The sequence below is a fragment of the Lacerta agilis genome, chromosome 11 (genome assembly GCF_009819535.1).
Source record: "Lacerta agilis isolate rLacAgi1 chromosome 11, rLacAgi1.pri, whole genome shotgun sequence".
Classification (NCBI taxonomy): domain Eukaryota; kingdom Metazoa; phylum Chordata; class Lepidosauria; order Squamata; family Lacertidae; genus Lacerta; species Lacerta agilis.
In genome coordinates this window covers 17,599,671-17,722,689 of record NC_046322.1, presented here as the reverse complement: position 1 = coordinate 17,722,689, position 123,019 = coordinate 17,599,671, and the positions used below count along the sequence as shown (strand labels likewise).

Here is a 123,019-nt window from a genome sequence, read left to right as displayed (position 1 = left end):
CCCATCATCCTTGACCATTGGCCATAGTGACTGCAGGTGATGGGAGTTGGGAGTCCAGCAACATCTTGAAGGGCAACAGCTTAACTATCCCTGCTTTAACATAGCAAAAGCCAACTTCCAATTGCTTCGCTTTTATCCAACTTCTGTGCTTTTCCCCCATCACGAAGTTTAGGCAGGCATTTTGCCAGTATGGAAGATGTTTTCTGCCCACTTCCTGGTGCCATACAGACGGCAGCTCATAAAAAAACAACATTCCCACCAATGAAGTCCCTGAAAAAATCGGACTGAAATTTGCAAAGTTATTTAAAAGTAATGGGTTTGTGAATTGTTCAGCTGAGCTGAACAATGCTGACATTGGGAAAACTGGGTAGGGGGGGGGGGAGTAGGGCAGGGAAGCAACCCATTCTGTAAGAGAACTGTAGCATCATCTACACCAAATGTTGGACATGAGTCACACTCAGTGACATGTTTGTTGAATGTCTTTTTTATTTTATTTGGCTTTTGTTTCCTTAAAAAAGCCTTAGTGACCAGAATTACTGTCCAGCTGGGATTAAAAATCTGGCATCTTCTTTCTCTTAACAAAGTAGCACTTTGTTTTTCAAATACACTTGTGGGGGTGGGGGGGTCTCTTAGGACGAGTCAGTGAGTCGGATGGCTTTGCAGAGTTAGAATTTAAATTAAAAGTTGGCTGCCTATGGAAAAAAGAAACACAGCATTGACAGGGTTTTAGTTTATTTGTATTGTTGCCTGCTTCCAACTTTCCAGAGTTGTGAAAAGTTCCAGAGGTGGTGCTAGGCAAATATGCCTTCCATTGGAAAAGAGAACACCACGGAAGACTTAAGGATTTTTTTAAAAAATCAGCTTGATTTGCAAATTTTTACAGATGGTGCATAAATGCAAACATAGGCAGCTGCCTTATAGTGAGAAGGGATGTAAGATGGTGGCGATTTTCATTGTGATATGTATTCATCACAATGACTGCTGCTTCCTTTCTGCTGCAGTTCGATTTCCGCCAAATACTACATTATCTACAACCCAAGCTTAGGGTATTCAGGAGCAGGTCTTGAGCATCAAACTAGATATCAGAGATTTTATTGCCCTCCCGTGTTTAGCTGTTTGTTCTTTGTAATATTTATTTGAAGAATTCAGAAATAACATTTGTTTGCATGTATACTTTCTTAAGAACTGTCAGGGAGCCCAGGTCCCTCGACCTCACTTTGTATTAAACACTGCTTTTAAGTATCTGAGGCAAATGAGTTTTGCCTGCAAGTGACCAGGCAAAAGTTGTACTTCTTTCAGTTTATTGCTTTTTACAAAAAGCATCTCAAAGTGACTCCAAATACATCAATTCAGACAATAACAAACATTAAAGGGCTTTATCTGAAGTAATCTATTACCGGTTTTTTAAAAAGTCTTTTCCATTTGCAACATGAGCCACCAGATACAATCAAAATTGCTTCAAAATCTCATTAATGTCCAAATGCCAGGAAAAATGAAAATGTATTTGCTTGGCAAAAGCTTATCTTATGAACAGGGTCTATGTTCCTTAAGCAATTGCTAGTCCTAGGGCAGGAAAAGCTCTGCAACATATATATAATTAACACAGCATTTCAGATAACACAATTTTCAATGGCAGGTGGGATTGCCAAAGTCTTTTTATTTTCCACCCTCTTTTTTCTTTCTTTCTTTTTTGGCCAAGTGTGTAAAGCTGAGTGTGCAGAAGTTAAATGTGTTGCCAGTTACCTGTAATCAAATCAAATTAAATAAAGAGAGTTAATTTTTGCAGTGCCAGCTCCCTGTTTTTGGAGCACTCTTCCCACAGAATGTCACTTGAATTGACAAATTTCTTTCCCAGCTTTCAGAGTCACCGCACATTCCTCAATGGGAAGATGTGTCACCATTTGCAGACCCCAGCTATTTCCCCATAGTGTCCTCAGAGTAAAATCCAATCCATCCCCACCATCCTTCACAAATAACCGGTTTGATCTGCAACACAGATTTTGAACCTTCAGGCAATAAATAAATGCATCACAGCAATGTGCATAGTGTTAAATTTCGTGCAATACATTGTGAGATTGTGGCAGGTGTCAAAGAAGGAGGGAGGAACGCGTGAGGAATGTGATCTTGTGAATTCTGATAAGAAATTATCTGATCCAAGCCTCCTAGACTAACATGGGGGTCTGGACTTAAGCTATTTACCAGCTGTCACACTTTCTGAATGTTTTGACACCAGTCTTCGGCTCAAAAGAAACACCAGAATACATTTAAAGTCTGTGTGCATCTAGAAATGCATCCAGAATGCATATTTTTGAGATCAAAGATTTGTGCGCATTTTTTAGTGAATAAATGGGGCTTATGGAAATGTGTCGAGCCCTGGAAATAAAACTGATTTGCCTATCTCCCAAGGTTTGGATCCCCTCTTCCTAGATCTTCTAACCCGTAGCTTAGTAAGAACCTACTGGAAAAATGGGGCTCGGGAGAGGTTAGAACAGCTAAATTGGGAAAGCAGAAGTTTGTAGAAAGAACAACACACACCAGGGAAGGTATCTGAGATGCATTTGTGGTCTTGGGAGGAAGAGGGAGGAGAAAGGGGAGCTGCCTTCAACAAGAAGCTCTGGTTCAGTAAAATGCTTATGAATTTTCATGATCACTTAAAAAAAAACACATACACACAGAAACTGATGTAGAAATGTAGAGAACTAACTTAAGGTTAGGATGGGAAGCTGGGAGAAACCAAAACCAAGACAGATTCACCCATTCCTCCATCAGGATACTATGGACTAGTTAGAAAAGACACTATTTTTATCTTAATGCAAGCTCTTGTTTCTTTTACTTCCTCTGTCTTGAATCCCTCCAACAGAAGTCTTGAACTAGAAACTCTGAGGGTGGCTCTGTATTTTGCTAAGGAAGGATAACCACTTCTGCATGCCCCAAGCTTAAAGGGGAAGTAAGCGGAAAGTTCAGATTTTGGTCCCTTTGCTAGCAAGACCAGAGGGCTTGGTAATAGTATGTCCCGACCCTCAGTTTAATATCTGAAGCTCTTAGCCATCCATCTAGCAGCTGGGGAACAAGGGAATTAAATGGGAGATGGTGGAAGTCTGTTAATGAATTGAGGAAGTGTGGGGCTCCCAGCCTCTTAACCTTGCAGGGAAGAGATGGGAGTGAAAGCCCATTTTGTTACAAGGTGTGTGTCAAACAATTGGAGAAAGCACCTGCTCCCAAGATAACCTTTGCAGGAGCTCCAGGGTGTGTCCAGTTCACAGCAAGTATGTTCCTCCCTGCTTTGTCAGTCATCCATCTGCCTGACCAAAATGGAAGATTCAGACAGGACAGCAGGGAGATATGACCTTCCTTTTGCATGGGACCCGATGAGTTACAATCCTCTTTCCTTTTTGCCTTAACCCAGGGGTCCCCAAACTAAGGCCTGGGGGCCGGATGCAGCCCAATCGCCTTCTAAATGCGGACCACGGACAGTCCAGGAATCAGCATGTTTTTACACTAGTAGAATGTGTCCTTTTATTTAAAATGCATCTCTGGGTTATTTGTGGGGCATAGGAATTCGTTCATTATTTTTTTCAAACTATAGTCTGGTCCCCCACAAGTTCTGAGGGACAGTGGACCGGCCCCCTGCTGAAAAAGTTCGCTGACCTCCGCCTTAACCTCATCTGTGGCCAGTCCCAGAAAGGGGACAGACAGTTCAGCAAAACAAACAAACAAAACCCCTGGCCCTCCAGATGTTGCTGGACTACAACTCCCATCATCCCTTGCAATTGGTCAGACATGCCAGGGCTGATGGGGGTTGTAGTTCAGCAACAACTGAAGGGCCCAAAGTCCCCCACTCCCGCAACAGTTGTTGTTGTTGTTGTTGTTCAGTCTTCGTGACCCCATGGACCAGAGCACGCCAGGCACGCCTATCCTTCACTGCCTCTTGCAGTTTGGCCAAACTCATGTTAGTAGCTTCAAGAACACTGTCCAACCATCTCATCCTCTGTCGTCCCCTTCTCCTTGTGTCCTCCATCTTTCCTAACATCAGGGTCTCCCACAACAGAAGATGCCTCAAATAGATGATCTTTGAGAATCTAGGGCATTATTAATTTCCCCCCCGTTATCTGTTCATCTCAAAACGAACCACCATACAAAAACTTCAGTCACTCAGCAACCAGTTGTTCCTGGAATTACTTGCAAACTCAGGTGGTTATGTTTGTTTTTAAAACCTTTCCCTTTGATACTAAACTAAAATAGCAGCTGCTGCTTTCCTCTCAGTATTCAGACTCTAGCTCACTACATAGACCTGTTTCTGTAGCTGTCTGCAGTATTTACCCGCACGCATACAAATCTGTTAGGTTGTGATTTACTTCACTTACAAGTCCCCAAAATGAATGCAAAATATGATGCATTTCCACTTTGAAGTCCAGAGATCTTGACTAAATATGAAGTGAAATCCAAATCACGGTAAGCTTGGCAGGGAGAGGGGGATGTTGGTTGGATGTGTGTTTTTCGAACAATACCTGCCCCTTCCTTCAGTGCCACACAGCAAAATGCTACTGAAGTTGGAAATACTTTGAGGAGAAAAAAAGGCATTCTGGGACTGCTTTTCCAGGAAAGAAAAACCTCCAAAAGAAATATCACTAGTCTTGCGATATCTGGCCTAAAGGGCCTCTTCTATTCAAGTGAGATCTTGCAGAGAAACATCTTGGGGATCCTCCAGAATGGAAAGCTTTTTTGTGGATGTTCTCTGCAGCATGTCTCGACAAATAAAGGTAAAGGGACCCCTGACCATTAGGTCCAGTCGTGTCCGACTCTGGGGTTGCGGTGCTCATCTCACGTTACTGGCTGAGGGAGCCGGCATACAGCTTCCGGGTCATGTGGCCAGCATGACCAAGCCGCTTCTGGCAAACCAGAGCAGCGCACAGAAACACTGTTGGCCTTCCTGCTGGAGCGGTACCTATTTATCTACTTGCATTTTTGATGTGCTTTTGAACTGCTAGGTGGGCAGGAACTGGGACCGAGCAACGGGAGCTCACCCCGTTGTGGGGATTCGAACTGCAGACCTTCTGATCAACAAGCCCTAGGCTCTGTGGTTTAACCCACAGCGCCACCCGCGTCCCTTCTCAACAAATAATCGTACCTTAATGGTAGATTTATACTGGACCATATACAAGGGATGGATGGCGAGTGGGGCTGGGGAATGAGTCAGTTCACATTTAAGTGCAAACCGACCCAATTCCCACTTTTCAAAACAATATGCGAAATTTTCAGTTCTCCAAATTTTGCAGTGTAAATAATGTGTACAAAAATGCATATACTGTGTTGGAGAAGCTTGCTCCAACAACTGAAGGAAGGTCGTGAGGGTGAAAAAGAAAGCAGCGGAGGAAAACGAAAGAGACGGGAGATGCAGGAGAAACAGGAGACTGCAGTCGGGTATCTGGTGCGCTCAGAGAACAACGGACGAATCCTCCCGCTCGCGCCCAGGCGGGGACTTTTATTTTTTAACCTTTTGCTGACATAGCCACACAGTTAATCAATAACAACAACAACACACACAAGTATTTCCTGGCGGGAACAGCTCCGCAGGGTCACTGTGCTTGATATTTCCTGCCACGCTTTTCTCCGACATGTGCAGCGCTGTGTCTTGACAGATCGCACGGCGTCTTCTTCCGTCCTGCGTGGCAAGCTCGTTTGCAGCTAATGGCGGCTGCACGCGGGAGCGCTGAAGCTAGCATATTCCCACAATACCGGTGTGCATAGATTAGTGAAAATAACATAAAAGATGCAGTATGTTATAGGAAATTGCTTTGCAGAAAAGTATATACAGTGGTACCTTGTGTTACGTACTTAATCAATTCCGGAGGTCCGTTCGTAAGCAGAAACCATTTGTAACATGAGGCGCGCTTTCATTAATGGTGCCTCCCGCTGCTGCCACGCTGCTGCAGTGTGACTTCCGCTCGCATCCCGGGGCAAAGGTCGCAACAAGGGGCATCTACTTCCGGGTTAGCAAAGCACGTAACCTGAAGCATTCGTAAGGGGGGTGGTACGTAACACGAGGAACCACTGTATTCTGCAAAGACAAATGTGTACATTAGGAGAAATGCACATTAAAATGTGGATGAATATTTATAAGATTTTTTTAAAAAACACAAATTGATGTGCAAATGTGGAGAACCAAGCTTACAGTAAGCCTGGAAAAATGAGAAACTGAGAGCAACCACAAATGCCAGACTGTCCACACATCATTCTGCTTCATTAGTTGCTCGGTTGGGCTGGTGATTGGCAGCCGCTGGCTGCGAGCTGTCAGATGATTTTCAGCAATCAAAAAAGCTTAACAACTCTGGGCCATCTCCCCCCGTTTTCTAAAATTGGAGTCCCTCAAAATAGGGGTTGTCTTATGCACGGTGGCGTATTATACACGGAAAAATATGGTAAATCAACTATCCTGTTGCAACTCCTAGAAAAGCACGAAACCCCCCCCCCCCCGAAAAAAAGCTGGGAAATGTGTGCGTTATTATAGTGCTAGAGATTTTCTGGTTATTCGTGTATTCTCCCGCCCAGAGTGGCTGGGGGAACCCAGTCAGATGGACAGGGTGCAAATAAAATAAAATAAAATAATTACTATTGTTTGTTTGTTTGTTTCCCAGTTCCTTTGCCCCCCCCCCCCACACACATACACTACAGGGCGTTTTTAGGTTACTGCTACAAGCCGTGCTAGTTGTTGGATCGAAATATGCAAACTAAGGATTGCACTTGTTCGGTTTTTCCTACGAAGGCTGGATTAGAAAAAAACAAAACAAGCCCACTTCCTATTTTGAAAGTGTTAACAGTTCCAGGCAAAAGGACAGAGAAAAATTTCCTCTTCTAACACTACATTCTTCAGCAGGCTTGTGATCCCACAAAAAACTTGTTGTCATGGTAAGTGCAGACTCTTCTAATTTTCATCGGTTTCACTGAAATAGTTATTAAAAACTAAAGAGATAAGACAGCTGTAAGACTGTTTTGCAGCAGTCGTCATGAGTGGATGATGCATGCGTTTTCGTTTCATATCTTTGAAACACCAGCTTTGTGGCATTCTAAGAAACTGCCCAAACCTCTTTCAACCAGACCAGCCGATCAGGCTGCATGCAGCTTGTGATCTGCTGAGCCAAATGCTGTCCGCCAGCCACATCCTGGTGCCTCACCTGCAGAAGGTCAATGGCCCAGTGGCAAGAGTGCATGTTTTTCATTCAAAAGGTCCCAGGTAAAGTTTCCAGCATCTATAGGCATGGCGGGCAGAGAGTGCTGTCTAAAACCCTGGAGAGCTAGGTGGACCAATGGTCAGAGTTGCTGCATGGCAGTTTCCTATGTTCCTGTGACAATGCCTGTTCTTTTCTTTCTGCAATTTGAGACAGGCTGCACAAATGCATTTCTCAAGAGCCACCATGCATACGTAGCTGGTGGGCTGCACTCGTCTCCATACATCACAAGTTGTAGATAAAACTGAGTTGTCTTGTGGTTGGAGGAGGGGCAGTATATGTGCCCTGCAGATGTCCTCAGCTAGAACTCTCATCAGCCCCAGTCAGGATGGCCAATGGTCAGGGATGATGGGAGATAAAGTCTACAACATCTGCAAGACACCATGTGGACTACCCATGAGTTAGTGTTGGGCTAGGAATATGGAGCTCCAGGTTCAAATTCCTACCTAGCCATGAAGCTCATGGGGCGATGCATACCCTCCAAGTGTCCCTATTTTCCATGGCCAGTCTTGGAATTACAAGAGCCTTCCCAGCTTCTGTTTTGATCCTGCAATGTCCCTATTTCCCCCACCAGTGCTGCCGCTACTGAGTTCAGGGAGGAAGATGTCCTGAGCAGTGGCAGCTGTGAGGGAGCACCCTGTCGCCTCTCTTTGGCCTCCCCATGGCTGCTGCCGTCAGCCTCCTCCCTTGGGCATCTTGTAGCAGCTGCTGGAGAGCAGGTGAGGAGGAGAGGCTATGGTTGCTGAGGCTTTGTATGATGCACTGGCCCCAAGGTGCAAGTAGAGGACAGGGCCTGGGTGGGAAGAAAGGGGGAGCAGAGCAAAGTACAAGGAGTCTAGGTGTTGCTGTTTTTTTAAAGAAATGCTTTGTGTGTGTGCATCTAATCTCGCCCCTTTCTAAAAATGTATTTATTGGTGTGCGTTTTTCTTTTCTTTTCTGTAAATCTACCAAATAATTAAATAAAATAAAAATGGGATGAAGAGGTTTTCTCAGGCTGGTGGAAGGTGTGTGTGCTGGTGTAGTGGTGAAGGAAACGCTCCGCAGGGGTTGGGACAACAAAACTGGGAGGTCGAGGAGGGTCAGTTGCGGGGGAGCGAGAAATGTCCCTATTTTCATCTGAGGAGTGTTGGCGGGTATGGTTGATCTTGGACCAGGATCTCTCTTCCAGCCTAACCCACCTCCCAGGGTTGTCGCTCAGGTAAATGATCTAGGGGGTGGAGGAGAAACAACTTACAACCCTTTGATATCCGCGGAGGAAAGATGAGATATAAGTATAATTCTTAGAAACGTGATACGTTACTGAAAAATATCAACTAGAGAAATACCTTAAAATTGGTGGAAAGGCGGAGTGACGAACATTTGCATTACTTCTCTGCATATGTGATTTCCCTTGACAGAGCAGACGTAAAGTGTTTGCAGATAACATGATTAATCAGCCCGTTTTTTGGTACGACGAGACCAAATGTAAATATAAGATAAAAGCCGTCTCCAGTACAGTACTGTTTTATGTACGCATTGTTCTTTTTCTGGGGCTGAGGCTTTGACTGGATCAAGAAACTGTCTGTGGACCTGCGGTCTTCAGACCTTCCCCTGAAGATCCCAATCTGCTCTGCACCTCTTCCACCTAACTCTGGGAGTTGAGAAAGAGTGATGTAACTTCATACAGTGACTTCATGCAGTGATTCCCTCTGTGTGTGTGTCCAAGAGACTCTTATCAGTGTCCACCAGTCTGTGCTTAGCAGACCATTACAGAGAACCGCCAACGGCCAACCATTGAACCAGCATATTGTAGGAAGGATTGCAACATGGGCAGGCATCTTGCTCATGGCCAAAGTAGCCTGCTTACGCACCATACATTCAAAGCGCATTCCCAGCCCTTCCCTCCAAACCCCGCGCACTGTAGTTTGTAAAGGATGCTGAGAATTATAGTTCTGCAAGTGGTAAACTACAGTTCCCGTGTTTCTTCCCAGTGTGCTAGAAATGTGCTTTAAACGTATGGTGTGCGTACATCTGTGGACATTAGGTAGGAGATGCATGAACATCTCTTTTATGGAATCAAACTGCAATTTATGTCTCCCCTTCCCTAAGAATTTTGTTCTTCCTCCAGCCACAAGAATAGCCAGCTTTGATAGATAGGGAAATACTTTTTTAAAAAAATTAATACGTACTTTCTTGCCAAAATTGTTGTATTTGATCTCTACTGGCCCTTGAACTTCAGCAGCAATCCTGCTTTTACAGTGAAATAGCATCAGATAAGAACAGCCAGGGCTATCTCAGGTGTGACGAAGCCCCTGCTTCCAGGTTGGTTGCAGCCTGCTGTTAGGTTTCATCAGGTTTTCTGAGCCCCCTCCTGCCTATCAGCTGCACAGCAGGGAGCAATTATGAGGTAGAGGGGATTTGATATTCTGCAGCGTGTGCAGTTTATACATCTTCCTCTGCAAGTTTTTAAGCTTTGCTTCAAGAAGATCAAAGCAGGAGGGGAAGCGTTTCAGCAGAGAGGTAGTCTTGGGTTCCTTACAAATATGCAAAAAGTGCTCATGCATTTTGCAATCGAATGCATGCAGTTTTCAAGATGAAATTGCACTTTGAAACGTGAGGCTTCCTAGGTGAAAGGAGAGTGTGTACTGATATCTTTTGCACTCTGCTGCTGGGATCCCTGAGCTCTTTTTGCGTCCCCCCCTCTTTTTTCTTTTTACAGTCAGGGCAGGGGAAAGGGTATTGGAGAACATTTCTGACAAACTTTGTTTCAAAAGAAAAATTACTTTCACTTTTTTTATAAAAAAACTCCATTAATTCAATTCCGACCCCTTTCCCCATTAATCTATGACATTTAAAGCAAGATTCCTCTAAAGATATGCATTTAAATACATATTTAAATGAATATTTTCTCTAATATACTATTTAAATGATTGCGGTACTTCAAAAGGCATATTTAGATATGTGTTAAAATATATTGTTGTTGTTCAGTCGTTCAGTCGTGTCCGACTCTTCGTGACCCCATGGACCAGAGCACGCCAGGCACGCCTGTCCTTCACTGCCTCTCGCAGTTTGGCCAAACACAAGTTAGTAGCTTCGAGAACACTGTCCAACCATCTCATCCTCTGTCGTCCCCTTCTCCTTGTGCCCTCCATCTTTCCCAACATCAGGGTCTTTTCTAGGGAGTCTTCTCTTCTCATGAGGTGGCCAAAGTACTGGAGCCTCAACTTCAGGATCTGTCCTTCTAGTGAGCACTCAGGGCTGATTTCTTTGAGAATGGATAGGTTTGATCTTCTTGCAGTCCATGGGACTCTCAAGAGTCTCCTCCAGCACCATAATTCAAAAGCATCAATTCTACGGCGATCAGCCTTCTTTATGGTCCAGCTCTCACTTCCGTACATTACTACTGGGAAAACCATAGCTTTAACTATACGGACCTTTGTCGGCAAGGTGATGTCTTTGCTTTTTAAGATGCTGTCTAGGTTTGTCATTGCTTTTCTCCCAAGAAGTAGGCGTCTTCTAATTTCGTGACTGCTGTCACCATCTGCAGTGATCATGGAACCCAAGAAAGTGAAATCTCTCACTGCCTCCATTTCTTCCCCTTCTATTTGCCAGGAGGTGATGGGACCAGTGGCCATGATCTTAGTTTTTTTGATGTTGAGCTTCATACCATATTTTGCGCTCTCTTCTTTCACCCTCATTAAAAGGTTCTTTAATTCTTCCTCACTTTCTGCCATCAAGGTAGTATCATCAGCATATCTGAGGTTGTTGATATTTTTTCCAGCAATCTTAATTCCGGTTGGGGATTCATCCAGTCCAGCCTTACGCATGATGAATTCTGCATATAAGTTAAATAAGCAGGGAGACAATATACAGCCTTGTCGTACTCCTTTCCCAATTTTGAACCAATCAGTTGTTCCATATCCAGTTCTAACTGTAGCTTCTTGTCCCACATAGAGATTTCTCAGGAGACAAATGAGGTGATCCGGCACTCCCATTTCTTTAAGAACTTGCCATAGTTTGCTGTGGTCGACACAGTCAAATGCTTTTGCATAGTCAATGAAGCAGAAGTAGATGTTTTTCTGGAACTCTCTAGCTTTCTCCATAATCCAGCGCATGTTTGCAATGTTCAAATATATACTTGCTCTAAAAATAAAATAATTAGATTATTTTTGTAAACCACTTAAAGTTTTTCTTACAATCAATAGGCACATACATTTTGTTAAATAAATTAATGTATTAGTATTTTCTCTCAAAATACACATGCATAGTTTGGGATATTTAAACTGCTAAGGATTCTTGACCATATGCAGATTTGTCCCTTAACCTGAAAGGTGAGGGTGAGGTCATATCGCAGAGGAATTCACAGATACAAAATTATCCATGTACCCCTGTGAGACACCAAACATCATGCACCAGAGACCTAATTCATACCACATTTTAAAAGATGCCTTTTTTATGGGAAGGAGCATTGTTTTGTTAATATTTACATACATACAAATCCTTTATTCGACCGATAGTCAGAAAGAAGAAAAACATTTCTCAATACAAAATTTTAGAACTAAAAACATCAGGGGGATACACAATTAAAAATAGGACAGCACTAGTAAACCTCATACAGATAACCCGCATCGAGGCATTCGATTTTGCGCTTCCGGCACTTGAGCGCCAGGAAGAGGAATTTAGCCACAGATAAGGCTATTTTCCCAGTGGGCTTATTCAGCAGATATGCTACCTGCCTTTCTCTTAATCAAGAGCTAAACTGAGATAAATATGGGGCTATGAGATATTGCCTTAAATCGTTATAAAAGGGACAACTCAGTAGAATGTGTTCTGTGGATTCTACCTCTCCTAAAACACAATGGCACGTTCTCTGATCATATGGAACTCCTCTAAATCTTCCCCTCAAAACTGCCGAAGTTTAAAGTTGAAAGATAACACATAAACCAATAGGTAGATCAAGCAGGTGGCACTACAATAGCACATTAATCAGTTTGCATCATTGGGTAGAATAGACTCCTAAAACATTCAACTCAAAAGGTTGTATCCAACTCAGTTGTACTCAGAGCAGACCTGTTAAAACTAATGGACCTAATTTCAGTCCTGTCCATTCATTTCGATGGATACTCTTGAGTAGGACTAACATTGCATACAACCTCCTGCGTTGTAAACCCGTATGGTATAGTGGTTAGAGTGCCAGACTAGGATTTGTGAAACCAGGGTTCAAATTCCCACTCAGCCATGATGCTTATATGATATAGAAGAGCCCCATTGGAGGTTTACGTGATACTTCAGGCAGTTTGTCTAAATCTACTTTGCATTTGCTCAGAGCAGGAAGCAGATTAGCTGTGTGAACTCATGGCCATGGGCAAATGTGTTGCACAAATAACTGCACAGATGTTTTACATATGCAAATTTAAGATGGAATAGAAGGTACAGCCTTGTTCTGGAATGAATGGGCTTCTCAACAACCTGTCAGGCGGAGGACACTGGAGGTAATAATACTTAATATCTGTGTAGCACTTTTTCCCTTGAGTGGTCAAAATAATGCACATGCATAATCTCACTATTCAGCAATGCAGGCCAGCTCTGTTTCCTCTGGAGATTACAGATGGGGAACTGAGGTGAAGGCCGTCATCGCTTACCTAAGGCCACATAGTAAATTCATGGCTGAGGAGAGTTCATGTACACTGGTTAATCCTATATAAGTTTCCCTGCTTATTATTCTCCTGAATTTCTTTTACAACTTGATATCCAGCTAAATTAAAGGTGATAAAGAACAGAGTGATCATATCACATTAGTACCTGCTACCCAGCTATCCCTAGCCTGCAGCAACAAGTCCTATTTTCTGGAAGCTCTTTCAGATAAATCATAGTTCTGGGTTTAACCTTGGTGGGGCAGGGAATGGCTTGTTTTAAAACGTTAGCATGTATGATAAGTGGTGCAGTGGTTAGCGTGCAAGACTTGAACTGGGGAGACCAAGATTCGAATCCCCACTCAGTGATGAAGCTCACTGGGTGACTTCAGGTCAGTCACACTCTCTCAATTTAACCTAGCATGGGACGCGGGTGGCGCTGTGGGTTAAACCACAGAAGGTCGGCGGTTTGAATCCCCATGACGGGGTGAGCTCCCGTTGCTCGGTCCCAGCTCCTGCTCACCTAGCAGTTCGAAAGCACATCATAACGGGAAGCACATCACAGCGGGAAGGTAAATGGCATTTCCGTGTGCTGCTCTGGTTCACCAGAAGTGGCTTTGTCATGCTGGCCACATGACCCAGAAGCTGCACACCGGCTCCCTCGGCCATTAAAGTGAGATGAGCACTGTAACCCCAAAGTCGGACACGACTGGACCTAATGGTCAGGGGTCCCTTTACCTTTAAGAATAAAAGGACGGAGTGGTAAGAATCAGGTAAACTGCCTTAATCTTCTTAGAGAAAAGGTGGGATGTATATAAACCAATAAATTATGGAAAGTAACTAAAGATTCTGCTGTTTTTCACTCCTTGGAATGGGCCCCCCTTGGATTCCACTGCCTGAGGTTGCTGCTTCCATTTGCCTCATGGATGGGCCGGCCATGCCCCAAGCCCACATCACTCGCCAACCCTGCTTCACACCCACCTTGAACTATGATTTACATCTGTTGCTCCTCAAACTTTGGCCTCTGACCCCACCCACCACTGGCATGCGGCCCTTGGAAGGTTGCCAGAAAATAATGTGGCCCTTGGGCCAAAATGGATTCCCCACCCCTTCCTAACAGTAGGGTTAGCCCTGGTTGCAGCACATAATAGGGAGGTGGGCTTGAGACTGGAAAAGGGTAGGGGGAATCCAGTCCCTAAGAATACAGACTTTTGAAAGTTTAGCCAATGAATGCTAATAAAAATTTAACTTCTTCTGTTGGGTATCTCCTAGGGTCAAGCTATACCGTACTCCTAATCTAGATTTAGGCCCTTCAGTTACTCCTCAGCAAATAAAAAATACAGAGCTGTAGAAACATATCACATTTAATTTGACCCCTATTATTTGGGAGAAAATGGCAACTATCATTTGCCAAGCTCTTTTCCATTCACACAGTTTGTTGTAGTCAGTAACAGAAACATCTCAAGAAGTTCAAGGCAAAGTGAGGAGAAGGTTTGTCCCAACAGTTCTCTCCCGCCATCTCCAGGAGCTGGTGGTTACTGTGCTCTTTGGTCCTTGTTTCTTCCTTCTCTCAAGGTGCCTCAAGAATTGTCTCATGAGTAGACCTGGTGGCGAAAGTAGACGTGCTTCAGCCAAGCTTCATCCGATTGTCCCTGAAAGCTACAAGGAAGTATAGCCTTAGGCAGGGGTCAGCAACCTTTTTCAACCATGGGCCGGTCCACCGTCCCTCAGACCATGTGGTGGGCCGGACTATATTTTGGAAAAAATAATAATGAACGAATTCCTTTGCCCCAGAAATAACGCAGAGATGCATTTTAAATAAATAGAATAGAATAGAATAGAATAGAATAGAATAGAATAGAATAATAATTTATTGGCGAAGTACATTTTTCAATATACTTGGAATTTGCTTTGGTTACATTACAATGTAAAATACATTATACAAACAATAGTAATTTGCAGAGCAAGAGCCGAGGCTGCCCTTCTCGGCGCCTCTTAAGCTGTGTTGGTGAGTGTTGGCCCGCCTCCTAGGCCCGATGGAGTTGGCTGGAGGAGGGAGCGGTCTTCCCAGACACTCACAGCAGCAGCAGCAGCAACAGCAGCAGTGTTCCGGAGGCTTCTCTGGAGCCTCTTAAGCTGTGGCAGTTGAGTGTTGGCCTGCCTCCTAGGCCCGATGGAGTTGGCCGGAGGAGGGAGCGGTCTTCCCAGACACTCACAGCGGCAGCAACAGCAGCAGTGTTCCGGCGGCTTCTCTGGAGCCTCTTAATCTGTGGCGGTTGAGTGTTGGCCTGCCTCCTAGGCCCGATGGAGTTGGCCGGAGGAGGGAGCGGTCTTCCCAGACACTCACAGCGGCAGCAACAGCAGCAGTGTTAAAAAAGGACACATTCTACTCATGTAAAAACATGCTGATTCCCAGACCGTCCGTGGGCCGGATTGAGAAGGTGATTGGGCCACATCTGGCCCTCAGGCCTTAGGTTGCCTATCCCTGGCCTTAGGACATCCCAGTTTGAAGGATGGAGGCCCAAATCACACACTTGTAGAGAGTCCTTTACAAGTGTTAGCTCTAGAACTTTAGCTGGTTTGTAAATAAATGTACGCCTAGTCCTCCTGGAGAGGAAACCGCAAGGCTTGCTTAACTGTTAGCACACACTGAATATTTTTGTACGTTCTCCTTCTGTGACAGTAAAACAGAGGTTGAGAAAAGAGAGAGAAGTTCGGCAGTGTTGGCTAATGTTTCATCTTCCTCTTTCCTTGCCCTTTCTTCTCTCTCTTTCATGTCAGCTGATGTAGGGCTTGAAGGGGAAATAACAGTGTGTGAAAAAGCCTTAAATTTGACTAGTAAAGGACAAAGAGAATGATTCAGGGTGGCAGAAAATATTGCAACAGCTTCGCATTCTTTGGACAATGGAGTGGTCTAGGGTAGCTTTTGCCGAGTGGGTGCCCTTCTGTATGATCTTGTCCTTAGGTTATTTTACAAAGAAATGACTTATTTGGAAACTGAACGTGGGAACTCCTCTCCAGCTGTCTTGTGTTTGGTCTGTAGCTTTCTGGTAATCTGTTGATTCCATTTGTCTGAATCATACACACAGAGAGAAAAGGACCTTAGTTGTATCCAAAGGCAAACAGCTCTTATTTCTCTTTTCAGGCCATCATAGCCAAATAATGGAACCATATGCAAAACCCAGCACTGACGTTTATCAGTAGTGAGACAATGGTGTGTAGCTGCAAAGCAAGGCGAGGCATGCAAAGTATAGCAAGAAATAAACATCTAAGAAGATATCTGTACATAGCGGTAGAAATGACAAAATTTCTCATAACTGGAAAAAGTGAAGAGCATGCAGATTTATTATTATTATTGTTTTTTTATTATTATTATTATTAGGCCCCATCTGGAAGCAATTAAGCTAATATCTGGTGGTTGTACTGGGCAACTATATAGCTTCTTCCATTCAAAGGGCAGACAGTTAATCAACCCAGCTATTAAGATATTTGTTTCTAAAATCATCACCCAAATGCTCAACGGGGCTGAAATATGGGGAATTGGCTTCAAATCTGAACTAGAGGTTGTACAAAATATATTTATGAGGCTGATTTTGGGGCTTTCCTTGTGGGACACCAGCTGCCCACCTAAAAGCTGAGTTGGGCCTTCCGTCGCTAGCAGCCAGAATTGACCTAGCCTATCTGAGATACGGGCGCAGGCTAAATGCCATCAAGGATCATACTCTTACTAAGCTCTGCTTCCAAGGAACCATGAACAGAAGTATTCCACACTGCAACATTTTGTTGCAGGCCTCCCTTGGTTGTCCCTGCTGCAGGAACAGTGTGTGTGCTTTTCGGCTTGATATATCATTTTAAGAGACAATTTCCTGAACAGTGGCTAAGCAGTCCTCTCTGCTGCCCTGAAATGCTGCCACAAAATTAACTCGTGGCCCTAAAAATACCAACCCATTATGAAATAAATAAATAATCCTAGGATCCAGCCCTAAATATATTAAGTAAATGAAGAACTGCAGCCTTTTCGCATTCCAGAAATCACATGGGCTTCGCCTTTCTTTCTGAAGGCACATGAATTCACATACTAGTTCCTTCTTCTGTTCCCGCTCATATATCATGCTCAGCACTCTGCCTCAGTTCAGAGACATTTTTTAAGCTTCCATGAAAACAGTATTTAAGTGTGCATTTCTTTTAATATACACATGCTGTTGTTGTTTAGTCATGTCCAACTCTTCGTGACCCCATGGACCAGAGCACACCAGGCACACCTGTCTTCCACTGCCTCCTGCAGTTTGGTCAGACTCATGTTGGTAGCTTCGAGAACACTGTCCAACCATCTCATCCTCTGTCGTCCCCTTCTCCTTGTGCCCTCCATCTTTCCCAACATCAGGGTCATTTCCAGGGAGTCTTCTCTTCTCATGAGGTGGCCAAAGTACTGGAGCCTCAACTTCAGGATCTGTCCTTCTAGTGAGCACTCAGGGCTGATTTCTTTGAGAATGGATAGGTTTGATCTTCTTGCAGTCCATGGGACTCTCAAGAGTCTCCTCCAGCACCATAATTCAAAAGCATCAATTCTACGGCGATCAGCCTTCTTTATGGTCCAGCTCTCACTTCCGTACATTACTACTGGGAAAACCATAGCTTTAACTATACGGACCTTTGTCGGCAAGGTGATGTCTTTGCTTTTTAAGATGCTGTCTAGGTTTGTCATCGCTTCCCCCCCCCCCCCAAGAAGTAGGCATCTTTTAATTTTGTGGCTGCTTCAGACCACATTTTGCACTCTCCTCTTTCACCCTAATTAATAGGTTCTTTAATTCCTCCTCACTTTCTGCCATCAAAGTTGTGTCATCTGCATATCTGAGGTTGTTGATATTTCGAGTATACAATTTTGCGTAATGGAATGCATTTGATGTTATTTTCACTAATACATGCATTTGTGTGTATATTTCCCCCCAAATATATGCATTTTTGCATGCATTTTGATTGGTTGGAGAACTGCATTGCAAAATTTGGAGAACTGCAAATGTTGAAGGTGGCTGTGTTTCAGTTCATACACCTGCTTCAGGAAGTGTGAATTAAGTAAAACCGAACCGAATTCTCCCCCAGTGCTAGCTGCTGCTGCTGCTCCTCCTCCTAGTACAAACGAGAGCCAGTGTGGTGCAGTGCTTAGACTTAGAGTATTGGATTATGACCCCACTCAACCCTGAAGCTCACTGGGTGACCTCAGGCCAATCACTGCCTTCCAGCCTAACCCTGTGAGGATAAAATAGAGAGGAGGATAAGTATGTATGCCACCTTGAGTCCTTGGAATAAAGATAGAATTAAAATGCAATTTTAAAGAATTGTAATCAGAATAATATTCTAGCAAACAAAGCTATACCTATACTTACCTGGCAAGGGAGATAATCAAAAAGGTTGGTTTTCCCAGGGTGATGCTCACTCACTGCAATCCAGGTGTGCTCACCTCTCCAATGCAGGAAAGCTGATGGCATAATCTGCAAATAAAAACAGAAAGTAATGTAAAATCCTAAAGTAGGAAAAGCATTGCATCAGAAAGGGCAGAGCCGGCTATGATGACGACAACGATGATGATGGGTGGGGGAATGCCAGCAGTTTCCAAGGTGAGAAATGAAAATGCAACAAGAATGCCCCCTAACACCGTAGCTATAGATTGTTGCCTGCTCCCCACTTCCCCTAGTGTTGAGGAGGTCCAATCGCAGCACTGTTGAGTTCAGTGTTCCTCCCTTCGTATGAGGGAGTCCTTGAGGTTAATAGCATGTTTGTAATGTAGGTTTTTTTTCGCTCACAGATATACAGGTAGAGCAGGTTTGGTCTGCTACTCAGTTCCTCTGCTCTGCTGCTGCTGCTTAAGACAGACATCCATCTATCTGCCCACTACCTGGTAGCTCCTCTTCTTGCCACTTTAAAATTTCCTGTAAATCCAGTACCATAACCTTAGTCTGTCTGAAATTTCAGAGCTCTGACCCCTTTGAGGAACGGGAGACTGTTCAGATAGAAAACACCAATGTTACAAGCAACAGAAGCCTACTTTGGTCACCCATCAGTTGCGTGGGATTTATGGAAATAAATGAACTAGCTTCAAAACAATAATAAAATGAGCGCAACTGTGATTTAAAAAGGGTGGGATTCAGCTAGGTTTCAGAGTGGACCTGTTGAGATTAATGGACCTAAGCTAGCCATGTTCATTAATTTCAATGGGTATGCTATGAGTGAAAAATTAGTTGAATAAATTAAATGAATTAAACTTTTAATAGTGGAAATGAAAGTAGTGAAATGATTTCTTTCCCCTTCGCAACCCCCTGTTTACTTTCTCATAAATAAGTGAATGGTTGTGGCAAAAGTAAATCGCCCATGATTCAGTGTCATGTTCCAACATTTACAGGATTTCTAGACTGGTATAAATAGAAACGTAGTGAAGAGACCTCCCAGGTCATAATGTCTCATCCTTATGAGGTCAGCCTGATTTGATAACTCTTCGGTTGGCACATTCTCTTGTGCTTCATGGACCACTCTGCCTTGAAAATCTGCAGGTTCGTGTTTCAAAATGGGATGAGTGTGTGGCACACGCTGACCTGCACATTCATTGCCACACAATGCTTTTATGTCAAGCCTCTGACTTCATGCTTCTTAGACTCCTTGGTTCGTGTTTCAGTCTACAGTGCCAGTTGACAGCTTGCTACAACCTACAAACACAAGAAAGTCAAAAACTGTCTGCTGCAATCAGCATGTGTGCAGGGTTCATGTTGGTGGGAAGCATGAAATGTGATGTAAGGAAGGCTTGCTTTGTCCAAAATGAACTCACCTCACAAGGCTGTAAGGACACCAAAAACACATGCACTATGGAGGACAGAACTGCTGCGTTTAGCTGTATCACTTGCTACATACATTTTAGGTCAGAATATCACTTCTTTGTTCCGCAAATACGTTGGGAAGGGGGAAATTTCAGCAGACATAGCAAGGCCAGATCCAGTCAGCAAAACTGCTCGTCTGCAGTAAACGCCTTGAAATAATACTTTAACCACAACGAGTATGTAGCAAAATGTTGAACATCTTTAGCCATACAGGAAGTTTAATGCTGAGATATCTCTAACCAATCAGGAGCGTCACAAGCCTCAAACCAGGAAACCCTTCCAAGTACAGTATATGCGAAAGTTGCTGCAAACAACTTCTCACTCGGCTTCTTTATCTTTCTTTTTTTATATATATATAAAAACTTCTTTGTGCATTTGTAGGATGGCAAGACGAATGTGAAGTCCATCATGGCAAAGTTTAGTAACAACCCAGCCGGGGAGGTTGACAGCCGACAAGCCAGAGTAGCAGGACAGCCGTCGTTGGTGGTGAGGACTGCATTTGAGAAATTTAACCACCCAGAAAATGCCTCTGCACCTCCCAGACCCAGCAACATCCACAAATCTCCATCTTTTAAACCACCTTTGGGCACCAAACCTTCTCTTCCTGACACATCGGACAAGGACCCAAAGCCACCCCATTTGAAGAGCAATGCAGTGGCCAGCAAGGTTGCTGCCCTGGCGCAGGCAGCTAACAGGGAAACGAATGAAAAACCTGCATTTCCTAGGCCTTTGGGTCCCAAACCTATGGACGGACTAAAAGCTGAATCCAAGCCATTATTCCCAAAGCCTCCTGACAACAGATTGCCGGGCTCTACAGCACCAAAAAATGAACTCAGGCCACCAGGACTACTCAGGTCAAATTTTAAACCTGAACCTGAAGGAAACGAGACAAAGCCTGTGTCTCAAATGGCGGCTGGATTTAAAGAAAAAGTAATTGCAGCCTCGCAAGAGAATGACCCCAAACCTCCTTTTGCAAAGCCAGCCCTTGGGAAGAAACCAGGTTTACATCCTGTCCCCAATGAAGAGGCTCTCAAAAAATACCCCTCCTTGAATCCGACTTCTCCAAGCCCACTAGGCCTCAAACCCAAACCAAACTCATTTGTAATGGCCAAGGGTACCGAAGGAAAGAGAGACAATGGGATGGATTCCACAGCCAGCGCTTTCCCTGGTGTAGCCTTGAGACACGTCGCCGACAAGAGCAACCTGTCTCCGGCCCTCCCAAAATCTTATGGGCAGCAGAGCAACGAAGAAGCAAGGCCAAGTGTGGCCAAGAATATTTTCAAAGTCAGTCAAGAGGATTCTGGGTCAACTTCTGGAGCACCTAAATTCACTGGTCTGCCCAGGGCAGCTACGACAGGACCTTGGGATAGTAACTCTGAAAAAGAAGAGAAGGACAAGAATTTGCCAAGACGGAAGGCAATCCCTCCGCCATTCAAATTAGGTTCAGCCCCGCAGAAACCCAGCAGACCTCCAGCGGTGAACCTTGAAAAATTCAGGAAATACACTGGAGAAAGTGAGTTATTCATCCCCTATTTGCTGTTGATTTTATGCAAGGTGGGGGGAAAGTTCCTCTATGCTGGTGGGGGGGAGGACATAATAATAATAATAATAATAATAATAATAATAATAATAATAATAATAATAATAATAATGTGCCATGTAAAAATATTTCCCCAATACATCTTGTACTGAATTGTGTTTTATTGCATAGTAGGGAACGCTCCATTGTCACTGATTCTCTCACTCTGTTGGTTACCTGGAGCTTTTGACTGGGCCACGCGCTAGATATTTATTTCATTTATTTACCAAAATGCACATACCGCTTGAATTGTAGTAAAAGAGATGGGTGCAATTTTACCCTGATTGCACTTTTTAAACAGGGAAAACAGCATCCACAGAGCTGATCGGGAGAGGAATGCGTTACCCCTTTCCCCGTTTCCCATTTCCCACTCCAAACTGCCCCATGGGACTCTTGTGAAAGTCCCTTCTTAATAATGTGTGTTTGCCTGCATTGGGAACTTCGTGAGGGAGGAAAGCTTGCTAGACACGGCGATTTGGAATGATGCAAGAGTAACAAGAGAAAAGGTTAAGCACCTGCTCACTCTATGCCAACATCCCCTCTGACTTTCTGATGCCAAATCATCACTCTGGATATTGCTTTCCCTGATTAGAAAGCGGTCTTGAGGAAAAGTCATCTGCATTCAATGATTATTTTTTTCAGGCAGAGAGGAGCTAAGTAGAACAGTGAAAGGTGGGGGACACAGCCTAGTTTCTCACAAAAAGGGAGAAGACTAGTATGCATACATTTTGTCTCATATCTCAGGTTCTACAAATGCAAAAAAACCTCTAGTTTGAAAAATGGGGCTTCTGGTCCATGTGGGGGTGGGGGTGCAACTGCCCCTCTCCCACCCTTGTGGATGCCCATGTATGCCTCTGCGTGTAGCATGCAGCCTAGACCACCAGAAGGAAGGCTAGAAGTAGATATGGGGATGCAAAGTCCAGTTATGTTCATTCATGCTACGGTGGTAGCAGAGGGGAAATCAGTCCAGCCTTTCTGAACCTGTCCCTGTTTGGAATTAAAACGGGAAAGTCTCAGAGCTTTCTCATGTAGAAAGTGTCCTTCATATTGAAAACAAAAGTAAACTAGAACATCAGATAGAATTTTAGGCAAGGTTGCCACAGGGGCTTTTGTGGAAACATTTAAGTAATGTCACCGCCCCCCAAATCTATGTTCTGAACTGGTGAAGTTCCATCTGCCTTTTCCAAATTTGTGAACCCCCATTTTACTGCTTCAGACTTGCAGCAGTCTAGGTGACCACACTATTACAGAACTGAGACCAGGACAGAGCTCCTGTGCCTGCAATAGCTGAATGGCAAGTAGAAAGCTGGCCAGTTCAACATTCCTCCCCATCGATGCACCTCCATAATCAGGAATACCTGTTGAATTTCTGCTTTGAACACTAAAAAGCGGGATGCTGTATAAATGCAAGCTACTCCTTATGCTAACTATCAGTTTAAACTTCCTATTATTTTATGCTGCATCATTATCTCAAATTTAATGCACGGAACGTGTGATCCTCCCTAAACTTTCACTTTCAACTTCTTGTTCTTAGTTTTATTTTATTTTTACTTTTTTTCGGACACTTATTACATAACTCGCTAGGGTTGCTGTTGAATAGCTTTCTATAATAGTTCTAAAAGTTTGCTCTTTTTGTCCATTGACGGGAAACATACAAATACACTTTACCAAAAAGTGCACTCATGGATGCTATTTGCCCCAGGAGGCGGGGGGGTGGGTGGAGAAATGTGCACTATTGTTATTTTTAAACATCCATCACCATGAAAGATGTGTAGCCACACTTTTGTTTTCACCATTATAACAGTTTTGTGCTGGTTTTAATGCATGTGCTGTATTTTGTAAGTCACTTTTGAGTTAAGGAAAAAAAGCAACTTATGCATACAATTATGAATAATTTAAATATCTATTTATAGGTGTATTTCTACATGTGTAGCATATATATGTGTCTGTGTTGCTATTTTTCTTTTTCCTTAAAAAAAAAACATTGCTAGCACGAAGTCTTCCTGCATTTAAATAGTTTACAATAACTATTTGTAAGAATTTGTTTTTTAAAAAAAAATATGTTTATAGTTATTAACTGATTGGGGTTAACTTTGTATGCACATTAATTTTGCAAGTAAATATATTTACATAAAAGATGGGGAAGTGGGTGGTTTTTGTGTTTTAATTGTGTGAGACGACTGCTCTTCACTTGCTTCTTCTATTGTCATGTATTAAGTTTGAACGTATTTTAACTTCACAGTTTGTCTTGCCCCTGTCTCTTATTTATTTCTGTTGCTTTCTCTCAGCTATCTACCTTAGTCTTACCACACATTCAGTACTAATTTCACTTTTGTTGTTCAGTCGTTCAGTCGTGTCTGACTCTTCGTGACCCCATGGACCAGAGCATGCCAGGCATGCCTATCCTTCACTGCCTCCCGCAGTTTGGCCAAACTCATGTTAATAGCTTCGAGAACACTTTCCAACCATCTCATCCTCTGCCGTCCCCTTCTCCTTGTGCCCTCCATCTTTCCCAACATCAGGGTCTTTTCCAGGGAGTCTTCCCTTCTCATGAGGTGGCCAAAGTACTGGAGCCTCAACTTCAGGATCTGTCCTTCTAGTGAGCATTCAGGGCTGGTTTCTTTAAGAATGGATAGGTTTGATCTTCTTGCAGTCCATGGGACTCTCAAGAGTCTCCTCCAGCACCATAATTCAAAAGCATCAATTTTTCGGCGATCAGTCTTCTTTATGGTCCAGCTCTCACTTCTGTACATTACTACTAGGAAAACCATAGCTTTAACTATTCGGACCTTTGTCAGCAAGGTGATGTCTCTGCCTTTTAAGATGCTGTCTAGGTTTGTCATTGCTTTCCTCCCAAGAAGCAGGTGTCTTTTAATTTCGTGACTGCTGTCACCATCTGCAGTGATCATGGAGCCCAAGAAAGTAAAATCTCTCACTGCCTCCATTTCTTCCCCTTCTATTTGCCAGGAGGTGATGGGACCAGTGGCCATGATCTTAGTTTTTTTTATGTTGAGCTTCAGGCCATATTTTGCGCTCTCCTCTTTCACCCTCATTAAAAGGTTCTTTAGTTCCTCTTCACTTTCTGCCATCAAGGTTGTGTCATCAGCATATCTCAGGTTGTTGATATTTCTCCCGGCAATCTTAATTCCGGTTTGGGATTCATCCAGTCCAGCCTTTCGCATGATAAATTCTGTGCATAAGTTAAATTATCAGGGAAACAATGTACAGCCTTGACGTACTCCTTTCCCAATTTTGAACCAATCAGTTCACTTACTAAACTCCTTATGTATGGATCTTTGGCACATTGAATACTCAGTTGTCTCCTTTTCGTCCTGTTTTAAGGAAGGCTTATCTCTGTCCCTTGGCATTTCCTCCTTGATGTACGATTTGATTGCTTTTCGTTTTACATTGATACATTATTGTATGTATATAGCCTTTGCCGTGCTCCATCCCAGACACCAGGTCTGAAAACAGCTTATGGGAATCAAGCTGGAAAAGAACAGGGAAGGATTGAACGTCATTGCTCCACTCAAAGTCCCCTACAACTGCATTAAAGTAAAAAATGAAAATGCAGGGAGATCCAAATCATTGCTCTTTCTATGGCACACACTCACACCTATATATAAGACATGCAGCAGATGCCAGCTACCAGCATTGAAAGACCTACATCTAGCAAGATGGCAACGAAATACAGGAGTCTGCGTTTTAAGTAGCATGCAAGAAAAAGGAAACTTCTGCAGATGCAGTAGGAAGTGGATGTTGTTATAATTAAGCAATTTGGGAACTTTTTTTATTTTTTAAGAAACACCGATGTGCAAACATGCACTTTCTAAAGTTCCCATGGTAAGTTGCTGTTGTTTTAAAATCAAACTGCAAATTGCTGTGGAAATGAGAAGACGACTGAAAAAGAGAGAGAAAGCGAGAGAAACTGAAATAGACAGATTCAACCTCCCCTATCTGTCCCCTTCATGCAAATTGCAATGCTAGGTTCCTCCTGTGTATAAAAATGGAACTTCTTGTGATTTCCCCCTTAAATATTATATCTTTTTATTTCCTTGCAGGCTCCAGCAAACCCCATGTGGCAGGTTTAGCCCCTGCACTTCCACCACCTGTTTCGACCCTGCAAACCACCACCCAGCTGCCTCCACCACCTCCTCCATCAGCTTCCCATCCATCAGCACAAGCTCCAGTTCTTCCCCCAAGAAACATCAAGCCCAGGTATGTCTCTCTGTAAATGAATGTGAAATCTGTGCTCGGTGTGTGTGTGTGTGTGTGTGTGTGTGTGTGTGTGTGTGTGTGGTTACATTCTGCTCTCATTTCACGGGGAACGAGGGAGCTTCTGAATTGATCTCACATCTATCGAAGTGTCTTCCCCGTACAGTCATCCTGAAGTACCTTGTCTTTGGCTCTCATCATGCCCCTTGTTTTCTTTTGCTGCTTTGTGACCAGGATGCTATCCTTTGACACAGTCAAGGGACACGGGTGGCGCTGTGGTCTAAACCACTGGGTCTCTTGGGTTTGCAGATTGGAAGGTTGGCGGTTCGAATCCCCGTGATGGAGTGAGCTCCTGTTGCTCTGCACCCCTTTTTGCCTCTGCCCTCTCCCGCCATTGGCAAGTTGCCTTCAGAAGGTTGCCCTGATGGCCCTTGGACTGGCAAGGGTTTCCCTCCCCTACTTTAGTGCAGCAGTGGCAGACAGAATTTCAACAGCATGGAAGTGCTGTAGTGTGTGAAACATTGCTTGCCGGATTTCTTGCTGTCGCTACAGCGGTTAGGAAAAAAGAAAATAAAACCTACCAGGGAAAGGTGTCAGATTCAAACTTATTAAGACTGCAGGCCTATATTCCTTTACTTAGGACTCCTTGGGATCTGTGGGGGCTACATCTGTGGGGGTGTCAGGTTTGCATTTTGGGGTATAGAAAGTACTGGTTTAAAGTGCAGAGATCTTTCCTATGCTAATTAATTCAAGAAGGTTCTGGAAGCTTCTCTGTGTGATACAAGCTGGTTGAAGCTAGAAGTTTCTAGCTAATAAGCAAGCTTCTATTCTGCCTAGAAACAAACAGAAAGTTCCTGATGTTTCAATTATTCCTTCAGAGAAGCTGAACAGCTGGTTCAAACTGGTTCTGTTATTTCTTTCATTCAAGGTCATGCTGACTATAATAATAGCAACAAACAACAGACAGGAATCTTAATTGCCTCTTTTGATACATTTGTACGTGTTATGGATTATATCCCCTCTGGTTGTGTGTGTGTATGTGTATATATATATATATATATACACACACGATTGAATACTGTCACGGTTGTGTTATTTGTATACATCCTGACTATAATAATAGGCCAGAAGGAGCCTGGGTTTCACTTTCTGTTCTTCCTTCTGGTGTGGTGGTCAGTAGGCTACAGTGGTACCTCGGTTCTCAAACTTAATCTCTTCCGGGAACAGGTTCAATTCCCCAAGCTGTTTGAAAACCAAGGCACGGCTTCCAATTGGCTGCAGGAGTTTCCTGCACCCAAGCGGACGCTGTGTTGGATGTCCGGCTTCCGAAAAATGTTCGCAAACCAGAACACATTACTTCTGGGTTTGCGGCGTTCGGGAGCCGATTTGTTCGGGAGCCAAGCTGTTCGAGTACCAAGATACCACTGTACTGTACATACCGTAGTATGCTTAAGTGCTAAGGTTTCAGTCTTATTGTAAGTTTAAGTTAAGTGCCGCAGCTGGATTTCTTCTGGACTGTAACAACCCTGAAGATGTTGGATTTGTGAATGTAAAGCTCATGCTTCTGAGTTATTATTGGGAATCCTGCATTGTGTTTTATGTTTTTAGTCTGCTAACTATACCTTGGGGGTCTGCTCTGGATCAATATGGAGCAGAATTCATGACATGGAGGAATGGGAAAACCTAATTTCATTAGAAGGTGCACTTGTCCCAGCTTCTGCCAACAGAACCAGTTGAATCCGGTCCATAGGCTTCATAAAACTTCTCTGATGGGTTGGCTTTCAGTCAAAAGAGTGTTACGGGAATTGCAGCTGTATCTTTTTTTCTCTTTGAACCTGTTCACCTTTTTCTTTTCATAGGGACAATGAAGAAAGCTATGATGATGTTGAGTTTGGAGGTAAGAGGCTAATCCATTTTTGTTAAGACGGGCATTAGAAAACTTGTAAGTTGGAACTGCGAGAAAGCGTTAAGATGTGGAGTGCTCCTGTTCAGGTGCCAGCCACCCCCTTCCCCACTATACTCTATTCCTCTTCCACTGTTTTCTTCCACTGTTTTCTATTACTGCCTCTCCCTTACAGGCAGCCCATTCAGCAATTTCATGCCCTCCATCCATGCTCAGTCCTTATCAGACTGGTGGGTTTGTTTTTTGGAGAGGCTTTTCCCCTAGTACTTCTGAGAACCTAGGGGGTTTCTTCAGATCTGCCAATGCCTCCTGTTTGTGCGTGGATGGTGCCACTTTGGGCATATAAGGATAACTTATCTCCCCCACCTGTCAACCCCCTGGTGATGTCAGGTGACCCAGTTTTGCCTGCATGACATGAAATTAAACTATGTGAACAAAGTCACAGCCCACAAAGTGCCAACAAACAGCTGGTTGTTGGGGCTGGCAAATTCCAGTACACAGACATTGGCACAGGGCTTTGCTGGCACCACTGATTAGCTAATTAGTGCAGTGAAGGCAGGCATAACTGGTCTAAATGACCTTGTGGCCCAAATGCCACAAGGTGGGCCTGATTTTCCCACTGCTGCTATATAGGATGGCGGTGGTGGCTGCTGCTGCAATATGGCCTTATGGATCAGAATGTTCTATAAACCTATATCATTACTCCCTCTTCCCAGGTAACCCTAATAACACTGAATTTCTGTGAGAAGGAGCTAGGGATCTCCCAAAAGAAAATCCTGAATATACATAGACCTTGCCCAACTACAATACTCAGAATTCCTTGCAAGAAGCCATAACTGTCAAAATCTAATAATAATAATACTAATAATAATAGCAGCAGTCACAGTGATATAAATGCATTGATAAAATACAGATAATGAGAAAGTTAAACAAATAGTATTTATACAGATACAGGTGGGTAGCCGTGTTGGTCTGCCATAGTCAAAACAAAATCAAAAAGTCTTTCCAGTAGCACCTTAGAGACCAACTGAGTTTGTTCTTGGTATGAGCTTTCGTGTGCATGCACACTTCTTTATTTATACAGAGTATAATTTATAATGGTATAGCATAATATGCAGTATATATAAACCTTATGCCATGTATTTATAGCATGTAATACATAACATGATATATAGTTTGTTTTCAGTATTTAGTCAGAAACGGGGGAATTAAAATCAAGTTGTGGTGCTTGAGGTGCAAACTATAGCAGATAAGCAGCTGGCACGAAGTATATTCTTCTGCTACAATTTAATTTCAGTTTTGATCAAATATAGATTATGCCATATATTTAGCTTTATGTGGAAAGATACTGAGCACTATAAATATATGGCATAATCTGTATTTGAGTTAGACAAAAATTCTCGCCAGTAGAAATATCCAACTTTGTCCTAGGCAACGCCGTCTTTTGCCCAACACTTTTTGTTTAGAGGGCAATCCATAGACTTTCTACCCTTTTATTATATACGGATATTATTATATTATATACAAAATCTTCCCTGCAACAGAAAATTAACAATCAATGTTTGCCTTTTGATTCTTCAGGAAATGGGGATGCAGATGAGGTCAGTATCACCATTCACAACATACATAAATGCAGCACAACTCTCTTTCATGAATGCAGAGGGGTGCCATGGGAGGATATCTGCATTGGGTTTTAACATTTTAATGTTTTGCATTATTTAATTATTATTTTGATATGGATGTTTCACGCCCTGGGACCTTAAGGGCGAAGGTGGGTTATAAATCAAAGAAGTGATCATTAATAGTAATAAGCAGTGGGGACATTAATTTGTCACTGGATCAACACATCTTAATTTGGGTACGCAACTTGTGACCCATAAACCAAGCAAGGGCTGCAGAACATGTGTTGTGGTCTTCCACAGGGTTGAGGAACCTGTGGTTCTCCAGATGTTACTGGACAGCAACTCCCATCAGCCACAGCCAGCATTGCCAGTGGCCGGAGATGATGGGACTTGTAGTCCAGCAGCATTTGGAGGGCCATAGGTTTCTCCTACCCCCTACCCCAGTCTACAAAGTGCTTGACGGACTTGCTCTGTTTGTAGTCTCTGGAAAGGCTTAGCTGAAAGGAGAGTGTAAAGGACTGCAATGAATGGCTCATGGTGAGTGAGAAGTTGTGGCAGTAGATGCAACTCAGTGACATTCATGTGTTCGTTATACCCAGAACAAACACCAGGAAATGGCTACAGTCTGGGCAATATTTGATATTTTTAAATAGCTGAATGGTCAAGCTCTAAGGAAGACCTTATTTCATACAACAAATTGGTTTTGAAATAATGAAATGACACATACAATTTCCCCTTTCTCATTCATTAATATAATTTTCCCTTTCTCATTCATTTCTTTCACTTTTTTCTTTATAGAGTTTCAACAGTGAAGGGGAGACATATGAAGATATAAACGAAATGAGGTAAGAAATATGCAGCTCTGCAGATAATGGCAGTTCTCTGATTATCGGGATCCCACAACTGAAGTGACAGAGAGGCAAAACATAAACAGAGTAAGAGGACCTGAGAGTATATAGCAGACACCATTGCATAACCGTGGACAAAAGATCCAAAACCTGAATCTGCAGCTTTATCATCTACTGGTAAGTCAGATGTTGTCCATCAGATGTTTTGAGTACAGTTCCCATCAGCCAATATGGTCAATCAGGGATGTTGGAAGCTGCTGTCCTGCAACATCTGGGCTAGTTTGAGAAGGTATTGGCTTGGATCCAGACTTCGCTTCCAGCAGCAGAAGAGGGAAGAGTAAAAGTGGCTTTGGCTTTATCTCCCTTGTAGCTTCTAAAACTCTTCTCCTAAGGGTTTGTGGGCACTCTGGAATGGTGTAGGAGGGCACCAGCCAGAAATTGATCTTCCTATGTTCGACAAAAGATTCCTGCATTGCAGGGGGGCTGGTGGACTAGGTGACCCTCATGGTCCCTTCCAACTCTACCATTCTATGATTCCAGCAGGCTCCAAACGTTGGGTCAAAGGCCTTCTGCACATGGAAGGAGCTCTTCCATTTGTGGACAGCTAAGCTTAGATCCAACCAACAGCAACCATTGAGCACATGGCTCCTAATATGGTCATCTTACAAGAGAAGTGAAAGAGGCACAGATGTTTGTCCTCTGTAGTTTGTTGAGTTGAGTATCAATCACTTTTTATTTCACAGACCTGCATCTAGAGATGATGAAAGGAAAAAGGAGAAGGAAGAAAGGAAGAAATCGGAGAAAGAACAAAAAGAGAAAGAGAAAAAAGAGCAGGACATCAGGAAGAAGTTCAAAGTAAGGCTTAAACTAGCAATTTATTTATTTTTTAAAAAAAAACTTTAATGAAAACAAATACATTATCCTTTAGCATTGTTAAAGATACTCTGTTTGTAGAGATGGGGGATAAATTCAGTTCAGTTCACATTTACAGGTGAACCTATTTAATTCGCACTTTCTGAAACAGCAAGCAAACTGAGACAGCCTCCCTTCAAAATTTGCACTAAATCTTGAAATCTTGCCGTGTAATTCTCCAGGAGACTAATGTGTGAAAAATATATACACTACAGTAAAGAGTGCGTATAAATGCATGCACTAGTGAAATTAACATTAAAAAATGCATTCTAGTAGGGGAAAATTGCTTTGCAAAAATGCATGCATTTGGGCAAAATTACATACAAAAAGGTGAGCATTAGGATAAATTTGTACTAAAATGCTGGTGAACTTCCATGGGACATTATTATTATTATTATTATTATTATTATTATTATTTGCAAACTGATATGGAAATGTGGAAAACTGAATTTAATATTAGAAAAAATAAACAGATTTGCCCATCCCTATCCATTTGACCCTTTTGCTATTTTATTTGAGTGCAAACCTTAAAGTCTGAATGGAGGATTTGGAGCTGAGCATTCATGCCAAGATATTTAAAGCATGTAGTTGGAACTAGCAATGCTGAATTGCAACCCACTTCAGTGGGAAACAAGTTGCAACTGGTGCATGTGAAGGCACTCACACAGCCTGATACTTTGCAGTTCTGCTGAGATATAAAGCCCATTGATGTCAACAGTCATCTTAATAGATAAAAGGTAAAGGTAAAGGACCCCTGGATGGTTAAGTCCATTCAAAGGTGACTATGGGGTTGCAGCGATCATCTCGCTTTCAGGCCGAGGGAGCCAGCGTTTGTCCACAGGCAGCTTTCCAGGTTATGTGGCCTGCATGACTAAACCGCTTCTGGTGCAACGGAACACTGTGACGGAAACCAGAGCGCACGGAAAAGCCGTTTACCTTCCCGCCACAGTGGTACCTATTTATCTACTTGCCCTGGCATCCTTTCGAATTGCTAGGTAGGCAGGAGCTGGTACAGAGCAATGGGAGCTCACCCTGTTGTGTGGATTCGAACCACCAACCTTCTGATCGGCAAGTCCAAGAGGTTCAGTGGTTTAGACCACAGCACCACCCGCATTGCCTCATCTTAATAAGCAAATGTGTCTAGGAGCTTGCTTTGACTGCTGTTTATTTTAAGTTCTATGTCTATAACAAGCAAATGTATATTGAAAGCTTAACAATTAGCTACAAACAAATTATCAATGACTGGTTATACCGTTCTCAGAAAATTAATTCAGATGCATATAAGTTCTGTAGCTCCTTATAGAGGTATTACATGGGAAATATTGGCATCACCAATTCAGTTAATAGAAGTCATATTACAAAACCCCTAAGTAGAACTTGCCATGGCATTGATCTGATATGTTCCCTTCTCCATTGCAAGTTGATTTCAGATATCTTTCATACCATTTCTCATTAATGATCAATGAGGAACACTTCCGTTTTCCAGCCAAGGTTGTTTTTGCAGACTTGTGTAACAAGAAGATAATGCCATGCATTAAAAATAATAGACAATTGCCAATCTTTAATTTTAAAGAATCAAATACTGAGTCCTTAGTGTCTTTATAATTCCATTGCATAAAAGTCTGAAACGGTGATGGGGAATAGCAGGTCCAGGGGTTGAATGTGGGTCTCCAGTCCTCTCTACTTAGCATCAAGACTCAATTCTCCTTAGGCTACATCTTGTTTCCCTGACTGACACTTCTTTGTGCCCTCAAGTAGACACGATTGCGATAATGCGTCTTGCTTGCCTGTACACAACTCTGACTTCTGTGCATCTGGAATCAAATCTGGAATTGTGTATAAGAATCAGATTGTGCATCTGGCCATACCCACTATTTGATTCTGGTCCTGCCCACCACGGACACATGGTCAACCAGAAGGTTGGCAGGGAGGGAATGCAACCCCCGGGCTGAAAAAGGTTCCTCACCCGAGGTCCCGACTCCAATTTGTCAGTTGTGGTTTGTCCATGCCTGTTCCCCCCCCCCTTCTCTTGTACAGTATTAATCCTGACCATATGTGTAATGCTGATTTACACTCATTTCTTCTCCTACTTCTGTGTAGCTAGTGGGCCCCATTGAAGTCATTCACCAGGCCCGAGCTTGCACAGACTTCAAAGGAGGGAAGAACGATCTGACGTTGAAGCAAGGAGATAAAATCGAAATCATCCGCATCACTGACAATCCAGAGGGGAAGTGGCTGGGAAGGTCAAGAGGCTCCTGTAGGTATAAATTATGCAAATTTAAGTGAACTTACTTTAATATGTTTAATCAAAGTGATTTATTCTGATCAGAAAATTTGGGTTCACTCACCATTCGGAGTATTTGAAATGTTGCTAGTACACAATTCTTGGCCCTTGAAGACATATCTGTATATTCGTTAAAATACTTAAAACCTGCACAACAAGGAAACAAACAGCAATTTGATTTTAAAAAATTGCACACCATGCAATGAACACCATTCTATATTGCACAGTGGTTTTTAAAGGGTGTTTTCATTTTGTTTTCTAATGCAGCCCTTATGATGCATTGCTACAAAGTTTAAAATAAAACAGCTGCATCTTAGTCATGAAATGTATTGGGCTTTTGCTTTTTAGATGGCTACATTAAAACAACCATGGTGGAAATTGACTATGATTCGTTAAAGCGAAAGCCACGACCTTCTGTTAACATTCAACTGAGGCAGCCAGACAGTGACCAGGAAGTGTATGACGATGTCGGGGAACAGGATAGCGTCAGCAGGTATGTCGAAAGGGATGGCCACACCTGTGTCCAGTTCTAGTGTGGCTTGCAGTGCAATCTAGCCCACCATTCATCAGAACAGGAAGTGATGAGGAAGTGGTTGTTTACCATTAGTAAGGTGAACATTTATTGTAATTTTTTTAAATGAAGTTATTGTTACATTACCTTTAGATTAGTAGTGGTCTGCAGGGCAAGGCAGTACAGGGAAAGAACCCCTGGACAGTTAAGTCCAGTCAACGGCGACTATGGGGTTGCACGCTGGCGTTTGTCCACAGACAGCTTTCCAGGTCATGTGGCCAGCATGACTAAACTGCTTCTGGCACAACGGAACACCTTGACAGAAGTCAGAACGCACGGAAACGCCGTTTACCTTCCCACCACAGGGGTACCTATTTATCTACTTGCACTTGATGTGCTTTCGAACTGCTAGGTTGGCAGGAGCAGGGACCGAGCAACGGGAGCTCACTCCATCGTGGGGATTTGAACCGCCGACCTTTCGATGGGCAAGCCCAAGAGGCTCAGTGGTTTAGACCACAGCGCCGCTTGTGTCCCCTAGGGCAAGGTAGTAGCACTTACCTGACCTCTCAACAGCAGTGTCAGTTCCAAGGGCAGTGTGGGGCAAATGTGTGAGCGCCAGATCAACGCTGCTGCTGTGTTTGCACCTTGTGGCTTCTCCCTCCTGGTCAGTGACAGGAGGTCAAGTGAGTGCCAACGCCCCACCAATCACTACTGCATTAGATTGTTTACGCCACCATCTCCAAAAAGCTCTGGAGGGTTACATTATCCCCCTACTTTTTATCCTCACAGTAACCCTGCAAGGTAGGTTAGTCTGAGAGAGAGATTGACCAAGGTGAACCAATATGCCTTTTTGCTGAGTGTTGTGATTTGAACTCGGGTATTGCTGGTAGGAAGTCCCAACAATCTATCCTCATCACAGTGGCTTTTCTTGATTGCTCATCTGTCCAAGGCAACATATAAGAAACTGTAGACATAACAAAAAATGAAGAAGTATAAAGCGTATAGAAAGAAAGCAAGTCTAAACATTAAAAATAATGTCAGGCAGGCATGGGGAAAGAAAGCAATAGCACTACCCACAAAAGTTTCAGATGAAGTGTCTGTCTAATGGCTTTTACCATTTTATTTTATTTTATTTTATTTTAATTTATTTTTAATATTAAAATAAGTCTTTATTAAATTTGTGTTTCTTTAAAAAAAGGATTTCAAACATAAAACAAAACGAAACATTAAATCTTTCAACGCACAAATAATAAACATAAATTTACAATAATCTCTTTCAAATTATACATCAACTTTAAAATATGACTTCATATTGCTTCTACAACGGTTTTCTTAGTATAATACTCATTTCATTACTCTAACTGATAATTTAGTTACTCTCATTCTTACAAACGAACAAAAAACAGCAACAATATATATATATATAAGTTAAATCTCCCACGTGCGTAACTTAATCTAAGCAAATCATTAGTTCCGTTTTCAAACCTTCTTTTTTTAAATATTCTTCCACATATTTCCATTCCGCTTTTGTTTTCTGTTTTTGTATATCTCTTATTGCTGCTGTCATCCTTGCTAAATTCATATATTCTATTAGCTTAATTTGCCATTCTTGGACTGTTGGTATTTTTTCTCCTTTCCAGGTTTTAGCTATAAGTATCCTAGCTGTGGCACATGCGTACAGAAGGATGTTTTTTCTGTCTTCAGGAATATTCTCAGGGGTCATACTTAATAGAAATATTTCAGGTTTTTTCCCAAATGTAATTTTCAACATTTTTTTCAAATTTTCATATATACTATTCCAAAATTCATAAATGGCTTTTACCATTTTAATAGCACATCTGAAACCCCATATTGCAGGGTCCCAGTGAACTTCCTCAGGGGAGGTATTCCCAACACTGGTGCCACCACCAAGAAAGCCATATCACAGATGCCATTAAGTCTTACCTCTCAGAAAGAAGGCCCTTGAAGCAAGCCCTCCACAAACTATTCCAAAGACTAGGAAGGTTAGGAGGTTATATCAGTGAAGCAGTCTTAAGTCACTGTCACTTATTCCTAATCCATTCCATAGTGGCAGTGTGAAGGTGCACAGGACAAACATAAAGCAATAGATATGAGCTTCATTGGGGTGCCTGGCTGGCCGCAACTTGAGACAGAATTCTAGGCTATAAAGACCAGGGGTGTCCTCAATATATTTCTGGACTACAACTCCATCAGCCCCAGTCTGCATAGCTAACTGGAAAGGATGGTGTGAGTCCCAGCAAGAGCTGGAGGACACCCCTGACAACAGGCCTGATCCAGCAAAGCAATTGATACCTTATTTATCTATTCACGAGTTACCAGTTTGAATCACATTTGCCATTTCCTAGGCAATTACCTGGCTTTATGTGGGTTCTAGAATATTGCAGACATTTGGGTGGGTGGGTGGGTGGGGAAACATGGACTTTTCAGTGCATTCCTATATATGTGTGTGTGTTCTTTGGATGTAAGTCCCACCATGTTCAATGGGGCTTACTCCCAAGCAAGTATGTTAAAAACTGCATTATTTATTGCACTGTTTTCTCCTTTGACTTCAACCATTTCCCCTCCTTTTGTTTTCTCGTGGCCAAAGTGGAAGTCAAAGTACTGCAGGAGGTAAGTTCTGCTGTTCCTATCTATCCAAATTTTGGGGTTTGTGGGACATGGGACCCATCTTTTAACTACTTCCAAAGGTATCAATTGAGGTATGACCAGGGTTTGTGATATCTACCAGCAATCAGCAGAGAAGCTATATATATAGTCAAAGAAAAATAACAGTCCCCAAGCCTTCATACTTCCTCCTTCAATATTCATTTCTAAACCAATCCTGTAAGGTCAATGCCACTTTCAAGATTAGCAAATCAAAGCTACAACTTTCTTAGTATCTTCCCTTCCATCCCTGCTCCCCCATCAGCACCAAGATGATCCAGAAAGGCTTGTCCTCCTGCTAAAGCAAGAATGGGAAAGCCATGCTCTCCAGAGGTTGTTGGACTCCAAATCCCATTCTCACCAGCCAGCATGGCCAATTCTCAGGGATGAAGGAAGCTGTAAATGAAATAGTGCAAACACTATCTCCTGGTTTTTTCAATAGAAGCAGTACATACCGTTGAGGCTTGTTCTTGTTGTTCTTATTATTGATAATTTCAGTATTAATGTTTTGTTTTACTTTATGTGCATTTTGGAGGTAAGTAGCCTAGAGACAGTTTGCATTAGGCGAAATAAACTGAAACAATAATAATCAAAGTAGTAGTGATAATAATACTGCCCTGCTTTTGCCTTAAAAAATTTTTTTTAACAGGATTCCCTCCTCCTCCTCCCTCTGATGACGTTTATGATGGGATCGAGGGCGATGATGATACACAAACAAGGTACACATTAAAAGCCAACAAAATAATGAAAAGCAGATGGAGAATTCTTGTTTAGTTCGTGTTTAAAAGATTATCTCATGATAAAAATATTAGTCCTTGATTAATGCATGATAAAATGGTATCAGCTGGGTAGGGAGTGTGTCTTAGAAGGGTGTGGAGATAATGTTTTTACCACGGAATTAATTGCTCTGGGTGTTGTTTTAATGAGTCTTTACTGTTTTCATCTCCTTCACATGGATTGTATTAAGGCATAGCCTTTTTCAACTTCTTTAAGTCTCAAGCAGAAGCCAGTAAAGCCAGAATCTGAAGCATGGACAGATGTTTGTGTGGCACATCTGACTCTTTAGACCCTAGTTATCCATTCTTTATATATTCACCCTCCATAGAAATCCACACTGATGCTGGTGAATTGCTCTGCTCCTGGGATCACAGATTAGACCCACAGGGCAGTTCAGGAGGTCCATGTACTAAGAACTTGGTCCAGCTGTGTTTGTATGAGGCTCACACCTCATGCTGTTTCAAAAGTTGGGTGCCTCCCCCTCTCTCTGCCGAGTGGTGGCAAAGAGCCCATGGGGTTCCAGGAACTCACCCAGAGTCTGCGGCCCTTTGGAGAACTGAGACACGGTGGAGACAGTCGTAGCTTTAATAAATATTATTTATTCGCCTATTTACTCCTTCAGTCTGCAAGGAGGTATTCCAGATCTTACAGCATGTTTCTTTCAAGAGGGACTTGTACCCCACAGCAGCGCTTGTACCCCACAGCCAACCACCCTTCTTCCTCCCAGCAACCCTTGCTCCCAGACTCCCTTCTCCTGTCACCTCAAGCATACGGTTCCCTTGGTAACCTTTCAAACCCCTGTATTGGTTCACACCTCAAGGCAGGGGGGAAGGAGTTCTCTTGTATTGCAAATGGACCTCTGTTGTTCTTTGATGGCCCTAGCTCAGTCAGGTTGCTCTGCATACCGGTAAGCTAGCTCAGGAATTCCTCTGCAGCTTGTATTCTCCCTCTGTATCCCAAACAGTCAAAATCCTAGCATTTATCAATTTCTAGGATTTAGGAGGTGTAGCATTTAAATTTATAACAATACGGTGGTGGTGCCCTGAGATGTTCTTCTAAAGCAACCTTTGCCAACCTGGTGCTTTCTGGATGTTTTGGACTACACTTCCCATCAGTCCCAGCCAGCACTGGCATACTGGCCAGAACTGATGGGATTTGTAGTCCAAACCAGTCAGAGGGCACCTGATTGGCAAAGGGTGTCCTAAAAATGCAAGTATGAATGGACTTGAAGGCCCTTATTTGGGGGGGGGGCTGTTGTTGTTGCTGCTGATGTGAATCCAATGCCCCAGCCCAAAGTCATTTCAACTACCTTGCGTTTCATTCTGCAATGTGATAACTGCGTGCATACTCCAAAGGTCTGTGCCACATGGTGAAGATAAGAGTGACTCCTGGCCCCGTGGGCTTTTGAAGAATCTGTTGAAGGGAAAAGATTTCCCCAAGAGAAGTGTACGAGAGGCAGCAACTAAAATCAGTGTGACAGAAGATAATGGAGGTTCCTCGTAAGAGACTGCTGTGAAAGAAAGAAAAATAACCGGTTCACTAAAACTAATAGCTAATATACGTGTTGATCCTGCGCTACTAACAGCTTCTCACAGCAGCCTAACCAGCCACATAATCGTACCACATGGCAGATAACCAAAGCTATGAAACCACCACATCCCTTTTCAAAGTTGGGCCATGCTCTGTCCTTGAATACCTCTTAGCTCAAGTCATAGGTACCTGTTTGCAGAAACAGCTTCACAATGAGGCGAGGTATGATGGCCAACTCAGGTGGCTGATTAAGGGTGACATTACGGGTGGCAGAGTTGGAAGTAGGCAGATCTGTTGGCTTTGTGTGTCTCCTATTTATTTCATAGAAGAACTTCCTGGGTAGAGCATGGCGCATGATCAATGGAAAGTGGGGATTTCTCTGGATTCTGCCTCAGGCACCTAAATGTCTTTGGTTAAAGCTATATCTGAAAAGCTAGGTCATGGCCCAACTCCCCCCCCCCCATTGTTAGCAATTTTGTTCATGTGATCCAGTCTTACCCATGGCAAACAGTTTATAGTTTCTCATATTTAAGGGACAGCAAATTAGTTGCAGTTGAATATGTGAAGGAAAGCACACCCACCCACCCCTTTGTTTTTGTTTTCCAAGATAAAGTGGCTTCAACTATTCATCCTTTTGTCATGATGTACACAGGCATATCCCATAATCATTTATATCCTGGGATAGGAACTGATCGTATGATTGCAATGCTTAATGAAAGTTATTATTTGTTTGTTTCTAGCAGGACTTTGTCGGCAAAGCAAATGGGGAAGGGTAAGTAATAAGATCAAAAACATGAAGCAATTATTAAGCTGTGATTGAATTCCTATAATCCTCAAACAGAAGCTTTATTCTACACATAGGCCGGTTTCACACACATTGTGGTAAGCCAGAGCATAGGACAAATTTGCAGATTATGATTAGGATTATTAACCATGATCCTATGTTTGGAGACAAAACAAGTCAAACCTTGGCTTAGCTGCTAAGGATGCAGGAAATATTTGATCCAGTTTGCATTTGAAAACAAACCTACCCAAAGCATACTTTCCAAAACAATGTGTAAACTGAACCATGGCCATCCTTTGAAATTTGCATTCTTCTGAGCTTTGCAATGCAGTTATGCACCCAAGTAATGAAAAATGCAAATTCCAAGGTAAAGTAAACTGCCAACCTAGCAGTTCGAAAGCATGTCAAAGTGCAAGTAGATAAATAGGTACCGCTCTGGCGGGAAAGTAAACAGCGTTTCCATGCGCTGCTCATGACCCGGAAGCTGTACGCCGGCTCCCTCAGCCAGTAAAGCGAGATGAGCGCCGCAACCCCAGAGTCGTCCACAATTGGACCTAATGGTCAGGGGTCCCTTTACCTTTACCTAATGAAAAATGCAAATTCCGAGGTAAAGTATGAATAAAAATGCATATATTGAGGGAGATAACATACACAAATGCATTATATTAGGCAACATTATATTATTAATCAATGTTGTTGTTAATGTTAACACCCTTCACCCTAAAGTCCCAGGGTGGATTACAACAATTTAAAACACTGCTTGAAAGAGTTTAAAAACTTAGAATAGAAAATACACTCACAAAAATAGGGCAGCCTTAAAAATATTCATCACAGGTTTCAAACGACAGGGTAAAGAGGTGAGTCTTTAACATTTGCCAAAAACTGTACAATGAATGCACCTCTGTGGTGAGAAGGACTTCCACAATTCAGGGGCTGCTGCAGAAAATGCTTTGTGAGCCATCCATCTGAGGGTGGCAGACAAACCAAGAGGCTGCCCTATGAGAGGGCAGTTCCTGAGAGGCTTTGTAGGGAAGGAGGTTTTATTTATTTGGTGTTTTATATATTTGGGGCCTGAGTTGCAATGGTTATATATTATTTTTCATTTTTTTAAAAAAACAACAACAACAACAACCCACCACTTTCTGATTTTAGATTCTGGAGACAGTGATGTCTATGATGATGTAGAGCTAACTGACTTCCCTCCCCCACCAAAAGAACTTAGGTGAGTGAACATATAAAGCAAAGGATGTGTGCAGTGGCCTACTGAGGGATGCGGAAGTGCTGATCCGTTTGCTGTTACTCAAGGGCCTCACAACACGTGTTATAAGTGACATGATTCACAGCTATAGTGCAGGTTTCTAGAACTTTAAATACCAGACGCAGCTTAGGGTGAAGAGGGAAGATTACAGTGGTACCTCTGGTTACATACTTAATTCGTTCCGGAGGTCCGTTCTTAACCTGAAACTGTTCTTAACTTGAAGCACCACTTTAGCTAATGGGACCTCCCGCTGCCACTGCGCCGCCAGAGCACGATTTCTGTTCTTATCCTGAAGCAAAGTTCTTAACCTGAAGCGTTATTTCTGGGTTAGCGGAGTATGTAACCTGAAGCGTATGTAACCTGAGGTTACCACTGTAAAAGTTCTCTTTGCAACTGTGCAAACCCAGACGTTCAGAAAGTTTGTATGAGTTTTAATTTGCTTTAGTTTATCCTATTGTGGCTTTACCTTTTTTGTACTCTTTAAATTGTGGTTGTGGATTTTTAGTGATGATTTTTATTGTCTTGTGTTTTTTTTTTTTGGAAAGCACTTTGAGGGTCCCTTCCCTCCCCCCCCAATCAAGCACTATGTAAATTTTATGAAATAAACAAACAAACTGTGATCTTGGTAAAACATGCCCTCCGCCACTTCACTGTGATTTATCATTAGAAAATCGCCTTCTGTTCGGGTCAGTGAAAGTTCCTGGCCCATAATACTAATTGCCTTGAAGGGGAGGGAAATTTTAAATATCTGTTCCATGCATACTGCATTCTTGATGAAATCCTCCATCACATTTGGTGTTTTATTATTGTTATTTTTTTTTTAAAAAAAAACCTAACCATGTTATTAACAAAAGGTTAATCAATTATTTAATTAATTACCAGTAGCTTGTCCTTTGGCTAGGCTTTAATTGACATCCTGTAAAATAAAAACAGCGGACGCTGGTGGCGTTGTGAGTTAAACCACAGAGCCTAGGGCTTGCTGATCAGAAGGTCAGCGGTTCGAATCCTCACGACGGGGTGAGCTCCCGCTGCTCGGTCCCAGCTCCTGCCCACCTAGCAGTTCGAAAGCACGTCAAAGTGCAAGTAGATAAATAGGTACCGCTCCAGCAGGAAGGTAAATGGCATTTCTGTGCGCTGCTCTGGTTCGCCAGAAGCGGCTTTGTCATGCTGGCCACATGGCCCGGAAGCTGTACGCCGGCTCCCTCGGCTATTAATGTGAGATGAGCGCCGCAACCCCAGAGTCGGATACAACTGGACCTAATGTTCAGGGGTCCCTTTACCTTTACCTTTAAAATAAAAACATACCTAATCTTTATATTGACGATCTTGATTTTTTCCCCTTCTTCTTTTGTTTTGCAACCTGATACTTCAGCATAGCGAAGTCCCTGAGCTTTGTGAGAGCCAAATCAGATGACCGTGATTCACAGAAACTCAAGAAGATGGAGAAAGAAGAGAAAGAGTTCCGAAAGAAGTTTAAAGTAAGACCTTGCTTTCTTAAAATTGTTTCTTAAGGCAGCGGAGCTAACAGCATAAACCAGAGCGATAAAACTATGCAAAACACTAAAACAGCATAAAACACCAATCAAAATGAGAAACATGTCCAATTTTGTGAAATTGCCACAGCCACAAATCACATTACAAGCCTTAATGAGGTTTACATAATAATAATAATAATAATAATAATAATAATAATAATAATAATAATCATCATCATCATCATCCAGGTTTTAGCTCACCTGCCTAAAATTAATTTGGCAGCTGCCTGTCTTGATAGACAATGGAGTTGGGGGTGAAGGCAAACAGCCGCATTAGCAGCACTGAAGTGACCTCCCCACAACAACCAAACCAAGGCCTCATCTGGATATAGCATTTATCCTGACTTGCTCGCTCAAAGCTTACACAGAGGTTAGATTACACCCAGTCCTTATTCAGCATTAATTCTGATTTATTTGTGGGGAGGTTATAAGACAATGAGCATTGGTTATGCCTTCGTCCTGATCAGCAGTGTAGCTTGCCGCTCGGGTGCCTGGGGGTGGTGAGTTCGCCCTACTTTACCTTCCATTTCCTTCAGAAGTTTGCAGAGTGTCCCGTAAGAGGGTGTTATCTGTGGCAGCCCTTAAGCTGTGGAATTCCCTCCCCTCAGAGGTACATTTGGCACCGTCACTATTCAGCCTGATCAGGGCCGTCTTATCAATAGGGGCTACTGGCGCGGTGCGCCAGGGCGCCGGCCCCCCCAGGGGCGCCCCCGCGAGCCCGTCGGTATACCGTGCACCCCCTCCCCAACCCGCACCCGCCCCCACGGGCAGACGGGCGCTGGCACGCAGCCGCTGCCACCCATGCCACTCCTGGGCGGGCTGTGAGCCTGCCGCCCTCGCCTCCCATCCCACGTGGGGAGCCCCAGCTGGAGCGCTGGAAGGGCGTGCCGAGCCCCGCGCTGCTCCAGCGCCACACCTCTCATCCCCCGCTTGCCCACCCCCCCTCCCGAGGGGCGGCCAGCGCAGGAAGGAGGTGGCCCCAGAGGTGGAGAGGCGGCATGTCAGGGGCGCCGGAGGGATCGCAGCGCCACAGCGCCCGATCTGCCTAAGACGGCCCTGAGCCTGGTCATATGCTAAAGACAAGTCTCTTTGCCCTCGACCTTTGACACTTGAGCCATCTGCTTACAGGACCAACCTATTCCTGTGACTGTGATTTGTTTTAACTGTTTTAAATTCTGGATTTTGTAACCCGCTTTGGGACCTGCTGGTGTAATAAATCCGAAAAAAACAAAAACAACGCCAAATGAGGCTTTCTGAATTTAAAAAAGGTTGAGCTTCTGCCATCAGGTTACGGCCATAAATATTCAGTGTGCACCCCATCAAAGTCAGTGTGTTTTACTTCCTTGTGGACTAGATTTTTAATTTAAAATGTCACACAATAACAAGAAAGCTTTTATGAAAATCTGTTTGGGAGAATGAGCATTTATCTTCACTTCCCCTGGGGGGAAATGTGTGAAAGTGGTGCACTTCCCCATTCTAAATACTATCAATGAAGCTCATTGTGACCACGAGGGGAAGTTATTGGTTGTCTCAGGAGAGCATTTGAGGACTAGATCCAGAGGAAGTGCAAACCGTATTGTTAAGATGGTTGCATGTCATTCACGTAGCACCTTCCTGTGAACAAAACCAGGCACAGTATCTGTAACTATAGGCCTTGCATGCCTGTAGGCCGTACCTTTTCACTGCATGATGACTTGTGGACCTAAAATGGGCATACCTGTATAAAACCCAATGCATGTGGGACTGTGTTGTGTGGTCAATTGAAGACCCTCACTGGATCTAGCCTCCTCTTTCCACAGTAGCTAACTAGGTGCCTGTTAGGGAATTCCATAAGCTAGGTGAGTGGGCAATAAGCATCTCCCACTGTGACTCCCCAGGAACTGATATTCCAGAGACAAAACACCTCTGGCATACCCTCCAGCATTTCTCTGATGAAAATAGGGACGTCCCATTCCACAATAATAATGTTACTATTTATACCCCACACATCTTACTGGGTTGCCCCAGCCACTCTGGGCAGCTTAGTAGTAGTAGTAGTAGTAGTAGTAGTAGTAGTAGTAGTAATTTTATTATTTATACCCCGCCCATCTGGCTGGGTTTGCCCAGCCACTCTGGGCAGCTCCCAACAGAACACTAAAAACAGAATAAAACTTCAAACATTAAGAACTTCCCTAAACAGGGCTGCCTTCAGATGTCTTCTAAAAGTCAGCTTCCAACATATATAAAAACACAATAAAGCATTAAACATTAAAGAAAACTTCCCTGAACAGGATTGCCTTCAGACGGCTCGGGGGGTTGGATATCTCCATACCCTCCAATATTTCTCCAGTGAAAATAGGAACATCCTAAGGAAAAGTGGGACATTCCAGTATCAAATCAGAAACCGGGACAGTTTCTCTAAATCAGGGACGTCCCTGGAAAATGGGGACACTTGGGGAGTCTGCTCTGGTCCTGGAGGCAGTAGCCTACATAACCATCATGATTCATGGGTGTTGTTGTCAGGTGTCTAATCCCCTTCTAAAACCAGCTAAGTAGGTGGTCATCCCTACCTGTTTTGGCAGTGAGTTTCCATAGCTTAACTATGCGCTGTGTGAAGAAGTTATTTCCTTTTGCCTGTCCTGAATCTCTTCACCATTCAGCTTCGTTGGATGGCCCTGAGTTCTATTACGATGAGACAAAGGGGGGAAACTTATCTCCGTCCACTTTCTTGGCACCATGCATAACTTTCCACCCCTTTGCCATTTTTCTAAGCTAAAAAGTCCTAAACCTCGAGGTGTTGCTCCATCTCCATGTTCATTTCAGTTGCCCTTTTCTGTACTTTCTCCCCAGCTGTTCCATGTGCTGTTTGACATGTGGCAGATTTTTGTGACTGTTAAACACATGCACTTTTAAGAACATTATGAACCAAAGATGGGACAGGCCTTCTGGGTGAGTAGAAAGGGAAGTCACATTCTGTCACTCCCTGCAAGGCATATGGGCATTAACAACCATGGATTTGTATAATCCTCTTTTAAAACCACCCAGGTTGTATACATTTTGTATTCTTACCCAGTTCTGTCCTTTGAGCATCAGATTTCTATAGACTCCATGCCAGTCCACCGGGTTTTGTTCTGGCTCACCTACACCAACAATGATTATGGGCCCAGTATCCTTGAGATTTAAAAGATAGCTTGAGCATGTCTTGTTTGTAAGAAGAAAGTGTGGTTTTAACTTTGCGCATAATGCTTTTTTGTGTGCAATCAACCTTTCTTTTGGTTTTCACAGTATGAAGGTGATATCCGAGTTCTGTATACTACAACCATATCCCGAGCACCATCTGCTAAGAAGAGAGGCTCAAAAGACTTACAAGTGAAGCCAGGAGATTCGGTTGAGGTTATAAAGAATGTGGATGATACTAAAGTCCTGTGTAGGAATGAAGAGGGGAAATGTAAGTACCAAAACATAAGGACAACCTGCTTTATGGTACACAGATAGGAAGGTGTAGAGGCTCTTTATGTGTCCCAGAACACTGGGATCTAGATAAGCATTACAAGCGATTGCCCCAAATCATGTTCAGATTAGTCATAGAACTCACTCTGAGCAACTGCTAACAGAACCCTAATTTCCCCTATTATTTTTTAGTATATCCTTGCAAAAATCCATATTCTGCATATTGTCTTCTATCCAGTGCATGCCTTCGAAAGCAGGTTCAAGTAATTCACTGTAGAATTAAATAAAACACTAGCTTCTGAAATTAAAGCCACTGTTCAATGCACTTTAGTGCTTTTGATTTTACTCAGTGAAACTATGATGCCTACGTGACCTGCTAATAGTTTCAGTGGGTGCATAAATAACTGCACAATTAATATATCATGCATGTGCATTATAGTTGCGGGAGTAAGCAAGAAGAGACAAATACTGTATAAGCTTTCTCTACTGAGAGATTATTTCTGGGTTGCAAGGCTGGAAAACCATTGGATTCTAGAGGGCTGCAACCAGCCTTAATATGGCTTTGATCTGATCGTTGTGTTAGCAGTAGTAGTTGTGTTGCTGACTAGATCACATCCAGAACTAAACAATCAATAAAGACAGTTTGCCAGCATCTTTGTGCATAGAAAAGCCAGGTTCCAACATTTTGTCAGGTCTCTAAGAAATGACTGTATGAGCAATGCTGTGTGCAGGTGAGAAGGAGCAGGACTACAGATAAAGGCTTATGCTTAAGTCTCAATGGATGGGGTCACCAAGAGCAGAGAATAGGCTTGGTCTCCAGTGTCATTAAATGTCAAATTAAAGGGCTAATCAGTTGCAGTGGAAAGTGTCAGATAGCATTTGCTTGTTGCAACACAAGTCGCATCCACACTATACATTTAAAGCTTATTTATACCACTTTAACTGTCATGGCTCCCCCCCCCCCCGAAAAATCCTGAGAACTATACCATTCACACACCTACAGCTCTCAGCTGCCTTAAACTACGGTTCCCAGAATATTATTATTATTAATAATAATAATAATAATAATAATAATAATAATAATAATAATAATTTATTATTTGTACCCCGCCCATCTGGCTGGGTCTCCCCAGCCACTCTGGGCGGCTTCCACCAAACTTTAAAATACATTTAAAATATCACAGTTTAAAAACTTCCCTAAACAGGGCTGCCTTCAGGTATTTTCTAAATGTCAAGTAGTTGTTTATTCCCTTGACTTCTGATGGGAGGGCGTTCCACAGGGCGGGCGCCACTACCGAGAAGGCCCTCTGCCTGGTTCCCTGTAGTTTTGCTTCTCGCAGTGAGGGAACCGACAGAAGGCCCTTGGCGCTGGACCTCAGTGTCCGGGCAGAACGATGGGGGTGGAGACGCTCCTTCAGGTATACAGGACCGAGGCTGTCTAGGGCTTTAAAGGTCAGCACCAACACTTTGAATTGTGCTCGGAAGATACTTTGAGGGAAGCCACAACTGTTGGAAGTGGTATGAAGGTAAAGGTGAAGGACCTCTGACAGTTAAGTCCAGTCGTGAAAGACTGGGGTTGCGGTGGTATAAGGGTACATAAATAAGAATGAGTTATTAATAAATACCTAACGTTTTCTAACTTTCCAGCATACCCCGTGCAAACATGTCTGAATGAATGATCAATAAACAGCCCACAAGACCTCTTCTTCTCTCTCCCCCTCTCCTCAGTGAGAGTATGGGTTGTGGAATGACAGGAATGTGGAGTGGGGCTTGTGACCTTTCGCTTTATCTGCCTACAAAAGTCTTTAGAAAGGGAAAAGATGTAGCATTCCCCTGAGGTCTCACAAAGGATGTCCGGTCGCTTCTGCCAACAACATGATATTTTGCGATGAAGGATAAGGAGTTCCTCCCAGTGTCTTCCTGGGCAAAGATTCCTGTAATGCAGATTATTATTATTATTATTATTATTTTCATACCAAACAAATTTCCTTTATTTTTCTATACATCCAAGAAGAAACATTCAGGCATGTTCAATTTCCATGCGAATTATTGAGACTCTCTTCCTGCAAGTCGCAAACCCCACATTTATGTCCAAATGTGTATAATGAAACTGTGGCAATTCTCATAATTGCTGTAACCCAGATTTTTAAGAATTTATATATAATTAAAATGTTAGGTGTTGCTATTGGATTTTGCCCTTCCTTTCGTTCCCCTCAAACCAGATCAGCCATACGAGAGCAGAAAACTATTTAAAATCCCGTCCCCCCCACAACCAGACATTCTTCACATTTTTTTTGATAGTGAAACTAATGACAGATGATGTGGCTTGGCTATCTGCAGAACAACTGAGCAAACTCCACCCTCTCTCACAAGGCCTGAACATCTGCCTTGTCAGCTTCCACAGAAATTGTCGGCAGCTGAGGGGGTTCGTTATTATTTCTGGTTTCTTATCCCACCCTTTCCCAGAGGCTCAGGGTAAAATGCAGCATTTGAAATCTTTTAAAAAATAATAATAACCATAACCAATCCAAAAAAAATAAAAAATAAAAAAAAATCCTTCCAGTAGCACCTTAGAGACAAACTAAGTTTGTTCTTGGTATGAGCTTTTGTGTGCATGCACACTTCTTCAGATACACTGAAACGGAAGTCACCAGACCCTTATATATAGTGAGAGAGTGCGGAGGGGTGGTGGGAATGGGTGATTGGCTGGTGGGTGTGGAAAACCTGTTGACAACTGTTAACGACTGCACTTGGTCTTACAGGAAAAAGCAAGGTGTGAGATGGCTAAAAATAGCTTTGTCATGTATAATGAGATAAGAATCCAATGTTTTTGTTCAGACCCGGTCTCACCGTGGTTTTAAGTTTGGTAATTAGTTGCAATTCAGCAACTTCTCTTTCCAGTCTATTTTTGAAATTCCTTTGTAGTAAGACAGCTACTTTGAGATCTTGTATAGAATGTCCTGGAAGACTGAAGTGTTCTCCTACTGGTTTCTCTGTCTTGTGATTCCTGATATCAGATTTATGTCCTTTTATCCTTTGGCGTAGGGTTTGGCCTGTTTGTCCAATATAGAGAGCTGAAGGGCACATAACCAATCCCTGAGCCATCGCTCAGCCAGTAAAATAGCTAGGAAATAAGGCTGCAATTTCCAGCTTTTTTGCCTGGCCCTATTGTTAGGCAGAGTGAAGTGCCTGCCTCAGGCCACAGATACTGGGAGATGGGGAGCAGCAGGGATGTGATGGAGGACAGAGCTGGGTGTGCAACATGTGGCCTGCCCTGTGACTGCCCTCCAAGAATGCTCCACCCAAATATAAACAAGGATGTTGTCCTGTTACCCATGTGTTGAAGTAAGACCCAGCTTCTGTACATGAAATTATGAGGGAGGGGCCATTTTGTCCTTCCTCTTGGGTAGCAAAATGCCTTGAGAGCAACTCTGCTTTGCTTGGGCCAAACTAAACCTCATCTTAAATGTGCGCTTGCATTTAATGTAAATTTTTCCTTCTAACTAATAGGCATGAGGCAATCAGGATTTGGACAAAGACACCCTGGGAAGGAGGTTTAACCTTTCATCCCAGCTCTTTCCCTGGTGAAATATTCCACACAAACGGAAGCAGCTTATAAGCCGTTGGAGGGAAGCTGCCAAATCCTGAGGCTATAAGCAGCGTCGGGGAGGTTAAGTCATCAGGACCATTGCAGGGATGGAAGGAGACACCCCCTCCCCACGTCCCTTCATCGCATTGGGGAGACCCAGGGCTTTAATTTGGAAGGAGGAAAGAAAACTGGACAAGTTAGGCTGCATACACACCATAAAGCAACCCCCCCCCCAAATCCTAGGAACTGCAGTGTGTTAAGGGTGCTGGGAATTGTAGCTCCGTAAGGAGCAAACTACAATTCCCAGGATTCTGTCATGTTGTGTCATGATTTGTTTGTTCGCTTTGAAGATTTATCTGCTGACTTTGGCCCAAAGAATGAAGCTGAGATGTAAAGAAGTTGGAAACAAAAGTAAAAAAATTACAAATTAAATAAAGCACAGCACAGTCAGTTGCATGGCGGTGGCAGTGGCAAGTTTCGGGGAGATACTGCAAGGTCTCGCTGGAAATTGATGCCAGCAGTGGGGCAGGCAGGGTGCTTCACCCTACCCTACCAGCCCTGCCCTTCTTGCTGCCCGTTGTTTTTGGACATGCTACCACTCAGATCCCCTGGGCAGTAAACAATGAAATAGTTCCACTGCGGCACATTTTGCTGCACATCCCTCTCCTCTTCCCATGCATGCCCCTTGTTCTGTGGGCTGCCTGTCCCCTTTGGAATACAGGTATATGGAGGGGGCATAGGGAGAGGAGAGGGTGGGGAAGTCCTGTTGCACAAGCGGAAAATCCTCATGCTAAAGGAACTACTCTTTTGGATACTTCCCCCATGACAATCCAGTTTATAACCCCCTGGAAAGAAACTGCAGCATATTTGGTACTCCGTTGCATTGTAAAGACCCGTATGTAGAGTTCTAGATTTCAGTGTTTGCTAATGTGGGTGGGAAGCAGGCATTACTCATGCAAACCTCAAACAACACACACATCCCAGAGGCTTTTGCTTCTTTGGGTAGTGACAATATTGCAATAACCGCTTCACAAAAAAACACTAACATTGGTTGTCTTTAAGGGACTTGCCAGCTCACACTCAAGAAAGACATCCTCTCTAAACAATCCCATGTGACTTATATATTTTGTGCGGCCTTGACACCAAAAATCAATGATTTGCTCTGAAAGGCTTGCTAATGGCAAAGATTATCTTGATGCGAGACCGGAAAGGGGAATAGAATACACTCGTTATGAGCTCATTTCCCCAAGGGAGTTGTCCTGAAGTTGTGGTATTGTCCCTCCTTTAAGGGGAAGTCTTCCTGTCTTGAAATCAATGACAGGAACTCAGGTTTCAAAGGCCACCGAGGGAGTTCCATTATCAGGTTCGGAATGTTTGCCTTGCTGTTTTCAACTATGGAAGGAAGAAAGTACAGTATCATTCATTATTCCTATTTTTCCAGATGGGAAACTGAGTCACAAAGGCTGCAAAATGCACAAGTCAAGCATAGTCCTTTGAAAAGTCACTCTGAAAGTTCTGAAGGAAACGGCTCCGTGGAGTGCTGCCAAGGCCCTTAGCACAGTATGAACATGACAGACAGATTTTATTTTTGTACTACGGCAGTGACAGTGGTGCAATTGCTGATTCTCACTTCCATGCAGGAGAAAGCAGTCTTGCTGCAGGGCACAGAATCCTGCCCCCTGTTTTTTAAAATTCATTCTAGCGCTGTGGATGATGAGAACACAGCCTGCAAAGCAACAAAAAATTGGGGAGGAGAAGGGGTTTAAATTTTTTTTACTCCGTGTTTACTAAGGTTTTTGATAGCAAGTTAAAAGATTTCCAAGCTCAATAGGTGATGGTATAGAATACCCTTGATGTATATTTCTGAAAATGCCTGTCGCATTCATTCAAACTTGTCCTGCTGTAGACAGTTTTTTCCTCTGGCAGACAGATGCATGAGTCTTCCTTCAGTACACTGATCAGCACTGAGTGTGCATTTTCCTTTCCAAGTTTGCAAAACCATCAAAGGAAAGAGGTCAAGGAAAGTGCAATGCATAGCTGTGGGGATGGAGAAACATCTTCTGCCCCTTTTTGCAATGAGCACCGTTGCGCTGCATCACTTTTCCACTTTGAAGGGCTGTGTCCGGGGCTTTAGGCTGTTTGCATGTAGAATTGTGTGTCACTGAGTGGTAAGTTATCAGTTACGAAATGCAGTACAGGCTAGTCCATCAGGTTGCTTCCCCACCCACCTTGGTCTTCTTGCCTCTTGCCAGGGGGTGGCTATGCCTGTCGTTACTGCCACCTACTGTTGGCCTCCCTGCCTTCCACCCCAGGGGCGTAGCAAGGTAAATTGGTACCCGGGGGCAAAAAAAAATTGTCAACCCCCCCCCCCCCGAGGCATGGGAAGGTCAGGTGGTACCCGGTGCGGAAATTTTCTTGTTAACCCCCCCCCCATTGATCCACCCCTGCAAAAACGGTTTTACATTATTTCGTATTTTCTTACAAAGGAATAATAACAAGTAATAATAATAATAAAAAACTTTTATTTATATCCCACCCTCCCCGGCCAAAGTCGGGCTCAGGGTGGCTAACATCAGATACATAACATTGGTATAAAATCAAACAATAATTAAATTACCTCCTAAAAACATCTCAAAATCAAATTAAAGTCTAAGTAGATGGCTTTCCACAAGGTTAGGGTTGGGAACAGTAAGTTTTCTCTGAACTGAAATTTCAGCCTTCATAACATAGGAAAACAGCCAAGTGAACAGCTGTTTTGGTGGAGGAGGGTCAAGATATTAACCGATATGCATGAAATTTCATATATAGCTATATAATCCCTAGTATAGTAAGATAAGACCTTCGGAGCAGGCATTTTCAAAAAATAATTTCAAAAAACAATTTTTTAAAAAAATTCAAACAAAATTGTTCCTTGGTCATTTGTCACCCCCTCCATTATGGAACCCGGGGCGACCCGCTCCCTTGCTGCGCCCCTGCCACCCTATCAGTGCCGATGGCAGCAGCCATCACTGAGAACAGCCCTTTGCGTGATCTCTGGACAACGATGGTAAAATATAGAAACAAGCTTCTGAATGGGTGGTGGTGAAGTATTCGCTGATTTTTATTTCACAAACCAGTGCTTTATACCTCCTATAATATGCACCTACGATCTTCCTTTCAGATAGCAGGGTGTCGGTTCCAGCTAAATGTCAACACATTTCACAGGGTAGAGGTAGAATCCCTAGATGGCACATGTCCTTGTGCATTATCGTTGTCTTCTTCCTGCCTCGTGGTTTTCTTTCATCTCAGAAGAGTGATATCAGCTTCAGCTGATGATAACTATGTACCTATAATTTAATTTTGCAGATGGTTATGTCCGGAGAAGCTGCATAGTGGATGAGTAAGTGCAATGTTTTCATCTTGAAACTTCTTTTTATAATACAGTATTGTCAAAGCTAGTGAAATTTTGCTTCCCAAACAAGGAAACCACCCCCCACCCCCCAACAACGCTGTGTAAATGAAGACTTTCCCATAGAATATTGCTAAGTTGTTCCTTTGGAAAATTTAACAGAAACGAAAGAAATTCTCAGAATTTAAAGCCAGGTGTTTTTCCTGTTTATTTTTATTTTTTAATAAGGATAGTGTTAATCATCACTTTCATTGTTTATTGGCATAATATATTGGGTAAAATCCACTCAGAATTTATCCTGTATTGAAATGAACAGCATATGCAATGCAATAGCTCAGTTGGTAGAGCATGAGGCTCTTAATCTCAAGGTTGTGGGTTTGAGCCCCACGTTGGGCAAAAGATTCCTGCATTGCGGAGGTTTGGATTAGGTGACCTTCGTGGTCCCTTCCAATTCTACATTTCCATATTCAACATGTCTTCCCTGCACCTGTTGTCCAATTTCTTCTTCTTCCTCTTCTTCTTCTTCACCACATGCTTTATCTTAAAAACATTTAAATGGTTTCTAAAACAAATTAATACCATTTTTATATATACCGTGCTTTCCCGTGTATAAAACTATGTGTTTTTTTACTCTAAAAGAATGTTAAAAAATGGGGGTTCTCTTACACACGGGGGTTATCTTCCCCCATTTTCATAAATTTGAGTCCCCAAAAATAGTTGTTGTGTTATACACAGGGGCGTGTTATAAACGGAAAAGTATGTTAAGTTGAGTTGCAGTAGGATCTGATTCTAAGGGTTCATCCTTTTTAAGGTTTAATGTTTTTATACATGCTGGAAGCTGCCCAGAGTGGCTGGGGCAACCCAGTCAGATGGGCGGGATACAAATGAATGAATGAATGAATGAATGAATATTATCCACATTTCCACTTGACCTGCATTTTGATTCTTTTGTGTACCAATTAATTCCCCCTGGGTCCGAGAGCTATCCTTATTGTTCCATGGCCGTGCCTTGTGAAAATATGATCTTACCCGCTGCATAGGATCTTATCAGATGCAGAAAAGCCAGAAAAGAGAGACTTTGCTTACCTGAGCTTCAGTTCAGGTCAGGTCAGATTTTCTCAAGGCTCAGCCATGGAACGAGAGAATGGACCATGGTCAAATGGTCTATTCTCTATGGAACATGGTCAAATGGACCATGCTTTTCTATAAGGCAGTTTCCTCTGTTCCTAATATGTGTGAAAGTAACTACGCCAATTGATTTTCTTTTTTCTTTCTAAACTTACAGTGATGAAGAAATATATGATGATATCGCTGATGATGGTACGTTACACATGTCCAACAGAATTGTAGTGATTTTTGATTGAGTAAACAGAAGTATTTTATTTTGGTTGGGTTTTTTTTTATAACAACGGTAGGCATTTTTCATTCTGTATTTACATTAACATTTCTCCCCCCCCATAGGCTGCATATATGACAACGATTAGCTGTGGATTTCCCCTCAGCCTGAGCTTCCTCTACTCGAAATCACCAAGTGGTTGATGCAAGAGTGAAATGTATTCCTCACATTGGTTGTTGTCTGCATAGGTACAAAGATTTGGTTAAGCTGTCTCGCCAGTTTCTGGACTGTAAAGCAGGTCTCACAATGAAGGCATTGCAATGTTGATGGGACATGTCACTATTTTCCTCGATCAGGTTGAGGAAGCAAACCTCCAAACCACTTCCCTCTTCCACCAGTATGGTGAATATTAAATTATTCAGGCAACCACCCAGTTCTCATTTTACAAACTTATTTTGTTTGTTTCCTCAAAGCATACACTTCTAAAATATTTCACAGATGAAATTAGTCACACTTATGTGTACTTGCTATACCCTGTTCTCACACCAGAAGCATCCTGGACCTATTACAGCTCTTCTCTAACAGTTCTACATTGTGTTCATTTGCTCACCAGTACCGTACTTTTCCGTGTATAAGACAAGGATTTTTTACTTGAAAGTAATGTCACTGCAGATGATGACAGCCGTCACAAAATTAAAAGACGCCTGCTTCTTAGGAGAAAAGCGATGGCAAACCTAGACAGCATCTTAAAAAGCAGAGACATTACCTTACCAACAAAGGTCCATATAGTTAAAGCTATGGTTTTCCCAGTAGTGATATGGAAGTGAGAGCTGGACCATAAAGAAGGCTGATCGCCGAAGAATTGATGCTTTTGAATTATGGTGCTGGAGAAGACTCTTGAGAGTCCCCATGAACTGCAAGAAGATCAAACCTATCCATTCTGAAGGAAGTCAGCCCTGAGTGCTCACTGGAAGGACAGGTCCTGAAGCTGAGGCTCCAATACTTTGGCCACCTCATGAGAAGAGAAGACTCCCTAGAAAAGACCCTGATGTTTGAGGGCACAAGGAGAAGGGGACAACAGAGGACGAGATGGTTGGACAGTGTTCTCGAAGCTACCAAATTGAGTTTGACCAAACTGTGGGAGGCAGTGGAAGACAGGAGTGCCTGGCATGCTCTGGTCCATGGGGTCACAAAGAGTCGGACACGGCTAAACGACTAAACAACAACAATGTTTAAAAATTGGGCTCGTCTTATACACAGGTAGTGCTGAGGGGGGGCGAGTGATTGGTTGCTGTTGCAAGCTGGAGATTGTCAACGGTAGTAGTGCGAATGATTGGTGGCTGCGGAAACGGCTTTTATTTAATTTGTTGTTGCAGCGGCAATTGGGCGGGCAATAGGCGGCTGCCGCTGGCGAGCAGTCAGACATTTGGTGGCTTTTACGTTGTGTGTGATAGGAAGCGTTGTTCAGGCAGGTGAGTGATTCTCAGCAATCCCCTCCCCCCAAAAGCAGCTCAACAACTCTGGGCATTCCTCCCCCAAAAAACCTCAACAACTCTGGACAATCTCCCCCCATTTTCTTAATTTTGTGTTCCCAAAAATAGTCTTTTTGAGTCTTATACACGGAAAAATACAGTAAGTTCTGGCTTTAGAAGCAGGGTGCATCAGCAAACTGACCATAGAATCACAGACTTGTAGAGTTGGAAGGGACCACGAGTGCTATCTAGTCCAACCCCTTGCAATGCAGGAATCTATCGCCCAACATGGGGCTCGAACCCACAATCCTGAGATTAAGAGTATCACACTCTACCAGCTAAACTAACCTGACCATGATAGTTTTGTTTGTAACAAGAACTTAACAATCTTGCAACAAGTTCTCTTTGAGTGCATTTAACCCCCCGCCCACTCTTGCCTTGCTAGCTGTCTTGTGGCATGAAACGAAGCAGCATGATGGCTTTTTGCATGCCTGCATATTAATTTGCATCACACACAAAACATAAAATGCTCCAGCATTCTAGGCTCTAGAGATAGGGACTAAAGCCTGAAGAATTTTAATGCAGTTCAAACTAATACAAAATTTAAAACACATCCCCAATATCTCTCCAAAAGGCAAAATAGAGACAGTTTTTTCACCTCCTCCCACAAGAACAGACAGGTAGTGGAGAAATACGGGCTGTTCTGTTAAATATTGTTGGAGCATGTGCAAATATCCCTCTATGAAGGTCTGCATGGCCCCACTCCCTCTTATTTGCTTTGATCTACCTCTCCCTCCCCAATAAATGAGCACTTTGAGATGGACCACTGGCTTTTTCAACTTCTAATGCACTTTGCAGGGTGGGTGGGATGGAGAAAGGACCTGGGCACTGTATTGTTTATTTGAACTGTTCATATCAGTCGTGCTGCAGAATATGTGAGAAAACACTTCATACACAGTTCAGTCTCCATCATAAGAGATTAGTCTCATATCAAAACATGCCTGTGGCTTTGCTAGTTGATAGAAAGGACTGGGCAAAAGGTTCCTCATGCAGCAATACTTCAGCAGAGGAAGACCACACTACTTTTGAGTGACAATGAATGTCAAAGTCTGCACAACGGAAATTATAAGTTTTAATAGTAAAGGTTGCAAGATGATAGGGATGCGTTTGCATCCATATGCATAAGTGGGTGCAATAATTAGCACTAATGCTGATCAGGAGAGACGGGGACAGGGAGGGAGCAGGCATCATACATTTAGCCCACAGCTTCCCTACCAACAGCCAATAAACCATTTTGCTTTTCACGGGACTGGGAATACATGTTCAGAACTGGCAACTGGGTCAGATAAGAAACCACAGAACACACAAACACAGAACACAACTTTGCATGCACAGTTTCTCAGTGTAGAAACTGCACTGAAGCTCCTTGCTGACTCAGAGTGACAGAGGAAATGTGCCACCCTCACAGATAACCACGGAATTTATTTTCTAAAATTAAGTTATTGTACTTACTTGGTACAAAACAATACTTCTGTGGAGTGTTTTCATTGAACAATCATGAATGTAATTTATGTACCGGTAGTTTTCAATCCTTTTATTTTATGCTGCGTTCTGAGATTCCAGCCTTGGCACCCATGTCTTAATTATAGTAGTATCTAGCTATGCTAATATATATTAATCTTGTGTTTTTATTCTCTATAGATTTTGTTTTACATTTTCTCATGCTTTGGGAAACATTAAAGATTTTATGGGTTTTCTAAACTGCAGCATTCTCCTTGTGCATTTCTTCACTCCGAGCTCACCCATAGTTAAGGCATCTTATTCGTTTGTTTTGATTATGAAACGTATTTCTAACCCGTCCTCCTCCTGCACAGATGCTAGGGTGCGGCACAGCACATAATATCAACAAGCTGCACAATTAAAATTATGACACGCAAAAGAAAAACCCCACATCGCAATAAACAGAGATAGCTAAAAACAAAACAGCCGCAGAGTGGGTCGAACAGTAAAACCCTTCCAATAGTTTGGCCATATGTGTCAATCGCTGCTTTTAGAATATCTGGCAAAGCCACCCTGAAGAAGGAAAAGTAGAAGACGGATGTTCAATAAGTATGGCTGGCTGCCCACTAAAGGAGAGCGCTATTTGGAATGGAAAACATGGCAGGGAATGTGGAGTGATATTGCTGTCTTGTTCCATCGCAGCTTGAGGCTCGCAAGGGGAAGGTGACAGCAGCAGAGCCATGCTTGGTCCAGGCAAAGCCTGTCAGAACCCTGGACAGAGCACAGTCGAAGGTGGTGCCTGGAGAATTCGCACCCACACAAGGGAGAGCTGTGCCTCAGACCCCGAGGGACAAATGCAGCCTACCTCTGCACACCACTCACATTCCTCCCCAGGTCACATCCATCCTCTCCCCGGGCTGCATCCCTCAATGGCCCAGTTTCATTGGGCCCAGTCCTGTTGCATTAGCTATGAATGTTTTTAATACTCATCCGACTGTAAGTGCACCAGGATGCAGGAACCACACCAAGTCATCTCTCCTTCGATTTGGAATGGGGTTTGGTTTAACTCTGTGGGTTTTTCCAAACAGTTGAAAAAGAGCCGAGTTATTTCCGAGCCCAATTGTGAGCTCGTAATGGTGAAGGTCCCATTGCATTTTCAGTGACATTTTCTGGGAATGCAAGAGGGTCCCTCCCTCTGTGAACCCGCCTGAAACCAGCTAATATCACTGAACTTTCCGGTGCCTGCAATTTCCCGGCCAACGTATTTCTGTACGTTGCAAGGTTGGAAAGGATTTTAAATGAAACCCAGTCAACAAACAGCCTAACGGCACTTTAATAGATTAATAAGAACATGAGAAGAGTCCTCCTGAACTGGGCCAAAGGCACATCTAGTTCAGCATCCAGATGCTTATAGGCAGCTGCAAAGCAGGACCCTCAAAAACATTATTTCCACTTGCAGTACCCAGCAATTGGCATTCAGAGGCTATGGCAGTAGAAATTAGCTATTATGGCTAGTAGCCACTGATATACTTATCCTCCATGAATTGGTCCAATCCTTTTATCAAGCCATCCAAGGGAATGGTCATCATCACCACATCTAGCAGAAGCAAATTGCATGGTTTAACTATCCTCTGTGTGAATGAATTGTTTCCATCCGTGTCTGAACTAATTTCCATGGGAAGCAGGTCTGAGAAGCAGGCAAATAGTGGTGGGAAGAGACAAAGTTCTAGGTCTTGTTGGTAAAATAGGTAAAGATAAAGGGACCCCTGACCGTTAAGTCTAGTCGCGGACGACTCTGGGGTTGCAGTACTCATCTGGCTTTACTGGCCGAGGGAGCTGGTGTACAGCTTCCGGGTCATGTGGCCAGCATGACTAAGCCAATTCTGGCGAACCAGAGCAGCGCACGGAAACGCCATTTACCTTCCCGCTGGAGTGGTACCTATTTATCTACTTGCACTTTGACGTGCTTTTGAACTGCTAGGTTAGCAGGAGCAGGGACCAAGCAACGGGAGCTCACCCCGTCACGGGGATTCGAACCACCCACCTTCTGAGCGGCAATCCCTAGGCTGTGGTTTAACCCATAACGCCACTCGCATCAACCCACTTTGTACACAGTGTCTAAACATGCAAACGCTTAGCACAGCTGCTATGGATGTGCATTCACTGTGTTTCTCCCCAGAGTCTAATTTGCAGACAAGTGTCATGTGAATTTGGGGCAGAAGCTGGCTATGGATTGCACTGCTTGGTTTGTGACATAGCAAGCCCACAGTGGTAAGTCTCCTCCCCACCCCCTGTTGAGTTTTGCAAATGCAACAAGCAAATGTTGAATTGACTAAGCTTGCATGTGGTTTAAAGAAAGAAAAAGACAGCCAGCACATCTGACCTATGGGACAGATAAGAGTTTTCATTCAGTGTTCAATTCATTGACAGATACAGCTATCAAAACAATGCTAAAGCATAACTAGGGATTAGGCTTTCTCCATGGGAGTATGGACCTGTGTCACTCTGGCCAAACAGATTTTTGCAAGTTTTTGAAACAATATAAAAACCCTTGGAACCTTTTTACTAGAGGCAAAAGTGGAATAAGCAGAGATATATTTTTCCAACAACTTCCAGCTCTTGGGGGGAGAAAAAAGCATTTTAGCTGCCTTAAATCTCTGTGTTGGAAAGTAGAAAAACAGTTTCAATACTGCAGTCAGGCACAATTATTCTGAGTGTAAACAGGAAGCAGATAGTCATTTTTTCAAAGAAAAGCCAGTGACTTTTCAGAGTAAAACCACACACCCCATGAAGTGTGAAACTTTGCACACACTACTTGTTAAAAGTTGTGAATTGAAGTTAGTGCCTTTCATCTGGCTTTTTTTTAAATGCTATTTGCACAGCACATAGGGCACATTACACTTCACACAGCCTTTAAAATGTAAATTAAAAATGTTTTTAAAAGACTAACCATTTGTCATGTATGATGACTTAAGATGCAATGCTGTACGCAGGTTGTTACTTGCACTCCTAGTCATGGGTCCACTGCAGATGGCATGGATCCAGTATTTAATACATATTTTATGAATGTCCCCTTAGACTGTGGTGCCTTGAAAACATGTTCAAAGAAGCCAGAGACTTATCCTTATCCTTTGGCTGGGAGAGGGTCATATGCATATCATTCCTGCATATATGTTGGGCCGTGGCCATTTAGATCTTCAAGCCTGTTGTACGAATCATCTCTTCGAATAAACAGCACAAAATACAGAAATGCAGCGGAGTGTTACTCTCTCACCATGAAGTCACTGTCTGCAGCCAATCACCAACGTCTGCTTACAGCAGGGATGTGGAACCCAGCGGCTAAATGTGGCCCTTGACATTTCTCTTTCTGGCCCTCAGAACACTCCCCAAGCCATACCCCACACTGCCCTGAAGCCACTGGGAAGCCGACACAGGGAAGGCATTAGAGGCACCACACCCACTTGGAATATTTTTTTTTGTAAAGGCCTTTTACAGCAAAGAGCTGTTGTTTTCCTTTTTTTCATTTCTGCCCTGGTGAAATGTATTTGCGTCATTCCTTAATTTGACATAGCCGCCCAGAAATATTCCCTGGGTGGCTTAGCAGAAGCAACACAATGTTTAACAGAAGTATAGTATTAAACCCAACATTTTTGTTCCTGGATAAAAATGTGCAGCTCTGCCTGTTTTTTGATGCCAAGTGTACAGTGGGACCATGGAAGAGCATGCTTTGTAGGGGATATGACATGCCCACAACTTGTACTTTCCTGAAACAACTGAAAGGCATTCTTTCCCCCTTTTGTCTTGATGAGCTTTTTCAAGTGGGTTTTAGGTGTTCATTTTTGTACCAAACAGCTCTGTCCTAGGGATTTATTGTATATTGCTTTTAAACCACTTAAGCCATTTTCCAGCACCGTTTATAAAGCTGATTTTAACGTACAGCGGCAAATAGCCTCAAGAAATTATTATTAATTTATTTATACCCCACCCTTCCCCCTGACAGGGACTCAAGGTGGTTTACAGTTGAAAACATAAAGTGCTGTTTAGACATGTTTAGAGGGCAGTTCATAAATGACTAACAAGAACAGACATTTAATATGAGTTTTGTTGGGGGAGGAAGTAGGCTGTATGTGAGAACCTTCTAACCCCTGGAACTAGTGAGTGTTAAAATAGAAGCCAGGCAAGCTTCCCATGTCAGGGTGATTGCCTGGGTCATTAAGCGAAAAAAGAAAAGGGGTTAGTAGTTAGAAGGGTAAGGTCATACCCAACATTTCTGAGATGAAAATAGGGACATCCTACCATACCCTCCAATATTTATATGATGAAAATAGGGGTATCCTAAGGAAAAGTGAGACATTCCAGGATCAAATCAGAAACCAAGACAGCTTCTGTAAATGCAGAATTGTCCCTGGAAAATAGGGACACCTGGAGGGCCTGCAAAGCCAGAGTTCAAGGTTATGTTGCAATGATGTGACCTAGAAGGAAAGCAGCAAACTGTAGGAAAAGTCAGATCAATAGCTCGGGAGCAATGTTTGATTTCTGTTTGAATCCAGGACTGCAGCTATCGGGAATCAGGGTTTCCCAAAGTTGGGTCTCCAGCTGTTTTGGGACAACTCCCATCATCCCGCCATTGCAGCCTCAGGTTGTGTAAATCAGGGTTTTCCAAAGCTGGGTCTCCAGCTGTTTTCGGGACAACAACACCCATCATCCCTAGCCGGCAGAACGAGTAGTCAGGAATGGTGGGAATTGTAGTCCCCCCCCCCCAAAAAAGCAGGAGCCCCAACTTTGAGGAACCCTGGTGTAAATAAACCACGCATCAAAAAGACACTAGTGTCTCCGCTGCGCCTCATTCCCTAAAGGAAACGGGAATGTGTGGTGGGGAAGCGCCAAGATCAACTGGAATCTCGCAGCAATTATGTTTCCACAAGAGTGTATCTGAAGAAGTGTGCATGCACACGAAAGCTCATACCAAGAACAAACTTAGTTGGTCTCTAAGGTGCTACTGGAAGGAATTTTTTTATTTTATTTTGTTTCCACAAGGAGCAAGCCGAGGGGGCACAGCCGCCTGCACCGAGAATACAAAGGAGGCGGCGGCACCTCCCGGACACCCCGTGGGGCCCACCCCCGCCTCAACGACGGCCTCATGGGCTGCCTGGCACCCGGAGCGTGCCGCCCGCCCTTCCCTTCCCACGGCGCCAGCTCCTCGAGCGAGAGCGCGCGGCTCCTGGCGCTCGTGAAGGCGGGCGGGCCTCCCGCGCGCGGGCAGTAACTAGGCAAGCCGAGCAAGGCGGCTTCCTCCGCTCTCTCGCGAGATCGGGCGAGGTTTCCGGTGTTGTGACTGCGGGGCCGTAAACATGGCGGTGAGTCTCCGCGCCCGCTCGCTGAGGCACCTCCGCATTCGAGGTGAGGAGGAACCCCAGGGGGGGCGGGGGCTCGGTCTGCGTTTCGGCGACAGCGGGGCGGTGGGTGGGTCGGTGCCCGGCTCCTGTCTCCCCCCGTCGTCCCGTCCTCCACCCCCTCCCCGGTCTCAGCATCCCGCTCCCTCCGGCCGCCGGGCTCAGCCTCTTCTCTCCTCCTCCCATCAATGACCGAATCTCGTTTTCTTTTCTCCCCCTCTTCCCCACCGCCCAGGCCGGAACGACAGCGGCGAGGAAAACGTCCCCCTCGATCTCAGCCGAGGTAATGGAGCGGGGGGGAGGGGGCGCCCTGCGGGGAAAAGCGGGGTGGGCACCCTGGTGGCGAGCGCCTCCCACCATCCCGCCCCCCACAAACTCCACATTCTGGGGTTTGTTTTCAGAATGGGAGTGAATGGAGGCTGGGGCTCAGGGGGGAGAGGGGAGCCCCTTCCCGACTTAAGGGTGGGGGATATGTCTTCCTCCCAGCAGCCGGTCCCCAGCAGCAGGGAGCGGGGAAAATACTTGCTCCAGGATGCGTGAATTCCTCCCATGCCCAAGGCAATGCACATTTCTTTAGGGGATTAAGCCCCATGGAGCTCAGGTGGGGGTGTTAGATTGAGAATGAAACCCCCTTCTGTTCTGTGGGCTGCGAGGGCTAAATAAGTAGATCTTGTTTTCATTTAAGATAATAGTAATAAACAGGATGATAGGCTGCTAGCTGAAGCACGGTTGGAGCATCTCACGCAGGGTTGGACTAGGAGACGGTCAGGGTCCCTTCTGTGATTCTTACTCCTTGCAATGGGACTTTCCTCTTTTTTATTTTTATTTTTTGAAATGTTTATTACCGACTTAAGTGCTGGACTTCTCTTTCTGACTAGAGAGGGTGAGAGTGACTGTGAGAAAGCAGCACCCGTCTCCCTGTGTTTCTCGCTTTCATCCTCGTTTTTATCACTTGGCCAGGAGGAGGAGGAGAGGTGTACTGTTTCTGTTAGCAGAAATAATTTGACTTTGTGTTCAAATAGTGAGAGTGGAAAAGAGAATATGAGGAAATGGTGAAAAGCAAGTAGTCAGCTTCAGAAAAACACTGGGCCCAGCGGGCAAGCATAGAATCCCACCCTTAATGTGTTATGGGAAGAAGAGAAATCTTAAGTCACAAGGGGAGATGGCGAAGTCTCACTCTGGTGAGCTGTTTCCTGACACATGAGGGAAGGGGGAGAGGGGGAGCAGGAAAACAACAAGCAGCTGATGGATTATTGGCAGGTATGTTGCTCTCTCCACCCCCTAGACATGTTTTGTACAGCTTGCTGTGCTGCAGGTTCATTATTTCCCGTCTGCTGGCTGCAGATGGGGCTGTTAGCAGCATTTGAGCTTTTCGGAGCTTGGGCATTGATGTAGCCAGCGGTATGTAAATTCCAGTGGTCTTTCCAAATCCAGTTCTCTCCTACACTCTGCTTGCAAACTGATTCTGTGTTGTCTGTGATCTGCTTGGAAATAGTCGACCACTAGCCAGAGTTTGTAGATACTTAGGGTTGAACTCATAACTGCGTGTCCCAATAGGCAAACTGACTTCTATTATACGTGGATATAGATCTTAAGACAAGGTGACAGTTAGAATTCTTTTGAAAAACAGTTTGGATGCTTTGTATATTTCCCATAGGTTGTTTTTTTTTACTTCAGTTGCAGGCATATACAGAATAAAACTGTACAGAGGTGTATTATAATATGCTGCATATATTAACTGTTAGTGCACTGTGTAAAGAGAAAACAATTACCAACAAACTTTTCATTGCTGCATTTTAACAAAAATTTGTTAAAATATTAAGTTTATGTTTTTGATTAAACAGTGAGTAGATATATTCAATAAGATTAAGAGTGCTGCATGTTATGAATTTCAGATACAGTAATTTGTACTGCAAAATAGAAACTTTGTAGTAATGACAGCATACATAAGTAGACTGGGTATGGTACTTATAGAAGTATGTAATTGGTGCTTTTCCACATGAAAATAAGGTAGCATTGAAATAACTGACAAAATAGTGTGTGGTAAACATCAGGCTAAAAGCACATTGTGAAATCTATAATGTTTCAGTGTAATATTCAAGGCCCAATGGGGGCCAGAAGTTCCCCAGTGGGAAGATACCACACTATTCATCTGATTCTTGTGTTTTCTCTATTGGAACGTAACTAGAGTAATGTGAGACCGGAGTACTGCTGTGGTAATATCTGAATTAGCACTACAGTGAATTGGAAAATTGGTGTTGAAGAATTATAAGAGTTAAAATTGAGTGTTGAAATTCAAAAGGAGATTGTTTTTAAAAAGCTTGTTCTTACATTGCAGTTTGGTGTTTGCCCAATAAGCTTATTTTTTTTAAAAAACAACAACACTCTTTTGTGCTATGCTGGTTACTATGTGCCCATTTTCTACATTACTGGGAAAATGCGTATTTACATATTTATTTTTGAAGGTCCTAAGATGCAAGTAGCATCTAGGGAAGTTGTTGAGCTTTCACTTCAATATTGTTTTTGTGTTGCTTTGGTTTGTTGCATTAGGAAATTCAGCCCATGGCATCGGCATGTTGTAGTTGCCAGTTCCGGGGACACTAAGAATTCCGTTTTTATCAATGGCTTTTTGTTTTGCTTCTGCCCATGCAGGCCTGCTTGCTCCCATACTATGTTAGATCTCCTCTTGCCATAAACAGATAGGTACATCAGTTTAACTATTTGTGATATAGAATTGTAGAAATTCACAAATTTCTATTACCTTGTCTATTTCTTCAGACTCATTGAGAAGATTAACCTGAATAGGCATCCCCTGGGAAATAGATGAATTTATTAAGCATCCTGTGATGCCATACCATTTCTAAAGCCAACCTATGGCTAGTTAGCACTAATGTCCCTTGATATTTGAAAGTGAACTCTGCTACTACCTGTGTTTGTACAGTCAGCTCAGTGATCCTTGGATAACAGCCCCTAAACTCATTCCCAACCTCTGATCTGTTTTTACTTTCAAGAGGTGAATGAGAGGTTGAAGTAAGCTAAAAATGATTCAGTGGCACGTGGCAGGATGAAAAGCTTTCGGCTTGTCTCTTCTCCTTAATCTCTGGATAAGTAATCCATGTAAACAATAGCCGACTTGTAGCTCTCGTAGATGGATACAACTGAGTTACAACACTCACACTGTGGAAATGGTGGTAGCTCACCCACAAGTGACTTATGCGTTTTGTTATGCTTCTATGGTTTTGTGCTCAAAAGGATAAAAAAAACATCTTTACTCTGGAGTCATGGGTGGGCTTCCCTTTCAGTAACTTCTTTAGATGAGACTCTAAAACAGGAAAGAGGATGCGAATTATTTGCACATTTTCTTTCTACTATTGCATGCCATGTGAAAAGTCATCTCTAATTCCCTGCATAACTTTGACACACATAGCTGAATGCAAGTCATGATCAGTGCGGTGTGGTCTCCCAAGTCCCCAAGCAATCAGTGTTTATTGAGCCCCTGGTCAGCTGACATGCCTGACTGGTGAACTACAATTGTCTTGGTGGATCAAAGGTTTTCCAGCCCTGCTTGAAAGAAACACAATAACTTTTGAATGACTGAGAAATAGTCAAGGAAGGGGAAAGGAACTGAAAGTGACAAGAGTGAAATACTGAATGTGTAAGCAAGCTCCAAATGGCCCATTTTTATTCAACATCCCAAAAGCTTAAAACAGTTTTTAGAAGAATTGAGGATCCCTGCTCTTAAGTGCAAAACATCACAGTATAAATGGATAATTGTATCAAGAATGCTGAAATAGCATGTTATTTAATTAGACAAACACACTGAACCAAAATACCTAATTGTATACAACAGATGATAAATAACATAGAGATGAACCTTGTAATATGTATATAAAGAGATACCAAAGGCTTCAACACATTTCAACCTCAAAAGGTCATTAGTGGGAAATTGTACAATTTAAAAATAAATCTCTACCTGCAGGATGTTATAGAACCCAAACATTTTGATTAGGTATGGATACTTACCGGTATTTCAAAAGCAGGACATCTGTGGCCCTCGACTTGAGATGTTGTTGGACTCTAACTTTCATCAGCTGCAGCCAGCATGGCCAGTGGTTAGGGATGGTTACAGATATGGAGTACCACAGGTCCCCCACCATTAATTTAGTTTATTAAATCACATGTTATTTTATACTTTTTAATTTAACCTCTTGGATTGGCTTAGTTTGGTTTATGGTTAACACTAGATCATTTTTTTGGGTTGAATTTATCAAGCAACATCCTTGATGTGAACATGGATGATTGATACTGAAATATGTAGGATTTCACAATTTGTGTATATAAATTTGATCACTTGGATATCTGTCACATCAGAGCTTTAGTAGGTACCTTGTCCAAATATAATCATGAATGTATACAGTCTGGCATAATAGGTTAAAAATATATAAAATCCTGTTTATTTCAGTGTGTGTGTTGAATGCCTCTTAAGCTTCTCAAAGTTCAGAACTTTCATGATTGATTACATTAAGAGTATGCTATGTTGCAAATGAACTATTGTTTTATGTTGTGAAATATCCTGTGAGAAACAAAAATCCAAAGGAACTGTGGGAAGGATTCTACAAATGTGGTTGCCTTCAGAGTCCTGGAATCTGTTTCTGACAACAGACTAAAATATTTCTCTTCCTTCCAGTTCTTTGTGCCTCACAGAAAACTGGGGTGAATAGGGATGTGTATCTTACTTTATGTGGTCCGCTACCGTCTGGAATCCTGTGTGCATGTTGGGAAACCTAGAGAATGTTCTCAGCAAGCCAGAATATGTGAACTGATGACTATAGTGGTATAATTTTGAATATCTGAGACTATTTCAAATGTTATTGGTCTCAGTTTCATATTTAGTAGTGTTGGTTCTCAAATTCTTTATTAGAGAAGACATATCATGATATGGAAGACTTTCCCTTTTCCATGTCTTTCTGCTGCTTTCACCTGAAGCAAACAACATGTCAGCTTTGCTGGGTGTTTGGCCAGCATTTGAAAATAACTGTTTTGCATAATACAGTTCACATTTTTAACACTGATATGAAGAGTACTCTTGTTGAGGGCAGAGAATTTAAATGCTACCAAAGAAAATAATCTTCATATTTGTAGACAGTCCTTCCTACAAAGAGCTGATTGGGATAGTCTAACTTCATCTGTACAACAAGTGGGTAAAAGGTAACATTATGTCTGATTGGGTATTTGAACCAAAGTCCTACTCCAAGTTGTCTATACTGCTCACAGAGTAATCTTTGAATATAATGTGTTAACAATGGTGTGTGTGTGTGTGTGTTTTAATATGCATATGAGTTGGATGTGGGCCAGTAAATTGAAGCTGAATCCTGAGATGTGTCCTGAGTTATTGAGTCTAGGAAGCGGGAAGACTTCATGTTCTGGCTGTGTTTGCATTTCCTGGGAAGGAGCAAGTCTGTAGTTTGAAGGTTTTCTTGGATCCAAAGCTGTCACTGGAGGCTAGCTTGGTGGCTAGCAGTGTTTGTTTCCAGCTTTGGCTGGTTCGCCAGCTGTGGCTTATTTTGGAGGGAGATGGCTTGGCCGCTGTATTCCACATTCTGGTAACTTCCAGACTGGTCTATTGCTATGGGACTACTCTTGAAGACTATTGGGAAACTTCAACTGGTCCAAAGTGCAGCAGCCAGGTTATTGGCCAGGGTTCTATTTTGAATTCATATAACCCCCGTTTTAAAATACCGTATCTGCACTGGTTGCCAGCTTGTTTCTGGGCCCAATTCAAGATGCTCACAAAAGTGTTTAAAGACCTAAGCTATTTAGGCCCAGGTATCTGAAAGACTGCCCAAAAGAGTTGAAAATGGTTCTCCACTTCTTGCTTAGAACTTTTGGCTCCATTGCACGCCATAAATATCTACACCATTGGGTTACAACACTTAATAGCTAAGCTGGTAAGTGTGCAATTGCCTGTTTTGTGAGGGAGTTGTCTGTTGGAAGAGGCAACACCAATTCTCTTCACGTGCCCTCAATATACACACCAGAGTAGTTTGAGAAGTTTGAAAGGAGTCTACACCCCCCCTAGCAATTGGTTAGCATCTCTATGACCCTCTGCTCTTTCTCTTAGATGTTAGAAGCTTGAATTCCATACTTAACCGAATTAATGATGTAAAATAATAAATGGAATATAGACTTATTATTTATCAGTATCCATTGTTAATTACTACATACGTGCTACTTATATGATTTTCAGCATAAATGTGCAAGTAATTTTGAATTCCACCAGAAGGAGTTTGCAGGTGTGCTACTCTGACTCCTAACTCAATTTTATAAAGCTTCACCTTTCTTTAAAATTTAGTCATATTTAACTTGAAAGCTTATTTAAAATTCAAATGGTGGTTTCCCTAATTGATACAGTAGTGGTTTTGCTCAGTACCAAATATTTTTCAAGCTCCTTTTCTCACCACCTCTCAACCTTTAATGCTTTCACACAGTATAAATGGCCTGTTCTGGTTTTCTTCTAAGTTGTGTAACTTTTGTGGCATAGCAGAATTGATAATGAGATTAAGCAGGCATACAAATATTTAATACTGTGTAACTCTTACTTTGGTTGTTGTTGAAAGATTCTGGACTTTCAGACCTTGTGGAGAAAATTTTGAAAATATGACTGCATTCTTTTTTGTGTAATTTTTGAAATACAACCAGTGCGTGTTTCAGGATTCTTTGCAATCTGAAATAGATTATATATTTTAAAAAGCAGGATGTGAATTAGAAGGAAGAGTGGGTAGCAGTTTACAGCTGGAGACCATGATTAATCACAGGAGTATTTGCTCACATATGTGTGTTGAAGTGGCCAGTCCTGGCTCAGCACAAACTGAAACCAGGAATCCAGGTCCATTTCATAACAGGCTTTAAAAATCAAATATATGCATTCTTTCTCTTCTGTATACATCCTCATATACATATTGATACATGTTACACACATGCACTGTACCACTGTCTGGAAGATGTTGGAATACAAGAGAGTAGTAGCATATAATTAGAATTTATTAATGAAAGAAGAAGAGGGCATTGTGGGATGGGAAAATAGCAATAGTGTATGATAGGAATCTAGAGAGGTTGTACTACTGCAGCAAAATTGAAAAAAGTTTATTGTGCATGTGAAAGCTCTTATTAAATACAAATATATTTGTATTTAATATATTTGTATTTAATATCTTTTAATAGTTCTCTACTTTATGAGAAAATAGTTTCAAGAACCACAAGTTCTGTGCTTGTTGCAAAATGTAGCTGAAAAGTGTGTATAGTGCCTTGATTATTTTTAAAAAATATGTATAGAGAATATCATTGGAACCTTGAGTCCCCAGATGTTGTTGGACTACAACTCCCATCTTCCCTGACCTCAAGCTTAAGAGCTCCACTCTCCATCCTGCTGCAGTCATGAGGAGGAGATTAGTAGTTTTCACTTCCTTTTTCAACTAACTGCTGTTTAGGGCATAATTACTACCTGAAAAACTGTGGTTAGTCTACTCTTAACTGTGGTTTAGGGCAGTGGTAGGGAACCGTCTGAGTTTTTTGGACTCCAAGTCCCATCAGTTAATGATTATTCCTAAAGAAGTGATAAATAGCCATATTACCTGTCCATCAGCTCTCAGTTGTCACAACAGTTCTCCTTGACAAGTGGTTCTCCAGTGTCTTCGGATAAAGTCTTTCCATTTGCTTGACCCTTTTGACTGGAAATAACAGGCATTAAACTTGGGGCCTTCTGTGTGGAAAGTATGTCCTCTGCCATTTCTAGTTATGAGTCTTGGATAATGAAAGGGAGTAATGTACAAGCATTAACAGCTTCGTACAAATTTGATTTGCCCCATTTCTTTAGGTTAGAATTGGAAAATAACGCTTTGCTTTTACATGCAAGCTGGAACTCGTTTTTCCCCAGGATGCGCTCATGGTGGGATATGAATTTGCTGTGATTGGTTTTTCTTTTTTCCTTTTTTTGCAAAAGCTGTGGGGGCAGACTTCATTACTGAGGTATGCCAGACCTCACCATAACATGTCACATATACTTTGAAAGGTTTCCCCCCAGTGATTTTTGTGTCAAGAGTGTTTATTACTTACCCAGAGAAGGAGAACATCCTTAGTTTTTGCTTGACATTCTCATTTGACCAAGTTAGACTGTGTTTTTTTTTCAGGAACCTTATTGAGGAAGTATCTTCTTTTTTTAATTCATGAAATCAAACATTCTAGAGAAATCTTTGAGACACTATGATTTGGTACTTGAGATGCAATACGAAATCACTTGTACAGCTCAAAGCTTTGAAAGCTAGGGTAGCTGTCACCAATATTATGCTGATAGCGCAAAACAAAGGAATAGGAATCAGTCAAATTATATTTTCAGCGATGTTAAATTATAGGGAAGCAGTTTGCCCCATCTATTATATACCCTTGAAATTAAAGGTTGTAACAAACAGTTTGTGGTACTTATATGCCAACACTATTCTCTTTAATCTTGTACGTGTGGTTTGTACTATTTGATCTTGAAACTGGATGAAATGTTCTCTAGAATGGTTCCCCCTGGTAATCCTGAGCTTCTCAAATGGGATATGTGACAATCTATTCCTTCTCCACAGTATGATTTCCTCCACCACTGTATTCCTGGTACACTGTTGAAGAAATTTCAAATACAGTAGCGGCATTTGATGGCTTTCATTACATCACTTCCTGAAGGTGATATCCAACATTAGGCATATTCATAGTAGAACTACTAAAGCCAGTTGACACAAGTCCATTGGTTTTAATGAGTCTGATATGAGTATGACAAATGTTGGATATCACCCTGAATACTTCCACTAAAATACGTGCTGCTTCATAGTATTTGATTCCAGGGGTAGTTGAAGAAAAGAAAAGTAGCTAGTTATTTAGTTTTTAAGTTTGTTTAGAATTTTAATTTGACCACTTTGAAGCAAAAACACTGTGTAAACTCATTAAAAAAAACAAAGAATAGCTCCCATAAAGTTGGATAAACTCCCTAATCCAAAACTGGCGTCAAACATTCACAAAGGTGCATGTTGACATATGTTAGAAAATAGACCCCAGTATTCTTCACTAAGTAGGTATAATCTTCAGCAGAACCTTAGTTAGGCTGCTTCATGAAATTTTCAACCAAATTGAAAAAAAGCTTCATTTGACACTTTCAATAGTGAAGCCTGTTTAACATATTGGGTAGCCCATGTTTGTTGCTTACATTTACATTTCTAGTAAATGCCCAAATGGTGGGTCTTCCAGCTTTGGAGAACTCTAGCTAGAACTCAACCTTGGCCTTGGAACTCAACCAAAGAAACTTTGGGTATGATCCAGATACTTTCTGCAAATTAGGTTTGGGTACGTCCTCATTTGGGCCAGGCAGCACTCTTTGGGAAACAGAGACCTGCATTTTTTGAGAGAGAAATCTCAATTAGTCTTCGCTTCCCTCCTGGTCTTTAAACTATTAGCCTGCTGCTATCAAAATGTTTACAACTTCCTTAGAAGCAGAAATTGATTAAAGAAAGATAGGATAGGGAGCATAGTTCTTGCTTCTCTAATCTGTGTCTACCAATATTTTGTTTCTTGCAGACCCTTCTGATAACCTGAGAGAGATTCTCCAAAATGTGGCCAAATTGCAAGGGGTTTCAAATATGAGAAAGCTAGGCCATTTGAATAACTTTACTAAGGTAAGAATTTTTATAATAGTGAAAGCATTTATGTTTTCATTTGCATCATGCCAAATCACTTTATTCAGTTGGCAAATAAAAAACAAATCATGGTATGGAAAATTCTTGTGAGTGAATGATGTAGTGATGGGATGATAAAAGTGATGAAGGGAAAGTGATTACTTACTTAGTCATCCATCACAAGCTTTGTGCTACAGGAACTTGAGCCAGAACTTTAATGCAGTGGGTGGTATTCAGCTACATTTTACTCTGACAAGGTCCATTGAAATTCATGGACCCATCTTTTTAAATTTCAGTGGGTCTGCTCTGATTATAATTTAGTTGAGTAGAATACTATCCAGTGAAAGAAATGGTTGAAGTATCTTTGACAGAAAAAAATATTCGTCATTTTGGATATAGATAGAAATTGGGATATGTAAGACATGTAACAAAAGAACCAAAAGAAAAGCGTGTTGAAAGATATTGGTACAGTATATCAGTAGTACATGATCTTAGGAATACAATTTTGTATAAAGAGATTGTATATATTAACTGCTATTGATATTTATTTATTTTATTTCATTGGTTGTAAACTGCTTTGATGTTTGTTTTTACCAAGAGAATAAAACAATAAAAGTAGCAGTAAAAACAATTATTTAAAACGTTCAGAAAATAAAATCAGCAATAAGCTAAAAAAAGAAGAAAGATTAAAACATACATAACCAATGGCAGGAAAAACTGATGAGCTATGCGGCGTTGGCAAAGTTAACATATAAACTACGTGAGAAGGACAACCGTGACTTCAAGGAAAAATGGGAACTTTTTACAAACTATTTGAAAAACCAACCAAAGGATTTGGACTCCTTGGCAGGTTTTGAATAAACATTCGCAAATTTATTAGTAGAACATATGATAGATAAGGCAACGATATGTACAACTTTACAACATGCAGAGAATAATATGTATAAACAAACCAGAGAGGGAAGCTGAGGGAAGTCTTTGGAGGGTGGGAAAGGGAGGGGGAAAGGGGGGGAATGTAATTGGGTATATTGATGATAATATGTTTTGTTTAAATTTGTTCAATAAAAATATTTTTTTTAAAGGGGAAAAAATACATAAACATTCTTCTACGTGTCTGGGTAGGTTTGCCTAAGCAAAAATGTTTTTAGCAGGCGCTGAAAACTGTACATTGAAGGTACCAGCCTGATGTCCGTAGCCAGGGCATTTCAGAGTAGGTGCTGCCACACTGAAAGATCAATTTCTTAAAAATGCAGAATGAGTATTATGTGGCACATGTAACAGTGGCAGAATGGGGCCTTTAGCAGGGTGGCACCTACTGTTTGGAACTCCCTCCCATTATATATCAAATGAGCACCTTCTCTATTGCCTGTTGGATACCTGTCAAAGTCCTTTGTTTTCCATCAAACCTTTTAAGTGGACATTTTAATTCTAGTCTGTACCTGCACTGAATTTGAATTGCACATATATGCAGTCGTACATTGGATCTCAAATTCCTTGGCTCCCGAACAAATCGGCTCCTGAATGATCGAAACCCGGAAATGAGTGTTCTGGTTTGCGAATTATTTTCGGAAGCCGAATGTCCGACGGGGCTTCCGATTGGCTGCAGGAGCTTCCTGCAGCCAATCAGAAGCCACGCTTTGGTTTCCAAACGTTTTGGAAGTCAAACGGACTTCCAGAATGGATTCCATTCAACTTCCAAGGTACGACTGTATTGTATATGCCTTGTTAATGCTTATGCTTTGAGATGTTTCATGGGAAGAGATTCATAAATGGAATTAAATAAAGTAATGTGCACCACATTAAGACGGGAAACATTGAAGTTTGGTACTCAAGTGTAATTGTGCTAGCTGCATTTTTGGAAATTACGTTTAAATAGTGGAAAGGGAAAAGTTTGAAATTTTATCCTTTTAAACAGTAATCTCCTCAGACACTTTCACTGAATGCAGGCCACTAGCTTTTTAGAGTTTCTGTGTGATGCAGTGGTTTGACATATATCCCAATAACTAAATCTTCTATTTAGGGGAAAGACAGAGGGAACTAGTGATATGATCGCTAAACCATGTGAGTGTCACACACTTGTGTCTCTCACTTGTCATGATTTCGCTGGATCAAGTAACAGGCATAGCTGACTGCTGACCGACAGAACTTAAATAATATTTGTAGAATTGCTTTAGCTCATTTTGACAACATACCTAGCAAGCAGTTGAGTACCTAAGAAAAAAAATTTGTCTTCTGAAAATTTGTTGAGTCATTTCACGCAGGTAGTTTCTTGTATATTAGAAAAGTACAAAATAACCGGAGCAGGCAAGCAGCTGTGCCTTGATGCTTTTTAATAACCGGAGTCCATAAGCCTACACAATTTTCTTACATGCATATATCGATGAAACTGACTTATAGTTGTAGTTCTCTTCCTTTTCTACATTGGAACAGGGCTTTTATTGTGGCTGCCCCTGTTCTGTGGAACAGCATTCCTGTTGAAATAAGGCAGGCACCCACGACCTGCACTTTCCAGCAACAGTTGAAGACATTTTGTACCACCAAGCTTTCTCAGTTAGATGAGTAGGTCTCTGCCGTGGGTGTCTGTTTTGTGTTGTTTTTAAATGCCCTTTGTTTTTGCAACCGTGTTTTAGCTCTTTTTATTATTTTGTACACCACTTTGGGCATATGTGGAAGGCAATGAGTAAAGAACAGCAGCAATCAATTTAGTGTTGTCCTTTGTGTAGTAAGCATTTTTTTTCAGGCCCCTGAAGTGGTATAATCTTTGCCAAGAAAGTTTTTGCTGTATCTGATAGACCTCCTCTATGATGACTTCTTAAAAAATAGCCAACTGCAGTTCCTGGCCTCTATATGCCCTATTTTTTAATCTCCTCATAATTTGACTTAGTGCAACATGCAAACTGTTTGATCAAGAAAACTTACAATTTTTAGGTCACTGTTGATCAAGAATCCTAAACATTTTTGAAAAGTACCAACCATGTTCTAACTTAATTACATTTAGTACTACTGCATATGCAGACTTGGTGATTGGCTTTGTGAAGTGCTTTCACAGTTTCCCCACTTAGACTTTGTCTGAAACAGAACAGCATACACAATCCCTTTCTGTTTTAATAACTGTTGATATTGAGTATATATTTTGAAACTTAGAACAAGATGTGAATTAGTTGTCATGGGAAAAGTCATAGCAAACCCTGCTAAGTTGAGGTGAGGGCTGGCTGAGAAATACTGCAACTCTTGAATGTAATAAACCTTGACCCAGCTCATACAGATTCTGTAGTTTTTTGAAAGCGTCTCAAGAGTTTAAGGAGAGCGTAGCAGTAGATTAAACTAGCCCTCTGCTCCAGAATTATGCACGATTATGGACATTGAGGTCCAATGCTGAGGGCCTTCTGGCAGTTCCCTCGCTGCAAGAAGTGAGGTTACAGGGAACTGGGCAGAGGGCCATCTCAGTGGAGGCGCTCACCCCGTGGAACGCCCTCCCATCAGATGTCAAGGAAATAAACAACTATCTGACTTTTAGAAGACATCTGAAGGCAGCCCTGTTTAGGGAAGTTTTTTATGTTTGATATTCTGTTGGGAGCCACCCAGAGTGGCTGGGAAATCCAGCCAGATGGGAAGGGTATAAATAATAAATTATTATTATATTATTATTACAATAACTTTGTTATCGCTTACCATACAGTAGGAGTTCAGGGCATATTGGATATGTACCAACTTTGTTTTGAAAAAGGGATGGGGAACCAGGTGGTGTCACATTCTAGTAGATGCCTTCAGGGGCTAGGTCCCAGTCCCAGGAGGTAGAAGTCTCTCATCAGAGTGCACACCAACACAGTCCAAACAAATGATGGTCAAGTGCAGGGAGTTAGGCAGCAAGACAGGGGACCTAGAACGATGAGACAGAGACCTGTGGTATTTCCAGCAACTGGGAGGTTCAGGTGGAATACCTTATATATTCTGGCCTCCCAAACAACAGCTGCTGGTGGTAAAGAAGTTTGGGGGATTACTTATTCATGAGTAGACCAATAACGCAGGCGATGTTGCTCTTCAGTCTGGATTCAAGCCTCTTGGTTCCACTTCCTCCCCTGACAGCTCCAAGGATTCTCCAGCAGATCCCAACCCAGAGGGCTCTTCAAGGAGATTCTGCCTGCTCATCATGGTCTTCAACCTATGGGTTGTCTGGTTCATCCTTGGAGGACTCTTTGCCTGGTACTAGGCCAGGGATGGCTGTGACAAGTGATGGCATTGGGAAATGCAAGCGTTGTTCCAGAAGGAATCAAGGAGAAGCATGTGTTCCCTCCTTCTCCATCTGCCTGCACTTCTGTAACAAGGCACAAATGGTGCCTTGAGAATTATGGCTCTACAAGTTAGAGCCTCATAAGGACTCCTGGGGAAAGCAGCTTTGCCTTACCTTTCTCCCAAAAGGATCATGGGGTGGGGGAAAATGGACGTAATGGCAGAAAGCTGGAGGTCATTCCCATGCTGTGAAGTGTCATGAGGAGATGGGGAGCACCCCTAATTCTTCATGAAGTTTGGGGGAGTCATTTCATGTACTTTTGTGCTGCTAGGGATGCATTAATTCCTCATTTGTTTTTTGTATTCTATTTATGGATGGCCAGAGGCAAGTTACATTAAAAGCAGAGTTTTTCCCCCCAAAGATGCCCGTTGTCAGAAAAAGGAAGCCACAACAAATCACCTTCATCAGGAAGGTTTTTTTTGTGGCTGTGTTTTAGTTTTTTATTTGCAAAAATAAAATAAAATACAATCTGTGTACATGCTGTGTCCTTTAAGAAACCTGTTACCTTGTCTGTGGGTGGCCCTGTTTTGCTATTCTGCTGTTTGGCAGAGGATCAGGAACTGTGCAGTTAGAAGGAATGATAACTTTTCTCTTTCTTTTCACTGTGGCAGCAGCAGTAGTAACGCCTGATAGTTCTAACTGTAAGCCACTGTTTATGCGATGACTCAGCCCTGTAGCTTGAACCATGGCTAGGTGTGTCATCCTGGAAGTTTTCACACTTAAAATATGTAGCTTCAATATCAGTGTGGCGAAATAGTAGAGTGTTCGACTAGCACCTGGGAGAGCAGGGTTCGAATCCCCACTCAGTCCTGAAGCTCACTGGGTGACTTTGGGCCAGTCACCATCTCTTAGCCTCATCTACCTCCTAGGGTTGCTGTGAGGAAATGTGAAATGGGGAGAGGGAGAACCATATGCACTACCTTGAGCTCATTGGAATATAAAGGTGGTGTATAAATGTAATAAAATAGAAAAATAAAAAAGATCTCTACAGTAAAAGTAATATTTTTGGTATTTCCAACAACTACTCAGAATGTGTTGTACATGCTGAGTATTGTCAATAAGTAACAGTGAGTTCACCATATAGGTTTTTAAGATACCGTACTGCCTTTTTGGTTATTTACTGTTTGTAAACTATAGAGATGGGGAACCTTGTGCCTGGGGGTGGAAGGTGGCATTCCTGGCCTCTGTTTGACCCTTGGGATTCTCCTCAGTCTTATGCCCCCTTCAAGGAGTGCATTTGCCTGGCTGGAATGTGTCACTGAACTGTGATAATGCTTCTGGCTTGCCTTGATGGAGGGGTGTCTGTAGAAACCGCTGACTTTTATGTGGCAGGAATGTAGATTACCATAGAAAGTTAAGACTTAACATCTGGTATTCTGCCCATGTTTTTTCCTCTGACCTGCCCACCATTGGCACTATAGAATTCAACCCTCGGCTGAAGAAGTCCCCCCCCCCCCCGCTGTTGTAAACCAACATCCCACTTCCCCTTTTCCAAGTGTTTATAGTAGGATGACACATTCCACCCCCCCAATGAAAAACATTTTTTAAAAAAGTACTTGCAAGTTAAAGTTTGTTTAGTAGTGTATAACCCAACCCTTTTTTTGCAAAGCTGAAAAAAATGCTTTTCACTTGCATTTCACTTTTATAGTTTCTATCCCTTTAAGACATTCTGTCACTTACCTGGAAGGCTTTCTATTAGAAGGTGACCTGCTTATCTGTGTTTTTAACAGCTGAATCATATAAAGCAATCTTTATCCTCTTGCCAGCCTGTATTTATAGAGGTATAAACAAACGTGGCAGCAGTGAATTTGCACTTTTGTAAATGTCGAGAGTGGCAGAGGTTGGCTCCATGCACTTCAAAATGAATAGTGCCCCAGAAATAGATTGGACAAAGATGTGAAACTATTGTCATGAAGTTCATTTCAGTCATTTGAATTATCAGCATATTTTATTGAAAGTACTTCTTAAAAAAAAAAAGGTTTGCTAAAAGGGAATAAGATGATAACACATTTTTCTCTTTCGGCAATACTTTGAAAAAAATTGCTTAGTTTGGTTATAACACCAGGAAGCCAGGGAGAGATTTGAGTAGCTGTGGAGAAAAGCGTGTTTGACTTGTTACAGAACTCCTTACCCTGCCAGTTGACATACACATTTTTTACTTGCAGCTTCTTTGTAATGCTGGTCATACTGAAGAAAAGCTAGGTTTTACTTATGAAGACATCATCATATGGTAAGTCTCTCTCTTTTTATTTTGGAGCATTATTTGGACCATTAATGAATGATAAGCCAGTGTTTCTGTGACTGTTGTTTCAGTTGTAAGCTAAACAGCATTTTGAAGGCCAAAGTGTTGAGGTCTTGATTCAGATTGTTCTGAGTATGTGGCTGGTGCTCTATCCATTGCAGAGTTCTTGGTTCTGATACAGCTTTAGAAGCTGAAGACCAGAAACATCTCAGGCATGATCAGTTCTTGTGTTGGAGGAAGGAGGTACTGGTCTAGATACTGGTCTTGGCTCTGTGCCCCGTTTGTCATTTCTTGTCCCTTAACTTCTACCCAGTAGCATTTTTTCTACCCAGTCTTTGGTCATAGGGATGACCTGTTGAAATGCTTAGTGTGGGCCTGGTAGCTTGTCTCAGATGGCACAGCCAGGCTGCTGTTTGCCAGGTTTTCTACTGTAGAAAATGTGAGCAATTGATCAACTGAAAAGTCTGATTTTACATAGTTAGCTAAAGACCTGCAGGATTTCTTAAAACTATTGCATTGAAATTGTGTTAAAGTAATATGCTTAATATTTTATAAGCACAAATATGAAAGGTGTTTTTTTTTGTAGTGGTAGGGGGAAATGTCTGTAAAAAAAACTCTTATCCAGTGAAGAATCTTGATATTCACATACTATATTGTTCTCTGCTAAGTTTGTTAATCAGAAAATGTTATTTATTTTACCATAAGCATGGGTAGCAGTCCACATCTCAGTTACTGCTAAATTCAGTAGAACTTGTACAGAATAAGTCTGTAACCCTGCTACATTAAAATCAGTGATAATTTAGCACTTGTTGTCTATAGCAGTTAAGTGGCAGTCTTACCTTGGTTCTTGAATGCCTTGTGACTCGAACATTTTGGCTCCTGAACACCGCAAACCCGGAAGTAAGTGTTCCAGTTTGCGAACTTTTTTAGAAAGCCAAACATCCGGCATGGCTTCCGATTGAGTGCAGGAAGCTCCTGCAGCCAATCGGAAGCCACACCTTGGTTTTTAACGATTTTGGAAGTCAAGCGAACTTCCGAAATGGATTCCGTTCAAGAACCAAGGTACGACTGTATTGTAAACAAATAGAGTGCTACATTACTTCCATAGGCAATTAAACCACCCAAAAGGTAATGGATCACTTCTGTGTGATCAGCTTCCTGTTACCAATCACTACTTCAAATCTGAGTGCAGATTTTGTTTTTCTTCTTTTTGGGTTGTAGACATTCACTTGAAGTCTAATCTGATACTTAAAACAAGATGTGACATTGCAGCAGCTTGTGATAATTCTTGTGATAATTCCTAATATTTTAGCAATTATTTAATTTCTACTTTAGGTGGGGATGTGGCTAGTGGACTTGATCTGGTTCCTACCCTACCTTTAATTATATATATATTTAAAAGTACAAATGAATCCTGACAAGAGAAACTAGCACCTCCTATCTAATTATTGGTATTAAAGAATCATTACATTAACAGATCGCTAGAGCTATTATCTGTCTTTGAACTTCTCAACTAAAAATCCAGTTAATGTGTGCCAGCCGTAGAAAGAATAGATTCCACAGTCAAAGGGCCTAAGGCAGATAATTCCCTGAAATAGCTACAGAGGTAAGCAAAAACAGTCTGTCACTAAGCAGTGTGATCAGAATAGCCTCCCTAACCCTGAAAGTGGTGAACAATTGGCCTCTGTTTGTGCAAGCGGGACCATCCAGCTGAGCCTTTGAGACGCATAAGCTCTTTAGCACTGATTTTTTTTTAACCAAAGAAGCTTCAGAACAGGAAGTATTGGGCCACACACATTCCACACACCCTAGCCCAAATAATGACATCACAGGCTGAGATGGTAAGTATTGTTTAATATTCTCTGCACTGTTGGCTGGATTTTACAAATTGGCATTGGTGGGAGCGTCCAGCCAGCTTTGAAGTGGAAACAAAATTACTTATTACTAAGCTGTTGAAAACTTTGTGTTCACAATTGTGTAACTATTTAAAATGAGGACATGCTCTTCATGGAAACAGGCAGTCTTAACTTGCTTTCATTATTAATTTTGTTGTCAGCGAGAAGAAAATGTGAAGAAGTGGAGAGTTTTGCTTACATCTTGGGTGTTAAAACGTCTAACATGAATAGCTGTGTACTTAAGCATGGATCTCTTCCTGTCTCACAGAAAGGAGGAGGGAGTCTGTTTTTAGCAAAAGGGACACACTTAATTATTTAAAGCCTGAGTGATTTTCTTATCATTTGCATCCTAGTTTGCGGTTAGCTTTACTGAATGAAGCAAAAGAGGTGCGAGCAGCAGGGCTACGAGCCCTTCGATACCTTATCCGAGACTCCAGTATTCTGCAGAAGGTGTTAAAATTAAAAGTGGATTACTTGATAGCCAGGTAATAATAAATTGATACTGTGTTTGAAATCTTTTTTCCTGATTTGGATAATGAATCACCCTTTATATGACTCTTTGAACCTTTTCATTTGAGCAGATAGGAACCTGTTACATTTAATATCCATAGATGACTGCTTTAGTGACATGAAACAATAAGGGGTTGTATGCAGGGTTGTATCATCACTCAGATGATGGTCAGGCTTTCTTTGATGGAATGAGGAGAGAATAAATATTTAGCAGTTCCCCACCCGCCATGCAGCCTCCTGTGTCTCCCTGCATTGCTCTGGAGGGCTCCCCAGCGCTCTGGAACAGGTTTAGGAGGGGCAGGGGGCTTTAAGGTGAAGACAGAACCACTGAAAATTATTTTACTGAGTGACACTGTTGGCTACAATCCCAAATGCACAACTTTTCAAAATAAACTTATTTTGAAATTGGAAATGGGAGAAACACGACTAATCATTAAATATTTATTGCATAGCCTGGTTTTATTGAAAGATAGCCTCAAATATATTGTTGCATTAGGTTTAGCTGGTTGCACAAAATTGTAATGACTAAAAGGGAGAGTAAATTGAGGGGCTTCGGTGCAAGTGTCTGGACTGTTTTGCACGAACTTGAACCTTGCCGCTATATGTTCTAAAGTAAAAAACGAATATATCTGGGGAATACACGGCTATTTTAAGATGCACTACATTCTGCCACCTTGAACCCTAATTAAAGTATTTCCTCCACATTTTTATGCTTTTAGGTGCATTGACATACAGCAGAGTAATGAAGTAGAAAGGACACAAGCACTTCGTTTAGTCAGGAAGGTATGTTTGGAAACAATAGTATAGTGCAATTTTCCACTGAATAACCCAAAACCAAATTCTGTATGACCATGGAAAAAGCAGTGGACATGTTGGAAACACCATGTTGCTTTATTGTGTGAAATGGCTGGAGTGTTGCAACTGCGTTGCAAACGGGGTTGTAAAAATAGAAACAGAGTGTACAAATGCAACAGCTACTTACTGCCCTTGAGTAGGGCAGTTTACTGCCTCTTCTTCCCACTGTTGTATAGCTCTGTACACTCTCCCATACAGGTAAGGAGGTCAGGAGTGCTCAGACCAAGCCATTTGAGGACAAAATAATTACATTCAAAACTACTGTCAATTCGATTTCCTTTTCACGCTTAATCACTGCAGTAATGTATTGAGCTACTAACAGGTATTTTATCAGTAGATATTAAGTTGTAAGTTTGAAGCAATAAGCCAAGTCACTTAAAAGTATTTCATAAGATGGGATTTTATTTCTACTATAGTTTTAGCATGCCAAATGATAAACTAATAAGCAATCTTCATTTTTCAATTGTGTAATACAGACAAGATTTGTTAAAGAACCCAAGCTATAATAAGTGGTCACTTGTTTGTACTTTCCTGCCACCCATGATGAGCATAAGTTTGTTCGTGCTTTCAGTGCAAGAATTCTTGTGTTTGTGAAAGAGATTGCTACTCTGTTTCTAGTGCAATGGTACAAAATACAAATTAATTAAATGAAAGTTTATCTTGTTGGTGGGAGAAGGGTGTAGCTTTTCCTTTGAAGTATAGTCCAAAGGAGCATCCTGTTACATAGTATCAGATGATGATTTACAAAGCAAGAGTTCCTCAAAAATATTGTAAATCTTTCATTGTTGAAAGACAACTTGCAAATAAAGCAGATTCCTCCCTCCCATCCTGTCATACGTAGGAAAGGAAGAAATTTGATGAGTTCCTATAACTAGATTATATAAAGGGCCACATAGTCCATTGCATCATAGTAGCTGTTGCAGCATTTTCCATAGTAACTGGAAATTTCTTTGCTAGAGCAAAGCCAATATTTATGTCTTACACCAGGCATAGGCAAACTCGGCCGTCCAGGTGTTTTGAGACTACAATTCCCATCATCCCTGACCACTGGTCCTGTTAGCTAGGGATGATGGGAGTTGTAGTCCCAAAATATCTGGAGGGCCAAGTTTGCCTATGCCTGTCTTATACTAACCTTTCCCTAATTTAGAAAGGTTGGAAAACAGTGATTGGAGTATGCAGTGCTCAGCCTCTCCCTCTTTTTGGGCAGTTACCTATATTTGTGTGATGTATTATTCTACTCCACCTTCCTCCGAAAGGTTCTTGTTTTCCTTTGGGGGACCTCCCACATTACTTTTGAGAAGTATTGGAGATTCCTGAGACATAGGCCAATGTTGTATTTGAGGGGGAGAAACATCGTGTGGTGGTGAATCATGCCTGCCCTGACTCGCTTCTGGTGCGCTTGCTGATGCCTGACATTCATGCACTTGAATGGGGTTGCATAGGAGGCCACACATGTAGGTCTAATGAGTGCAATCTTGATATTCTGTTTTCGTAGTGTATAAATTACATGGATTAGGCTTTTGCACATTGTGCTGTATGTGTGGAGGCCCTGATGCAAACATGACATCCATTGTGCAGATGTCATGCGGAGGCAGTATGGATCTGCATGATCCTTCTCAAAGACAATGGCTGCATAGAGGTATGGAGACCCTGGAATTATTTGCTTTTCTAAGAAAATGCATGAGCTATGTGCTGCTGTTACGTCTCCAGCTTTGCCCCACAATTTATCTGCTGTGAACACTTCATTACAGAAGGGGCCATTCTTGGTGAACACCATTTAGCCTTGCATTAAAAACAGCTTCTTGAGTGCATATCTGCTACTCCTTAGTTTAATTGAACCAGAAGGCCCTGAAGAGAAATCTGCATGGTCGTGCAATAGATCCTTTATCTTAGTATGGCTTCTAACCTTTTACAGTACATAGCCATCTTTATGTATTTGTCGAAGAAACTGTTTAAAAAGAATGTGGAAGCAAAAGATCAGAATACTGAGCCCAAATGTGCAGGTGGGAGAAAGAGTTTGATACAAACATATAGCAGAACCCTTAGTGTTATTCTGTAATCCTACTGTAATGCTGCAGTGACAAACTCATCTCTCCATTTATTTTTGCATTTCTTTGCAGATGATCACTGTGAATGCTTCATTATTTCCTAGTTCGGTTACCAATTCCTTAATAGCTGTTGGAAATGACGGCCTTCAGGAGAGGGACAGGATGGTTCGAGCATGTATTGCAATTATCTGTGAACTAGGTGAGAAACTTGAAAAGTATTATAGCTTTGTTGCATATTTTAATTATGGACATTTATATTTCAGTGTTTTAATGGGTTTGTTTTATTGTGTGCTTTAAGCATGGTGTGTTTTTAATTATTTTGTATTTTAATAATGTTGTACAATTGGTTTCTATCTTTTATAAATGGATTAGAAGCCTATTTTGGCATTAATTGGTAAATAATGATTTTTTTTCCCTGAGCATCCAAGAAAAGGAATTTACAATATATTTTGACTTTAAACAAAAAAGGTTTTAAGCCAAAATTTTAACATTTTCTTGATATGAAGCTTAACATAAACATAGAAATAAGATTAGATGAGAAATATGGTTAATTGGTTCAGTTAATATCATTTTCTTCTTTCAGCAATTCAGAATCCAGAAGTAGTTGCACTTCGAGGTGGTCTAAGCACCATTTTGAAAAATGTGATTGACTGTCAGTTAAGCCGTATAAATGAAGCTCTCATAACGACCGTCTTGCATCTTCTCAATCATCCAAAGACTCGACAGTATGTGCGTGCAGATGTAGAATTAGAGGTAGGAACTTCATTTTCTTATACAGTCTTAGTGTATCAACACTTAGGTTGCATTCCAAACCCCACTTAACTGGGATTAAGCCCCACTTAATTCAGTAGGATTTACTGAACAGACATGCTTTGGGTTGTTGCCTCAATCCGGTGATCTATATTATCCATATTTTCTTTTTAAACAAACCCTTAAATAAGCCCTCGATTGGCAGTACTTTCTGCCAGGTCTGTCAACAAGTAAAAGTTGCAAATAGGCAAAAAGATGCTGCATATATTCTTTTTCAAAAGGTAAGGAATAATAGGTCATTCTAATTGGATGTCTTAACTTTACTCTGCTTCATAGATAATTTTGCTGGATGTATCTTTGTTAAGGTCAGAAGCAAATTCTATTTTCTATATCACTTAAGAAAGAACTACTTAAGTTGGAATAGATCAGGGGTCAGCAACCTTTTTCATCCGTTGGCCGGTCCACCGTCCCTCAGACCATGTGGTGGGCCGGACTATTTTTTTTTTTTGGGGGGGAGGATGAATGAATTCTTATGCCCCACAAATAACCCAGAGATGCAGTTTAAATAAAAGCACACATTCTACTCATGTAAAAACACACTGATTCCCGGACTGTCCGCGGGCCGGATTGAGAAGGCGAAAGGGCCGCATCCAGCCCACCTATCCATAGGTTGCCTACCCCTGGAATAGATAGTATTTTTTCAACATTTAAACAGTGGATAATAATAAAGATTGTATGGTGATAATGGGAATATATCCAAACTTTTGTTTCCTTACTGCAGCGGATATTAGCACCCTACACAGACTTTCACTACAGGCACAATCCAGATACTGCAGAAGGACAACAGAAGTAAGTACAGTCTCCATTAGCTGCTGCTTGATAACACTGATATTCAAGTACTTGATCTTTCTATCCTGGACGAGGGCTTTGGCAAGCCATCCTCTGACTTTTGAGGGCACACTTTCATGAGTGATACTATTCCCTGGCCCTCCGATATTGAGCACTCCATGTACCATTATGCCATCTGTCCCATGCATGGCAATTCTCATTTTGACAATCCTCAGTAGAGAAAATGGGAGGGAGGAGAAGAAACACATAATTTTCATATTGTATTCTTACTATACCATACCATACCATATTGTATTCTTACCATACAATTTTCACAAATCAGAGATACCAATTTGAGTGTTTAATAAACACGACTCAGTTTAACATGGATATTTATTCTTAATAATTGTTTTTTATGGCAGGGAGGACCGAGAAGCACGGCTGTCTGCTAGTAAAATGGGAATTGTTGCAGCATTTAGATCGTGGGCAGGTAAGAACTTGGTTCAACCTTTGCATACTCGGAGTGTGGAAAAAAGGTATATGTTACTGGAGTGTGTGTGTGTGTGTGTACACACACACACACACACACACACACACACACAGTTGTATCTCATCTTGCGTTCGCTGCGGGTTGTGAACGGCGCGGGTTACGAACGCGGCAGTTCTGCGCAGGTTGTGCATGCGTGATATCGCCGCTCGGGTTGCGGACTTTTCGGGGTGTGAACAGCACCCCGGAACGGATCGTGTCCACAACCCGAGGTACCACTGTATATAAGCACACTCTTGTGTGCCTCACGTGAAAATGGATGGTTGACAATATCAGGAGATCTGCTTTTCGGGGACCGCATTTATGGAGGGTGGCAGCAGTTGTTCTGAACAACCATTTCAAATAGATGCAGCAAGAGGTGAAGTTTGAGAACTGATTGGCAAATTAAAAATGAATTAATTATCTGGTCAGAATGCACATACCCAAGATTTCTTTTTAAAAATCAAATGTGGTAATTGGAGCTCTTTTAACTGTTAATGCTTTAAAAATGTGCATCCTGCCTGAGCTCAATTAAGTTATCAGGGCAGCTTGCAGTGAAATAAACATATTTAAGTCAATTTTAAAATAAAACAGCTGCAACTGCAAAGTTGAATCAACCAATACTGAATTGGGAGAAAAAGTAACAAACACAGCCGATACAATAAAACCACTTCAGCTAACATTTAAAAGGCCTATGAAAATAGATCTCGGGGGGGGGGGGGGGTTGAAAAGGCCAAGTAGGCACTAGACAAGCCTCCCCAAAGAGAACATTTCATAGATAGGGCAACAAAAAGGCACCTGCATTGGTAAGCACATGCCTAATCCCAGAAGGCTGTGGAGTTTGGAAAAGGGGTTTCAACTGTTTTAGTGCATGACCCAGTATTTGGGGAAGCAGACAGTATATGCAACTTGCTGCTGAAATTGGCCTTATCACTGGATTGAAAGGCAGTAAAAAAGATCCAGGAGGAGCTAGAATTACTAAACATATACAGGTGAAAAAATATTGCCGAGGAAGAACAAGTATCAGAATCAGTGCTGTCTTGTTGATCTTTTAGAACTAAAACATGACAAAGTAGCTGATAAAATAACAACAAAATAAATTGTTGCAAGAACATTAACAGGAAGGTTTTCACAGCAACACAAAGCCATCTGGGAGGGGGTGAGATGAATTCTAGGGAGAGAATTCCACAACCCAGAGATAGCCTTTAAAAAAGCCTCTCGTTCCTGACAAACACAACTCTGAAATTGTCTGGACACAGAAGATAACTTCTTTAGAAGTTCTGATGGGAGGCTAAAGCTTTGTCGTTGGCAAAAAAACAAAACAAAACAAAGGGAGATGTGGTGGAGGTTTATAAAGTACTTCATCTCACAGCTGTGGAGTTCATTGCCAGAAGATGTGGTTGTTTCCATTATCTTAGGTGGCTTTGGAAAACGGTTAGGTGCATTCATGGAAGTTCTAGGTCTATCGACAACTATTAGCCATGATATCCAAAAGTTGTTTCCATGTTCAGGGGCAGTGAACCTCTGAATACCAGGGGCTGGGAATTGACCATAGGGGAGGCTGTTCATGCCCTGCTTGGGAGCTAGCATCTGGCTGCACTCTTGAGAACAGGGTGTTTGAGTAGAGAAGCTCCTTATCTCAACCTGCAGGATTCTTAGGTTTCAATAATTATCTACTATGATTTCCATTTTTCGGTAGCATCACTATGGGCAAGATTATTGTTTTCTTTTATTTTGTTGCTTCCTGGCAAAGCGAATCTGTTGCTCTCTATATTATGATAATGATTCCATGATAAAAGAAACACATTTTGCTCATGGTCCTAGAAATCCTGTGAAGTTTATGCTGTGTTATTTTTAGATCAACTGTCTGTTGTTCAGCCTGTGGCAGAAGTTTCCCACTGGGTGTTTGCACATTAGTTTGCCATCATGTAATTATGCATTTTGTTTTGTTTTTAGGCATTATTAGTTTATGCAAGCCTGGAAATTCCGGGATCCAGTCTCTCATTGGAGTGCTGTGTATACCTAATATGGAAATAAGGGTATGTGTTTAACTTCTACAAGAAGGATTCCGAAGACTTGTATGTTTGCTCTTCTCATGTAGACAGATGTACAAATTCTGTTTTCTCAGAAATCGCTCTGTGTGTATATATCTGTATTATTGGAGGTTGTGCGCACATTGGCCCTCTGGCTCCACGGCATGACTGACAGCTGGAAGTAACTGTGGTTGGAAGTGCCACAAAACTACTAATGCTCCATTGCAGTCCTCAGAGGCTACAAAACCTCTCTCAAGAATGAGCAGAGTTGGGAAGCTGTAAGTTGAGAAAGACAGTCGCTTGGAAATAAGGGCAGGAGAGTCGGGATTAATCCTTCTTGGCTGCCTGAAGCTACAGTGTTGGAGCAGAGAGGGTAGGGTCTCTGACACAAAGAGAGTGACTGCTGACTATGGGTCAGATCTCCCTGAAGCATCATCTCACCCAAATAATCATGAAATGAGTACACAAGATAGGTTCTAGAGCAAGAGAGCTAACAAACAAAATGAGTTGAGAGAGGGTTTTTTATACTGTTGGAATAACAGCTGGAAGAGTAAAGAGTGAATCTATATATATCCCGGGTCATCTCATATTATTTGTAATGTGTTCACTAGGCATCTGTGACTTGCAACAAGCCTTATTGCTCACTACAGGATATTAAATGCTAAAACTGTATGAATGAGCAATGTTACTTTATTATGGTCATGCTTCTAAAACGCAGAAGCTTAGGATGTGTATGTAGGATGTGACAAACTGTTGAATGCAACTCATGCTGTGGAAGACTATTTTGCTTATACCTTCTGTGCCCTCTGTGCCACTATGGGAAGAGGAGTGGACAGCTGTAGGGGAAAATGGTATCAGCAAAAGTCACCCTTTGCACTCCAGTGCAAATTCATTAAATTTCTACTGGTTTTTAAAATTCTATTCCTTTTTATGTTTATAGCGAGGACTGCTTGAAGTTCTTTATGATATATTTCGCCTTCCTCTTCCTATCGTGACAGAAGAATTTATAGAAGCACTTCTCAGTGTAGGTTAGTATTGAACTTACATGTTGCTCTTCATTGGGAAAGCTTATCAAGTCCATTCCTGTAATGGCTTCTGCATACTTGAGTCCTGCAGTTCATTGCCAGACTTAGTCATGAGTACCTTACTGTAGAATTGCAGTAACAGAAGATTCTTCTCTGTCTAAGCAGCAAAACTATGTCTGCCACTTGGCAACAAGGATTCCTGCCAAATCTCTGATGGAATACTCTTTCTCAGCATGGGACCGGCAACACTAAATGCTTAACTTATAGTTGAAGCCTGAATGGCTTCTGAAACACCCCCATGCTCTTCCAGATAAAAGGCAGTGCTAATCCAGATGATCTCAGTGATGGAGCTGGGTTATATGTGCTCAGGTAGTCCTTAAAAGTATCTGGGATCCAGGTTGTTCAGTCAACACAACCTTAAACAGTTGCACAGGCTGCCATGTGCTACTAGTTTTAGCAGAGTTGCTGCATGCTGTCAGAGAGCTGCCCCCACCAGCAGTCTAGCTGCTGCATTCCTCACCTTCTGGAGCTTTTGGACCAGACCCACGAGCAGCCCCACATAGAGCACATTGCAGTAATCCAGCCTCAAGTTTGCCACATCATTGGCCAGGCTATCCCAATCCATATATAGTCATAGCTGGCATGCCAGATGAAGCTTGTAAAAGACACTCGTAAACACATATATCACTTGGATGTCTAATGATAAAGGTGTATCCAGGTGTACCCCCAGGCTGGGTACCTGCTCCTTCAGAGGGAGTACACCTCCATTCAGAACAGGCAGTTGACCTATCTTACGGAACAACCCTACTCACAAGAGCCTCCAACTTCCCATGACTCTCACCCAGTTTATTGCCCCTCAGCCAGTCCACAATTGCATTCAGGCACTGGTTCTGGGCTTAAACAACTACTGCTCACGCAGGTGTTGTGGAGAAATAGAGCTGTGTGTCACCAGCATATTGATGACCCTCTGCTCCAGATCGTCTACTGACAGCTTCATATAGATGTCATTCATAGCATATTGTGGATTCCCTCTTATCAACGAAGATTCCACTTCCAGGTTTAGTTATCAGAAAATTTAAATTTAAAGTTAAAGAGGGTTTAACTTCCTTGGAAGGTTTCTCATGATTCATCCCTGCAAGTATGCTTTATCAGCCTGGCTATCTCCTCGACACCAATAGGCTTCTCTTACATTGTGACTGTTCTGTTGTTGCTTTTTGTGCATCTGCAGGTCATGTGTACACATGAACAATTCGGTGGTAGCTGGCAAACAAGGGAAAAAGGAATGCCATAAAGCCAAGTAGCAGCTTGAAGTGCTTTACTGATTAATTCATCTGCTGCTTGGCCTTCATGGTGTCCCTTTCCCCCTCTCCATTAATGATTCCTGCAGTGTTCACTTGCACATATGAACTGCAGATGTGCAAACAGCAGAGAAAAATAGGAGCATAAACAATAGTATAACAAAGTTAAATAAGAGGTGGCAAGGGGGCAGTGGTGCAGACAGATGCTAAGATTTTGTTTTGCAACAAGGCTGAATGTGTCATGCCTCTCTCCCCCCTTTTGCTCTGATATGCTCAGGCAGTCCCCACACTTCCCTGTACCACCTTTCCACTCTTATGAGGATATGCTGCTAAGAGCTGGGCTTTTTCTGGGTATTTCACTAAACCCCCTTTATTCCTGCCGCCACCACAGATGCTATTTATCTGAATACGGTACTTACCCCTAATGTAGCCAAGCATGAGGCATGTGGTGTAATGAAACTAATTTGTTAAACATAAATAAAAAAGGTTTCAACATGACTTGCGTACATAAACATACGGTTTCAGTTTTCTTGCATTTGTACAAGAATGGCTATTATAAGGTGGTTCCTATGCAGTAAGCCTGCAACTTGTGCACATCCAGCTTTTCGCGCGTGGTAAAATTAAAGGGGGAAAAATGGAAAGGGCGCAGGGTTAGAAGGGATGTAAGAATTCCACAGCATCCCTCATATACATGGGCATATTAAGCAGATACTAAATGGTCTCTTATCAGGGATGTTGCATTAACAGAGAATCTTTGAGGTTCCTTCCAATTCTGTGGTTCTGAAACATGCAAAGTTTTATTAAAGTCGGGGGGGGGGGAGTACATTTTACTTGCCTTTAGAATAGGTCCACTTTGTGTACTTTCATTGTCACTCACTGACTTGGGCATTTATCATGATTGTATGACTTTCTGAGATAAATGTGTGACCATTAGTGCCTACTGTAATTTAAACATGATACTATTTATTATGTGATTAACTAAATGGGAACTTATGTGTATTTATGTAGCTATAAAGCACACACGCTAGCAAAGAAATCAAGAGGAACAAGCAGGAGATGAGCTAAATAATAATACCAAATCAAAATGAAAGGTGACTAGGGATTATGGTACTGACATACTCCATTGCTCTTGTTAATTAAACTCAGAATTTTCACTCCATGGCTTTCTTGTAGATCCAAGCAGGTTTCAAGATAGTTGGAGACTTTCTGATGGTTTTGTAGCTGCAGAAGCTAAAGTTATATTACCTCACCGAGCCAGATCAAGGTATTGTGTTATCAAAAGCATTAATGCCATTTCTGCCTGCTTCACTTAGATAATATGAAAGAGAGCATGAAGCTGATCTCAATTTTCTTGTGCACATTTATCTAGGCCTGACCTCATGGACAACTACTTGGCACTGGTTCTCTCTGCTTTCATTAGAAATGGACTCTTAGAAGTACGTTCAGACTTTCATTTAAATGACAATTAGTTAACTCTATTGTAGTAGGTTCTGGGCAAAGCAGAACAGTGAGATGGTTACAGTAGAGTTTCACTTCTTACTTACTCCAGGGTCTAGTTGAAGTAATCACAAGCAGCGATGACCATGTATCCGTCAGAGCAACAATCTTACTTGGGGAACTTTTGCATATGGTAAGGAAGACTTTGTTTCATGTACTGATGGTTAAATTCTTTACTTTGGGAATCTTCCAAGGATGGAAGAAAACAATAATCTTAAAAGGAATATTTTACTTAAGGAAGAAGGTATAATTATCCAATACAAAGAATTATCTGGTTCCCTGGAAGTGTGTCCTTGCCCCAGTAAAAGATGCAGTAGGTTATAAAAAGGTCATAGGATTGTAGAGTTGGAAGGTACCCCAAGGGTCATCTAGTCCAACCCACTTAAATGCAGGAATATCAACTAGATCATACATGACAGATGATCATCCAACCTTTGCTTAAAAACCTCCAATGAAGGAGAGTCCACTGCTTATCATGGGAGTTTGTTCCACTGTCAACAAGCTCTTACTGTGAGAAAATTATTTCATCTCCTTTCTTTTAACTTGAATCCATTGTTTTGGGTCCTATCCTCCAGAGCAGAAGAAAACAAGCTTGCTCTATCCTCTATGTGACAGCCCTTTGGATATTTGAAGATGACTATCATATCTCCTCTAAGTCTCCTCTTTAACAGGCTAAACATATCCAACTCCCTCCACTGTTCCTCATAAGACTTGGTTTTCAGACCCTTGATCATCTTGGTTGTGTTAGGATTGTCCTACTCTCGTGTAGACCCTGGTACAGACACATGCACAGTCAGCTCTCATATTGGTTTACAAGCTCTGTGTTCATCATTCATTATTTCTGCAGGTTGTTAATTTTGTACTTTTAGAATTAAGAGCCCCAGCTATAAAAGTCATTCTCCAGAGCAGTGTTTTTCAACCTTTTTTGGGCAAAGGCACACTTGTTTCATGAAAAAAAATCACGAGGCACACCACCATTAGAAAATGTTAAAAAATTTAACTCTGTGCCTATATTGACTATATATAAAGTAATTCTCTTGAGTTTTTCAATTTTTCCCACGGCACACCAGGCAACATCTCGCGGCACACTAGTGTGCCGCGGAACAGTGGTTGAAAAATACTGCTCCAGAGAAGCAGCTGTCTTAGTCTTTTGCAGCAAAAGCAAGACTCTAAGGATTTATGTTTATTATAGCATAAGCTTTCATGGGCTTCATTCAACTTCATTAGATTCATGAAATGTAATCAATGCTTGTTGGTTCCTTTAATGTGGTTTGCTAACGGATAATATCTCAAGGAAGGAAGTGTGTTTTCCAAGAGAATTGTTAGAAATCTTGTCTAAGCCTGTAACATATACAAGCAGTTAGCAAATGCTTTTTCTACAGTTGTTGTCAAATTCAGTATTTACTTTTTAAATAAATAAATAAATCTGTATTGTATCTGAAGTGGAAAGAGAAGGGAAAAGTGATTTCCTTTTAGCAATGCTGTTTGTATACCATTCAAGTTAAATAGGTTTTCATTAGGTGGGATGTGGGTTGTATCTGAAAATCAAAATCAGTGATGTTTCTTCTCTTTTTCAGGCAAACACCATTCTTCCTCATTGTCATAGCCATCACTTACACTGCTTACCAACTTTAATGAATATGGCAGCTTCTTTTGACATCGCAAAGGAGAAGAGACAGTAAGCATACATTTTAGTAACCTGCTGAAGTTACCCTAAATTGGCATATCCAGTTCAGTATAGCTGCACCACTTCTTTCAGCTTATCTAAATGGGTGGCTTTAATGATTTTATATATTTGAAATTAAAAGCCATTGTAAGGTTTCTGTAGTGACTTCTCACGAGTAAAGAGTCCTGACTCCGGATCCTCTTATTTACAGGATTTATTGTATAACTATATACACTGCAGTGCTCAAAAGTCCGTGAGCGTCTTAGTCACTCTCAGATCCCGGAAGTGGTGCTTTTCAAGAGCGCCCCCAACAAAAGAACTTGGGCTCCCCAAGTCTCCTCCTCTTATCCCTGTGTTTCATCCCTCTACGTAATTGGGGCGACGGAACTGCCGTTGCCCCCTCCTCCACTGAACCACTTGGTCGGTGTTGGGAACCTGGAGCATTCCACAGCCCCTTCCCCACGGCGCTCTCTTCCTGCCTGTCGCTCCCGCAGGATGTCTCCCTGCTGCTCCGGTGGTGTTGGGAACCTTCAGCCTCGCAGAGCCCTTCCACCACCTTGCTGGGGTCTGATGGTTCCCTGACAGCCATGTTATCCAAAGAATACATAGCAGTGGGCATGATAGCAAAATAATTTATAAATGGGTACCATGTCTGAAAGGCTTTCAGGATAAAAAACAGCAGAAGCAGGATGAAGAGCAGGAAGAAACAAAAGCCATGAAAACAAGGACACAAGTTTCGGGGGGGGGGTGGCTAATAAACTAAGATATCTAGTATGTACATCATATGTGCATATAGTCCACCTTCCATACAGTGGGGAAATTAAGAATTTTTCTTCACCCTGTGTTTTCTGTATTACAGATAATTAATCTCACTGACCTAGTTTACATATAATGCAAAGCCAAGCCATTTAGGTTCCTGGAGTGAAGATTGCAGCCACTGACCTCCTCCCCCAGTTTGCTGCTGCTGTGCTATCCAGGGCTAAGCCAGGGGCCAGCAGACTTTTTCAGCAGGGGGCCAGTCCACTGTCCCTCAGACCTTGTGGGGGGCCAGACTATTTTTTGCGGGGGGGAGAATGAACAAATTCCTATGCCCCTCAAATAACCCAGAGATGCATTTTAAATAAAAGCACATATTCTACTCATATGAAAACACCAGGCAGGCCCCACAAATAACCCAGAGATTCCTGGACCATCCATGGGCCAGATTTAGAAGATGATTGAGCCAGATCCAGCCCCCAGGTCTTAGTTTGCCTAGATGGTTTGGTGCACAAGCTATAATCAGGGTAGTATTAAATTAATTCAAAGTAGGTGTGTTGAAAGTAATGGCATGGTCAGTTTAGGTCCATTCATTTCAGTGGGTCTAAGTAAAAGTTAGTTGAATACAACCCCAGGGTTCGTCCGTGGTTTACTGATTGTGGTACAGGGGAGACAGTCCACAAGCCCACGTTTGGATGTAATGCTTATGTTGGGGGAAGCACTGCAGCCATAATCTACACTTTGGAATCCTACACATTTGTTCATTTGCAATAAGGCATGGTTTAGCTTTCCATGACATCCTCTCTGGGCCAGTGATTGGTGCCCAGTGTTATATGCACAGACTTCTGTCGCGGAGCAGATTTGAGGGAACATATAGGTTGCTGAAAAGAAGAGGAAAGGGGAGTTTTGTTGCACAAGAGAAAGTCCATTCCTTGTGTATGGGCAGTTTTGGATTCGACCCATGGTCTTCCTTACCAAGTGTGTTGACTTAGGCTTGGAAACAAATGATGTTTGTCAGGTTTCCCAGAAAAATCAACATTTAGTAGATATCTGAAGAATTCGGGAATTCAGGCTGCAATGCCTGTATCATTAGAGGAGCTCTACCATTGATTTCTAAATTAGGATTGTACCCAAAATTACTAGCTGACAAATTCACTCAGGGATTTTGTTTCCTGTAAAACCTGAATATTTGTCTTGCCAAAACAGCTCTTGATTAAGACAGATTGTACTTGTTTAAAATGAAAACAATAAACACGACTTTCTAGTTTTCTTGTTCTGAAGTTACCATTTGTTAATATTTCTGTTTGGACTTTATGTGCAAGTCCTCAGAAACTCAGTACAATTTATAATATGTTTTGTGAAGCAACGTCCTGTACCTGACAGAATTACAAGCCATTCACAAATTTTATTGGACACCCTACCATTCATGCAATGAGTGATTATGCCAGCAGCACTGGTTCAGTAAATTCATAAGCCTTTTGGTATCTTTATTTCCTTTTTTAAAAAAAGAATATATAGAGGGAGAAGAATTGTGATTCATAGTGTAAGGGAGGTTTTGATATATTCAAGACTATTTAATCTTGTGTTTTTATAATCTTTTCCACTCATTTACATCTTCATAAGTTTTTCCCATTCAAATACATAATGTTCTGAGAAAATACCTACTAGGAATCTATTGCATTGTTTATGTAATTGATCTAAATGTTTCCCCAGTTGACCGAATTTTTAAAAACATTTTCTTCATCAATACAATAAAGAACTGCTGCTATCTGACACAGTTACATAAAATCACTTTAAACCTTGGCCTAATCAATCTGTACCAAAATATAACTGTATATGGAACAATTGTATAAAGAACAATTGAATGAATTGTTATTCTGACAGTATCTGGTAACTTCTTGTAAAATACAGATTGCAAGAGGAAGCTCATTTTATCATATTCCTTGGGGTGTGGGGTGAAATCCCAAATCTGTTTGTAGCAGAATGTTCAGAGTGTAATCACTATTTAATCCAGTTAATAATCTGGTGTTCCCCCTGATTTCAACTATTTTTCCCCATTGAAATAAAGGTTGCATCTCGCTCAAATCAGTAGCAAACCTCTCAGTGGTTTTCATGGTTCTAAGTTATCTCTAGTCAGGTTCAAATTCTAAATTTGCCCTCTTCTTAAAGCCTGTGATCACGAACCCAGAAATGGAGTGATAACGCTTTAATGAGTGAGTTGTGGTTTGCTCCAGAATGCCTGTGATAAACTTTTACAGTAGCCGTTTAAAGTAGTGAAGAGGAATGTTTTCCTGTCTTAATTTAAAATTGGGAGTGCTCCTAAAAGGAACAAATTTAGGCTCAGTTTATATCTGCCTCAGATTAGTTTTTGTAAAAGGTCATCTCTGTCCAAGTTTGAGGCTTGGTCATGCAACCAGGAGAATAATGGCTCCTGGATGCCTCCCCACCATTCTTCCTGTGTTGTTCAGGCCATTGTTAGACTTCAAAGCCATCTTCTAGTGCAAAGATCCCTAGGAAATGCAGTTTGACTATATTTCACATCCTTTCAGATCCTTGCTAAAGGCAGTAATCTTATAGAAAATTTTGACTGTCAACTTTCCCCTTTGGCAGACGGGCCAGCGCTGCACTAAATTGTCTAAAACGCTTTCATGAAATGAAGAAACGAGGACCGAAACCTTATAGCCTTCATCTAGATCACATTGTTCAGAAAGCCATGTCAACACATCAGCGAAGGGATCAGTATCGTGTGCAGAAAGACATTTTTATTCTAAAGGTAGCTATTTTACTGCATTGTCTGTGATTTTCCTTTCCTTTCCTTTCTTTTTTTGTAAACAGCAAATAATCTTTATTGATTTAAGCTGAATTTCAAAAATAAGAGTTGCTAGGAATTACGAGTTTAAATGAAAACCTTTCGTTGGGGGATAGGGTGGGGAAACTGTTGCTCTAGAAATCTGACATGGCTTCTGAGTGCAGAGAGAGAGAGAAAATGGTGGTCTCTCTACAGTTCAATATATTTTAATCTGCAAATTTGTACATTACTTTCTAATGTTGATGCAAGTGTTTGCAGCAGTTTGAACTTTAATTTCTCTTCTTCCTTCTGTTATTCAAGGATACAGATGAAGCACTGTTAATTAACCTAAGAGACAGCCAAGTTCTTCATCACAAAGAGAATCTTGAGTGGAATTGGAATCTGATAGGGACCATACTTAAGGTAAGCCGTTAAATGGCTCCCTAATTAACACCTGAGGATTACATTGAAATAAAAGGAAGTGGTATACAAGTCTTACAAAACTCTCTATCTATTTTGCAGTGGCCAAATATCAGCGTAAAGTTCAACAAAGATGAACAGTGGAACAGGTATTCATATTTACTAAAGGAGGGCGGTTCCGTTCTGCCTTGGCAACTTACTTTTCCTCCTGCAACTGCTTCTGGGGGTTATTGACACGTGTAAATTGTGGGGTACAGTTGTTCCTTGGAAGTCGAACGGAATCCGTTCCGGAAGTCCGTTCAACTTTCAAAACGTTCAGAAACCAAAGCGTTGCTTCTGACTGGCTGCAGGAAGCTCCTGCAGTCAATTGGAAGCCGCAGAACCTGTGTCGGATGTTTGGGTTCCAAAAGAAAGTTTGAAAACTGGAACACTCACTTCCGGGTTTCGATTGTTCGGGAGCCAATTTGTTTGGGAGCCAAGGTGTTTCAGACCCAAGGTACGGCTGTACCTCAGTCTCCTAGGTCTTAGCCCGACACTCTAACCACTACATCACACTGGCTTCTATTTGCTGTGTGTGCGTTTTCAAAGGTGAAATCTTTCATTCTGTGCTTTTTGTTTTTTACCATCAGTTGCTAAGAAATGTGGCACATTTCCTGAAAAGGTGCTTGCATTTCTGTTTTTTCCCCCAGTTGCAGTTTTGAATTACCTGGCCTTTGTGTGTTTTGAATTAGAAAAGGAAATTCCCTGAATTGAATTAACTCTCTTGGGAAAAGAGGACAAGGATGCCCTTCTTGAGATTCCCCCGAATAATTGAGCAAGATGGGTGGTTACAAGGAATATGACCTTTCTCAGGATGGCACCCTATTTATTGACTGCCTCAGCAGAGTGGCTTCCCCAACACCAGTTTTTTTTTTTCTTTCTTTTAAGCACCAGGTCAAGACCCTTCTTGTTTTCATAGGTTTTAAAAAATTGTACTGAGTACATCTCTCTGGTGCGTTACATCTTTGCACCAAGTTTCCCAGTTGCTGGTTTTATGTTTGTTTTAGCTTCTGTGCATGAGCTGATTTTAGAATTTGCAGTTGGAATTTTTATAATTGCTTTTAAAGTTTTGTTGTGTAAAGTTTTGAATTGTAGCTATACATTTTTAATGTTTCCATAAACTGCACATAGAACTTAGTCAAATGGTAGTGTACAAATATTATGAACAAATAAATTAATAAATGCATATTGCTTGGGTTTTTTTGTATTGGGAAACTATTCTGCTCTTCCATTAATAAGCCAGTACAATCACAAGCAATATATAAGGTAGCAGCAGGGAGCAGGCAGGCTGGTATGGGAAGAGAATGTATTGACTTCACTATGACTCTATAATAGCATTTGCATTTAAGTACAGGTGCTAACATTTAAAACATAAAGCCTCTTGGCCATTTTGTAGATAAAACCGTGTGGTATACACATTTGCCTGAAGCTTGCAACAAACTTTTCAGCACCTCATATGTCTGTTTAATATTAGATTTATACGGCGACTGATGTATTTTTACAAGCCCAGCAGCAAATTGTATGCCAACCTGGATCTGGATTACGCAAAGGCCAAACAGCTCACAGTTGTAGGTTGCCAGTTAACTGAGTATCTCCTTGAATCTGAAGAGGTAAGATTCATTTTGTTTAGCTCTAAGTAACAACTAGCAGCTTCTTGTATTGTTGGCATTACCTTTTGGGGGGTTATTACCTTTACTGCATATTCTAAAAATATTAGAAGATTCATTAGACCAGGTTTGCCAGGTCTAAAGGGAGTGCAATTGGGACATTTAATTCAGGCTGGGAAATATCAGTATTTGCTGGTCAAAATCTTAATGGAGTTTATAAAAATGTATGGCTTATCCCATTGATATATAAAGTTGAGGGGGGTGTAACACATTAGTAAGAGCCCTAAACTGTAGCAATTCATTAATAAAATAAAAATGGCTTGATATCCCTGAAGTCCTTAATAGTCTTTACCCTGCACCGCAGGGCATCACTAGGTAAGCCGTATTCAATGGGTGTCTAGTTACCCTCATCCTGATTGACCAGTGAATCACTAACTTTAACCAACTCAGTTAACAGAGCAGTAGATCTCTCAGTTTTATGGGTGGAGAGATCTAGCTGGTTACCAAGTCACTTCTCAGCCAGCTCCCAAGCTCTGCCTATCCTAGCTGCCTAAACTCTAGAGCAGGCATGTCCAACCGGTCGATCGCCGGTTCCCCCAAAAAGCTCAACATTTTTGGTCAATCCAATGGATAGATCACTGCCAGTATTTTTATAGTGGGAGTAGATCGTAGTCTCTTGGGTGTGTCCAACAATGCCTGCTCTAGAGGATGAACAGATGCCTTTGGTTCAGAACACACCAGATAATTAAGTTTATTATTCAGAACACACAAGTGTATCCAACAGTGTCGTTCAGCTGGTGGTCAGGCTTAACCTTAGCAGAGTGGCAGGGGAAGCAATTTCCAACAATTCCTTTTCCACCTGCAGCTCCCTGTGCTCCCTAAATCTGCTCTGAAGGGTCTCCCAGTTCTCTGGAACAGATTTATGAGTGGTGCAAGTGTCTACAGGTTGGAGAGGGAATTGCCAAAAATTGCTTCCCTCTTCATTTCACTGAAGGAAGCCTTATCAGCTGAACACCACCTCTGGAAACAAAGCACAGAGGATAAAATGCAGCCCATTAAATAAACAAAGAAAAATGATGGCTATAGATCCTGAGACTTGCCCTAGCTGGAGTAATAGACACCTGATTCATCCCTTATGCACTGTAGGAGATCTATTATAAGAGGCAGTAGTAGATTCAAGAATCAAAGTCTCCTCTACATTCCTTTGTCTACAAACCAAAGCAGCATGGACTCTAGGAAGCATAATTAGTTAATTGTAGATGAAGACCACTTAATGAAAAATCTAGCTTTCATATTTGTAGAGTCTTGCCTATGAAATTTACACACCGGCCTGATAGGCTTCAGGATATTGGGAGGGGATGATACAGAGGTCAAATCAACATGCCCTTTTGCCCCTCAGGAAGGAAGACAGGAAGGAAAGAAGGAAGGAAGGCAGGTGCAACAAAAGGTAGATAAAGACTTAAAATTATCTCAACTTTCTGTAGCTAATGCCTTGCATTCCTAATTCTCTGTGACACACAAGGGGTAACAACTTAAAGGTGTTCGTCCTAGTCTATTTTCTTCTTTTGTTTTTGTTTGACAAAATTCAGAAGCTGGTGGAAGAGGGAAAGGACCAGAAGGTGTTATGTTCACTTTTGTAAAAACCTGTTCTTAAGCTGCTTCACTCGTCACCTGCCACTGTTAAGCTCTCACAAAACCTGGGACTGCCTGAGGCTTATTTACACTTGTGACAGCCATAATCCCCACTGGAATTGACTTTTCAGCTTGTGACAAGATCATCTGAGGGCAGTATCACAGCAGATTCTCCCCACATTTCAAAGTTTACACGTGCTGCAGCGTTTTCACAATGAAGGGTTTTCTTCTGGTTTTAATTTGTCAGGTGCTTTTTGGTTTGATGGTTGTTTTCTTTCTCTTGTGCCCAAAGAAATGTAAATGGGTGTCTTTTTCAATGAGGCAGGGAAATGCTGCCAAAGGAACTGAAGTTTTTGTCCTTTCACTTTGAAGCAGGATGGACATGGTTACCTCGAAGAGTTAGTGAAAGATATTGTACACTGGCTCAATTCTTCTTCTGGACTGAAACCGGAACGCAGCCTACAGAACAATGGGTTACTTAACACTCTCAGTCAGCACTACTTCTTGTTTTTTGGTACGCTCTCCTGTCAACCCCACGGAGTGAAAATGCTTGAAAAGTGTAACGTGTTTCAGTGGTAAGCATTATCTTCAATTATGAGAATCTTTTGAACTACTCAGATTCTGGAAGCTTTAAAATGAATTCTTTCACTGTTCTTTAAATTTCTGTATAACTAGATATGGTTAGCTGACCCTAATTGGTACATTTTTATATACAGTGGTGCCCCGCTAGGCAAATGCCTCGCTAGACGAAAAACTCGCTAGACGAACGGCATTCGCTAGCGGAAGGCTGCCCCGCAAGACAAAAAAGTCAATGGGGCTGCCTCGCAAGACGAATTTTTTTTCGGCGCGAAAACCTCCGCGCTGCATTGCCGCTTCGCTAGACGAAAAATTCGCTCTACTAAGACACTCGTAGAATGAATTATTTTTGTCTAGCGGGGCACCACTGTATATATAAAAAGATAGATCCCAAAGGAACTAGGTTGCCTATACTGTTAAAGTTAAATGAGCTTATCCAAACCATCTATATTTCATCCACATCATTAAGAATAGTACTAAATTCAAAAGTGTGCAGTTAGATTTTATGAAAGTGACAGTACATTTTAAGAAGATAATATTGGAAGACATTTTCCCAAGTCTGTATTTGTTTATAAAGTTTTAACTAATCTGTGGACCAAGCATGCTATCATTTTTCAGGAAAAAGAAAGCTTTCAATGCTGAAAGCTGAAGAAAACTCTCCAGCTTCCATTCAATGGAAATAATTTATATCATCCTATTGGACTACATGGGATTTTAGGGTAACTTAGCAGGGGGAAGAAATATTCCTGGCCTGAAGAACTTCGTTTAAATAGTGGAGAAAGGCAACCAAATAAGGAAAAATGGAGGGACTTTTAATGTTTGTCCAATTCTCATACAGATTTAGAATTAAATGTTTCCATCTTCTTCCAGTCTTCTTAATCTTTGCTCCTTGAAGAACCAGGATCACTTACTCAAACTGACTGTTTCTAGTTTGGACTACAGCAGAGATGGATTAGCAAGAGTCATTCTTTCCAAAATCCTAACGGCATCTACAGATGTAAGTGACAACTCCTCTAAATGCCTACATTCTGAAGATTATATTTAAATGGATGTTTTCACAGGGTGGTGTTACGGATAGAACGTTGGCCTAGGGAGGCTTAGGTGTATATACGTTTTTGATCTCAGCCAGCCCTGAGCCTGTGACTTTGGATCAGTCGCTTTCTCTCAGCCTCAGTTTAATCTCAAGGCAGTATATCATTTGCATTTAATTTTAATGGCTTCTTAAATGAATGGCTCTAGGTGTTCTGCATCAATACGTGTGAGCTAAAAGTAGGGAGAGGTATAGGTGCAGCCACATCACCTTGACCTTTTTGTGTTAAGTGTTAGGGTCTGAACATGCTTTAAAGCCTCCTTCAGACTTTTCCGCTCACTATGAGAAGATTTTAAGTGGAACCTGCACTCTCATTGATGTTGGTGTGCTTGTGTGTATACCCCTGACCACTTCCTACATGGTGTATGTTCAAGCTGAGTGCTTGGAGAGAGCATGGATCTGGCTTTCTGTATGCAAAATCCACTTTTCTCTACTGTATTTCCCTTGCCGTTGATCGATATGCTTGTTTACTTGCTTCGTAGAGCTGTAGGCTATATGCCACAAAACACTTACGAGTACTGCTGAGAGCCAACGTAGAGTTTTTCAGCAACTGGGGAATCGAGTTACTGGTCACCCAGCTCCATGACAAGAATAAAGCCATTTCTTCTGAAGCACTTGATATCCTCGATGAGGCATGTGAAGACAAGGTGAGAATCCTGCCGTCCATTCTTCAGTTACCGTGAATGAATACTGTTGTGTATCAGTTTATTGAGAAGCACGTCATACTTCTCTTGCAATGGTCTTTGGCCTGGGCGATATATCACCCAGGACCAGTCCGTGATGTCGGCTTCACTCAGCAGTATATCACTGGTGAAACCGCCACTGCTCCTGAGACCATCTGCTAGCAACTTCCTCCAGCAAGTATTGCTCCCTCTGCATCTTTTAACTGCTCAGCTGAGGAGTGTGTGGTTGCTGCTCCCCCCCGAGCAGTTAAAGGATCCCCCAGCCCAGCACTGGCTCTCGCCCAAGCGGGGGGAGCATCGGGGATGGGGAGGCCTCCCCATTATTGTATATATTGAAATTTCCTGCTAATTCCTTATTGATGTGAGTGCCAGTGTAACCAAACTGATTTCCTGAGACATAACTGCCCTCCCACTTCCTGGCTCTCTCTTTCAGGCAAATCTTCATGCACTTATTCAGATGAAACCAGCGTTGTCTCATCTTGGAGACAAGGGCTTGCTTCTGCTCTTAAGGTAAACACTAAATATGTTACTTCATATGAGAACAAACCAAATTAACTTGCATTTTCGTAATCGGTGAACATGTTTATAAATGGTATATGATGCTACTTTTTCAGGTTCCTGTCAATCCCAAAAGGGTTTTCCTATCTAAACGAACGAGGCTATGTGACAAAACAAATGGAGAAATGGCAGAAGGTACTTTTAAACAAATCCAAATCTCTCTATGAAATTCATAACTTGAAATACATCTCTCCTTGTTATGCTGAGGCTTTGCTTGGCTAAAGCCGGCCCTTTAGACCTCCCTAGAATGAATATGCTAGCCCCATCCATCCTATCTTGTGTGTCCAGTTGTATTTCTTCATTCAGAAGGTGAGATAGAGCCACTTGCATTGCTCTCAGGTCTGTGGACCCGATGGGTTTTTAAGGGTTCCTGTATTTAGGCATAGTGCTCAGCTTCATTGCACCTGACAGTCCTGCTTTTGTTGGGCCCATTATGTATGAACTACTGGCATATGAGAACTGAAAAGTTAGGCTTACAGGCCCGATCCAGAACCGATTTTCCCACTGGAATTAGATTCTCTTTGGATAATACTTTATACAGCTCTGTATCTAGGAGGAAACAGGGAGGATAGCTTTTAAGTTAAGAAGTTGCAGGAAGGAGGATTCCAGGTGTATATTTGAAGATATGTACTTGAGATGCTTTAGAGCAGGGGGCCGGTCGACTGTCCCTCAGACCTGGCGGGGGGGGCAGACTATATTTTGAAAAAAAATACGAACAATTCCTATGCCCCACAAATAACCCAGAGATGCATTTTAAATGAAAGGACACATTCTACTCATGTAAAAACACGCTGATTCCCGGACCGTCCGCGGGCTGGATTTAGAAGGCGATTGGGTCTCATCCGACCCCCAGGCCTTAGTTTGGAGACCCCTGCTTTAGAGGAAAAGGACACGGGACAGATTTACAGTACAGAGAAAAAGCAGCAGGCAGGAAAGGCCAATCTTTGCCCAGAAGAGAAATGCCCACACCAGTTTGCTCTCACCCAGAGCTGCCTTTGGTTAGAAAATGTGGCTGTTGGAAATGATTCAACATACCGTATTTTTTGCTCCATAGGACGCACTGGACCATAGGGCGCACCTCATTTTTAGAGGAGGAAACAAGAAAAAAAATTATTTTTCTGGTTTTCCTCCTCTAAAAGCCCTGCTGTTGCTTTTTGGGTTTTTTTTGAGGATCAGCTAAAAGTTTTGCAGCTTTTTCTGCAAAGAGAAATGCCCTGTTTTGTTTTTTGTTTTGAGGATCAGCTAAAGGTTTTGCAGCTTTTTTTTGCAAAGGGGGAAAAGCAAAGCTTTTGCAAAGGGGGAAAAGCAAAGAGGAAAAGCCCCATTTTTATGGAGTTTAACTCACATTTCTGAAAAATCTTAAGGAAAGGGAGCCATTTCTACTGTTTCCAGACAGATAATCTAATCAGCCAGTCACATGTTGCTGGGGAAACAAACAACCTCCCTCTGCAGCACATTCAACAAAGGAGGGCGGGGCTGAAAGGGAGCCGGGACTCTTATCTCTCTCTCCCGATCTCTTGCTGATAAGCTGCTGAGCGTGGTCTTTTCAACACTCCCTTTTCTCTTTGTAAAATAAAAAACACAATCTGCTTTTGGCCCCTGGGCAATTCAGCTCCAGGGACCACCATTCGCTCCATAAGACGCACAGGTATTTCCCCTTACTTTTTAGTAGGGAAAAAGTGCGTCTTATGGAGCAAAAAATACGGTAACATGTAGTTTCACCTTTTTTGAAAAAGGCTTTTTGGGCCAAAATTTGAAGAGGAGAATAAATCCTTTGGCAACATATGAAATGACACTTTAATGTATTCACTTACTAAATGGTGTCGAGATCTGCTCCATCATGGAAGAGAACTGTACAGAAGTGCTATGGAGAGGAAATTCACAAGTTATAAACAATTTCCCCATTTATATCAGACAGATTACTCTGTAAAGATGAGAGACAGAGAATGTTCTAGGGATAATAGGGTTTCAGCTATTTCCCAGTCTTGCCAACCATTATTCTAGAACAAAAGGCTCTACATCGTGAATTAATTAATTTATTGCAAAGTTTTTAGACAGCTAAACATCAATATCCAACATAATGAAACAACAAAACATAAAAGCGTAGTGAAATTTCAAACATATTAAAAATGCTGTTAAGGGACAAATTAACAATAATACAAAACCAGTAAAGATCAGGTGAAGAAAAATGGTTTTTTGTATATACCAAAAGCCCACAGTTGTAGGAGGAAGGGAATTCCAGAGAACTGGTGCCACAACACTAAAGGCCCTGTTCTATGTAGCTGAGCCACCAGGCATGTAAATAAAAATTTTCATTCCAATATAGCTTTTGCCTTTTTAATCAAACGTTTGACTTCAAAAACCTGCAGTAGTTCCCTTGGAATTATGAAAATAAGAAGATTTTTCTCATTTGGATCACAAATGTTGCATAGTACAGTATTATAAATGTGAAAATCTGCTGGAGAATTTTCTCTCTCTCATGAGCTCTGTATCTTAGGAGTACAACTTAAAGTATGTCGAGTTGATAGAAGAGCAACTCAATGAAGCACTTACCACATACCGCAAACCTGTAGATGGCGATAACTATGTTCGCCGGAGCAACCAAAGGTAAGCTAAGTTGCAGATGATCTTGATTGGTTTGTTAAAGCAATTGCTACATATGAGATGACTGTGTGACTGGTTTTTGAAACAGCCATAAGGAATGCTCTGCAAACAGACCATTTTTCTTTCTGGCAGATTACAGCGGCCACATGTCTACCTGCCAGTTCACCTCTATGGACAACTGGTACACCACAAAACAGGCTGCCATTTGTTGGAAGCTCAGGTGAGGAAATTTTATATACCTGATTCAAAATTAAGGTAACATTAAATACATTGCAGCCTTCTTGGAATTAGTTCCCCCCCCCCCGCTCGCCACCCCCAATTTGTTTGGATGTTACTGTTTCAGGGTTGTGTGGCATATACAACCTCATTGGGAAATTTGGCTTGGTGTTGTTTTTTCTATTTAGACTGCAGAAGAGGAATTCCCAGGCCATGCATGCATCCTTGTTCTATAAAATAAGCTTGCTTTGGTTAGGGGTTAAATTTTCTCACTTAGCTGGAGCACATAGAAGACTCCTTTTCACGGATTGGAATAGTGAGTGAGATGTGTAGACCTTGCTTGCAGAACAGAAAGCAAGGGTTGTAGCCAAGGTTCAACCCTTCCTGCTTATCCCCAAAATATATGCTAGGGGTTCCCTCAAGGTCATGGCATCAAGTCCTACATTGGGCAAAAGATTCCTGCATTGCAGGTGGGTTGGACTAGATGAACCTCATGGGCCCTTCCAACTCCACAATTCTGTGATCTATGAACCTTCTAAAGCGGATTGGGAGAGGGCAAGGGTTTGTTGGGCAAGTGGACTTAGATGCTGCCCCAAATACTTTTTGGGTAACCCCACGGGAATTGACCCACAGAATCATGAAAGGGGCCCTTCTGCAGTGGAACTGCTTTTGTCTCCCTGAGGATCCTATTGCCTTTTCGTCTTTCTGCATTTTTAGGTTATGAATATTGACTTCTGGGGTAGGGTGTCAAACACTGGTAGGTTGGTGGTATCTTCCTCTACCAACTGTCGCCTAGCTGCAGCCATTCCACAAGGCTGCAGCAAAGAGAGGAGAGAGGCAGGGCCACAATATCAGCTGTGCTGAGAGATCAGAAACTTTTGGTACCTACTTTCCATGAACTGTTTCCAGGGAATGCACTTTACAGCACACAACTTGTGCATGGATTTGCTTTTTTTCTTCCTTCCTTTCTTGATTCTGAGATGCTATAGCTAAGGACTAGCTGATTGGTTCTGAAATGTGCAAGATACTTCTGTTCTTACCTTTATGTGATCCAATGCTGAGCTGTGTCCTCTCAATTTTGAACTGAAAGAAAAAAAGAATACTGGCTTATTTTTATAGAAATTGAATTACATGTTTGTGTTTTTAAATATTTCTTCTTGAAATGAAAAAAGCCTTATTTAATGACCAGAGCTATTGTCATTGTTCTGTATATCTGCCTTTAGTTTTACCACTGGTGCTCTTGTTTAAATGGTTGGTGGTTTTTGAAACATTTGTTTTAAAAAAAATTATATTAAAAAAAATAACTAAACCTATTTGTATTTTGCTCATAGCATTTATGTAAGTTTGAAAAGCAATTCAGCAGATTAGAAGAATGTTAAGCTTCACATTGAAGCTACTTTGTGATTGATCTTTTTATTCTTTAGAGTATTGTTCCTGACCTGAGTTACACTGTTCGTTCCCCCATGCTGGATAAATGGGAAGGGATTAAGCAGCTGAAGGCAGCTCTCTGGGCTCTGGTTAGTAAAAATAATACAGATTTGTCTTGACTACTAATAGTAGGGCATTCAGGATTTGATAATCAATTTTCATTGTTTGAAGCCCCTAGTCTTTTTCCTTTTAATCCAAAAGAGATCTCAAAATGTAGAAAGTGAGGGCATTGCATCTAAAGACAAAAGACTTTATAATGTGGAAGGGAGCATATGAACCCAACCCTATATTTCTAGCCAAATTAACAATCATATTTGTGTGTGTGTGTGTGTGTGTGTGAGAGAGAGAGAGAGAGAGAGAGAGAGAGAATATAAAAGATTTAAAGTCATTTCTGTGAAGTTGAGAAAGTAGGTAGACTGTAATAAGGTGCTATTAAATATTTTAAAAGAAAAGGCTTGAATTGGGGTGAAAGAGACTCGGCTGTAGGTATAAAGAAATGTATAGCTTATATACAAAGTATCTTAAGTTTGTTAATCAAGTTCTAACCAATACTCCTTTGTTATATTGACATAGTATCAGCAGTATCAGCCAATAGCAAATTTGATCACAAATTATTTATATTACAGGGTAATATTGGATCATCAAACTGGGGTCTGAATTTGCTTCAAGAAGAAAATGTCATCCCTGATATAATGGCACTCGCCCAGCATTGTGAAGTCCTATCTATTAGAGGGTAGGTGGTTTGCAATTGACTTGTGAAGTGTTTATAGGATTTTTATTTTGTCCTCTAGTCTTTGAAATGATTCTATGCCATCTGCTGCTTCATTCTTTAGAAACGATATATAATTTTAAGATGAAGAAAGGCACAACCACTCTTTTGATTAAAATAATAATCAGGTGACATACTATTAAAATAGCAAGTTGCTAGTTATTATGTTAATAGATTTTTTGTGACATTAGTTTTGCAGCCTTATTTATGGGTGTGGGTGTGGGTGTGTGTTTTGCAGTCATGATTTGAGGAGCACACAGAGAAGATGGGGACAAAACTGGATGTCTCCTACTGTGTTGAGTGATAATAATTTAAAGTAATATAGGCATGTAGTGAATGAAAAAACACTCCTCATATCTGTTACATGCCTAGTTCTACTGTGTATCCCCTTAGAGAATAAGGTTTCAACCATATCTAGGACTAAGCCTCATTGAACCAAGTGAGACTTATTTCTGAGTAGACATGTACAAGATTGCACTTTTAAAACACCTCATAGTTACAAGTCACATGTAAACCAATTCTGTTTTTCAACCTGTATTTGCAGGCCAGCTTACACAAAGGATTTGTATTTTTCATTTCATATATTTACAAGGCAGACAAGTAACATTTCCTGAGAGGAAGGAAAAGAAGCTGGAGAATAGTTTTGGTGGCCTGAATGTAAAATACATATTTGTTTAAATTGGATTTCTGTTTTATAAACATAGGACGTGTGTCTATGTGCTCGGCCTGATAGCCAAAACAAAACAAGGTTGTGACATTCTGAAGCATCACAACTGGGATGCAGTGAGACACAGTCGTAGGCAGCCTTGGCCAGTCGTCCCCGATGACATGGAGCAACTCTGCAACGAACTCTCCTCTATTCCCAGCACGCTTAGTTTGAACTCTGAATCTACCAGTTCAAGGCACAACAGTGAAAGTGAATCTGCACCGTCAAGTAAGTATGCATAGCAGTGCCAACACAGTAAGTGCCCTTTGGAATAAAAGCAGATCATGAGGTCTGGCCAGTGAAATCAATAGAATCATAGAGCTGGAAGGCACCTCGGGGGTCATCTAGTCCAACCCCCTACAATGCAGGAATCTCGGCTAAAGCATCCATGATAGATGGCCATCCAACCTCTGCTTAAAAATGCTCCAAGGAAGGAGAGTCCACAACCTTATGAGAGAGTCTGTTCCACTGCTGACAGCTCTTGCTGTTAGAAAGTTCGTCCTGATGTTCAGTTGGAATTTCCTTTTGCCTACCCATTTTGAGAAGGCAATTAACTTTCTAATATTAAGGCATTCTGTATTCTTACATGAGCATGATGTACGCTTAATGGATAAAGACGAGGTTTATAGAACGTGGCTGGGTATCCTTTGATAATTTCAGAAATGGTTGGGATATAGGGTATCCAGAATGTCACTTTGCTGAGCAGAAGCACTTTGATTCAGTTGAAAGCTTCCATCAGTGAAAGGAGGGAATTTCCACCTACTCCCCTCCCTACAGTCCCCCAACCCTTTGGGGCAGATTGAGGCTGCTGGGGGAAGGAGAATTGGCAAAAGCCTCACCCTCTATGTCCTGCTGACAGAAGCCTCTGCTGGGTCTAAGTGCCTTCCATCAACAGAGATACACTACTGGGTAAGTCCCCCTTGGAGATTCTATAATTTGATGGTATAGTCTTTTTTAGTTTCATCTTCCAATGCTGTAGAAAATACTACAAATGTGATCATTTTAGATCATGCTTTTATCTGGTGTAAATGAGAAAATAAAACTTGATTTCCTTTGCATAGAATTAGGTCCATTTCTTTTGCAGGTATAGTATAAAAGAGAAGATAAAGCCTGGACATGAGAAAATTATTCATTGAAAGTTAGAAACTCTGATTTAAGATAAATATGGGAACCGTCAAAATATCAATTAGGATGGTTTGAGTATCACATTATATTTAAAGAGCAGGCTCAGGATACGTTGGAGCTAATCAGAAAAGTCAGGTGTGGAGAGTTGTTGTTGTTGTTGTTCAGTCGTGTCCGACTCTTCGTGACCCCATGGACCAGAGCACGCCAGGCACCCCTATCCTCCACTGCCTCCCGCAGTTTGGCCAAACTCATGCCAGTCGCTTCGAGAACACTGTCCAACCATCTCATCCTCTGTCGTCCCCTTCTCCTTGTGTCCTCCATCTTTCCCAACATCAGGGTCTTTTCCAGGGAGTCTTCTCTTCTCATGAGGTGGCCAAAGTACTGGAGCCTCAACTTCAGGATCTGCCCTTCCAGTGAGCACTCGGGGCTGATTTCTTTAAGGATGGATATGTTTGATCTTTTTGCAGTCCATGGGACTCTCAAGAGTCTCCTCCAGCACCATAATTCAAAAGCATCAATGCAGGTGTGAAGAGTAGATACTAGCAACTAGATAATGTGAAGTAATGTCTTGATATAAGAGAGGCACATTCATATAAAAGAGGCACATTCATTTTAGAATTGATTTTAGCTTGCGGCTGTTGCTGGACTACAACTCCCATCATCATTGTTGATGTTGATTAGGACAAGTGGGAGTTGATGTGAACAAACGCACCCCTCAACTACAGTATGAAATTACATTTCCAAAAGTGTAGTTTGACTCGTACTGTCCGGGAACTATCCCCGACTCAGCGCAGAGTGGTGCAAGGGATCTCAGGATGTTACAGAGAGCCCCAGTTCCACCTTGCCAGCAGTACCTCTTCTAGCAGCGGGAGGAGTGGTGAGGCATCCAGCGAGGAGGGGGAGGTCTCTCAGGGGGAAAGGAGCCAAGGCTCTGGGGATGCACGAGAGACCCAGCACTCACACAGTTCAGCGGGCGATACAGGGGGTGCGCAACTTCCGTCGCCCTAAAGGCGTCGTGGGGTGAAGCGAAAAGATGGAAGGCGGGGTTTTCGTATCCCTAAGCTCTTTTGTTGGGGTCAGAACCGGAAGGGACCATTCCCGGATTCTGACACCGCTTGATACAGACATGAACTTTTTAGATCTGCACTGTACATAGTTTGCACAATAAAAACGTTAAAGGAAACAGCGGAGTTCTGGCTGCTTACTCATGAGCAACTAACTGAGAACCTTACAGGTACCATTGTTTTCTTTCTTTCTTTTTTTAAAAAAAGGCCAGGTTCTGTTGATCTTGCATATAACATTTAGTGGCACATAAAAGGATACCAAGCACATTCCCCCTATCTAAAATAGCCTTCAGCCATTACAGTTAAGAAATGTACATGCAGTTGGCTGTCATAGACTATGCAGTGGCTTTTGAGAGCTAGTTTTAGTTAACAGATGTTCATAGACCAAAAATATTTTAACAATGCAAGCTTTTATTTAAATTTCAGGTATGTTTATTCTGGAAGATGACAGGGTTGGCAGCACCTCTACCAGCACATTTTTCCTAGATATATCTGAAGATGCAGAACAGAATTTCTACGACCGATCTGGGCCCTTGAAAGATAAGGATCGCAATCCCTTCCCCTTCTTCACTTCCAGCAGGCTTGTGAAGAATCGCATTTTAAATTCTCTAACCTTACCTAATAAAAAACATAGGAGTAGCAGCGATCCTAAAGGTGGCAAACTATCTTCTTCAGAGAGCAAGATGGGTTTGAGACGAAATCGTACAGTAACTGAGCCTTCCAGCAGCATGGATTTTACACGAGGCGAGGACTTCGCTCCTATGTTCCGGGTGCCTAAAATCCACACTCTGAAACTAGAAACGTCATTTGTCGGGAGCAGACACAGCGAAGATGCAGATAGCACTCCAAGTATAGGCGAAAATGACCTCAAGCTTCCCAAAAGCCTTGGCCACGAAAATCACCGGGAAAATGCCAGCCGGGAAAGACTGATAGGAGAGGTTTCTACGCAGACTCACTTCAAAAGCCGTAGCTTGAGTTTCAATACAGATACCACAACGAGTGGCATAAGTTCAATGAGTTCGAGCCCTTCGCGGGAGACTGTGGGAGTGGACACTACAAATGTAGACACGGACAGTGGGAGTTTAAGTACTGTGGTGAGTACCAAGACAGTTAAAACAATCCAGTGCTCAACCCCACAGCCTAACCACCTCCCCCTCTCAAAATCAAATTCTGTCTCCCTGGTACCACCAGGGTCCTCGCACACCCTTCCTCGGAGAGCACAGTCGCTAAAAGCTCCTTCGCTCGCTACAATAAAAAGCCTGGCTGACTATAACTTCAGCTACACCAGTTCGCGAGATGCCTTTGGGTATGCAACGCTCAAACGCTTGCAGCAGCAAAGGATGCACCCCTCTTTGTCACATTCGGAAGCCCTGGCATCTCCAGCAAAGGATGTGCTCTTCACAGATACAATTACCATGAAGTCTGGTAGTCTAGACTCTCGACTAACACCAAACAGGTAAGCATTTCTTCCTCCCTCAAGTTTTCTTCATAGCATAGCTAAATAGTGTTCTCACGATTCCAGCTGTTAAACAAGAGAAGAATTAGCCAGGAATTTTGGGTGTGATCCATACAAGTTTAAATGTACGCAGAGGAGAGCTGCATTCATAGCTGAAGCTTCCTTTGGTATGTTTTCCAAAGCTTCCACCGCCTAAGAGGCAAACTGCCATTCAGTTTCAACTCCAGAGAAAGCTGCATGAGAATTTCTTTTTTCAATCAGTCATGGCCTTCCACTTCAGGCAAGGGCCTATACCAGGGAATTCCCAGGGCATTCCTAGCACTCTGAACAACTAGGGTTTAGGGGAAATAGCAAACTAAGGGCCTCCTTCCAATTCAGGGAGGGCTATTGGATCCTATCATAAAAACTCCCAGTGTGAGGCTCGAACCCACAACCCTGAGATTAAGAGTCTCATGCTCTACCAACTGATTCACAGTCCCAGTTCAGGAAGGGCTGCTGAATCCTATCATACAATCTCAGTTGCATTGAAAAACCAACCCTCCTGCTCAAAGCAGTTCACTCTAAAACAATAATTTTAATAATCAGGTGGGGGGGGGGGGTTGGTTCAGAGCAATGGAAAGATTAACTGAACTATTTTCAAGGTTAGTTTCTGAATGCGAATGGAATAAGAGAGTAGAAAATACAGATGATGCCAATCTGGAACGGAACACAAATTTACCTCTTAGAAATAGTTTCTGCTGGGAAAACCATTCATAACAGTATATGTGTTGCTCTCACAGTATGTCCTTCAATTATTAATAAACAGATAATATATAAGAAGGTAAACTGTATACTCACCCAAACTAGCCGTACTTTAAAAATGCTATCTGTGTTATTACAGAGCAGAGTTGTGATTTTCAGGTTATACTGACCTTGGTTCCCTTGACGCTGTTACAGGTTCATGAGAGCTTTAAGTTATGCATCATCTTTAGATAAAGAGGATTTATTAAGCCCTATTAACCAAAACACACTGCAGCGTTCTTCTTCTGTTCGTTCCATGGTGTCTAATGCTACTTACGGAAGTTCAGATGATTACATTGGGCTTGCTCTCCCAGTTGATATCAATGAAATATTTCAGGTATGTACACCGTGTTTGTCTAAATTTTCATGCAGAACAACATCAGAGCAATGAATCTGAGATGACAGGTTCCCTCTTGTGAAATCACTTCACGTGAGAGAATTTGACATCTTAGATTCATTGTTCTAATGAATATATCCTTACTCAGAGAAGGGATTAGCATGGAGCAATTTGGCAAACTTACTTGATCAACTCTAGCACGATTTTTTAAAACCCTTACTTGAAGCCTATATCCACATATTTACTGGTTATCCATTTCTTTACAATTCAAAGCATTAGTCCTCATCATTAAAGCCCTATAAATGACTTAGGTTCAGGTAATTTAGGGACTGTTCTCTCCCAGATCACCAGATCAGCCTGCCCACTTAATAAGGAGCCCTCCCTTTGTGAGGCAGATAATGTGTTTATGATTGGCTTTTACATGTTTCTATGTTAAATGAAAATGTGGGATTTTTTTCAATGTAGGCTGTTCTGAGTAGTGAATTCATACTCAAATGCTTGAATGAATGGCTATTTACCAAAAATAGAGGGCTTGTTCACTTTTCTAAAAACTCATCCGTATAATTTTTCACTTCAAATGTTTCAGGTAAAGGAAACTCCTTATTTCCAGAAGAAGACCATGCCTTCACTTGATGAACGAGGCGCTAAAATATTTCCCCATGATGCTGGAGGTACCTTTTCCTTTCCACTCTCTTTTGGTCTACAATGGAGTCTTCACATTTTTTTGAACCTGTGGGGTTACTTTTGGAATTTTGTCCGTGCCAATTTATTTATTTTTTGCAGTGCTAATTTTATAGAACAAAATAATTCCCAAAAAGTCAGACACGGGGTTGAATGGCAAAAGCTGGTCTTTCTTCTGCCACACTTGTCATTTATATTTGTTTTTCTGTCGTTTAATTGGAAGCCTCTCCAGGTGTGCCGAGTGGTTCTTCCGAGATGGTGAAGAGTCCCTTCCAGATGCTTCGCCAGCAGATCAGTCTTACAGAGATAATGAACACAAGCCGCTCAGATGCTTCTCAGTTCCTTGAAAGCATGGAAGACACAGGGCTCCAAGAGCACACAGAAGAGAATTGCCTTTATTGTGTCTGCACACACATTTTGGGCTACCAGCAAAACAAAGTGAATTCTTCCTATAGTCACACCGGTTAGTACAGCTGGGCGTCTTTCAGTCAGAAGTCTAGCCATTGCTCCTATTCGTGTACAAGGATATGGAGGCTGGAGACCTGTTTTGGGCTTCTTATGCATCATGAAATAACTTTCCAGAATGTTTTATAGTCCTGAGACCCAGAAACCTACACTGAAATTTAATGTAGGGTGTCATATTCTGTGGGAGTTAACATGGCTATGGTTCTTAATTATAATTTATGCTACATTAAATTATCTCAGCTGAAATGAAGCTATATATTTTTCTTCTTTATAAACCATTCTGTATGTTTTTTTCAGAATTTTCAGACATTCCTTATTCTGACTGGTGTGGAAAGCCCATGCACAATCACTTGGATGTGGTCCCCCATTCCTCAAAGTTTTCTGGGATTTCGGGATGCAGCGATGCTGTATCTCATGGCTCAACTAGTAGCACCAAGAGTACGGATATTGTGATAGGTAAGTGGTTTTATCATAAGCATAACAACATGTGACTGTTTTCCTACCTCTGGTTATTGGGAAGAAGTCAGATATTTTCTTTAAGGCACTTTCAGCCTGATTCTGAACATTTTGCATGTCGGTATTGCATGAACATGCTCTTCCTCTAACTCAACTTAGGACTGCAACCTTTAATAGGTTTTTCCTAACATTACAACTGCCAAATCGTTGAAGGTGATGTGTGTTCTCTTAAGGGCCATTCGGGCGCTGTTCATGTTTCCACCTTCCCCAACATGTGCTCACACCCTACACCTCTGTGCATGGTGTTTTGGGCTGACACAATTCCTTCATGTTGTCCTCTGTTTTCCCCTGTCTCCTTTATTGCATGTAGAAATAAAGGTCCAGACCAGGAGGATCTGTGTTTGTTTCTTCTTGGCCCTAGACGTTGGCCCCATATGTAGTGTTGCAGAGAGGGAATAACATCTGAACGAGTCCTTGGCCTAATGGCAGGCATTGTAATTCAAGTGTGGCACTTCTCAGTGAATACGCATGCAACTGCCTGCGATTTTGATTCTGTAAAATGTCCTTCCCCCTCAAGGTGTAAAGTCAATCCCAGATGATACCCCTGTATGCCGCATACTACTGAGAAAGGAAGTCTTGCGATTAGTGATCAACTTGAGCAGTTCAGTAGGAACTAAAGGACATGAAACAGGTCTCTTGACGTAAGTAGCACTCTCTTCTCACTACAATTTTAGCTTTCTGCAAACTATCAGCAGTGGATGAGGGAGGCAGAGGAAAGGGGGATAGATGTTGTCGTGGAATTCTACTCAATATTGATCCAGAGCAGATCGCCAACATACAGTTAGCAGAGTAAAAACCTAAAACACGTTGCAGGATTCCCCCCAAAAAATAGACCAGAGGCAATTGTAGCTTTACTGCTACTGAAGGCAAATGAGCATAAATGGTCACAAATCCAGTACCTCCAGGATTGGCACTGTCCATAAGAAATCCAGTTGCAGCAGACTTAACTTGAACTTACAATAACTTATCATAACTTAAAATAAGTCTAAACCTTAACACTAAGCATACGATGTACAGAACACCACACCAGAAGGAAGAGAGATAGAGAAAGTGAAACCCAGGATCCTTCTGGCCTTACTATTATAGTCAGCGTGACCTTGACTGAAAGAGATAACAGGACCAGTTTAAGGCAGCTGTACTCAGCCTCTCTGAAGGAATAACCCAAACATCAGGAACCTTCTGCATGTTTCTTTCACACAGAGAAGCTTCCAGAACCCTCTTGAATTAATTAGAACAGGAAAGATCTCTACACATCAGATCAATACTTTCCGCACTAAGAAATGCAAATTGACAGATATAGCCCCCTCAGGCTCCTCACTAATCCTTGGGAAGAGTGGGGAGGAAGGATGTGGGTGAGCTTCCGGAATCATCAGCTCTTACCAAAGAGGATACAATGAGAATATGTTGGAAATCATTCATGCTGATTGGGGTGGAGGGAGTGGAGACTCTCCCATTTGCCAGTCTAGAATCATAGATGGGTTTGGAGGCCTTGTCAATTGGGGCAAAGCCTTCCTTTGAGAGATGGCATTGAAACCGTGACCCATCAGCCAATCCCTTAGCAAAGGTGGTTGCTGAACTTGGTTCTAGAGTTAATAAAATTAACTTAGCCGTCATGGCTTCAGTAGCTGTATAACCACCAAAGTGTGAGATGTCAAGTTCATGCCATGTCTGTGGTAAGATTGTTGTGTGCGTGTTTGGTTCATATCAGACCTGCTTTTGACACAACAATGTTAGTGTAGAATCTGCAGCAGTTGAATCCAACATCTGGTAATGGGGATATGACCATCTTGGCAAAACTATTTTCCTGCATCCATCACATGCTGCAGTAATTGTGATCATATGCCCTTTGAGGTTCGGATTAGACTCGTTTAAGCCTTTTCAGTTCCATATTTGTCTTTTCAGTCTGTATTTGTGTTCCTCTTTCACTTGAATTCAGGTTGTTATTTCCTGAGATTTGTCTTCATAGATTTGCGTGGAATATCAGATAGCTGTCTCAGCTTCCTTCCCTAAAGGTTTATGGGATTAGGTTTTGATGGAACAGTTAAATCATGTTGCATGAATTCTTTTTCTTTCTGATTAGAATTAAAGAGAAGTTTCCCCAAGCATTCGATGACATATGCCTTTACTCTGAAGTGTCCTACTTGCTAGCCCACTGCACATTTCGATTACCATCCCGAAGGTTCATACAAGAGCTCTTTCAAGATGTCCAGTTTTTACAAGTGAGTCAAAGTGAAATCTAGCTAATTCTTGATAGGCTTCCAATACAACTTTGTCTTTAATGCTAATTTACCAACATTCTATCTCATTACTTCCAGATGCATGAAGAAGCAGAAGCTGTACTAGCAACAAATCAGCAAACAGCTAACCCATCAGCTGAATCCTGACCCCTTGTTTTTTGTGGTGTGGTTAAATATGAAGTTGTCGGTAGCCTCGGATAATAACGTCTAATTGACTGGGCGAAGAGAAGAGAAGCATTCTGGGTACAAGTAACAGAACCTCTCCTCCATGAAACTTGCTTTCCCATCCATCCATCTGAGCCCCATGGGAATTGTTAAAACAATGAAAGTAGCAATTACCAAGATATGCAAGGAGAACGAAGCACTGAACACTTGCACAGGTTTTCATTTCACTTATTTTGAAACGCAGCATCGTAATAATAGAGGACAGCGTGCAGGGACGTGTTGTACATGGTTGGTTTTTTTACTTCCGTTCAGGACAGAGAGTGATGCCTTTTAAACCCTGGATCTCGGAGCATCTAAGGCTCTATCTCCATTGTCACCAATGGAGCTGCTCGAACTGTGGACGTCAGGGGATTAATGACGGCTTTCTGTGATATTTTTCCTAATGTTTGTGAAACACTACTTGGAGAATTTCTGATCTCTGAGAGAGAAAGAGAATCCTTAGTAACTTGGGGTAGTCTTAAGTTATTTTATTGTTACAACAGCAAAAATCCTTATTTGTGTTAGCAGTCGGTCCAGTTTTGTTGCAGTTACATGTGATGATGTGTTAACTGAACCAATTAAGGAACTTCACTACAGTTTGATTTTTTTAAAAAAAAGAACAAATCACTTCTCAGACCCCTGGGATCAGAATTTCCCTGTACATATAATAATGCATGTTGTTCAGTCGGGTTTTCTACATTAATGCTCATCTAGTATGTAAATTGTCTAAATGTAAACCTTTTAACAAGCATGACTTCCATCAAATAAGGGTGCATACTTTATCAAGAAAAACTAGGAAATATATACCCGTTGCTGCTTTTGATCAGGAAAGAGGCAAGAAAAAAAAAATTACCACATTCCATGTCTTTAATTTTTCTCCTTACCACTTAGCTTTGATTATACATGTGAAAGGTTAATTGCAAGATAATGCCGGTAATGGTAGTGAAAAGCCTTAAAGGTGCAATGCGGAAGTGAACACTCCTTGGTTCTTTCACAGATCCTTTTCACAGATGATGTGGTGGTGACAATATATAGGTCAGTTCTCCCCACACCCTTAGTGCGATTCCTAAATTTCTAAGTGCAGACTTGAAACGCGTGCATCTTGTCCCCAGAATCAAATAACGTGATATATGCAAACCTGTACATACAAATGCCCAACCCCTTTCATTACAGAAATCTGACTGTAGTGGATTGAGGCCACTCTGTAATTTCTTGTGTATGAAAATAGTACAGCAGGACTGTACTGGCAATCATATGTCCATCCGTTTTTACCTCTCTCCCCCCCACCCCTCATTAAACAAATTCAAAGATTTGCTTATCAAGGTGTAATTAGCTCAGTTTGGCATATTCCTTACCGCAGCTTAATCAGTGCACTAATTCTTTTTGTGGTAGGATTTTTTTTCCACGTTACAGAACATTAAGAATATTTGAATTTTTCATTACGCAATCCAATCTTGGTTAGGTTACCTCCACTGCCATTCCAAAAAAAGAAAAGAAAAAAGGTTTTGCTCCACAACACAGGGAAGATTGCAGAAGTTAAAAGGCCAAACCACCTCTAAGAGTGCTGCTTTCCTTAATAGGAGACTGGCAAGTGCTTAAAGCCGACATCTTTTTGTCATGCTCCTTTTTGCAGTTCTTCGTGAGCCCTTCTTTCACTTAGGCTCCTTGCCCTTCCTATACAGGACAGATGGAAAAACGAACAGTTCTTTGCCTCTGGAAATTTTGGATACACAGCACCTGAATCCGCTTCTTTTTTCCTCCTCCCACATTCACCATGGTGGCTCCTCTGAGAGCATCTTCCCCATCACACTATGGCTTAATTTTGACACAGCCTCTTTCTCCTGGCTCGATGGGCTCAGTGTTCATCTCCAGCCTCCGTGTTTTCCTTGCATTGTCTACACTGCCTTTCTAACCTGCCATTGGGGAACAAATAATTTTAAAGGAACAGGAGTTGTCTTGGTGGCGTGCTCATTTTCACCTCTTCTCACTTGATGACAACTTTGGTTCCAAGGAATGCGACATTGGGTGGGGTTGGGGGACTTGTAGAGGTTTTGAGATATATCTGTAAATTTCACATATGATGATGGCAGTGGAGGGGGGGAGGTTGGTGGGGCAGTTGGCCGGTAGAGGCAGTTGTCACCCTCCCCCCACTTTAACCAGACGTCTTATTTTCCTTGAACTGTAGAGGAATGTTTGGAGTGGCAGTAGAGGTTCCTTTCAAGTAAGAGTTGGCCATTTCCCCCTTCCTGTAGTATTGTTAAAACTGCTTTCATTGGGTCATGTGCCCTTCACAATAATTTAATCTGTAGAACCCCTTTAGGCCTATAAATGGAGGGTTCCTAGCAAAATTAGCTCCCTCAGATTTTTTGTCCCATTTCCTTCAGAGCTCTTTGGAGATTTAGGTGGGGGGGCTTCAGCTGCTTTACTGCCTACCTATTAACCGCATGGAATCCATTAATCTTATCCACCAGTATTTACAGATATATCGTTTGGACTTAAATACAACTCCTTTGAAAAACCAAAATGCTAGCCGCAGTAGACCAAATAGTGGTGTAAACCCCAAAGGAGTGATGTAGTACTCACGGTTAAAATGGGGGGGGGGCTCATCTAATACAGTAGTAGTGAACACTACCTCAGTTAGGATAGAGTAACGAAGGCCTATAGATTGCTGACTCCAGCTGGAATTAATTCATGAACTCTAGTTTACATTTCTGCTTCCAAGACAAAAGGTAGCTGAGGCTTTTTAAAATAAATAAATAAATCTATATTTAACAAAATAAATTGTTCTGGTGGTTAGGCTTTCCAACCTAGCTCTCAAAGAAGGGACATGAAAAATGAATAGGGAAAATTAAACAGTAAACTTGGATTGCAGCATCTACACCCAGAAAATTCACCACTACCTTTTTTTTAAGTGCAAAGAACTCTGACTTTCATCCCGACGATCACCAAGAAAACAGCAAAGTAACATCAAGTGAATTTTTCAAGTACATTTAAGGAAAGGCAACCTATTTCCGTAAGTGTCGAGGATGTAATAATGTTAGTACTGAGTGTTTCCTATATGGTACCTTGCGTTTACTTTAATTTGTCAATTAATTTGATGTGGCGGAATATATTCTGGAGTGTAACACAGTGGGTTTTCATTGAAAAGCTGTGTTTTGAACTGAGTACTCCTTGGCCAGTCACAGTAGCATCTCATTCGGTTGTATACTTAGATGACCTTTAACCCATCAAGCCAAATGCAAAAGCCCTGAATTGTGAACTGCAGGCTTGGCTCAGTGACTTCTGGGACATCAGTTCATCCGATCCCTGTAGAAATCCTTGTGCTAATGATCCCCCTTCTGACATTGTGAGGTACGTCACAAAGGAGCTTCTAAGTGCTTCAGAATCGACCCTTACAGTGCATGGGGGACTTGTTTAGATGCATCTATCCCACTCTCATGCACACATACTGTCCTGCCCTACTTACTGCAGTAAAAGTTGGACAGAAGGGATTTTAAACATAGATCCCAAAGTTCTCCAGGTCTTTTTAGAGGAAAAGGGGAGCATGTAGTATTCCAAAAAGCTGCATTTGAGAGAACACTTTTAATTGACACCCTTTTTCTGCTTTTGTTCAGTGCATTCCAAATATAACTCTGTAGGAGTTCTATTTTTCCCGTGAGAGATAAGTTAAGGATTAGATATTGGCTGTGACGCAGACTGTTAGATCTGAGTACCTCAAGTTCAACATCTCCATTAATACATTTATGGCAGCAGCCTGATTATACAGTAGGCATAGAAAACCTTTAGCTGTTACTAATTCTCTATGTCTTTAAGAGGTCTGATCATCAGACAAGGAAGTGTTGGCCCCTTGCAATATAGGCTTGGATTGCAAGATGGTCCTCTGCTCACATAAGCAGGGTGATTTCTGCCAATTTCCTCTCCATTTGCCAATGGCTCCCCCTTCTACTCCCAAAGGCCCCTCCAACTCCCAGGAGCTTATTTTTTGAAGGGGCAAAGGGAAGCGGAAGGCAGGAAAGCTCAGATCTGTGAACTCTGTCCACAGAAGATCCTAGTCATATTGTCAGATGTGTGACAAAAGGCCCATGCAGTCCTTAAAAAGACCCTGTTCATAATATCCGCCATGTAGGCTGCTGCTAATTAGGCACCATCGCTTTTCATTCCTCTAGAATATTTTCAGTATTCTAGAAAATGGGTCGACGCGTTCAGAAGTTGCTTTCTCCGACACGTTCTAGAATACTTGCCAGGCGACAGAGAATGTCCTTCGGTAACTCTTCGAATAGCAGTATAAGGAAGAAATACGATTCTGGAAGCATTTTGGTGGCAGCTCGGCTGCTTGCATTTCTGGCAGCACTCTATATATAAAGATTTTTTTTAAGCTGATGCCCCAGTTGTGAAGTGAATGTAAGTTTCAGAGGGCATGGGTTCCGACCCAAAGAGAGGCACTTATAAATTTAGGGCTTAACTCTGGCTGGATATTGCCTTAAGCATATTGACCCCCCCCCCTTTTTTTTTGCTTTTAATAGAAAAAAAATTCTTATCTTGAGATTGCCTTCTGTAACAATCCTTGTTACCGTACCCTTCCGCTTGCCCTCTTGTGCAGAAAAATGTGACACTGCAGGTGGGCATGTGCTTTCCAGTTAAATGTACCTCTCTATTAAATGCTGGCTAGTGGTGATGGGAACATGGTAGAATCCCTGCTAGAAATTTTCCTTTTCTAGAAATGGCAATAGCCCTGTCTTTTTGTTTTTGTTTTCAGACATCTCAGCGCAAACCTCCAGATTTGCTATGTAATTATTATTATTTTTTTAATTCTGTCAAGAATGTGGTTTTTATTTGGATTTTTTCTTTTGTAAAATAGTTGGATAGCAACTCCACAGCATG

The 123,019-nt window shown here is 41.8% G+C and overlaps 2 protein-coding genes across 4 annotated transcripts; both read left to right on the top strand.

The window, feature by feature from the left end:
- The first annotated feature begins 6,797 nt into the window (after nucleotides 1-6,797).
- Nucleotides 6,798-54,547, top strand: FYB1 (FYN binding protein 1). Its single transcript, XM_033164489.1, has 19 exons — nucleotides 6,798-6,906; nucleotides 20,086-21,217; nucleotides 25,345-25,501; nucleotides 27,358-27,395; nucleotides 28,983-29,002; nucleotides 29,822-29,868; nucleotides 30,615-30,726; nucleotides 32,884-33,040; nucleotides 33,416-33,560; nucleotides 36,187-36,209; nucleotides 36,892-36,961; nucleotides 38,375-38,518; nucleotides 39,293-39,321; nucleotides 40,486-40,555; nucleotides 41,964-42,069; nucleotides 45,391-45,553; nucleotides 52,490-52,523; nucleotides 53,818-53,852; nucleotides 53,994-54,547. The coding sequence occupies exons 1-19, from the start codon at nucleotides 6,904-6,906 to the stop codon at nucleotides 54,014-54,016; spliced, it is 2,508 nt and encodes an 835-aa protein (XP_033020380.1). The 5' UTR covers nucleotides 6,798-6,903; the 3' UTR covers nucleotides 54,017-54,547.
- Nucleotides 54,548-62,126: 7,579 nt separating this feature from the next.
- RICTOR (RPTOR independent companion of MTOR complex 2) lies at nucleotides 62,127-118,743 on the top strand. Of its 3 annotated transcripts, none has more exons than XM_033164712.1 (39): nucleotides 62,127-62,240; nucleotides 62,469-62,516; nucleotides 71,840-71,937; nucleotides 78,394-78,458; nucleotides 80,719-80,850; nucleotides 81,595-81,658; nucleotides 83,851-83,977; nucleotides 84,362-84,531; nucleotides 85,310-85,377; nucleotides 85,779-85,846; nucleotides 87,839-87,921; nucleotides 88,856-88,943; nucleotides 91,412-91,502; nucleotides 91,608-91,674; nucleotides 91,788-91,868; nucleotides 93,313-93,413; nucleotides 96,768-96,930; nucleotides 97,267-97,368; nucleotides 97,468-97,514; nucleotides 98,879-99,014; nucleotides 100,411-100,458; nucleotides 101,019-101,218; nucleotides 102,090-102,216; nucleotides 102,792-102,956; nucleotides 103,426-103,502; nucleotides 103,607-103,685; nucleotides 106,048-106,157; nucleotides 106,287-106,374; nucleotides 107,795-107,887; nucleotides 108,425-108,531; nucleotides 109,272-109,501; nucleotides 111,889-112,918; nucleotides 113,855-114,035; nucleotides 114,622-114,706; nucleotides 114,940-115,179; nucleotides 115,479-115,637; nucleotides 116,215-116,338; nucleotides 117,778-117,916; nucleotides 118,013-118,743. In XM_033164712.1, exons 1-39 carry the CDS (start codon nucleotides 62,192-62,194, stop codon nucleotides 118,079-118,081), a joined length of 5,199 nt encoding a protein of 1,732 aa, XP_033020603.1. In that variant the 5' UTR covers nucleotides 62,127-62,191; the 3' UTR covers nucleotides 118,082-118,743. The 3 variants fall into 3 exon arrangements, with proteins under 3 accessions (XP_033020603.1, XP_033020602.1, XP_033020604.1); XM_033164711.1 differs by having other exon boundaries at nucleotides 101,016-101,218; XM_033164713.1 differs by lacking the exon at nucleotides 100,411-100,458.
- Nucleotides 118,744-123,019: the final 4,276 nt, after the last annotated feature.

Bases quoted from the DNA above. Each gene is read 5' to 3' on its own strand.
- FYB1 (XM_033164489.1), top strand. The intron at 21,218-25,344 runs GTGAGTTATTCA...ATTTCCTTGCAG, and splicing joins CAGGAAATACACTGGAGAAA to GCTCCAGCAAACCCCATGTG. The intron at 38,519-39,292 runs GTAAGAGACTGC...TGTTTCTAGCAG, and splicing joins GAAGATAATGGAGGTTCCTC to GACTTTGTCGGCAAAGCAAA.
- RICTOR (XM_033164711.1), top strand. From the start codon at position 62,192: ATGGCGGTGAGTCTCCGCGCCCGCTCGCTGAGGCACCTCCGCATTCGA. The intron at 84,532-85,309 runs GTAGGAACTTCA...TCCTTACTGCAG, and splicing joins GTGCAGATGTAGAATTAGAG to CGGATATTAGCACCCTACAC. The intron at 101,219-102,089 runs GTAAGCATTATC...ATCTTCTTCCAG, and splicing joins AAGTGTAACGTGTTTCAGTG to TCTTCTTAATCTTTGCTCCT.